The sequence below is a fragment of the Capsicum annuum genome, chromosome 9 (genome assembly GCF_002878395.1).
Source record: "Capsicum annuum cultivar UCD-10X-F1 chromosome 9, UCD10Xv1.1, whole genome shotgun sequence".
In the NCBI taxonomy this organism is placed as follows: Eukaryota; Viridiplantae; Streptophyta; class Magnoliopsida; order Solanales; family Solanaceae; genus Capsicum; species Capsicum annuum.
Window position 1 is genome coordinate 4,331,836 of NC_061119.1, and position 129,044 is coordinate 4,460,879.

At 32.9% G+C, this 129,044-nt stretch overlaps 8 protein-coding genes across 15 annotated transcripts; 4 read left to right on the forward strand and 4 right to left on the reverse strand.

Moving 5' to 3' along the window:
• The first annotated feature begins 10,489 nt into the window (after positions 1–10,489).
• On the forward strand, positions 10,490–21,615 carry LOC107843133 (FAD synthase). Its single transcript, XM_016687317.2, has 17 exons — positions 10,490–10,749; positions 10,932–11,032; positions 12,971–13,016; positions 13,108–13,277; positions 13,412–13,529; positions 13,628–13,710; positions 14,100–14,159; positions 14,385–14,642; positions 15,710–15,806; positions 16,158–16,208; positions 16,337–16,417; positions 18,109–18,180; positions 19,558–19,620; positions 20,353–20,505; positions 20,887–20,944; positions 21,031–21,083; positions 21,175–21,615. Exons 2-17 carry the CDS (start codon positions 10,932–10,934, stop codon positions 21,250–21,252), a joined length of 1,542 nt encoding a protein of 513 aa, XP_016542803.2. The 5' UTR covers positions 10,490–10,749; the 3' UTR covers positions 21,253–21,615.
• Positions 21,616–22,199: 584 nt separating this feature from the next.
• LOC107843132 (pentatricopeptide repeat-containing protein At2g22410, mitochondrial) lies at positions 22,200–23,684 on the reverse strand. Its single transcript, XM_016687316.2, has one exon. The coding sequence runs from the start codon at positions 23,682–23,684 to the stop codon at positions 22,200–22,202; it is 1,485 nt and encodes a 494-aa protein (XP_016542802.2).
• A 1,253-nt stretch (positions 23,685–24,937) lies between these two features.
• On the forward strand, positions 24,938–28,438 carry LOC107843131 (thioredoxin-like 3-3). Of its 5 annotated transcripts, XM_047396020.1 has the most exons (6): positions 25,142–25,226; positions 25,368–25,373; positions 25,704–25,749; positions 27,203–27,350; positions 27,478–27,503; positions 28,088–28,438. In XM_047396020.1, the coding sequence occupies exons 4-6, from the start codon at positions 27,222–27,224 to the stop codon at positions 28,305–28,307; spliced, it is 375 nt and encodes a 124-aa protein (XP_047251976.1). In that variant the 5' UTR covers positions 25,142–25,226; positions 25,368–25,373; positions 25,704–25,749; positions 27,203–27,221; the 3' UTR covers positions 28,308–28,438. The 5 variants fall into 5 exon arrangements, with proteins under 5 accessions (XP_016542798.1, XP_016542799.1, XP_047251976.1 ...); XM_016687312.2 differs by lacking the exons at positions 25,142–25,226; positions 25,368–25,373 and adding an exon at positions 24,938–25,037; XM_016687313.2 differs by lacking the exon at positions 25,368–25,373 and having other exon boundaries at positions 25,050–25,226.
• Positions 28,439–28,493: 55 nt separating this feature from the next.
• Positions 28,494–32,398, reverse strand: LOC107843129 (S-adenosylmethionine synthase 3). 2 transcript variants are annotated; one of them, XM_016687310.2, is made up of 2 exons: positions 32,226–32,398; positions 28,494–29,978 (listed from the first exon to the last, which is right to left on the reverse strand). In XM_016687310.2, exon 2 carries the CDS (start codon positions 29,969–29,971, stop codon positions 28,799–28,801), a length of 1,173 nt encoding a protein of 390 aa, XP_016542796.1. In that variant the 5' UTR covers positions 29,972–29,978; positions 32,226–32,398; the 3' UTR covers positions 28,494–28,798.
• A 10,364-nt stretch (positions 32,399–42,762) lies between these two features.
• LOC107842247 lies at positions 42,763–46,555 on the reverse strand. Of its 2 annotated transcripts, XM_047396023.1 has the most exons (6): positions 46,106–46,555; positions 44,838–44,935; positions 44,625–44,696; positions 44,329–44,453; positions 43,272–43,344; positions 42,763–43,181 (listed from the first exon to the last, which is right to left on the reverse strand). In XM_047396023.1, exons 1-6 carry the CDS (start codon positions 46,389–46,391, stop codon positions 43,077–43,079), a joined length of 759 nt encoding a protein of 252 aa, XP_047251979.1. In that variant the 5' UTR covers positions 46,392–46,555; the 3' UTR covers positions 42,763–43,076. The 2 variants fall into 2 exon arrangements, with proteins under 2 accessions (XP_047251979.1, XP_047251980.1); XM_047396024.1 differs by lacking the exon at positions 43,272–43,344 and having other exon boundaries at positions 42,763–42,875; positions 46,106–46,554.
• A 743-nt stretch (positions 46,556–47,298) lies between these two features.
• On the reverse strand, positions 47,299–61,042 carry LOC107843128 (protein PTST homolog 3, chloroplastic). Of its 2 annotated transcripts, XM_047396021.1 has the most exons (13): positions 60,770–61,042; positions 57,028–57,147; positions 56,265–56,398; positions 55,965–56,168; positions 55,464–55,629; positions 53,882–53,945; positions 53,742–53,792; positions 53,561–53,614; positions 52,804–52,923; positions 50,789–50,988; positions 49,304–49,355; positions 48,561–48,696; positions 47,299–47,678 (listed from the first exon to the last, which is right to left on the reverse strand). In XM_047396021.1, exons 1-12 carry the CDS (start codon positions 60,910–60,912, stop codon positions 48,595–48,597), a joined length of 1,410 nt encoding a protein of 469 aa, XP_047251977.1. In that variant the 5' UTR covers positions 60,913–61,042; the 3' UTR covers positions 47,299–47,678; positions 48,561–48,594. The 2 variants fall into 2 exon arrangements, with proteins under 2 accessions (XP_047251977.1, XP_047251978.1); XM_047396022.1 differs by lacking the exons at positions 47,299–47,678; positions 49,304–49,355 and having other exon boundaries at positions 60,770–61,037.
• Positions 61,043–77,604: 16,562 nt separating this feature from the next.
• LOC107843127 (transcription factor RAX2) lies at positions 77,605–80,708 on the forward strand. The gene is made up of 3 exons (XM_016687308.2): positions 77,605–77,821; positions 79,172–79,301; positions 79,949–80,708. The coding sequence occupies exons 1-3, from the start codon at positions 77,686–77,688 to the stop codon at positions 80,616–80,618; spliced, it is 936 nt and encodes a 311-aa protein (XP_016542794.1). The 5' UTR covers positions 77,605–77,685; the 3' UTR covers positions 80,619–80,708.
• Positions 80,709–116,503: 35,795 nt separating this feature from the next.
• On the forward strand, positions 116,504–123,768 carry LOC107843126 (ABC transporter B family member 1). Its single transcript, XM_016687307.2, has 10 exons — positions 116,504–117,022; positions 117,105–117,159; positions 117,685–117,860; positions 118,133–118,333; positions 118,412–118,671; positions 118,748–119,064; positions 119,325–119,548; positions 120,859–121,232; positions 121,384–122,098; positions 122,325–123,768. Exons 1-10 carry the CDS (start codon positions 116,606–116,608, stop codon positions 123,600–123,602), a joined length of 4,017 nt encoding a protein of 1,338 aa, XP_016542793.2. The 5' UTR covers positions 116,504–116,605; the 3' UTR covers positions 123,603–123,768.
• Positions 123,769–129,044: the final 5,276 nt, after the last annotated feature.

Here is a 129,044-nt window from a genome sequence, read left to right on the forward strand (position 1 = left end):
TTTATTTTTTATGTATCTTAATAAGTAGCAAAACCAAATATTGGCTATTAGTGCACAAAACTTAAAACATTGGATACCACTTAAATGGTTGCAGCCCACTTAAAGGCTACACCATAAAGTTATGTAAGCAATAAAACGATGTAGATACTAAATAGGCCCATTTAGGCCATACTAAAACAGTGTGGCTACTTTTTCAATTTTTTTTGCATCCATAGCCAGTTTAGGATTCTTTCACGTTTTTAAATTTTAACTAGTTTAGATATACGCGTCTCGCGCGTGTACCTCAATTTAGCGAGTTTAATTTTATAAAATTATTTAAAATATAAAAAGCATGACGGTCTTTCAAAATATTTATTGCATTTTTTATTTGTTAGCATCTTGACATTAAGACGACTTTTAGATATTATCCAAAGTAAAAATTAGTCAGCCGAAAAGCACATATATTAATTTAAACACAAGAAAGTTTATAAAGAAGATTATATTAATCTTCTCAATCTCTTCTTTCAACTTCTCCAATTTTATATCAACATAATTATCCTTTTGTTTGGATTATTTAGGCTTGTTAGCTTCTTTAGAAGCTTCCTCAACTAATCCGTTCAACCCTAACATTTATATTCAGAATTTTATAATAATAGGTAGATAAAATAACCGAGACCCAACTAAAGTTGACCCGTTCCAATTCCTTTTAAGAAAAGAAAAGAAAAAAAAATGATAGAGTCAGCAAAAGTAGAAAAGACATGTATAGGGGCTAGCCATTTTGCATCCTGGACAACTGCTCCCACCTGGAAAGTGAATAGAGGTTGCTGCAACATTAAACTTGTTGCTCATATAACATCGAACATCCTTTATAAAAGAGATTCAGAACGTGTTTAAGAAGAAAACTTGACGAATAAGAACAAACAACTCGGAAATCATCAACCAAAAAAGGGTAGAAAATAACAGAAAGTTAGTTGAGCTTCAAATGTCGATACTAATAACACATAAGATCTCATGTCATTACAAGTATAGTGTAACAATTCAGCTTTCTTTAACTCTGTGTTATAGTATTGTCTCTGTTTACTCCTACTGACTAATCCATGAATTCCGTTGGTCTGTCAGGTCGATTTTTATGCTGAATGAATGATACGGGCACGATCATGAAGATGGACGTTTTTGAGTGTGTTGAATGCAACCTACGGAGTGTGCGAGTTGAAGTGTGAAAAGGGCTCCAAAGCCGCTCCTATATTGCACTCCATGGGCGCCATTTTGTCCATTTAACACTAAGGGGCACTTTTGTCATTTTATCTGTTATTTGTATTAGCCTATATAAAGAAAATGTTAGGGTTTTAGCTCATTAGTTATTGAATGTTGATGTAAAAACACAAAGAACATCTCTCTAGAGAGTTAAAAGGAGGAAGAAAACTGGAACAATATAGATGAAAGAATTATTCAATCTTATTATATACATAACAATGAACCTAAACTGTATTTATACAGATAAAGGAGTCCTAATTGTCTCCTAATTACTAGCCTAATAACAGGGGAGATCCCTAATTTAAGGATTGCAGATTTAAGGGGATTAGATCCATAAAGAGATTTCTTAAGACGACACACCTGATTTGGACTAGAATGTTTGTAACCTGGTGGTGGATTCATGTAGATCACTTCTTGTAAATCTCTATGTAGGAACGCATTCTTGACATCTAGTTGGTGTAACTTCCAACTTTTTATTGATGCTAAAGCAAGCAATATACGTACTGTCGTCATCTTGGCTACTGGAGCAAAGGTTTCTTCGTAGTCGATTCCATACTCCTGCTTGTACCCTTGAGCTACCAACCTTGCCTTATATCAATCTAGGGATCCATTAGCTTTCATCTTGACTGAGTACACCCATCTACTTCCAATAATTGTTGCGTTTGTTGGTCTATCCACCATATCCCATGTATCATTCTCCTCAAGGGATGCTAGTTCTTCATTCATTGCATCTTCCCAACACTTCTGACCACTAGCCTGCATATAAGTATTTGGCACAACTATAGAATTCAAGGTTGTTAGTAAGGCATATGATCGACCATATTCGCCTGTAGAATATCCATATCGGCTTGGAGGAGGAGCATGACGGGATGACCGTCTAACAGGGTCAATGATATTTTGAGGAGCTGGAGGTTGATTATTACTATTTAAAGAAACATTATGACAGTCATCTTGGTGAGGTAAATAATTAGTGTTCATCAAAGTAATATCATTATCAAAAAAAGGATCTAAGTCATAAGTAGTACCTATTGTGGCAGAAGACAAGTTTGGTGATGGACCAACGGCTAGGTTGTTATGGCAAGCAGAATCATGAGTCGTGAATTCTTTCAAAAAGGATATAGTAGACAATTGTGAGTCTTTACTAGTATAAGTAAAACAATTTTCAAAGAAGATAACATGTCGAGATATTCTTAATAAGCGACGTGATGAATCATAACACAAGTACCCTTTTTGGATATCATTGTACCCCCAAAAAGTATATTGAACAACTTTTGAGGATAATTTATGGCGTTCATGGTATGAAAGAAGAACGAAACATACACAACCAAATACTTTAAGGTGCGAATAGTCGGGCAATTTTTTAAAAAGAAAAAAATAAGGGAAATTTTGTTTGATAACAAACGATGATTGTCTATTTATAAGATAAATGGACGTTTGGATTGCTTCAACCCAAAATGTTTTTGGAACATTTGATGTATCAAGAAGAGCTAAGACAATTTCAACAACATGTCTATTCTTACGTTCCACCACACCATTTTGTTCCGGTGTATAGGGGCAAGAACATTGTTCTTGAAAAAAACTTGTGACGTTTGAGTTTACATACTCTCCTCCCGAATCTGAACGAAAAATCTTGATTTTTTTCTCAAATTGAGTTTCGATGAGGTTATAAAACTTTTTGACAATGTTTGGTTCCTCAGATTTGTGTTTCAAAAAGAAAACCCATGTATAACGTGATGCTTGATCGATGAACAAGATAAAATACTTGTAACCCATACGAGATATAATTGGAGAAGGTCCCCAAACATCACTATGAATTAAATCAAATGAAATACAATAAGTAGTATTGCTTAATTGAAAGAGAGTTTATGACTCTTTGATTTTGCACAGCTCTCACAAGGTAATTTAGCGGGAAAAATTAGCGAGTCTTTACCCAACAAATTACAGAATTTCAACATGAAATTTAAACGCGAAGGATGTGGATGGCCTAAACGAAGATGCCATAAAGTCCACATTTTATTTGAAAACTCAATATCTTTATTTGAAGCTGAAAAAAAGCAATGATGAAATTTTGTGTCTGGAGATTGAAGAAGAAACAGCCTGCCAACCTTACGCCCCTTGGCCATCATTTTCCCTGCCAACATGTTCTGAATAATACAACCATTAAGGGAAAAAATAACCAAATAATTTTGTTCTACAAGTTGTCCAACGGATAAAAGATTTGCAATAAGTTTCGGTACAGAAAGAACTTCTGAAAATGGTTTAATAGAACCCATACCTGATGCAGATAAAACATGGCCATTTGCAGTAACAATTTCATGTGTGGAAGGTGTTTTAGATAGATTAGAAAAAAGTTTTTGGTTTCCTGTCATGTGGTTAGATGCGGCAGAATCAATATGCCATACCATTGAATTCGAAATCTTATTCTTACTAGGATATGTAGCGGTCAGAGCTGTAGAGATTGCATTAGGGAGAGCAGCCGCCAATGAATCTTGTATCATCTTATAAATGTCGTTACGATCAAATAATTGTGGTGCATTTTGTGTTTCTGGAGTGTGTTGTGTACCCAGATCCCTTGTCATCGCGTGAAAGGCTTTATAAGGAGTTGAGAGTTTTACTGAACCAGATTTCTTACGGCATTCCAGAATAATGTGACCATCCTTCTTACAATAGTTACAATAATTTTGCTTCTTGCAATGGGAAATGACATGCCCTGTTTCTATGCAATGATAGCATTGAACTGGTTTGTTAGAGTTTCCCGAGGAACAACTTCTGTATGCAGTCATGGCAGTGTCCACAAAAAGGGAATTTCCCATAGAGGCCTGAGAACCTAACCGCGTTTCTTCTCGAAGTACTTCAGAAACCACCACATCTAAAGCTGGTAGTTTTTCTCTGTTGAGAATGCTGGCACGTAAAGGCTCGAACTCAGACCTGAGTTTCATAAGGAATTGGACAGTCCTTGTCCTCTTCATAGTAGTCATGAAGTCCTTTAGTCCAGCAGCACTAATTGAGGAAGCAAAATATTGATCTTGCTCTGCCCATAATCCGAGTAGTCCCGAATAGAAGCACCGAACACTTTTCTCACCTTGTGTCGATTTCTGCAAGTAGCCTTTCTAATTCAAATTCTCTAGCCAAATTTTGTTGGTTACCGAGAGTATGTAGATGACTCTACATTTCAGATGCTTTCTCAAAAGATGTCAGTTTCATAGCTATATCAGTAAAAACGGAATTGACAAGCCATGTTATGATTTTGCCGTTATTAGCTTCCCAAACTTCTTTTTCTTTGTCTTCTGTAGGTATAGCCTTTGAGCCATCTAAAATACCAAGGAGGCCTTTAACTCTAATGAAATGGAATTTTCATATTGGAAAGTTATGTCCATCGAATTTGGTTGACAAGATATCTCGTGAATCCATTCTAATTGAAGAAAAAAATGGAAGTTGGAGGGAATTAACAAACAAATCCAAAGATTACAACCAGAGTAACAGATATGGATAAAGAATCTGAGCCCAAGATGAATCAAACTGATATTTTGGAAAAAAAACCTGAATATTCAGATCTCAGAGAGAGGAAAAAAATAAGGCTCTTGATACCAAGTTAAAAGGAGGAAGAAAATTGAAACAATATAGATGAAAGAATTATTCAATCTTATTATGTACATAACAATGAACCTACACTGTATTTATACAGATAAAGGAGTCCTAATTGTCTCCTAATTACTAGCCTAATAACAGGGGAGATCCCTAATTTAAGGATTGCAGATTTAAGGGGATCAGATTTATGATTTTGTGATAATCATTATCTGATTTTGTGACACTAAATAAGGTAACATCCAAACAAGGTAACGTTTAAATAAGGTAACGTCAATAGAGAGAGAGAGCCTCCCTAGGCCGAAACTAGGACATGAACAAGTGTGGAATCACTTGTGAATGTGTATTGCTTGGAAACGTTGGTGCTTGAGAGGTGGATTCCGGTCTTGTGTCTTCGTAAGGGTGTGGTGTTGCTATTGTAAGTCCTAGGGGTCCTTAGATTTAATATATCTTTGGGTTCCTAATCTTGTAATAGTGTATGTCTCACTTTATATCTTTACATTTCATGTCTTAGTTTGTGTTGTCTAGTTAACCCGTTGGTTCTTGTTGTGTCTTGTAATCTTATAACGTTGTATTGTTGTTATCCTAGTGTTGTTCTTCTTATTATAATGTTGTTTATCCCTTGTTGTTGTTACTCATTTACACCTTGTTTCTTGTTGTTGTTGGAGCCGAGAATTGTGTTTGTGTTTCTCTCGGGTTTTCCTTTGTTTGTGGACTATTTTTGGCTTGTTTTTGATACGATCCAAGTTTATATTGTATGAATGAAGCTGAACTTTTCGTAAGAAGAACAAGGTTGATGTAACAATCCATTTTTGTGCTGATGTGCAAAAAATATGTTACCATTTCAGAACAAAGAACATTTCTAGTTTCTCTTTGTAATCATCTGTATCTATTCCATTTTGTCTAAGCTTTCCTTCATTTATCTCATTTTCCGGAGACAAACTCCAGCCCAGTAGTCACACAGTCAAAATACTTGGTTCAGCAATGCTTTTCGACTGCTTTTCGACAGAACTAGTCTGGGCTATCTATCCTAAACCCATATTGGATCCTCCAAAAATGCACTACTCATGGAGGATCCCATCAGCATCTTTGAAGAGTTGACGCATCATAGGTCTAGGCTAATTCGGTAAAAATGCAAATAGGGGGCTTTTTGGTATTGAGTGAACAATCTTTGTTGCGTTTTCAATAAGAAGAGACTTAGAAACTAAATGGGGTGCTGGAACTGGATTGGATCTCTATAACAATTGATAACATTTCATTATAACGACAAAGTTTTCATCTTATGTTATATTATATGCTCTCTACAACAAAATTTCACTACAGCAAGCAAAAAGTTATCCAAACAGACAACATCATTCGTTATAGAGAGGTTTGACTGTAACACATATAGAAAGTTACTGCGTGATTCCAAGCAATTTAACAAGCTACCCCAGCTTTTTTCGTCCCTTATTTTGTCGGGGGTTGACAGTATTGGACAATAATTATCTATCCTTGATAAAATGAAAATAATGTAACCTAAGTTGCTCAGACTCTTCAAAAATGTTGCCGCACCAGTGCCGGAGGATGACATTCTTTAAGAGTCCGAGCAACATAGTTCTCAACCACATTCTCTACTATATGAAAGTTCAGATAGGCATAATTGCATAGTCTTTAGTAAAATGAATAGCAAAACCAACTATCACCTTATTTAGATGGTATATTCAAGCGAATGCACGTTCAAACACAACTTTTAACTTCTTACCGATTTTCAACTTCAAACATAATAATATATCCAAACACAGTACTATATACCAGCGTAGAAAAGAAAGGCGAATTGAGGATATGTATCGGTATAGAAAATCCAATGGACCGATCGTTTTGTAACAACATGCTCATAATACCAAATGAAATCAACCTTCTGCCAAACATTGCAGAGAAATCCATCAAATAATTATTGTCCAATTTGGTGGAAGAACTCCAACATCAATCTGTGCTATAGAGTGCCATTGTTCCATTCCAGATCATATAGAAGCGCACCTACGTGTATGATAACTAGAATTTTGAGTTTTTAAGTTTCGATATTCAAGAACATCCAATAGGAATGTGTCATGTCGTAAATAAGGTGGGGCCAATAGATTGTTGTTAAATGGAAGGGCAAAATTGACCCAATACGTAGATGGGAAGGGCACTTTAGGCCCAATACGTAGATGAAAGGTATTTTTCCACCATTTTAGATAGTTGAAGGATATTTTAGACCCTTTTTCGTTCAATATTTTATCAAAAAATTTCTACTAAAAAAGAAACACAAGATATTATTAAACAAAAAGGAAAAAAAGGAGAATTCATTGTTTTGTTAATTATTTACTCATAATTTATATATAATCGTTATTAACTAAAATAAAGAAAGAAAGATGGAGAAGATATAATAATGAATTCGGAAATAAAGAAAGATGGAGAAGATGATAATAATGAATACACACAAAAAATGACAATTTAAATTAATAATAAAATAAGAAGAAAAAGTAAAAGTAGAGGTATGTATCTAGTAAATTTTGATTAAAAATAGTAGTTAAATAGAATTGTAGAAATTCCTTTTTTTTTTTATGTAAAGTAAAATTTTAATTGATTTAGAAGTGTTAAATATTATTAATTCTTACTTAAATTAAATAATCAAATCAAAAGAAGTTATAACTAAAATTAATTGTTAACATAACTTTGATGGAAGACGGAAAGAATTTTTGAATTTTTATTAATATATTATTTTTTGAGTTTCACGTTGGAAAGTGTTTTTTTTTAATTACAATTTTTTTTATCATTATATTTCTTTTTTTGGTTTCACACTTTGGGGAATGGTTTTTTTTCTTACTACAATTTTTCTCATTTCATGTTTGGGATTTCAAGGGAGGGAGCATTGTTTATTACTATTTTTTTTATGGAGGGAAAATCTTTTTGTTTTTTTATTTTTGGGTTTTTGGGTATGATTAGGTTTTTAGATAGTGGAGAAGGAATTATATTGTTGTGAGGAGAGATTTTTTTTTTTTTTTTTTGGAATATAATCAATATTTAATATTACTTATTTAAAAAAAGGGTGAAAAGACGATTTTATCTAAAATGGAGTATTTTAATGAAGAGCAAAAAGTTCAAATCACTTTTCTAAGATGTTTCACACTTTTAATATATTATAGAATAGATTATCGATATAGATATATAAGGTAGGGGTCAATGACGAACCCCCGCCACTGCAGGTGGACATAAATCAAATCTTGACGTGAATTTATCTTTTATTTTGAAAAATTGTTATAGCTAGAGTCAGATTTCTGATACGAACTTTATGACTTTAGACTTTAGGACAACGACCTCAAACACTAGTAGTTGAGTTTTAAATTTAATTTTTATTCAAATACTCTTCCTAATCCGTATTACGCAAGCCTATATCCATCGTTACGGCTTTATAGACATTCGACATTTCTCATAAATTAAACAAATAATATGACGATATGTATCTATCAAAATTAATCGAGGTACACGTAAATTAATCCGATCGAACATTGTGGTGGATTTGATAGATTAATCTAACCATTCACGTAGAACTATCTCTATGGACTAATGATTATTATAAGAATAAAAGTTTATAGTGCCATCTTAGTGCCAAATATTCAATCCAAAAGTTTAGTAAAAGAATAAAATAAAGCAATAAAAGAAGACTATTCAATGTGATCATGTTATAAAATAATCAAAAAGTGTTAGTGTAGTCCTTTTGAATTGTGATCTTGACCATTACCATGTGGAAACATGGCTAAATAATTCATTTTTTCATAGTCCAAGAAGACAATTTCATGTGTTATTACGAGGTTTCAGGTTTAAATATCATTGAACGATAAAAATATTAACTAATTTTTATATCTGCCGAGTAATATAATTAAGTGGTGTCACAATCTAAGTTAATGATACATATTATCCGCTTTAAACATATGCGTGCCAGGATTTGTCTGTCGCACGAACCAGAAATATTGAGTTCCAAAAACACGCGTATCATGTGATCTTGTGTCATGTCTTATATATATATAAAAAAAAAAACTTCTTGTTTCTCTTTTATTTCAATGCACGATTCACGTAATGTGTCATGTGTACCTAACTATTTTATCCTCAACAGTCTTATAATCAGGGGCGGAGCTACGTGGACTCCAGGGGACCCCCTTCATCAAAAAATTATACTGTATATACATATGAAGTTTTTTTTCTTTCTATGTGTATATATATTAAATTGAACCCCTTTGACACAAGCAAAAAACTTGATTTAGTGTCGAAAGGGGTGCAAACTTTCATGTCCGAGGACCTCACGGTCTCGAGCTTGAGACCCATTCACAACAGATTTTTAATTTTTTTTTTTGCTTCCTGCATTTGAACCTTCTTGATAGAAATCCTGTCTCCGCTGTTGATTATAATACCTATATATTCAAGCCAAAATTACCCATTAATTATTATTTTTAATTAATTTGAAGACTAAGATGGACTATTCAATGTGGAGTACTTTGAATTGTGACTATGACCATTACAATATGGAAAATATTGGTTAGATAATTCAATATTTTAAGTCATAACACTTAAAAAGAAACGTTACTCATTAAGCCAAATCCATTTTTGTCTTCTCTTCTTTGTCTTTTATTATTATTATTATTATTATTATTATTATTATTATTATTATTATTATTATTATTATTTTGGCATCTATCCAATCGAGAGTTTAAGTCGATGACACGTATTATCCACTTTAGATCTAGACATAAATAGGTCGTCTGTCGCGCTATATCATATCGAGCATCTAAATATTATGACTCTATGTCAATATATAATACGTATTGTTTGTTTTAGATCTAGACAGGCACAAAATTATCTGTCGCGCTATACCATATCGAGCAACCAAAACATTGTGACTCCGCGTCAATATATAATACGTACTGTTTGTTTTAGGTCTAGACATGCACAAAAATGTCTGTTGCGCTATATCCTATCGAGCACCTAAAGCTTTGTGACTCCACGTCAACGTATAATATGTATTGTCCGTTTTTGGCCTAGACATGCATTGTCTGTCGCGCTACATTATATCGAGCAACCAAAATATTATTACTTCAAGTCAATATATATCACATATTGTCCGTTTTAGGCCCAGGCATGCACAAAATTGTCTGTCGCGCTATATCATATCGAGCACCCAAAGTGTTGTGACTCTACATTAATATATAACACGTATTGTCCGTTTTAGGTCTGGACATGCACAAATTTGTTCGTCGCGTTGCATCATATCGAACAATCAAAACACTGTTACTCCAAGTCAATATATAACACATACTGTTTGTTTTAGACCTAGACATAGACAAAATCATCCGTCACGCTATATCATATCGAACACTCAAAACGTAACGCATAACGTGAACTTTATTACACCTTATAAGACTCTAATAGCTTGCCTCTTCCATACCGATGCAAGATTCACTTAATGTATCACATGTGCCTTATCTTCAGAAGCTTTACTTCACCTTCACGTCACACATAATTTTCTCATACTTATCCATATATTCAAATCAAAATTACCTTCTTAACTTGTACTTATCCACAATTAATTAAATCCGATAAGTTATTTCGAACACCACAATTATAATAAAAAGGACTATTCATTGAATAAACATAAGTTAGGTGATTCATTTTTTTCAACCAAACACCCTTAACAAACATTACTCAATCAACCAAATTCCATTTTTATCTTCTCTTCTTTTGTCTTTTTATAACCAAAAAAATAATAAAAAAAAAAACTACTTCTTGTTTTAGTTTACTTTTTTTTTTCTCTATAAAAAAAATAAAACTAGATATAAAATCTGTGGAGCTCATTTTTTTTAATTCTGAAAAATTTTCAATTTCCCAAATTTCATTTCTGTTTGTGCCCTTCAAATCCAGGTAAAATTTCTACCAAAACCTTCAAATTCTTGGTTTATTTGTTAATAAAAATTTAATCTTTACCAAACCCATATATTTTCTTGATCTATTTTTTTTTGTTGTTGTGAATCTGGGTTTTTCATGTTTAATTAATTGAATTTGGTGATTTTGATATCTGGGTATTTTTTATTTTTTTTTTATAGATGGAGATTGATAAAGCAATAAGAGAATGTGATGATAGAAGATTGAAGACAAAGTATAATAATGCTATTTATGTTATTAAAAGAGCACTGGCTCTTTATAGGTAAGTAATTCAAATTAATATATATATATATATATTTTATTTTTTTTATGTTGTGTGCACCTCGACTAATTCCACGAGATATCTGTTACTCCCATTAGCAATTTTTGTTAGTGGCATTTAGTTATTGCGGTGAATGTAGATTTCATTTTGTCAATGTTGAATTATTTTGCTCTTGATGGGAGTATAGGAATGTTATATTATGCTAGCAACAACAACAACGTACTCGGTGTAATTTGGTAAAGTGAGGTGTGGGGAGGGTAAAATGTATGTCGATAGACCCTTAGCTTAAGGGAGAAATAGTCGTAAGCAATGTAGAGAAAGAAATAACGGAAATGAAGAAGTTATGGAAAAATATACTATCGACAACCTAATAAATCATCCTGAATAGTAGTCATGACGATAATCTAAGTACAAAAAACAACAAATGATAACTAAACTTAAAGGACAAGAAACTACAATAGTAATACTACGACTAATATTGAAGAATAAGCGAGACAACACTTAACTATCTAACTGATCTCTACCTTAATATGTGTCTTCCATAACCTCGTATATAGAGTCATGTCATCCGTAAGCTGAAGTTGCATCATGTCCTGTCTAATCAACTCTCCCCAATTCTCATCGGCCTGCATTTACCTCTTTTGAAACCATGAGGCATTCGTGCATCTCCTTTTCACATGTCGGAATCATCTTTGCCTGGTTTTCTGCATCTTGTTTTCTATCAAGGCCACTCCTACCTTGTCCCAAATATCTTCATTCATAATGTTATCTCTCCTAGTATGCCCACACGTCCATTTAAGCATCCTCATCTCCGCAACATTCATCTTCCGAACATGAGATTTTTTGACCAGCCAACGCTCCACTCGACGTAGCCGGTCTAACCACTGCTCTCTAGAACTTGCCTTTAAGTGTTAATGACATCTTCTTATTACACTTGAGGATGCGAGCCTCCTTTTCATCCGTCCTGCACCAATACAATATGTGATATCATGGTCAGTCTGCCCCTTTCTTTGGATGATACTTTAAACTTCCACTCTTCTGAATGACCTGTGTATCAAGACTCACTTCCATGCAAGCATCAGAAAACTTGCACTCGAGTTCTGTCTTGGTTCTGCTCAACAAGAACCCTTTGGACTCTAAGGTATGTCTCTAAACCCCCATCTTAGCATTAACTCCACCTCGGGTCTTGTCAATAAGAACTATGTCATTTGCAAATAACATACACCAGGACACCTCTCCTAGATATGACGCGTCAATTCATCCATCACCAAGGCAAATTAACACGAATTAAGAGCTGATCCCTGAAACGAACCTTATATTGTGCTGGCTGAGCAAAAAATACACAAAGTTTCACTTTTTATTCGAAGTTATTGAATTATTAATAAGTTATACTTCCTTTTATAAAATAATTGTGGTGCCGAGGCTAGATTGCGCGGACGTGCTTGCATCGTCCTACCAAGATAGTAACTTTGGTCTCACATGATCAGATGGTATTTTGTTGAACTTCATTAACATCAAGTCTTCACCCTTCGATTCATAAGCTTTCCTCTATCCTCATTGTGTTGCCTGCTGAAATTTCTCAGATATAGAAGAAAATTTGGATGTGTTATTATATTTAGATTCGGGAGAAACATGTGAAACTAAGTCCATGATTTGAAAAGATATAGAAGTGTCACATAAAAATAACGAATAGTACTATTTAAGCTAATTGACTTTTGGAAAATGGTATATTTTGTCTCTTAGAGGGAGTGGTCCTTTTTTTTCCCCTTTGAAAGATAGGCTAGGCATTGGGTTAAACAAAACAGGAAGGAGGGACTCGCGTCTTAAAGACAGGAGTTAATTTGAGAGTTATCACTATTGCTCCGTCTCTACGGTGAAGATGGTTAAGATTTTTTCAGTTTCCTCTTTTTGATATTGCTTATGTCCCTCACTTAACAGTGTCGAAGAGGTTGCGTTGAGCTTCAACGGAGGGAAAGATTCTACTGTAAGTTCGTTGTGCATTTCTTGGCCGTTGAAGGTCTAAATATTTTGTTTTTCGTGACATTTGACCAAATATATGATTTTTTTTAATTCAGGTTTTGCTTCACCTGCTGAGGGCAGGTTGTTTTCTGCATCAAGCTGAAGGAAATAATTCAGGCGGAAAGGCAGCAGATGGTGGAAAGGCATTCCCTATACGAACAATATATTTTGAGAGCCAATCTGCTTTCCCAGAAATCAACTCATTTACCTACGAAGCTGCATCCATGTATGCGAGAAATGCTAGTTTACCTTGACCCCTTTCCCAACGAAATTTCATATAGAGCAGCTGGTATAATGATGTCCCGTAGATGATATCATTTCCTTTATTAACCATTTGACCTGATCACCCTTCTCTTGCAGTTACGATATACAAATGGATATTATTAGACTTGATTTTAAATCAGGTCTAGAGGCTCTGCTAAAGGCTAATCCAATCCGAGCTATTTTTCTTGGTGTCCGAATCGGAGATCCTACTGCAGTAAATATTTAGTTAATTATTCCAACTAGTAAATGATTTTCTAACTCTAGGCCAGTATGATTTGTGGCTAACCACTGCTTATGGAACAAACCTTTCAGGTAGGTCAAGAGCAATTCTCGCCTAGCTCACCTGGTTGGCCACCTTTCATGCGGGTGAACCCAATTTTGGACTGGTCATACAGGTTTGACGAAGCCTCATATATGCTACATATACATGCAAGAAAAGTTAGTAAAGTTGATGTACATCAAGGTGTATTATAAATTGAGTGAGTAATACAGCTAGAAATTTATTCTTAGTTATTAGCATAGTGAACGTTATAATGAAGAATGGACAAACAGATTCTTCACCAGATGAAAGTAAGTAATCTTTAACTTCACATATGCAAATAAAAGAGGAAACAAAAGAAAAATCTCGCTGTATGCCTTTTCAATGGAAAACCATCATTTAACATTTTTTTTATTTGATCTGCCATGCTTCTTTGTATTTTTAATGATGTCGACCATCCGTTTACTGTGTATTTCTCCTTTTGGATGAATTAAAATAACTAATCTGCAAAGTTTGTTATGACAGAGATGTATGGGCGTTCCTATTGGTATGCAAGGTTCAGTACTGCAGTCTTTATGATCAGGGGTAATTTTCTGGTTATATCAAAATTTATCACTTGGATTCATCATCCTGCAATTACACGAAAAAGCTGACGTAATCTTCCCCATTAATTTTTGGGATATATACTAGTATCCTTATATTGTTGATGTGGTTCATGCTACTCAATACTCATAAATTGTACTTTTGACCTCCAACTTGCGGTGGCACCCTCATTGATTTGAGCATCTATTTGCTTTACTGCTCTTGTAGGTATACCTCAATTGGTAGCATTCATGATACCGTTCCTAATGCACTTTTGTGCATGAAGAACTCTGACAGTAGTGAAGAAAAATTTAAACCTGCCTATTTACTCGCTGATGGAAGATTGGAAAGAGCTGGAAGAGTAAAGAAGAACTCTTCTGCGGTGTGTGGGAAAGTTTCTTCTATTAGCAATGGACTAAAAGTGGAGAATTTGAATTTCGGTAGCATGCTCACTGCCTCGATTATTGCTGTTGGGGATGAGATTTTGTAAGTTATTGTTGCTTGACATTTGTATTTGATGATCCTTGTATCATGCTGACATGCTCTTCTTAGTAGCTTTTTCTAGTTATATGCTCTTTTGATGGATTTATGTAACTTCTAGTGTGTGTTCTTTTAAATTTTCAATTGATCTGTCATGATTACATATTATTTGCTGGTTATTTGTGACCGAATATTGTTGAACTTTATAGAATTTACTGTAAGAAGTAAATTCTTGAACCTGAACGTACTTTAGCTAGTCTTCAAACACACTGAATCTCTAGGGGAACTGGATTTCCTAAAGCAAATCAAATTTCTGCAAGCACATAGCTTTCGCTAGCACAATCTGAGCTGATCTTTGAACACGTTATCCTCTATAACAGAGGAAGTTTTTCCCTCTAAATTAAACTCCTCAGTCGTCACTCTATAATCCAGAAGGAACGGAACGATCTTATTGTGAAGTGTAAAGGACATTGTCATCTCATATTACGAAATTTCATTTTGAATTTTCTAGTCATTTTCTGGCTAAATGGATATGGTTTTCCTATAGGCATTAGTCAAGACAGTGACTTGAGGGGCAGAGCTTGGTCTTGGGTTCTAGTTAATGTGTGTCATTTACAGTTTTTGACGTAGTGCCTTTTTGGCAACCGATGGACATAAGGAGACTGTCTTACATTTGTCAAAGCAGACATTTTCTTTGATTAGTAAACTATGTCCATAGAAAAAGTTTACAATGCTTTTAACTGTAATGCAAAATATAGTCTTTATTTTCAGTTTGCTAAACTGGGGGTCTATCGGAAACAACCTCTCTTCTCTACTTCACCTGAGGTAGTGGTATGGTCTGCGTACACTCTACTCTCCCCATACTCAACTAGGTGGGAATACACTGGGTATGGGTATGTTGTTGTTGTTGTTGATTTTCAGTTTGCTCTATGTTAACCTCTGCCATTTGAAGAGAGAGCTAATAAGCTTGGAGTCAAGTGAATGTATATACGCCCTGAACCTAAAATGTAATTTTTGTTGCTCTCTGCGTCTGCTTGCTTATCATATATCTTTCTCTTGGTTCCATAGCTCAGGTTTGGCACTGTAGAGGACAAGTTGAGTTCTGTGCTGTGCAAAAGGCTCCATTCTATTGGTTGGGCTGTATCGCGAGTTACTGTTACTCGAAATGATGTAAGTAATATGTATTTGGAAGCTTTTGCAATGTCTGCTTGAATTGTGCAAACAGATAAAAAGAAAAGTCCAAAGCTAGAAATAAAAATCTCAAATTCTCTCTAATAAGCTGCTAGGGAAAAATCAAAAGCCTAATAAAATATCTCCTTAACAATTGGAAAAGATTCATTGGACCATCCTAAAGCCAATTGTTAGCTAGAACAGTTTATTGTAATTGTTTTCTTGAAGCGGCATCTTTTTCCTTTATTTCCCACCTCGATAGTTCAATGCTTGAGAAACTTTAAACATTTATAATTTGAATGTTACTCTAGTCCCCATTTGTAATCTCAATTCTCATCCTCTCAATTTCAGATAGATTCTGTAGCCGAGGAAGTAGAGAGACGGAAGTCCACAGATGATATGGTACGCATTTGTCAATATGGATTATATTGTGGACCAGTCTGCAAATAGTTTTGTATGTCTGAACTCGAGTGAGGAAATATTGCCAGCTTCTTTAAGCATAAGGTTTTCAAATTGTTGTCCTCTTCCAGGTATTTATATATGGTGGGATCGGTCCGTTGCATTCAGATGTTACTGTAGCAGGAGTGGCAAAAGCTTTTGGTGTTCGCATGGTACATGATATAGATTTACTCGGTCTTTTGTGCTTTTGATTCCATGACTTAGCCTGAGCAATAGCTTCTGAATGATTCAGCTATATATGTAGCGTGGAAATCAATTTGCATGTCTGTACATGGCATATATCACAAACTTGATGGGCTGTGTGTGTGATTTCAAAAGTACTTCGGTCATTAGCATCTGTTGTGTGTCTGAGAGAGGACATGTTTGAAGGTGAAGGTAAAATGGAGGAAGTAGGAACGGGTCGTATAAGTTTGGAAGAAAATAGTAAGGGAAGATGATTAAACTTCTAATCTTAGATTACCATGGTAAAGTCACCTAGAGGGTGTTTGAATTGGCTTTTTAAAAATAGCTTATAAGATAAAAGTCATAAGGTGGGAATATCCAATTTTTGGCTTTTAACTTATTTTCGTACTTTTTTGGCCTAAAAGTAAGTGTTTAAAAGCACCTTTTATCTTTTCCAAACACCACAAAAAGTAGAGGAAAAACCTTAAAAGCCAAAAACACTTTAAATAAGCCAATCCAAACACCCTCCTAGTTATATTATTGGTAAATGTATTTGATGCGTAGATGTCAACGATTATGTGTTTTTATAGCTGCATGTATAGTTTGTTTATTATAGTTTTAATTATGTAAATGTCAAGCCCAAAACATGGTGAGGCGGATCAACACTCGGTGCCTTAACTTCAATACCATAACTTGCCTACGCGAACCAACTTAACCTACACATACATACAACGCATATATGCAATCGACATGAAACAGGGCCTCATAGGGTAATACTGGAGACTTAACTCAAAATACATGAACTTGATTTGTACATACTATGTAAGACCCCGTAGATTCGAAGTTTGAAAATTACACCAAAACAAGAGCATGGGACCACATGAGAATTTTAAAGTAAAGAGGTAAATAAATGAACTAGGCCGAGTGTGAGAGTACTTTGGCACAAGGATGAAGACGGCCCAAAATGATTCAAGACATCAATGACAAGAAATAATGTTTCTGTGCGCCAAGAGAGGCTATGGACTAGTACCATATCATATGGTCATGATAATAAGTATAATAAGCGTGTTGGAAGCAATTTAAGGTCTAAAGAGAGCTCTAGCACAAAGTCGAGTTGGGACAATTATTCCAAATGAGCTCGCACAAGGTCTGACTTCAAATAATCATTTCTCTTAGATTATTTAGTATTATGAGGTGAATTTCCTGTCAAGTAAAAGGTATTCGAGTCTAGTTACCAGCGTATTAAACCGCTCATCAATCCAAAATTTGTACACGAAGTTTTGAATATTTTACTGAAAGGTGTTTGATAAAGTACAAATTGTGCAGCGCGAAGCGCAACTAGTAAAACAACCGAGTGTGTATGTGTCACATGGCGTAGATCCCATGTGATGTAAAAATGGGCAGTAAATGCATAAAGGATAACCTGGTTTAAAATCCTCAGGGGGTCCCCACACTTCCAATCTTGGTTTGAATTTTCGGATTTTACGGTAAACACACTATAATCTGTTATATACTTTGAATATTCACAACTTTTTAAAGTTTTTTAATCCTTGTGTCAATCTGCATGTTTAACAGATACAACAGTTTCGTCAGATTCTGATATTTATGAAAATATTTTTCAAATATGTTATTTGATATTCCACTTTCGCTGATGTTTTGGTGTCAAATCCTTCTTTTCCAGGCTCCTGATGAAGAATTTGAAGAACATCTGAGGCACCTCATAGGAGAAAAATGCTCTGGTGACAAGAACGAGGTTAGAGCTTTTCTTTGAAGTAATACTGTAGACGAATGACATAGCCCTGTACTAATAGAGTGAGTTTGTTGCTTCAGTCTTACGCTAGACTTGACAATTTTGAGACCTTTGGCTTTGACCCCCTGGATGATCTCACCTGATGAAGGCGAGAGACACACCTGCTACGTGTTTTTTTTGTCCATATGGCTCTTTTAAATGTAAAACAATTTTTTAACCTTTTTAAATCCATCAATTTTCGGATCATCTTCTATTGGTGAAAAACTTGTCTAAAACTCCATTATTTTGGCTGAAACAAAAATGATGAAATTCCAGCCAAGCCTTTTCACTGATTTAGCCCCCAAAAAAAACACAATCGGAACAAATAGTTGTTGCTTTTAAGGAAAGAACTAAAAAAGAAATACACAGTTGGAATTCCCTTATTTTGACTAAAGCTTTTGTTGTTCGACTATAAATAATGGAATTTCAGCCAATTTTTTTGCAGATGTTGCAATAATATAGTTGAAACCAATAGCCGTTGCACTAAAGAAAAAACGAAAAAATAAATACACAGTTGGGATATTATCTACAGTGCATATTAAACAAGAGAATATACAATTGGAACTAATAAGCTAGTGTATGAGATCATATGGCAATTAATGTATACCCTACCTAGAAACTTATTTTTCGCTTTTTCACCACTCCCACATTCCTAAAAGAGGTTATAATCACGCTTATTTCCATGTCAACTGCTGGGTTTGGGTTTACCAGGTCCAGGGTCAATTAAGACTGTCGATAGTTTAGGTGTGCAACGAATAAATGGAGGCAAGTTTAGGGATCCCGAGGTTAATGAAAGTGCTCTGTGATAGGCTGGTGAGTCCAGTTTACATTGGAAATGCATTTCTGTATCTTGATTGGTATATCAGCTGAATAATGTTGAGGCTTTTCCCTATAGTTCTCATACAAGATAAATTAGACATCTGAGACACCTAATAACCCGAACTTAGGATTTAATATCTGATACAAATTGGAGAAGAAAAGTTTGGAGATATCACTTTTCTATGTATTGCAGAATGAATCAGTGATGCGTTTAATGAGATGATAACATGCACCTGCAAAATCCCGACTCCAAAAGTTTCAAGTTCTGATACTTTTCTCCAAGGCTCTTCTGGAAGTCTCGTCATTCCCGCTATTGTTTCAATAACTGTAGTTTGAAATTACGATCCATCTTGTGGCCCATGAACTGACTATTTTAAGATACAAATGAAATAAGTGCAAGGAAGATAAATGTTTATTTATAAAGTTCTTGTTATTGAATGTATGATTATATCTGTGAACAATTTTAGCTACACTACCAAAGTACCAGTCACAGCTAAACTGTTGTTTGTTTTCCTATTCCAGATGGCGCTGTTGCCTGAGGGTATTACAGAATTGTTGCATCATGAACAGCTGCGTGTGCCTTTGGTATGTTGGCCATTATCTGAAATATAATGGTTATTTTTAAATTTCTTTCTCACTTGATTAAAAAAAAAGTTCTTTCTCTATGATGCTTTCTTTTTCTCGGAGAGTTTATAATGCTACCATATAAGATCACCTGAGATAGTTATGTCATATGCAGTTCTTAAATGTACCCCTCAGTTTGTGTGACAATATGATGATTGCATTTATTAACAGGAATGAGATGGACCTAATATCACATTAAGAGAAATTTTTACATTTTTAGAATTCACGTGAATGTAGCGAAGGGAAAACAAAGTATTGGGTTCATATTATGAACCCATTACTTGGCCGGTGTTGGTTTATTTACCTTAAGTCTGGCGTTTGTAGGTGATTTTTTTGAGATTTGTATGTTAGTGCAAGGATAAATGTGAAACTAAGAACACCTTTAGTTTTAGAGAATACCTAATTCATGTTAAAAGTCAAATTATTTAGTTTTTGGATCAGTGATTATGACAGGCAAATGAATGTTCTTGCGTAGCACTAATAGTTTTGTTGGCTTATTCAAAGATGTCAATGTGGTTAACAAATACGAAAAAGTGATTGCTGATGGTGAAACCTACCTTGTCTTTGCCTCGATATCCTCCTCCTTTGTTCTTTTCCCACTCTTAGTCTTTAAATTTCATGGGGCTGTTTTACGTCTCGTCATAAGATACTTATTAAGTGGAAAGTTTTTGACCATGTGCATTACCTTTGTAGATCAAGTGCCATAATGTGATTATTCTCACCGCAACAAATGCTGTAGAGCTGGACCTTCAATGGGATTGTCTGATTGAATTGGCAAAATCTAATGGCATCCTGGAACTGATGGATCCATTTGTATCAAAATGCTTCGCAACAACTCTTTCTGATGTGAGTCATCAGGAACCTTTTCTTAGATTCTCTCTTTTTGTTCTTTTTTAACTTCCCTTGTTGACATGTGATATTGTGAACTACAAGAGTCATTTCCTTTGATATAACATTAGTATTCTTGAATCCTTTATCAGCGCGTGCTAATAATGGACAACCTTCGCTCATCGATATAATTTCTAGTATTTTACTTCCTGGATAACCTTCTCGAATAGTTGGGCACTGTTACTTTATTCCGTTGTTGTTTTTCTTCATTTTGAGTGAGACATTATGATTGATCACTTTATTATGTTTTTATTTTCTCTTTGACACTCACAATGTCATTACAAATGGTTATTTACTCTTTCGGATTTTGTCCTAATGCATAATCACTCTGCATTGCAGGTCGAAATTGCTCAACCTCTATCTAAGCTTTGTGCTCAGTTTCCTGATCTTTACATTGGTAAATCGATTGTTTTTCCTGCTGCCCGTCCCACTTTTTCTCTCCTTCCTGTTATAATAACTTTACCTGTTTTCTTGGATATGAAGGAGGCTATCGCAGGTCGAGAGAAGGCCCTCTTATAATTACATCTGAAGGGAAAGTAATAACTATAACCTCTCTACTGAAAATTTCACACTGTTTGAAGCATTTTTTTTCCGATCGAGTTGAATGAATTTGTTGTGTTGCTGTAGGATCTATCAAGAATAAAAGCTGCTTCTCAGTCATTGTGCGAAAAATTTCACCATGGTGCATTCTCCGAAATTGAGTGACCAATCTTAGTTGCCCTGGTTGTTGCTCTTGGCTTGCATATCCATGTTAGTTATATTGGCCTAAAATGGCCTCTAAATTTTGGACTTACAAATGCCAAAAAGGAGAGTAGAGATTCAAAGACTCTGTCGCGACAATGAAGGAGAAAGATGCGTCACCAGAAAAGAAAAAGATCGATCAAAGAAATTATCGGCATAAAGAACAAGGAGAATGGAGTAGTTTCAATTTCAGCTCAACTGAACTCTTGATACAATAATTTACTGTTTCATACAATATGAGACACAATTTACTTGAAGCTTATCGAAACTCCGGGATCAAATAGCCTTTCTGTACTAGTAATTTATCATATGCAATTTACTTGGTTACATTGTGTTACTATCTGTCACTTTCTTAGCTCCTACTGAAACACTCCATTGGTGTCATGATGTCAGTTTATAATGTCTGCCTCCCTCCACGAGGCAGGGGTAAGGTCTGCATTACTGCATACGCTCTACCCTTCTCAAACTCCACTTTGTGGGATTTCACTTGGTATGTTGTTCTTCGTAAACTGGTAAAGTTGCTGCCATGTGGCCAGGAAGTCACGGGTTCAAGCCTTGGAAACAGCCTCTGGCAGAAATGCAAGGTAAGACTGCGTACAATACAATCTTGTGGTGGGGCCCTTTCCCGGACCCCATGCATAGCGGGAGCTTTAGTGGACCGGCTCTGCCCTTTTATGTTGCTCTTAATCACTGGTAAAGTTGTTGTCATGTGGCTAGGAGGTCATGGGTTCAAGCCTCGGAAACAACCTCTAGCAGAAATGCAAGGTAAGGCTGCGTATAATACACTCTTGTAGTGTGGCCCTTCCTCGGACCCTGCGCATAGCGGGAGCTTTAGTGCATCGAGCTACCCTATTATGTTGTTCTTAGTACATGCATCATAATTGGCAAATTTCCTCATCAAGAATGATTGCCTAGTCTACTATGAATTGGTGCATTTCACCTTTCATCTCAACCAAACTAAACCCTGGTGTTTTGTGTATACCTGAAGTTTTCATCTTCTTCCTTACATTTTCAGCATCAAGCCATCTGTTTGTTGCAGCATAAATGTTTGAGAGAAGAATGTAACGCCCCGAGTGATTCGGATCCATTTGAGTCACAATCTTGGCTATCTTTTCACCCATTTGAACCTCACCATGCATTCTACAAGCTCCCAATAAGGCACCCCAGATAGCAGCATCAGCCTTTTCTGGCACATCTTGTATAAACCTCTCTGCTTCTTCAAGCAAACCCGCCCGGCCGAGAAGATCAACCATACAACCATAATGCTCAGATCTTGGTGTAACACCATGTACTTCACTCATTGCATTGAACAACCATTTGCCTTCTTTTACCAGACCTGCATAGCTACAAGCACATAGAACACCTAGATATGTAATCTCATTCGGCTTTATTCCGGCATCGCACATTCGATGGAACAACACAAGTGCTTCATCTGCAACACCATTCATTGCCAGTCCTACAATCATGCTAGTCCAAGCCAGCACTGATTTCCTCCGTATCGCGTGAAATACTCCCAGAGCTTTCTCAGGATCACCACACTTGCTGTACATATCCAGCAATGCTACCTCGACTTCCTCCTCCTTTACGTTCTGTTTCTCCATGAACGAGTGAATGGCTTCACCGATATGCAGCACACCTGCATATCCACACACTGAGAACAGCCCGACTAATGTTATCCGATCAGGTTTCAATCCAAACCCGAGCATATCTCTTAGCATCTCTAACGACTTCATGTACTTCTTACTCTGGGCATAGCCAACGATCATAGTGTTCCACGACACCAAATCTCTATCTGGCATTGCTCGAAAGATCATCTCAGCTGAACTCATATCGCCTCCCTCGGAGTAACCACTAAGCATGACATTCCAAGCAGTAGTATCCTTAGGCATCCGATGAAAAACAACACATGCTCTTTCTAGTTCGCCCTTTCGTATATAACCATCAAGAAGTGAAGTCCATGAGATAACCGTCTTCATCTCCATCGCGTCAAACAACTTCTCAGCTGACTCCATATCTCCAAACTTTGCATACATATCAATCAACCCATTTCCAAGATTTTCACTCATATGTATCCCCTTCTTTATCACATACAAATGAACCAACTTACCCAAACCAAAATCCCCGATTTTCAAGCAACACGCGACAACTCCAAGAAGTGTAACCGCGTTAGGTTCAACCCCGCTCCAAAACATCTCGTTAACCGCATCAAGAACCTCATCAACACAGCCATTCTTACCAAGATCATCAATAATCACATTCCAAGAAACCACATCTCTCTCAGGCATTTCATCGAACAACTTCAATACCGCGTCAAACAACAACAACCCAATACCCACGCCGCTCTGACTCTTCAAAAATGTCATCGGGCGCACGTCAGATCCTTCGACCTGACACATGCGCGACAACATTTTTGGAGAGTACGAGCGACTTAGCCCAAAACTTGCATACATATGTAAAAGTGAATTTGCTATATGCAAATCCAAAACATGTCCATATTTAATCACACAACAATGTAATGCTAGACCATGAAAATAATCATTAGTCCTACACAATGCTTTAATAACAAAAGGGTAAGTATAATTATTAGGTAAAATACAGCATTGCAACATTTTAACATAATATATTATTGCATTATTTGGATTAATACTAGAAGCATAACCTCTAATCATAGTATTAAACATAAAAACATTAGGTGAATTAATTTGGTTAAATACTAAGTTTGCATATGCTAAATTTCCATTAGGAGAAAGTGTTGTAAAGGAAAGTATGGCACTTAGGAAAAGGGTATTATTGGAAAATCCATTCGTAATGAAATGTGCAAGAAATTTTTTTAGGGTTTTCAGGTTTGTACATTTTTGGATAAGGTAAAGGTGTGGATTGGGAGATAGTTTTAGAAGTTTTATAATGGAGGTTGAACACATAGTGGGGGTGGGGGTGGGGGTGGGGTGGGTGGGGGGGAGCTAATGGTGGAGAGAGTTTATCTGAAGTTTCTTCGACGAGAAATTATAATTATGTAAATATATGTGAATTATTTATTATGTATATATAATTATAAGTAGTTTTAGAAGTTTTATAATGGTGGTTGAACACATGGGGTGGGGGTGGGGTGGGGCTACGGGCGCAAAGAGTTTCCATTGTTAAGTTTGAAATCTTGAATAGATTGATAAGTCGGAGGAAGGTGAGGATGATGTCAAGTCATCATGCTCGTTATACCCTGGGCGACACACGTGCTACAATGATTGGGATCAAGGGTCGCGATCCCGCGAGAGTGAGCTAACCCCCAAAACCCATCCTCAGTTTGGATTGCAGGCTGAAACTCGTCTGCATGAAGCCGGAATCGTTAGTAATTGTCGGTCAGCCATACATAATTACCCAACATTACACCTTTTTGACGAGAAATTATAATTACGTAAGTATAACGTGAACTATTTATTATCAGTGGCTATATGGTTATACACATGTTGTTGCACACTCTTGACAAGCTAGAGAAGTATAGTTCAGTGATCAAGAGTGTGCATTTTTCATCAACAACCCGGGTTTGAACCTTGACAGGTACAGCAGTGTTTTATTTTCTTTGTTTTTTAAACAGTTCTTTGCCCAAAAAAAAAAATATAAACAAACTTAACCAAAAATCTAACTCACGACTGTTTATTATTATGTATATATAATTATAATATAATATATTTATAATGGTAGATTTGTCAAGAGAGTGAGGTAAAATAAAAGATTGGACTAAATGGGTAATAGGGGTATGTATTACTCTCAATCTCATTTTAGTTAGATGTATTTTGATTGGATACGAAATTTTAATATAAAATAAATTTATAGTTTATATCTTCACATACATAAATTTACAAGTTTGACATGGATTACATATAATTCGAAGCGCTTGGTTGTTCGAATATTGATTCGAAATATTTTCTTTCGAAAATAACCTGGTCTAACACCTTACTTTATAATTATTTGTATAATTATAAATTATATTATTAAGACCACTCTCTTCATTTTTTTTTTTTTAATTTCCCATATATCTAAAATTCTCTTCTTCTTCTTTTTTTTTCGCTTTATTTTCTTTTCAGTACAAGGTATATAATTTTTGATATTTATTTATGCATATCTTTTTTTTCCCCTATTTCCTCATGTTTTCTTACAAGTATGTGTTTATTTGTTGTAAAACTTTTTTATTTAAGCAAATGAATCTATGTTGTTCGTAATCTTTAAACATGTTATTAAGTGTGTATTGAATCTTTTAAAAGTAATGTAGTTTTTAAGTATACAATGAGGTGGTGGGGCAATATTTTTTTGGAGAGCACGAGCAATTTAGAAAATAAAAGTAAAAGAACATCATTAATGCAGCAAAAGTGTTTGATAATATGTCTCAAACAACTGAATAATTTTTTTTTTTTTTTCTACAGGTGTTGTGTAACATAAACATCTAGCATTCAACAACAACTACTAAAGGTACATTACTTCAACTAGACATAATTATTTAACATTATTTTTCGTATCAGTATTGTTATTATTATTATTATTACTATTCTTGAGCTGAGAGTCTATTAGAAACGCGTTCTCTACCTTTGCGGTAGGGGTAAGGTATACGTATAATCTATACTTCAGATCCCACTTTGTGGGACTACACTGGGTATGTTGTTGTTGTAGTATGGTTATTATTACGCTTGAGTTAAGGGTCTATCGGAACAGTCTCTCTACCTCCGCGGTAGGGGTAAGGTTTGCGTATAATCCATCATTTGCAGACCCCACTTTGTGGGACTACACTGGGTATGTTGTTGTCGTTGTAGTATCATTATTATTACTCTTGAGTTGAGGGTCTATCGGAACAGTCTCTCTACCTCCGCGGTAGGGGTAAGGTCTGTGTATAATTCATCATTTCCAGACCCCACAAAGTGGGATACAGGTATTTTGTTGTAGTATTGTTATTATTACTCTTGAGTTGAGGGTCTATGGGAGCTCTCTCTCTACCTCTACAGTAGGGGTAAGATATGCGTATACTCCATTCTTTCCAGACTCCACAAAAGTGGGGTACACTAGGTGTGTTGTTGTTGTAGTATTGTTATTATTACTCTTGAGTGGAGGGTCTATGGGAGCAGTCTCTCTACCTCTACGGTAGGGGTAAGGTATGCGTATACTCCATCTTTTCCAGATCCCACAAAGTGGGATACAATGGGATATTGTTGTTGTAGTATTGTTATTATTAATCTCCTGGGATCTTTTTCTTCTTAGTATTACGTGTTGTTTCCTTTGCTTCAGTGATCATTTGTTATGCTATTGTTCTCTTCTTCATTATTTTCGGGCATAATACATAAATAGACACTGAAACTTTGTCTCAGCTAGCAAGTAAGCACTTCGACGTTGAGTATGTACATCTGGACACTTCAACTTATCTCCATTGTGTGCAAACTTACAAAATGATCATCTAGACACCTCTAAAATATATATGCCACGTTAGCATCAAGTGTCCACGACATACAGTTGGGACGAGTTGGAGTATTTAGTTGTCCGTTGAAACCAAGTAGATGCATCTAAATCTGTGCTCGTGCGCTCTCAAAAGGAGAACATTTACTTGCCAGCGGAGGCCAAGTTTGAGTGCTTGTTTATGTATTGTGCCTTGTTTTCAACATGGCTTCTTCGCTACTTCATTTCCTTTGCTTGCTTGTTTCTTATCACGCTTTACTTGAATCGAGGGTCTATCGGCAACAACCTTTTTACTTTCACAAGGTAAAGATAAGACTGCGTACACAACCTACCTAAACCCCACTTGTGGGATTGCACTAGATATGTATATATCCTTTTGTCAAGTATATGTTCAATTTGCTTCCAAGTATATGGCTTTTTGCAGCATGGCTACTGTTTCTTTCTATAATAAGACAGAGTAATGGATTATGTGATAACTCAGGGTGAAAAAAGAAGTGAAAATGAGTGAAGAAGGTGAGAAAGCAGAGAGCTCAAAACTTCTGGTGAATGAGAAGGGGAAGTTGATGACAGCCACCAGTGACGAAAATCTCAAGGACATTTTTCACACGATCAGAATGAGTAAAACTCCGGTTAGTTAAGTTTTCTATATAAAGATTTCCTTCTTTTTGTTGAAAGATACAAGCTTTTCTGCTCATACATAGCGCGATGAATTAAAGCATTTGCTAACTTCTACTTTGCGAAAACTGTGTTTTGCAGGCTGTAATAAACTATGGGGCTTCTTGGTACGTCAATGGCCAACTATAACTCTTTTAATCGGTCATTTTCTTATCTGGATTCTTGGATTTTTCGCTTGTTTCTAGCCTAATCTCGTAAGTTTTTCTTTGGTTGGAAGTGCTTACGCTTTTGCTTCTGTGTGCTTTCCCTGATTTTCCTTCGTACTTACACTAACATAAAGATTGAACTAAAAAGCTGCATGATTTCACTTGGTGTATAAGCTGTCATTTTTTTTTTTTTAAGAACAAATATCTTTGGTCAGATTCATCAAACTAATGCTAGTTGATGCAAGTTACTTAGGGAATGGCTAAAGGAACAGATTACTCGGCCTATTTATGTATCGCTCATGATATATATCTAAACTTGAACATCCGTTTCAAGTGAATATCTTCAATGTTGTTTGGTGCTTAAAGTTAATGTTTTTTTTTTTTCAAGTCCTGTGAGTACACCTGTTTGTCTTTGTCCACAGCCAACCTGTGTTTCGAAAATCTGCTTAAAATTAGTTCGTCGTCTTCTGTCAATTATGTAACTTGCTAGTAAACGAGGCCGTGGCTCTTGTAGATCTTCTTGATATTGTGTTTTGCATTTGCAGGTGTCGTGTCTGCAACCAGATCCTTCCTACATTTCAAGACCTGAGCAAAAAGTTCCCAACACTCTCTTTCGTTTATGCTGATATTGATGAATGTCCAGAAACAACTCAGAACATTCGCTACACGCCAACATTTCATTTCTACCGCGATGGTGAGAGAGTTGATGAGATGTTTGGTGGAGGAGAAGAGCGCTTGCATGACCGTCTCTGGTTGCATTCGTAGAAGAAGCTTTTCAATAATAAATTAATGTGTGACAGATGACCAAACATTTGTATCAAGTAGCAAACCTATTACCTAATTGTATTTGCAAACAGTGTGTTTCGAGACAAAGAAAGCAAACCAATTTGATATAACTGATTGCATTTAAAATGATCACAGTAACATTTTTCGTCAGACGAAGCTTTCGACTCGGGAGAAACTTTGATAGAATCATCATATATAAATTGGATAACACAAGGGATATAAATCACTGCTTCTCAATAACAGTTACAAAATAAAAATACGGTACTGCAGAAAAGGGTGAAGAAAGAAGAAGGAAAATAACAAATGTTCTCATAGAAAAATACGAACGTAAACGCATGTTCTCTTCTTCCAGCACCAAAGCAGCCTTGAAAACAAATATCGATGTCAAACGTATGACATGATGAAGCTTGTTTATTGGTCCGCAACAAGAATAATGGTCTGGCCAAAAAATTGTAATGCAAAGACCTCACTCAAGCTTTTGGCTTGAGAACCTTGACAGTCTCCCAGGTGAAGTCTGGGTCATCACGGCCAAAGTGACCGTAAGCTGCAGTCTTCTGGTACCTGTAGTTGCCTCCTCTCAACAAATCAAGATTGATTGACATCATTCCAGGCCTGAAGTCGAAGTTCTCCTTGATCAAAGCCAAAATATCCTTGTCGGGGATTGTTCCTGTCTTGTAAGTGTCAACAAACACGGAAAGTGGTTCAGCCACACCGATAGCATAAGAAACCTGCACAATACAACGGCGAGCAAGTCCTGAGGCGACCACACTCTTTGCTGCCTGCCTAACAATGTAAGCACCACTCCTGTCCACCTTAGTGGGGTCCTTTCCTGAGAAGGCACCACCACCGTGAGCACCCCAGCCTCCGTAGGTATCAATGATAATCTTCCTGCCAGTGAGACCAGCATCTCCATGTGGGCCACCAATGACGAAGCGACCTGATGGGTTGAGGTGGAAGATGGTGTTCTCATCAAGGTACTGGGCTGGGATAACAGGCTTGATCACATGCTCTTTCAAGTCCTGGGCGATCTGGTCGTTTGTGACAGTTTCATCATGCTGGGTTGAGATGAGAACAGTGTGAACTCTAATAGGGACCATGGCACCATTGTCATTCTTGTACTCAACAGTGACTTGGGTCTTGCCATCTGGCCTGAGCCATGGGCAGGTTTTGTTCTTCCTCACTTCAGTAAGCTTGGCACCAAGCTTGGTGGCCAAAACGTGGGTGAGGGGCATGAGCTCTGGAGTCTCATCTGTGGCATAGCCAAACATGTGACCTTGGTCACCCGCTCCAATTTCTTCTGGTTTCTTGGTAAGATGACCGTGAACACCTTGAGCAATGTCAGGGCTCTGCTGCTCAATGTTGACAAGGACCTTGCAGTTGTCAGCGTCAAGCCCAACATCTGCTGAGGTGAACCCAATACCTCTGCATGTGTCACGTACGATCTTCTCATAGTCTACGGTGGCCTTGGTTGTGATCTCTCCAAAGACCATAACCATGTTTGTCTTTGTGCAGGTTTCACATGCAACCTTGCTTTCTGGATCCTGCTCTAGGCAAGCATCAAGAATGGCATCTGAGACCTGGTCACAGAGCTTGTCGGGGTGGCCTTCGTTGACCGACTCTGAGGTGAACAAGAAAGTTTCCATGTCTGCCCTGAGTAAATTTAAGAGATCGTGTTAAAACCAATCTTAAAATAGTCAATTTACCAAAAAATCAGAGAAAAACTGCTCATATTACACAAGACAATGAACAGTATTCAAAACTCAAGAACAAGAGAACAGAATTCCATCATCTTGGGGAGTCATTTAAAGTGCTTAAGGACAAAAGAATTCTCAACCTATGGCATTAGAGAGAAGTATTAAAGCTGAAGGAATAACCAGAGTTGACCTCCGTTCTTCATGTTTAATGCTTGTTATTTTATCAAACAAAGAAGCGTTCCACAACAATTTACCAATAAAAAAAAAAGCATTCTTATTGACCTATCTCAAAGAGCTCAATAAACACATTCCTTTACTTAATAGTAAGCACTACAAGTTTAAATCATCAATCTAACAACGTTTTACATTTAATCATACGATAATATAATGCATTTCTCAAAGTTATATTTGCTGATAGTACTTGCAATAATATTATCAAATATAATAAATCAAGTGCAAGTTGCAACTCTTAACTGTAAAAACCAATTTTCACCAATGAGTTCTACATACTTCACACAACCTTAAAAGACAATGTAACAATGAGAGCCCCCTTTTTCTTTCTTATTTTCATTTTTACTTTTCCTTTGTAAACTCATCACAGAAGTTATTTTTAGCACTTAAACCACATAAATTCATCAAAAAGATGACATGTTTATAAATGAGATCTGAGTAGTACTTGAGATGAGACAATGAAACAGTAAGAGACTACTCTTTTCCTTTTTAATAGTTAACATAGACCAACCGGCTTATGCCATGACACTGAAAACTAACACTTAAACTACCCAAATGATGGACACATAAACTTTTTGACTAAATGTAGTTCCTCGTGCAGAAAAAACTAGTTTATCGGTGGGATCTCACTACTAGATTTACCAAAATTAACTTGTAGCATACTAAACAACAAGATCTAACGTAAACTAAGGAATGCATGCATATTTTGAAAATATGTTGCTGGAAAACCACTAATTTACAACGTTCGACCCTATCAAAACGAATCTAATGCAATTCTTCTCTATTAGATTTTGTTGTTATTCTGCTCCATTAGACCTGTTACGAATCATCTTTAAGCTTTTTTTGTGAGTGTGGATCTAGATCTCAGAATTTCTACTGTGAATATTCTCGGTATGTCATTTCATACATGTTAATTCGTTTAGAAATGAATCAAGATGTATGAAATCACATAACGACAATATGTACAGTAGAAATGTGAGATCTAGATCGTAAATTCACACACAAAACATGCTCAAAGATGAATGTAACAGATCTAGCGGAACAAACAACAAAAACCAAAAAGCATCAATTCGGAAAAATATTGCTAGAGAACCACTCATTTACAGACATTTAAAGTTTCTCATAATGAATCAAGTTATCAACATGTATGAAATGACAATAACTAGTATATTCAGATTAGAAATGCTGAGATCTAGATCCAAAATCCACACACACAAAAAAAAAAAAAAAAAAAACTCGAATATGATTCATAACAGATCTAATACAAATCATATATAGCAAATAACAACAAAATCAAATCTACTACATAAAAAATGAAGAAAAAATTCTAATTAAACCCCAAAAAAAACTCAAAATGAGAAAAACTTTTCAAGAAAACCACTATTTACAGAAAATCAAACGTTTTTCCAAACAAATCAACATGTATGAGACATAAACAGCAGAAAGTTGAGATCTAGAACGTAATGCCACGTAACAACTCTAATACAAATCAAATAAGCAAATAACAACAACAAAATCAAAATCAAATACAGCAAAAACGAAGCCAAAAAAAAAAACTCAAAATGCGAAAAATGTTGCTAGAAAACCACTAATTTACGGAAAACCAAACGCTTTTCGAAACAAATCTAACATGTATGAGAATATTAACAGTAGAAATGTCGAGATCTAGAACGTAAATACCCATAACAAACCTAATAAGAATCAATTTAAAACAAATAACAACAAAATCAAAATCTAATACATAAAAAAACGAAGCAAAAACATGTAATTAAACCCAAAAAAACTCAAAATGAGAAAAAATGTAGCTAGAAAACCATTAATTTACAGAAAATCAAACACTTTTCGAAGAACTGTTGAGATCTAGAACGTAAAACCTCATAACAGATCTAATATGAATAGCAAACAACAACAACAAAATCAAAATCTAATACAGAAAAAAATAAGCAAAAATCTTAGAAAAAAATTAACATACCTCTGAAAAATGAACGAATTATTCGGAATCGAACAGCTTTGAGAGTAGAGAGGGAAGAAACACAGAAGAGATTTTTGGATCTGTGTATTGGTCACGAGTAATGAGAAGTTATGGGTCCAGTATTTATAAGCAAGTGAAATTGAAGGGGAAAGGTGGAATGGCGCGTGGAGTTCACTCGCTTTTTCTCATTTTCATTTTCACCACCAACAATCTATGGCCCACAATGAGTTCCTTTGTGGGACCTACATTTTAACACCTTGCATTTTGTGGGACCCACCTTTGATATTTGGACGGTTGTGATGGTTTCATGAGTTTTAGTGTGGCTTATCATTGGACGTCCATTTTGCATGAAGAAAACAATGTTAAGGGATTGTTTGGTTGATGGATAATGTTTTTTTCCGAAATTAGGGAGTTGTGAGCAACGCGAATTAAGTCAGAAGGTTAGGTGGGAATTTCTTGTAGTTAGGGATTGTTTGGTTGATGGACAATGCTTTTTCCGAAGTTAAGGAGGTGCGGTCAACATTAATTAAGGCATGCAAAAAGTTAGGAGATCGGCGTGTGTTCAATCTAGTAGGTAAGAGTGTTGTCCTTATTAGTAGTTATAGCGGTGTTACGCTTGTAGTTTCCTGTTCTTGAATTCTTGTTGATATATATTGTTTCACGTAGATCGTTTTGTAGTATTGTTTTGTGTTAGGCTTGTTCTGTTACTATTTGTTTTTGGGGTACTCCTTATTATCTTTTGTACATCTTTTATATCTCTTTCTTGAACGATATTTTGTCTTGAGCCAAGAGTCTATCAAAAACAATATCTTTAACTTGTCTATGAAATAGCGGTATGAATTGTGTACACTCTACCCTCTCCACGCCCCACTGCATAAAAACAAATTGGGTATATCATTGTTGCTGCTGTTTTATAATATTGAGATTAATACAATAACAATAACAACATTCTCAGTGAAATCGCACAAGGTAGTTTGGGAAGGGCACAGTGCCTAAACTGTACCACTATCTTGTGGAGGTAGGGAGGTCATTTTTGAGGGACTCTTAGCTCAGGTACAACAAATTCAAATATAAAAAAGAAGTAAACAGTGGATCAAACATAATAACTAATAACAGAAGTAGTGCGAAGTCTACAAGAAAAGAACAAGAACAACATAATAATCAAAATACAATAAACAACAGCACCCAATGGTATGACATAATGATAAATAAAGTGGATTGAAAGCTTGAGATCTTAGGTTCGAATTCCAAAAATAAAAAACACTAGGTGATCTTTCCATCTGTCCTGGCCTTGTTAAATAAAGTTACTTGGGAATTGACAGATATCTTGTGGATTTATTCAAAGTGCGCGAAAATTGATGATAGATATCAAACGCAAAACCCAATATAATACGAATAATATAGTGACAAATCATAATCAAACTAGGCTTAATGTTTTTTTTTTGTGTGTTTGTGTTTTAATTGTATATTTCTCATATTATTTTCTTTTACTAATTTCATGTAAAAATGTCGGTATAACTAAAATAACATTACCACCAAAGGATGTGGTGCAGCGGATGGGGTTGTTCCTTCCTTAATCAGAGGTCTCGGGTTCGAGTTTTGGGTATGGAAAATCCTTGGTAGGACGCGCTTTCCCCTCGAATGGGGCCCTACATGGCACGAATTCGAAGTAGTCGAATTCCAATACGAATATTAGACACCGAATGAGAAAAAAAAAAATTAAAATAGCATTTGGACTAAATTATAAAATCGCAATTGTTGTTGGTGTACGTGGGGCAACATGTTCCACTAAGCTTATTTTCTAATTTTTATATTTGTTGAGTTTGGTGAGAATTTTTTATTTTTTAAAAATAAAACCAAATTGGTTGGTGAGTTTGCATTGTGGAGTTGTACATTGTGCATTGAGAATTAGATTTGTTTGTTTAATACTTTCGAATTTATTATTTGATAAACTAGTTGTCTTTTTTTTTTTAACTCACCTACAACTATGTTTGGTAGATTGTCACTTTTAAATTTGACCATATACCATAGTAGAAAAGCTACCTACTCTTTGTCTTTGACTTATATTATGATTTTATCATATTAATATTAGATTAATTTTCTAAAGTTGGTAGGTAGATAATAGGTTTCCTAAGAATCAACAAGGATCGTGGTGAATTAATAAAATTTAATTATCCTAAGTATCTCGAGTTTGAATAGTTGGTATAGAAATTTTCTCATTAGACGATGCTATCTTTGTTTTTTAATATGAATCTAGCAGGGGGTGAATTCAGATTAATTGAGATTCTTTACAAGTAATGGACATCGAGTAACAAACAAAACGAACATCAAGGGCTAGTCTATTGCGATTTACATTCGTTGCGTGGTTTGTAGGCTATTATAGAGTGAAAATCTATTCAGTGCGCATAACGTGCTCACCCGGAGAGCATAGGCTGTGGCAAAGATTATAAATTGAAATACTTTAGCCAAATAATTAATTGACATTATTATCATATTGTTCATATATGTGATGTTCATGTCTAAATAAATAATTAATTGACATTGTCATATTGTTCATATGTGATATTCATGTCTAAAGTAGTGAAGGGAACATGATTCATGCTTATATAAAATAATTAGACATATATATCATATGAGATGTTTGATTCCAATAAACTATAGAGGCTCCTATTTTAGAGTTCATATTTAATTTCCTTGATCCTAGGGGAAAAAAAATCAAATTTTTTAATAACACAAGAAACATCATTCAAAAGACGGGGCTTTTTGAGATTATAATTATTAATATATATTGGATGATTACATGAGAAATCAATTCAACAATGACGATTATAGCTCAAAAGAGGGGTGCACTCCACAACATTTTTGATCGATGAAATGGGCAATTTTAGTAGTTCAGCTGATTGACTATCTAAACTTTTATTTCGTCGGCGAGGGTTCGATTTATCAACTCGTAATCTCCTCATTATTTTCTTTTATTTAAAAGATGATAAAAAAAAAAAGAAAATCTATAGTCAAATGTTAAATTAATGACAAAAAATTAACAATAATAAGGAGATTATAATACTTGTGATCGTGCTCCTAAATGGAAAATCATGATGTTAGGTTGTAGCATAAGAAGGGAAAAAAATAAAGGGTTAAAAGACATTTTTGTCCTTCTCATCAAGTGTTTATCACTGTTTTTTTTTTTTGAATAATTAATAATTATCGATAATTGAAATCTACTAACCAGATTAGTTCAGATTCTCACTATGCGTATATGATTCATTAAAGAGGAAGCTAAATACCCTATGTATATCAAAGGCTTCTTCGTTCTAGCGCTCGAACTCGAGATCTTTGATTAAAGCTTTAAGGTAAAGAAAGGAATTACATTCATCCCACCACATTCTTTATCTAAGTTGTTCTTAATGTAAGTATATTCCGCGTTAATTTTTTTATTACTCTGATCAGTAATAGAGATAAAATTTTATTAAGGAGGTTCAAAATATTCAACAAGTAATATATATACATAAAAAAAAAAGAAAAGAATAATTTCACCATGTATAAATAGTAGTATAATTTTTCACCGAACGGACTTTGATAAACCATCTCGATTCTATCTGGCTCTGCCCCTAACTCTAAAGTCTAACCTTAGGACAGATCTAGCATATAAGTTACATGTTTACGTGAACTCACAAATTTTCACCGAGCATTCTTTGATAAACCATCTCGATCCTACCTGACTCCGCCCCTAACTCTAATCTTAGGACAGATCTATCACATAAGCTACATGTTTATGTGAACTCATAATTTTTCACCGAACAAGCTTCGATAAATCATCTCGATCCTACTTGACTCCGCCCCTAGCTCTAACCTTAGGACAGATCTATCATGTAAGCTACATTTTTACGTGAACTCAATAATACATTACTAAACTCAATAAATATTTAACTATAAATCCGAAAATATCATATTTCATAAACTTCAAATTTCGAACCTTTTCGCATCTAGCATGTGTCTCATACATAAAAAAAAATAATATCACCATATATAAACAATAGTGTAATTTTTTACCGAACAGGCTTCGATAAACCATCTCGATCTTTCTGACTCCGCCCCTAACTCTAACCTCAGGACAAGTCTATCATGTAAGCTACATGTTTACGTAAACACAATAATACATTACCAAACTCAATAAACATTTAACTATATATCCAATAATATCAAATCAATTCATAAATTTCAAATTCTGAATCGATTCGGATCTAGCATGTGTCTCATTATCACACCAAAAAGGCATTATTATGCTTAGCACGTCTAGAGTAACATGGCATGTAGGGAAAATGGAATTATGGAGTATTGCAATTTGCAAACATATGTCAAACCTTATATTATATGGTCTTTATTGGGTGACAAAAAATATCTTGTAAAGTCTATAGTTATGTTATTTTATGTAGCTGTATGTTTGACAAATACACAAGGATTTGATATGTCTTTTTGTTCCTTTTCACAAAGTAGTTTGACCCTTATAACTACTCCCTCCGTTTCAAAACGAAATGACCTACTTTTTTTTTAATTCATTTAAAAAAAAAATATTTTTTTTTGCAATGCTTTAATTTTAACTTTCCACATGACATGTTTAGGATCATAAGATTAAAGGGCATTTTGGTACATTTGACACAACTTTAATTTAAGGCCACAAGATTCAAAAATCTTCTTTATTTTCTTAAAATTTGTGTCAAGTTAAAGTAGGTCGTTCTTTTTTTAAACGGAGACATTACTAGATTTGGATCTTGACATTTCTTTTGCCAAAAAAATTCTATTTCCTCCATTTTATATTATTTGATTTATGTCAATCTGATGTATCTTTTAAGAAAGACTTAATTATAAATAGTGGTCGATTCAGAGATTTTTATTAAGAAGATTTGAAAAATAAAAAATATATTGACTATCATTTGTCCTCTTGGAATCAACCTTTAATCTTGTGTTAAGCAGATTCAATATTTATAAATATTGTACATAAAAAAAAATGCTATATACACGATTAAAAAATGTGTCTAGGGGGTTCAGGTGCTCGCTCTCTTAGAACTGCTCTTAGAGATGTATTTCATGAAATTGAATTTATTAATGATGTTTTGAAAACTTTAAATTTGAATGCTATTATTTTATATAATTGTAACTATTAAGGATATATATAGTATGATAAAAAGTAATAAAATTTTCTAAATTTGTTAAAATAAGTAAAATGAAATATCTATAGAGTACATGTAAAATAAAACTAAGGGATCATTAAGTGTGAGGCATAAGAGATAAATAATTTCGGAATAAAATGAAAGATTATTTATTTCATGTTTGGTTGGAGGTATTAGTTAGTACCGAAATTATTTATACCATAGTGATGGTATAAGTTATCTCATATACATGATGAGATAACCAATTCAGAATTAATAATCTTGGAATAACTTTTTTCCAATGAATTATTCTTAATTAATTTCGAGATTAACTATTTCGATATTAGCTGTCTCATCATGTATATGAGATAACTTATTCCATCACTATGATGTAAATAGTGACATAAATAATTCTAATCCTAACTAATACCTCACACCAAATATGAGATAAAATAAATCTTCATTTTATCTCGAGATTATTTATTTCTTATACCTCACACTAAACGAAAAAGAAAAATTGTAGAGAAGAATAGTGTGGATCCCTAGGGCAGATCCAGCCTACCTATAAAACAGAAAAGTAGTTAGATCTATTACATATAGAATCATTGACAGTGAAAGTTGAATATATTATTACAGAGAAAGAACAAAAATATCCACTCGCTAAAACTAATTCCAACTAAATAATCATTATAATTTAATTTTCTTTAATCAACCACTAAACTAATTTCATTTTATAGCCATTGATTATTTTGCATGTCAGTTATTTCACATTTTTTCCCATTTAAAAAAAAACGTTAGTTCATTTTTTTTTTTTTTATCTTGCTATCATTTTTATGTTCTATTTTTTTAATTTGGTGTCTCATTCTATTATAAAAAATTCGCTACTCTTTTATATTTTTTCACTATTTTTATACTTTTTTTTTGCAACTTTTTTTTTTCAAAATCTATTCCTTTTTTGAAATTGACATAACTACAATTGTTGTACGTTGGAACATGTATTATGTATATTTATGGAATGATGATATTGACTATCTAAAAAGTTATGTGAAATTACTATAAGGAACTTTATTTGATCAAAACAGATACATAGGATTTTGAGGAGTAGATAATGCAACTCAAACACAAAATGAAAAACCTAAATCCAACTTTTTTCAATAGTTCAATTGCAATTTTCCAAATCGAAAAATCAACCCCCGACATTATTGCAAGTCCAAAAGATGAACTATAAATAAAACACGTCAAACATCAAAAAGAAAATAGATATACACATTCTATATAATTTTTAACTACAATTAATATTTAGATACATATTTTCTAAGACTCTATACAGTTTCTGCATGCATTCTAAAAATGTATCAATCAAGTATAAGAGAGTATCAATTGAGTATATAGATACTGCAAGTGTATCAATGTAGTATAAAAGTGTATTAATGTGGTATAAAAGAGTATCAATTGGGTATAAAGACTGCATGTACTTGCATAGAATTTTTTTATTTTTTTTTATAAAAAGTGTATCAATATAGTATAAAAGTATATCAATAGAGTATAGAGACTACATGTGCCCAATTGGGACAAATGACTAAAAAAGGAAATTAAATTTCTAAAAATTACACAAATACACAACTTATGTTTTCAATATTATAAAAAATCCCAACTCCCTAAATATATTACAAAAATTCCAACATATACACAGAATGTTATGTATATGTCGACTATGTTATGTATATTAATAAGGAGAGAGAGTAAAATAATTAAAAAAGTGGAAGAGAGTGTAATTACTCCTAAAAGGATTGGTATTTATGTTATTTATACATTAAATTTAGCCGACAAGATACATTTGTCCACTTTTTTCAAATTGTGTCCATTTTTAAAAAAATGACCACCGCATGTCCTTTTCCCTATTATTATTAGGGAATTATTGGTGGGATATCAAAAACAACATTTTTATTATAAAAATAGAAATAAACTTGACGTATATTTTGCTTTTTTAAAAAAAAAATCTCACTAGTAGGACTAGGTTAAGGCTAATATATATTATGTTCTTAAATTTCACTTCTAGAATTACACAAAATATATTAATAACTTGTTATTGTTATTGATCTATGAATTTCGTGGTCAAGCATGCATTTACATATGGAAAAATAATATAAATTTTCACACTTTTGAGTTTAACTATAGAAAATTCTGATATTTGCATAATTACTGAAAATTTTGATTTTGGATATGTTAGCTTCTAATACATTCAATGAAGATACGTTTTTTCTTTATAAAGATACATATTTTGCTCTCAATATTTTTTTTTTTCGATTTTGGGTATATCGTGATACATAATACATATAGTTAAGATATATTTTTTTCTTTGTAAAGATACATAATTATCTCTTGATACATTTATTTTGATTTTGAATCTGTCGAGATACATAATTATCCTCTGATACATTCAATGAAGATACATAATTAATTAAATTTTTTGTAATTACTTTATAAGATAAAAATTTGTGTGAATATGATAAGTTAAAATATTATGTTTAAAGTGAAAGATCCTATCAAAGAAATCGGTCATATTCTTTTTCCCTTTATGAATATGTGTGGCCAAATATAAAAGATCATTTATTGCATTTACAAAATTAACCCATTAAGATAAGTAGATTTAATTTTATTTTGTATTTATATTAAATGAAATCAGTTTTAACAGTAAATATGAGATTTGAGATTTAATCTCTTTATATTGTTATGAATTAACTTTTGGAGTTAAGTTAGCTAGATCCCAAAGTTCGTTTTGTTATTATGTTATTAAAATCAGACTTATCTCAATTTTTGATTTATCCGATATTATATTATCCCCTCGATCTTTAATTTACAAGATTGGATTGCGAGAGGTGCAGTGGACGGGACGGTTTTTTCCTCAACCAGTGATTTCGAATTCGAGTCTTAGATATGAAAAAATCTTTAATAAGAAGTGTCATTCTCAATGGGTCTTACCCGAAATGAATTTAAATTAATCAGACTTCAATGTAAATATCGGATACCAAATAAAATTAAAGTTTATATGTGGTTCATTTTCTTGTAAAATATGAACACACAAACATGTGTTTATTTTTTTTATTTTTATTTTTTTAAAAAAGAAGAAGAGTGTCGGTCATAATTTATTTATTTTTTGGTCATATGATGGGACATTGGAATTAATTGAAGTATACATTAAGATCTGTTTGTTACATAATCTTATTATAATCACAATTTATTATAGCGATATGATTTTTATTGTTTTTTTATAGTAATATTCTACCTATAATAATATCTATTATAGTGGTACACTCTTTATAAATGATTTCTCTATAGCAGCAAACTCAAGTATTGTTACATAAATGATTTCTCTATAGCAGCAAACTCAAGTATTGTTACATAATATTTTGTAAGAAATATATTATGTACAAAATAAAATATAAAATATTTATGATAATCATCATTAATTAATGTCATGCACGGTATCGAAAACAAAATAAGATTGAGGTGGCTCTTGGGCCACTTGACTGGTTCGAGAGGAAAAATATGGATTAATTGAAAGAGCTACTTCTTCGAGCTGAGCGGAGTCACGCCCCTTCTTTCTTCTAATAAGAGAAAGCGAAAGACGCTAGGCACACTCTTATTTAAATTTTTCCAATCAGTAGCTGGGCTAGGCCCGGAGCATTGATTTCCCATAACGAATAGGCTAGCTCTATCTCTCAATTACCTATCCTGTGCTCGAGAAGGTCCCTCAGTTCCTCGGCCTCGAGGTGCATTTAGTTGTCTTACATGAGACGAGGGCTATTCCCCACTCCATGGCATGACACCTTTCGCTCATCCATTCCGCCCGTCCAGACGCGGCGCCCTTTCTCATTATCATCTACCGCCCTTTCTTTCCTCCCGGCTCTAGGGTTTATTCTGATTCACTTGTTATGGCATTCGTAGCATCAATACCTTGCATTCAGAGGCGGAGCTACAATACTTTAAGGGGGTTCAGGCGAACCCAATAGCTTTTACGTAGATCCTATATTTATACTATTAAATTTTGAATATATGTATATATTTATATAGTGCGAACCCATTAACAAACAATGCTGCTTGGCCTAGTGGTAGATGGACCATTGGTAAGGCCTCTCTTCTGTTGCAGATGTGGGTTCGAACCTTGATAGCAGCATAAGACTTCGAATCCCCGCTTCACCTCTGCTTGTATCCCTCCTATCAATAAGGTGATAAGTCTCTCTCTTGTGGGTTCGAACCCTGCTAGCAACATAGACTTCAAATTTCGGCTCCGCCTCTGCATGCATCTCTCTTATTAATGGATCGGGATTGTAAAAGGATAATAATGTTTTTCTTTTTCATTCATTCACTTTTTAATTTTACATACTTTTATTTATAACAGCTAAATGAAATTTGAACGTCAGATGTCATTATACATATACAACAATAACTCTCCGTAGAAGCCATAAAATCTTCAAACAAATACTGCCATTATAGAGAGGTTCAACTGTATGTATGGTAATTTTTGTGCTTTTACCTCTTCACAGAAGCCATAAATTTTTCGAACAAACGCTGCAACTATAGAGAAATTTAACGATATATGGTAATTTTTGTCCTTTATTCTGCTCTGCCATCTAAAGGTGAACTAAACAAAAACAATATACTATCGTACTAAAATTTTATATATACATACGAAACATACGAAATACAGTATACTCTATATCCTTCTGAAACTTATGAAATTATATCGAATATATTGTTGTAATTTGACATGACAAATAAAAGAAAAAAGGAAAAGGACATTCTATAGCACTTCTTAAAACAAATAGCCCAAGTTTAAAAACTTTTCAAAAAGTGGTCAGTCAGATATACTATTTTCGCTTTATAGTCATTTCCTAATTTGAGTCATTTTGGCCTACGTAGTCCATATACAATAGTAATACAGTCGAAATACAATACTGATACAGTATTCAACTTGGACAATTCGACCCTTTTAAAAATATTTCAATTTTTTTTTTACTATAAATTTTTTAACTAATCAAATATTCTGTTTTTTTTATTGTTTAAAAATAATAATTAAATTATATAAAAACGATATAATTGTTAAATAGAATATGTCTCTATATAAAATATATGTATAGAAATTGTATAGTTCTATCAAATATGTATAAGTATAAAATATATATAAAAAATATATAGAAAGTGTAGGAAAATTATATAATTGTTGTACAAAACGTGTAAAAAAAATGTACAGTTATTATATAAATTGTGTATCAAAACTGTATAATTTTCATATAGAATATTTATATGTATAAGATTTGTATAGAAATTGTATAGAAAACGTATAGAAACGATAAAGAACAAGCCAGTAAATTGAAATGGCTAGAAAGTGAAATTTAAATTCTATGACCATTTTCATGGAAATAGTTTAAATTGAAGTGTCGTTTTTGTCCTTTCTCCAAAGAAAAAATCTTATCGGAAGCTCCTCATCCAGAAATGAACCCTGCAATGTCCGATTCTGGATTTAATTGGATCTCGATACAAATACCCTTCATGTCAAATTTGAACTACACTTCTATAGTTACCAAACAATAGTAAATTTTTCTCTCCTCTAAATAAAACGTTTCTCGATACAAAAAAAAAAAAGAGTATATAGAGCGTATCCCAATCGACTAGTTCTTCGTTCATCATGAATTGACAAGTTTTAGTAACTTAGACCGAGCTGAAGTCCAAGCGCGGCGTGTACGAGAAACAATGTCATTATACCACTACCCAATATGCCATGTACATTCCTCAATCCAGGATTTCCCTGAACAAATAATCCGAGTTCAAGATAACGTACTATCTGTATCGAGTAATCAACTACGTCGCAATCCCAAACAAGTTAGAGAGGATTTACCTCAAATAGTGTAGGTAAAATGGTTTGTATAGTCAAAAGTGTAAGGCCAATAAAACCTGTAACAGCATGAGGACTACAACAAAAATAGAAAAATGTATATCAGTGTGCCAATTTTGTTAGAATGTATACAAGTTTCAATTTTTTTGTGGGAAAAGATTAAGGGTGTGTTTGGTATGGAAGTAGATAAGTGATTTTCTTACGTACGTTTTGATTGATGTTCCGAGAGCACCACTAATGTATAATTTAGACAAACGCTAAGGTGGTGAGTGATAGGATGGGCAAGGTGTTGGGGGAGGGGGTGAGAATGATTGTGATGCAAGGGCAAGCCAGGCAGGGCTGAGGAGGTTCATCCAAACCTCTTAACAGTGGGCAAACACCCACAAAAACTCGTCAAAAATGGCCCGTTCGCCCTGTTTCCACCGTTTGACCACCAAAATGGCCCCAGCGGCCCCACCGAACCACCTAGAGCCGCTCCACAGCTTGCCTAGGGGCCGCCGGTTGATTTTTGCCCAGATTCGGCCCCGGGCCCACCCACCGAACCATGGGCTAACACCTACCGAAACTCAGCAAAAACAGTCCGTTCGAGCCGTTTGACCACCAAAATGGCCCAAGCGACTCTGCCGGACCACCCAGAGCCGCTCCGCACCGCAGCCCGCCTGGGGGCTGCCGGTCGATTTTCTCCCAGATCCGAAAAGTTACACTGCTTATACATAGTTAAAATTATTCTTTTTATGCATATATAATTGGTGTTGGACTCCCCCTGGCTTCTTAATGTGCTCACTTCTTCATATTTTGAACCCATTTAGTGAAAATCCTCGGCCCACCACTATTGGATGGGGTAAACTTGGCTCCGGGGTTGAGTGGGGGGTGCAAGGAGACGATCAACGTGGAATGTCGTTTACTTAACTCGATTGTTTTCCCTACTCCGACCAGGAAAGTCGTTATCATTAAGGAACTTGTTTTCCCAATAAAAACCGTTATTCGAAACTTTTGACCAATCAAACATGAAATCGAAAACATTTTCCAATCGGTACCAAACACGCCGTAAATAACGTACCTTTCAAGAATAGGCTTATCTGAAGTAAGTAGAGATGTTATTCCACCAGTAGCTCCAAGAGCAAAGAAGAAGAACATTCCTCCTAGAAGTTTCGGATGCAAGTCTTTGGCTTTCGCCTTTTCCTCCTACAAATCCCAACGGCAACAGGAGTAACAATACAGTTTATAACGCTACAACAGCAAGTATAGTAAGCAAAATTATATGGAAAAACCGAGACGTGTTAACACCGTATGATTCATTAGAAAGGAGCATAACGAGAAGAGGCTATGATAACAACATTTCTTATAAATTCTTACCACATCATCAGAAAATCGTATCCGAAAACCAAGGTAAGTTCCATAACCACCCATAGCAAAGAGCACAACAGCCTGAAAGAGTCGGTAGGTTCATAATAAGAGCAATCTTCATTTCAACCGGAAAGCAATGTATTCAGTTGAACCTACAGAATCCATCCTCGATCCGTGTTGGTGTTTGTTAGTAACGGAACATGGATCGAAAAGAATACATACCATGTTACCAGGATGTCCCCAATGTACAAGCCAATCAGGTAGATTCCATGATTTTACAAGCTCAACGAAAGGCCCAAACAGAGATCTTATCGTTCCAGCTGAATCATGTCCATAGGATCACAGATAAATGAATCAAGATTGTGCTTGGTAAAACCAAAAACTAAAAAGGACAATAACACAAGAAATCCAAACTACATTCTACTTAGCATCCTGAATATGAAGGGGTCGTTCGGTTGCTGGTTAGAGTTATGCAGGTAGTAGTAATGCAGAGTTTACTAAGCATTCTAACCATCAAGGGGTCGCTTGGTTGCCGGTTAGAGTCGTGCAGTCATGCAGGTAGTAGTAATGCAAAGTTTACTTAGCATCCCAACCATTAAGAGATCGGAAAAGGGACAAATATACCCCCAACTATGATAAATGGCATGTATATACCCATATACCCTCCGTCATACGTTGGGTACGCATATGCCCCTACCGTTGGACATATAAGTACCATTTCATTAACGGTAGGGGCATATGTGTACCCAAAGTATGACGGAAGGTATATACTACCGTTTTTCATAGATCAGGGGAATATTTGTCCCTTTTCCATTAAGAGATTAACTTGTAACACACAAATATTTGTAACTTGGAACTCCTTTCATCACAATCGATATGACCTTTTCTCTATTATTAGGCATCCTAAAATGTTTCATATCGTCCTACAAACTATGTTGCTCGGACTCTTTAAAATATATGACACGTGTCAACCGGAACATCCTCCAAAACTAGTGCAGTTTTGGAATATTTGACACGAGTACAACAACATTTTTGGATAACCCGAACAAACATAGCCTACAAATAATATTGTTACAAATCATTCCAAAGTTTCTATAACTGAAATCTTGGTCAAATTTATTTTGATTGATATTGCTATCTCTTCTTAAACTAACATACTACTTTATTATAAACAGACACTCAAACTTGGTCCCAACTTGTAAAATAAACACTTTCAACTTCGAGTATGCACGCGCGCACGCACACCTAGACACTTCAACTCGTCTCCATTGTGTTCAATTGAACACTTCAACTTCAAGATGATCATCCAAACACCTCCAAATTTTATGTGTCACGTCTGCATCAGATGTCCTTCAGACATAGTATATGTAGGGGACAAGTTGAAGTGTTTAGTTGTCAGTCGAGACTAAAAGTTGACGTGTCTAGATATGCATTCTCTAATAAGTTAAAGTGTTTACTTGTCAGCGGAGACCAAATATTAATTAATTTACCTCCAGGAAGAGCAGCAATAAACATCAATGGCAATGGACTGAATGAATACAAAAGAGTTTCACTCTCATTACTAGAAAATTTTTCTTCAACTTCATTTTCTTCTTTCACTATTTCAACAATATTTTTAGAATTCAACTTCTTGTAAGCTAAAGTAGTAGCCAAACAACCCCTTATTTTTGCATTGCCAAACACTACATTCTTCGAAGATTGTTGATAATAATTAAATAAAGAAAAAGAAGGGTATTTTGTGAATGCAATTTGTGAAGCATTCAACATATTAGCCATAGGTGAAACAAAGCAAAAAAAAAAAAAAAAAAAAAGGATTGGTTATATTTTCAAGAATTTTTAGTATATAGTTGTAGGCAAAATTTTTAGTAGTTGTTGGTGTTGGAGATAAGAGAAAAATTGGTAAGGCAAAGAAAGTGACACGACTATATACTATAGTTTTATTATATATATAAAAATGAAATGAATAGATAGTATGATATTTATTACACGTGGTGACCACAAGTGAGTACTTTTTACAAAAGTGTTGTTTGGTTCTTCTTTTGAGTAAAATGGGATGGCATGATTGTAGTGGATTAGGACAATAGATAAGACATTGCCCAAGGTCTCGAGGTCCATCGGAAACAGTCTCTCTATTTTATTTCTGAAGCAATGATACAAACCGCATATATCATCCTTTTCAGATCTCATTTTATGGAAATAAACTGAATATATTATTGTTCTATCTAATACGGGAAACCGGATTAGTGAGGGTAGGTAACGAAAAAGGATCACATATTCTAAAACGAACAATACATACCATGAACTTGAATCACGACAATTTAAGGAGATTTGCCGGTAAGTAAAGACCCTGAGCCATTATATATATATATATATTTATAACCGTGGTGTCTGGAGCAACTTTCACCTTTACTAATTTCACGAGGTACCTGCCACCTCTCACCAGCAACTTGACGGTCCCAATATTCACACACATATATCTAAAATTTGAACTACCAAGCTTCACATCAAACTTAAAGACATTGATAATAGGTCAAACTCTGTGAATTTTCAAGTGTGAAAACATACCCAGTATAGTCCCACAACGTCGGTTTTACAAACTGGACCTCTATACCTCAGAGGTAGAGCAGTTGTTTCCTATAGACCCCGGGGCTCAAGATGAAAAAAAGTCTAGACAAAGAAGTAATGGAAATAAAAGAAACAACATATAGATTGACAACAAGTCGTTACACTCCTACCTACACAAAACAATAGATGACAACAGAAATCGACGTATAAGAAAAACAATGGTTTTACTATGACTACCAGAATGGACAAGAAGTCGTTACACTCCTACCTACTACCCTTCTATCCTAATTTGTGTCCTCCACAGCCTCCTATCTAAGGTCATGTTCTCGGCGAGCTGCAACTTTGCCATATCCGGTCTGATCGCCTCTCCCCTATACAAGAGTTGCATGTCTCCTCAGCTCATTGATTTGCAACAATATAAACGCAACATGGTCCATGAACTGCATAGTCTTTCATGAATGAACTTCAAATCAGAACCTTCCTGCTGCTGGCAATTGTCTGCAGGGAAGAACAGAGGCACGTTTTTCGGCGGGAGGGATGAAGAATTAGCAAATATTAGGAAGAAGAATAAGAACATCAAAATTTATATGGAATAAAAGAGCAAATACATGTCAACGGCCAACAGTGGCGGAGGGGGTTCAAAAGCAAACATATAAACTAGCCGAAGGGGTTCAACGTCAACTACATATACATGAAAGATAATTTTAACCATGTATAAATAGTATAATTTTTCGTTGAAGGGGGTTCGGTTGAACCCTCTGAGCTAAAGGTGGCTCAGCCCTTGACGGCCACCAGCGTTTTTCAATTCTATTCACTAAAATGAACATGTTACAGCAAATTGTAGTCAAGAAAGTGGTTATAATGTGAGCTGCAAGAATACGTTGTCAAGATATAACATTAAATCTGACATGACAATATAACGTCAACCAAACACCTTCGGATGTTAATAAAGGTAATTTCGCTCAAAAGGACACCAATCATGGCAATGGTGAGCAGTATTTGGTTACTGAAATAGGCGTTGGGATGTATAAATCATTTGAAGAAAGCAAAACGATTCTCTAAGTTGGCAACGCAATCAGGAATGTGTTAATTGCATCATTAAACAACATCCGGAATCAGAAAATAGAGAGAAATTATGCCGAATATCAACCTCAGCCAATACAATTACGGGGTAAATCATAATCTAGTAAAGAGAACGATAGCTTGACAAGGTCACATGAAAAACTCAAGTAACTGACACAAGCCTTCTTTATCAATTTGAGCGAGGGCCGAGGCTACAATCCCTATCTTCAAAGAGTTAGCAAGCAATTGAGGGAGGGAGGGTTGTAAACAAAGAAAAACAATGTAATGGAATGTTGTTGGACGAGGCTACAAAGTTACCTCTGTATGCGCTTGTGGGAATGCAATACCCAAGTCATCTATCAACTCGTAGTACATTATTGTGTATTGAACCTCTTGTAAGAGTCTCCCTTTGAGGATCAGTTGTCCAGTGATGGCCATCAACAACGAATTTTATCTGTAGGAAATGAAGTTCTTGAACACTGTAAGATGCATTCAAACATCTTTAACGCAGGAGAACAGAAAAGCTATTAGACAGAGGTAAGATTGAATAATATAAATAGAGACTCGTCAAAGGACTCTCCTGGTAGCACATTCTAATTTAAGAAATCCTTGCGTAAGTGAGATTGTCAGACTACTGAAAACATTAAGGTTGGAGAAATCAAATTTGATTATTTGGAGTAAAGTGGCAAGATTCATTCTTTCTTCCGGCAACTGATTAAGCATATCGAAGACAAAAATTCATACCACAGTAACAAGTGCTAAATCTTATTTATCACTGCAAGGAGATATACAATCTTCCAATTATCAACACATTTGTATGATAGAACTCTATCGTGGTTATTAGCTTTACTCGACATTAATTTTCTAAGTCACTTGCATGTTCCCCTCATGACTGCAACATTATGGATATGACTCAATGAAGAATAATGTCATCGATGAGCTTAGACAGTAATAGCATTTTGTATGGACAACACAAATACATATCAAGCAAAAGCCAAGTTACTTATTCCAAATACAACGCTTTTATTGCTCAATCATACAGTAGTTTGTATATAACGTACCTCATATATCCCTGGATACAACCATAACACGGTTTTCCAAAGCCGAGGTTTCCTGGAAAGTCGTTTATCCATGTTATTCAAAATATTACAATGACTTCCAAAAAGGAGGTCGAGGTCAATCGATTAAAAAAAAAAACTCAGTCAGAGGGTAGTCCATAGATCGTGGCTTCTGCACTTACATATAAATAAGAATTGCAAACAAATGAAAATATACGATGATTCAAAAGATATGAACAGTTCAAATATATCAGGCCAAGAAGCCAACTATAGATTAACACCCAGAAGATTGTGGATTTGGGCCGAAAGGAATTATAAGATGTTTGACACTTGGCACCTACCCGAACAAAGGAGAAAGGAAAAAAGACCTGATGTTCGACATGAGACAAATTAGTAGTTGCATAACTTCAAAAAGGAAATGGTTTGTTGAATACCCACGATTCACTACGCAGAAGCTGACAACACATAAGGGACAAAAGTTCAACAATCCATCTTATAGTACCAACGGTGCAAACAAATCATAAATCGAATTTGTTTTATTTAAAACAAATAAATAGAGAGAGTAACTCCCTTCTTCCCCTATATAGCGCTGTAATTTGACGGGGAATTGACTAAAAAATCAATAAGCATAAGTTTTATTGTATTTAATGGAGGTTGGGTCCACTCAATGACCAAGTACAACAACAACGACATACCTAGTAAAATCCCACAAGTGAGGTCAATAGACCAAGTAATCTTACTTATTCCCTCCATCCATTTGTTTGAGCTTCCTATTTTATTCCATCTCAAATCTAAATCCTTCGAAGTTATAAACTAATACTATAACATAGTACTTCAAATTTGAGGGCACGTCCCATTTTTTTAATAATTGTTAGATAAAGTGCGTAAATAGAATAGACTTGTATGTAATACATGTACAAGTGTGTACAACAGAGCTACTAAAGGCTTCTTAGAGACACTTTAGCCCTGTGCTCAGCTAAAACCAGGTTGTGTGCTTTGTCGCTTAAGTAGCACTTCGCTGTTGGCATTATGGTACTAAGGCGAGTGTCTCATCTCCCATAAGTTATGTCCTTTACACTGCTTTGCAAATGTAGCACAATTTCCACTTAGCACACATAAACACGACCTAAATGTCTCAAAGTTAGTTTTAGCAGTTGAGAACAACAAACTTCAAAACACCGGACTAGAATAAACTACACATATAGAGCCACACCAAATATCTTAGCCATCAGGCTCAGAGAAAGACACTACTAATACTAAAACTGGGCTGGTCCTCCAAATTATTGATTGGACAGAATTCCGGTTCTGGAAAAGGATACACAACAAACAATGTGCTATTGAAGATTTGAAGCAGTACAAAACGATAGGACGAGATGAATTGGAATAACCTAAATACAATACTACAGCTAAGGAAGTCTGAAATTACACAACTGACAAACTGATACGTTAAGATAACCCCAAAGATAAAGAAAAAGACAGAATAATAACCTTATGCCAATGGGATCTATGCTATCTGATGATGCTTGTATATCTTCACCAATGGGATCTATGCTATCTGATGATGCTTGTTTATCTTCACCAATGGGATCTGATGATTCTTCTAGATCCATTTTTATTTTTTGATGCCACCCGTTGAAACTGCCAGCCACCTCAACACTTTCCGCATCTGCCTGGTATTCAATTTCAACCTAACAGAAACAAATGTGTTATATCAAAAAGCTATAACCACCAGTAGAACCAGATACAGTAGTGTGGGGCTTTACTTTTTTAGTTATGTAGGATCTCTTTCTATTCTATTTAATATTTATTATCGATTGTTTTGTATTAATGAGGATAACGAATTCTAGTTAGCTCAGATTAGGATTTTCAACCACTTAAACCCCTGTTTCCTTTGTTCCACTCAAACTTCCAGACCACTATAAATTTTCCCTTGATTTTTTTTTTCTGAGAAGTCATAAGTTCTTACTGTTTCTGCTATGTCAAATATACTACCCTGGTCGGCGTAAATCACGCTTCAGTAACAGAATATTGTGCTTTTCATTACTTAGATGATATTACCTTTAATGAAGCCAACATCTTTATGAAAATTCTGGTAGATATTGTGAAAAATATAAGAGAACAACATTATTACATTGAGGCCCTATTTGTAGACAATATATTCCAATCTTTTTCCTAATAGGACACTACGTTACAATCCTTTTCCTAGTAGGATTTTATATGTTATTCCTATTCCTACTCATATTCTAACACTCCCCCTCAAGCTGGTGCTTAGAAGACATGTACCAAGCTTTTTATGGATGTAACTAATATGAGAATCGGTGAGGGATATCTGCAAGAAAACTGATAAGGACTGCTTTGGACATCTGGGAGACCTCAATTGAAATGGAACAAACTGAAAAAATGATCCGAAAAGTAGTAAATATTGCCGTAAAGTTGATGTGTCGCTAGAAAATTGCCGAAAACTGGTATAAAATATACGGGTCATCTCGAAATCAAGAGACGAGTAGATCTTGAACATGAAAGTCACTGGAAACTTAGCCGAAACATGCTCACACGCCGGATTATTAGATTTGATGGCTGAAAAGTGACTACAATCTGAGGAAAAAAAAGTATATAGGTAGGGTCGGAATGATGACACGACCCTACTGAAAAAGAGAAATATGTGTAGGGTCGGAATGATGGCACGACCCTATTGAGAAATAGAAATTATATGAGTAGGGTCGAAATGACGGCACGATCCTACTGGAAAACAGAAATTATATGGGCAGGGTCGGAATGATGGCATGACCTTACTGAAAAAGATATGAGAAGTCACCGGAAAGACGTACGGAACTATGTAAATTAAATCTGAGGAGTCACCAGAAAGATGTATGGTGCTATGCAACTCAGATATGAGACAGTAGTCCGGAAAGATGCACGGTGCTACCAAATCAGATATGAGAAAATAGTCACCAAAAAGAAGTATGGTGCTAAGAAAAATAGATATGAAAAAGTAGTCACCGGACAGATGTATGGTGCTACGCAAAGATATGAGAAAATAGTCACTAGAAAGATACACAGTGAGTCAGTGACCCAACTTTTGCTAACATAATCATTGGCCAGACGGGCGGCATATATGGATTATAGCCGCCCGCCGGCAGAGGAAACTCTTTGATTCTTCACCAAGATCGTGGAAGCTTTGATACCATGTGAGAAATATAGGAGAAAAAATATTATTGAATTGTTGTAACTACATTATTACATTGAGGCCCTATTTATAGACAATATATTTCAATTTTTTTCCTAATAGGACACTACATTACAATCCTTTTCCTAGTAGGATTTTATATGCTATTCCTATTCCTACTCATATTCTAACAATATACCTCGTAAAGTTCATAAAACGTCATCTCCAGCAAAAGTTGGAGCAATTTCCGAATTATTCTTCCATATTATACTTTGGTTGCAGTAGCCAAGAATCTTGAAAAATCAGGAAATGTTAATACAAAGGGTTGCTTGAATACCTCCTTCAGTCCTGAAAGGCTATCTTCAGCAGCATTTAGCTCAGCATCTTTTTCTGAAAGAATTCTATGTGCTTCTCTGATTTTTGTTTCAGCTTCGATTTCCATCATAGACAGCAAGCGCTGAAAGTAGAAATATAAGAAAATTACACTTCTCGACTTCATGAAGAACCAATTGTTCGTTTGAGTAACATGTTACAAGTATCAAATTTATGGAAAAATTCTCACTACGTAATACACGACCAGAGTAGCTGAGATGGATAGCCAAAATATAACATTAATAATCATATTAGTAGCATCAATAGACTAGTTCAATTCAAATGCCATAGCAAGTTCGCAAGAAAGAACACTCCAGATTCCCTTATCCGCTGATCCTTCTCGTAGTTTGTTGAGTTGTGTTATTATGTACAGGATTGTGCATTTGTGTCATCAAAAAGACAAGTAACACATAGTACATTACAAGATATATTGAAGAAAATGCATATGAGAGATCATAAACCAATAGTTAAGACGACATAGAAGGATGTCAAATAAGTGGCAACATGTCTGTAACGCAGAGAAATGTGTCTTTTCCGCCATTAAAAAAAGGAAAGTATCCACTACTATCACAAAACAAAAAGGAAGTTAGGTCTTCGTACTTTATCTTCTTTTCTTTTCCTGAAGAATGGAGAACAGTACAACAACAACAACAACATACCCACTGTATTCCCACATAGTGGGGGAAAGTGACAATGGGGAACAGTAAGAGGGAAAATTATACCATTTCCTTTTCAATCTGCTGCTTCAATTGAGTTAACTCCAGCTCCTTCTGATGCTAAAAAAAACAGCAACAAACCATATCGGTTCTAGGAAAAATATATGTAAAAAATCTCTGAACAAAGAAACAATGTTTCCGAGTAGGGTAAGAAAAATTCAACAGTAAATTGTCCAAAGAGAGATACCAGGATGAGCTTGAGATGATTAATTTCAGCTTCAATCTCCATATTATGAGGCTAACAGATAACATATGAAGCAAAGGAAATTCCAAGTCAAAAATGGAATCAAATAAAAAACAAACAAGCAGAACAAAGAATTTTGTCACCTCAGTATCAAGACGAATTCTCCCTTCATTCACGGTTAAGTTTTCAGTTGACAGTTTATCTTTCCTACAAAAATCAAGGGTGCATTCAGATAATAGAAAGATGGAAATAACCTGAACTAAAATCATATTTAGACTAATATCTGATTTGCAATCTTATAGCTAGTAAGAAATACAGTTCATAGACAGGTACAGGACACGAATCTAAACTCAACGAAGAAGAAAAAGTCATCGGCTTGTTGAGAGTGTGTGGAAAAACATCGATCTGGATTTGTTGGAGTTATTAGCCAAAAACATCTAACCATACCTCAAAACTGAACGACATCTTATATGTCCATCTAAACAAAGAAAAATCCTTGAAGAATCTAAAAATTAACAACTTTCATCCTGATGTTTGTTTGTCTAAAAAATTTAACGGCAGTGACTCCTCCCATAGAGTTACCCCAAACTTAGTGGAGTCGTAGAGTAATGGGAAGCAAGTAAAGCAGCTTTTGAGCTTTCAATTCGTTCTCTCTTTTCGATGCTCTTTCTTCCAAATTGATAAAGCTGAGAACAAGCCTCTTCCACTCGGGGGCATAGAAGAACTTCACTTGGTTTTTGCCTCTCTACTTCTTCAGAGGTAGTGGTATGGACTGCGTACATTTTACCCTCCCCAGACCCCACTATGTGGGAATACACTGGGTTTGTTGTTGTTGTTGTGGTATTTGTTTGATTCCTTGTTATTTCACAGTTTATTATTTCCCCTCCACCTTATGCCAATTATCCTCTTTTACATTTTGAAAATTATTTGGTGCCCTAAATTAGTTCTTGGTGTAAATCGGGGAAATTAGTTATTTCTGTGTGAAGCAAAATCTGTGCATCACCCCCCTGCTCAAGTGAACCCGCGTTTAGTTCATCAATTTTTTCTTGAAAAAAGAAAAAAAGGAGATAATCACCAGCTTATCATGTTCAGTTCATGTTTCACTCACAAAGATCCTAACTGTATTCTTAAAATCATAGTCTTCTTTTCCTTTCCATCTTACTTATACTTCCTAGTTTAACATTTCGTATATATATCACCGCCATCACCACCATAGATTCTCAAGAATTTCCAATGTCTTTCACCTCCATTCCAACCAAACCATCTTTGTTGCTGCCAGAAAAAAATGCTCCACAGTTAGGATAGTTTTGAGGAAGTCGTGCTCTGGACCTTTTTCTGTTAGAGCCGTTAACTTTTTGAAAGAAACTATTTGCAGGATGAAAGCTGCTTAGTTCTGGATAGTCCAAGGATCTTTTCTTGTTCACAAGAATAGCTCAAGGATATAAGTTTAGCTTCAGGACATAGATAAAAGATATTTTTGGCCAAAGATTGATTTATTGAATCAAGAAGAATGAAACGCAAAAAGAACTTCAATGGTTTTATGTAAACTGATTATTTCACATTCATCTTGCATCAAGTTTAATAAAGCGTGATCTTTATATTGGTCAACACAATTGCAAAAAATGGAGCAGGGTTGATGAAGAACCAAAGACAGTTTACTGAAGGCCCAGTTGAAAATAAAGAAACTACTCAGATGGAAGCTTAAATATTGCAAGAAATGTATACCTCGTCGGAGAACTCGGCCTACTAGGATGTTCAACATGCTGAGTTGATTGTGCTATGGAATTTCCACTAAATAACTCAGCAGTAGTAGAGTCAGTTGCTACAACATTTTTTCCTTCAACAGATCGCTCCACTTGCTCACTTCTTTGAAAAATATCCAAGTCATCATCTGCGAAGATCAAGAAAAAACAGAACGGTGAGATTTATTCAAACACTTTGGAACTCATTTTGGAATCCAATAGTTTTACCCAAGCTCATATCACCAGAACTTGGAAGTTTTCCCAAGGCCTTAGCCAGTGGGGCAAATATTAGTCACCTGGAAACTAGCTTTTGAGAAGAGAACGAACAGCAGATACAATATGCATCACAACTAATGTTAGTCGAGATATAATTATTATATTTTGAGAAAGATAACATTAGCAGATACAAAACTTATTAGGTTAACGTCTTTACATTTGGCAAGGCGGAAGGTGAAAGTAAGCACCCTCGAGTAGCATCACTTACCCTCTACACTCTCCAGTTCTCCATTCTCAATAAAATTGGCGACCTTTTCCTCCAAGGAAGAATAGTCCAAGGGTTCTTGATCACCAGAATTTTGCTCATCAGAATTCAGAATTATACCATTGTCTGCATAATTAGTGTCGTCATCTACTGCAGAAGCTTCACTTGGTAAGGAAACATCATGAGTCGTGTCTGTTTTCTTCCCATCTGACCTTTTAAATTAGCAGGTTGTCAATCAGAAAAATCCAAAATTGGCCATGTTGTTACGACAACCTATAATACACAGGGACAAGAGCTGCTGACCTAACAATTCATCTTCACTTTTTTCAACAACGACATCCTCTCCACGGCACTCATAGGTTGGTTGTTTGGAAGTTAAGAGAAGCTCCTTGACAAGTTTGTATCCTCTTCTTCTAACAATGTTTGCAAGGTCTTGCCTGTAGAATGTATGAGATAAATCACATAGCTTGCAAAAATGTCTCTAAAGATCTGGTTCTGAAAGATTGAAAATCCAAATTTGTTTGAAGTGTTTACGCTTTAGCAAAAGTTTTCGGAGTAACATTAATGTAAGAAAGATGGGTGTCTCAGGTGACCGTATAACAGTTCATACAGTTCAAAGAAATAGAATCAAGCACTAAAGAGACATGAACAATAGAGCATAAGTTCAAGAAACCACCCCAACTAACACAGTTCGGAGCACAAGTAACTTTCCATGCCATTGTCCTAGCAACTTTTACATGCCCAGCACATGGCAAAAGCATAATCAGTCATCTTCATGTTACAAGTCTCATTAATATTAACCATCAACTAATCTCAAGCAAAAAAGAATGAGTTCCTTCAATCCATTGATCTCCAAAAGAGGATAACCACCACCTCCCAACAGTATAAGAGAAGACCTATCATAAAGGAAAAACCAGTTGATAGCTTCTTACTCCTGTGTTCCAACCAAATGTTGGGAATGTCACACGAAAACTAAAAAAGGATCAACCTAGAACTAGCAAGTAGCTCCATGCTGTACTTAGCTGCAAAATAATACAAGAACATAAATGGCATTCAAATTTTACACCTTCCATGCTGTGAAAGCTCTTTCATGGTGGGTACATGATCATCAGGGAGTCCAACAGAAGATAAAAATTCTCTGATGTCATTGCAGAGATCATCATTGCTTTTCACCTTCCGGCTTGCCCTATACCCACCCAAAAACAAGAAAAAGAACGTTAAACATCCATCTCAGTAGGATCAGGAATCAAAATTTCAAGAAAACTACTCAACATTAGTGCAACCAAGATTCTCATAGCTACTAAATCGGTATCGAGAACCTAACTGTAAACACTGTAAACACAGTACAATTGAGACAGGTAGATAAAACTAAATACGGTCAAATGGGTTATATAAGAGAATCTGAATTTATTATTGAAACACAAGATAAAGAAAACCACTCATACCAGGCATTCAATGATTTTCATATCTAAAAAAGCACTCTCAAGAACCAAACCACAAACACCGCACAAACAACAAAACGTAGATAAAACTAAAATACACTTAAATGGGTGATTAAACTAACCTGAATTTTGCAACTTTTCATACTTTAACGAACCAAACTATGGAGTCAATCACAACTATAATGTTCCTATTTAATGTCAATCACATTAGTGCATTCAAAGACTCTTACAGTTAAAAAGGCAGCATCAACAACCAAACTACAAACCCAGTATCAGTATCAAGAACCACAAACATTGTATTGTAGCTCAAGGGTAATAGCAACACTTTATAGTTTAAGTGCAAAGTTGCAGAACGTAAAGAGTTCATAAGGACTATTATGTGTTCTCTCTTTCTTTATTGAAGCAAAACTAACCAAAAATTGAAGAAACAACACGCACATTAGTGCATTTCAAGAAAATCTTATAGCAAAAAAGTCAATATCAAGAACCATAAATATTTTAGTGTAGCTCAAGGGTAATCACAACACTCCATAGTTTAAGTACAAAGCTGCAAAACATGGATAGTTCAAGGGGGCTTTTTTTATGCACTCTCTCTTTTTCTATTAGTAAGGATATGGCACTTGTCTAACTCAACCCCAAAAGCTAGCTTACAAGGGGGATTGTCCAAGTCCATATATGTGGACCACCAGTCCATCTTATCATTATCAAGAACCACAAACATTGTTCTGGAGCTCAAGGCTATTAGCATTATAGCAATACTCCATAGTTCAAGTACAACAACAAACCCAGTATATTCCCACATAGTGGGGTTTGAAGAGGGTAAAATGTACGCAGTCCATACCACTACCCCTGAAGAAGTAGAGAGGTTGTTTCTGTACAAAGTTGAAAAACTTGCAACAAGAAGAACCAAACTTTGAATAAAAATCAATCACATTAATGCAGTTCAAAGACTTGCTAAAAGACCAGTATCAAGAACCAAAACTAGCATCAGTAATTAAGCATCAAGAACCACAAACATTGCATTGTAGCTAAAGGTACCAGCAATACTCCATAGTTAAGGTACAAAGTTGCAAACTTGGAGCATAAAAAAACAAACTTTGAAGAAAAATCACAGACGTTACTGCATTCAAAGAATCTAATAGCTAAAAAGATCAGGATCAAGAACCACAGACATTGTATTGTAGCTCAAGGGTAATAGCAATACTCCATAGTTTAGGTACAAATTTGCAAAACTTGAAGCATAAAAAGACAAACTTTGAAGAAACATCACACAGATTACTGCATCCAAAGGCTCTAACAGCTAAAAAGATCAGGATCGAGAACCACAAACATTGCATTGTAGCTAAAGGTAGTAGCAATACTCCATAGTTTAGGTGCAAAGTTGCAAATCTTGAAGCATAAAAAACAAACTTTGAAGAAACATCACACACATTACTGCATCCAAAGACTCGAATAGCTAAAAAGATCAGGATCAAGAACCACAAACATTGTATTGTAACTCAAGGATAATAACGATACTCCATAGTTTAGGTACAAAGTTGCAAAACTTGAAGTATCAAAAGACAAACTTCGAAGAAAAATCACACACGTTACCGCATTCAAAGGCTCTAATAGCTAAAAAGATCAAGATCAAGAACCACAAACATAGCATTGTAGCTCAAAGGTAATAGTTAGGTACGAAGTTGCAAAACTTGAAGCATAAAAAGACAAACTTCGAAGAAACATCACACACATTACTGCATCCAAAGACTGATAAAAAGATCAGGATCAAGAACCACAACATTGTATTGTAGCTCAAGGGTAACAGAAATACTCCATAATTTAAGCAAAAATAACCACGACAACAACAACATACCCAGTGTATTCCCACAAAGTGGGGTCTGGGGAGGGTAAAGTGTACGTAGACCATACCACTACCTCAGGTGAAGTAGAGAGGCTGTTTCTGATAGACCCTCGGCTCAGGAGAGATAACATTATAACAAACACAAAAACATAAGAGTATATAAGCTAATACAATACGCAAAATAAACTAACACTACTAGCTACTTCAGGAAACAATACAACCACAAGATAATACTATAACCTATTTATCCGAAAATCATAAACATCACTCGAACACCCCGAACAAGAAACTCCAGACGCAAACAAAGTACTCTTCCTTACTGTTACGGACTCACTCCTACCCCCTAACCCTCTACCCTAATCTGAATCCTCCACACCTTCCTATCAAGGGTCATGTCCTTGTAAGCTGTAACTGCTCCATATCATGCCTAATCACCTCCCTCCAATATTTCCGCAGCCTACCTCTAAGCAAAAATAACCAAATTTTGAAAGTAAAATCACTCGCATTAATGCATTCAAACACTCACATAGCTTAAAAAACAGTTTCAAGAACCAGAATTACAAGCATACTATCAGTAATTCAGTATCAAGAACCACAAACATTGTACAGAAACATAGATAAAATCACAATATAACCAAACTTTGAAGAAAAAAACACTGACATTAGAGCATTACAAAAAACCTCATAGCTAAAAAAGCCGGCATCAAGAACCAAAACTACAAGCATAACATCACTAATTCAGTATCAAGAAATCGGCAGAGCCACCTTAGGCGAAGGATGGTCCCGTGCACACCCTTCACTCGAAAACTAATGTTAGCTATTATGACTGTGTACAAATGTTAAGTGTTAGCAGCTATTATGAGTACAGAAACAGGAACAAATATACCTCGAACTATGATAAACGGTACGTATATACCCTCCGTCATACTTTGGATACACATGTCCCTACAGTTAGTGTGATTGGCATATACGTACCATTTCATTAATTTTTACACACCCTTTGCCAAAAAATAATGTAGTGTAAAGATGTTAAATGTTCGAAGCTACTATGAGTACAAAAGCAGGAACAAATATACCCCAAACTATAATAAATGATACGTAAATACCATCTGTCATATTTTAGGTACACATATGCCCCTACCATGAGTGTGATGGGCATATACATATCATTTCATTAATTTTTACACACCCTTTGCCAAAAAATTATGTGGTGTAATGATGTTAAATGTTAGTAGTTATTATGAGTACAGAAAAAGAAACAAATATACTCCAAACTAAACTGCGATAAATGGTACATGGTACGTATATACCCTCCATCATACTTTGGATACACATATTCCCTACCATCAGTGTGATGGGCATACACGTATAAGTTCATTAATTTTGCACACCCTTTGCCAAAAAAATTATGTTAGCTATTACTAGTGTATATTTAATTTATTTAACACACCCAAGAACCACAAACATTGTAGATAAAACAAGAAATATATATATATATATACAAAAGGGTAAGCAGAACTAACCTTGTTTTTTTAATAGAAGCAGAAATTGCTGATTTAGAACTGCAAATGATAAAGAAATGGTGATTGTGGTGTGTAGAGAGAGATGGGGGGAGAGATAAAGAGAAGAGTTTATGGGAAGTGGGAAAATGGAAAACAGAAGCCATGTGAGAATAGAGATGGGATTAGCAGCATTTGAGAATTTTAGGGGAATTTTTTTATGAAGCAAAAACTGAATAAGCTATTTGTGAGGAGTAATAGTATAACAAATTTGGGAGGAAGGAGAAAAGTTCTTTTCCTCTTTGGAATGTGGTTGCCAAGTAGCTGTCAATACGGATCGGTTCAGCCCATCCGGCTAGCTCATACGGGTTTTGATTTTGATTGGTTATGGACAAAAAAAAATATCAAGTCCACATCATTATTCTATGGGTTGCGACCCTTATGGGCCAGTCCATTTTTCTAAAAAATAATATTTTATAATTTAATTTTAGTATGTTAATAAATATAAATATTATCAGATAATATTACATAGTGTTAATACTTATTAATCAAGTTTTCAATAGCCCAAAAAATACTCCTAATAGCGAAATTAAATAGCTTTTGATATGATATCCTTCGAACCAAATAAAAATACTAATAAACAATCTAAATAGTTGCATGTATTTAACTTACAGGTCGACCCACAGGCTAGCCCAACCCATATTGCTCAAACCCCACTGATACAAGATCGACAAAGGAGACACAAAACAAACACCAAAACAGTCCACAAGTTGAAAGAACCGAGGACCCCTTTGGTGACTACTCTCGGATTCATTACAACAACAATGAAAACACAATAACAACAAGATATTAAGGTGTTCAACACCTCTAAAATCAACGAGCCAACAAACTAAATTAACAACACAAGCACAAGAACAAGAAGAACACAAAGTCTCGATTTTGAGACACCAAACCTGAGAGTGAACAACAACAACAATGAAATAGATGGATGGATGAATGGATGGATGGATAGATGGATAGGTAGGTAGGTAACTTGACATACAAATGTACAAACACTATGAACCTAAGTGTATACTAAACACAAAGATCGAAGAATTCATACAAGTAACACCAAGTTCTACGGTGATCTCAAGGGAACGGGATTCCCAAGCAACCAACGTTTCAAAACCAGCACCAACACAAGTGATATCCACACTTGTTTACAAGGAATCCACCTTATAAGACTCTTTCTGTAGAGCTCTCAAAATATCATCAAAGTTATGGACAAAATGACCTATCATGTTCTATTTATAAGATAGGTTACAACTTATTATAAAATGACTAAAATGTCCTTAATGAGCCATGGCAAAGCAGCTGCTTTGCATGTAGAATTAGGCAACCTTGGAGTGTTTTGAAAGGCCTTCTTGACACTTCAAGGCTTGTCCTTCTTGGTTGGGCAACCCCCAAGCTCGGCTCTCAACGTATTGGCCTCCAATCATGTCCTCGAAAGTTAAGAGGCTTCTTTGTCCCGTATCACCCACGAGCCACGGACTTATACGGGTTGGGCTAAAAAGCCCTATTCTTAAATGAGCTGCAAAAATGGAAGTCCAACTCCATCAAATTACAGGTCGGATCAGGACCTGACTCATATTGACGGCTCTATTGCCAATTGGGCAAAAATGGTTTGTTTGTTTTTTTGTTATCCCTTCTTGGAAGGGCCACAATGTAATTGATAAAGTTGTTATCACGTGACTTAAGTCATGTCATACCATATTGTACCTTAGGTTTGTGTAAATTAATAATTGTTTTCACACCTTGAATTGTGGGGAAAATGGTTTGGTTGTCATCCCTTCTTGGAAGGGACGTTACGGCTAATTGTTTTAGTTGTTGTCATGTGACTTATGTTATGGATTTGAGCTGTGAAAACAATTATCTGCATAAATTTAGGGTATGGTGCGGTATGATTTGGACTCCACGCAATGTGATTACCAATTGTAGGAAAATGCCTTGTTTGTTACCCTTCGTGGAAGGAATGTTATGGCATAATAATTGGTAAAGTTATTATCATGAGACTTAAAATTACGGATTCAACGTATGAAAACAATTATTTGTATAAATCTGTGGTACGGTACACTATGGTTTGGACTCCGAGTAATGTGGTTGCCAACTTGGGGAAATGGTTTGTTATCCCTTCTTTGAAGGAACATCACGGCGTAATTGGTAAAGTTGTTGTCACTTGACTTATGTCTTGGATTTAAGTTGTGAAAACAGTCATTAACACAAATTTTAGATACGATATGAAATGATCCAGACTACGCGCAATGTGGTTGCCAACTGTGGGGAAATGGTTTGTTATCCCTTTTTAGAAGGGACATTACGGAGTAATTGGTAAAATTGTTGTCACCTGAGTTGTGTCATGGATTCAAACTGTGAAAACAATTAGTACGGTATGATCCGGACTCCGAGTAATGTGGTTACCAATTTGGGAAAATGGTTTGTTATCCCTTGTTAAAAGAAACGTCATGACGTAATTGGTAAAGTTGTTGTCATGCGACTTATATTATGGATTCAAGCTTTGAAAAGTTCTCCTATTTTGACTATTAGTTCAATAATTTGTAACAATTGGCTATACGTTAAATAGAGTGGTGAAAGTAGCTACCAACTCAATTATTCCCACTTGTAGAGACAAGGCCCAGATATAGGTCAGATATAATTGGGCCATATGCAATTGGCCCAATGGGTACGTGAAACTTATTAGCAAGACCAAAACTAAATGACAAGTTGACAACAATGATGAAAACATCTAACAACATAAATTCCGACAGTTTGGAGTTTAATTATAAAATATATATATATATATATATTTTTCATAATTATTGAAAATCCTAATTTTGAGTTTGTCGAGATACACAATTAGCTCTTAATACATCCAATGAAGATATATTTTTTTCTTTGTAAAGAGACTTAATTAGCTTCCAATATATTTTTTTCGATTTTGAATCCGTGGTGATACATAACACATTCAACAAAGATACATTTTTTTCTTTATAAAGATATATAATTAGCTTCTGATAGATTTTTTCGATTTTGAGTCTATCAAGATACATAATTAGCTCTTGATACATTCAACGAAGATACATAAATAATTGAAATTTTTGTAATTACTTTTGTAAGGACAGAAATTTGCTTAAATACATTAAGTTAAAGGTGTATGTTTATGTTATTTTCCTTAACAACAATGATGAAAAAATTTATAAATTTCCTCAATCTCAAAATAAGTATCATTTTCATTTTGTGATAATCAATTTTACTTTTTTTTTTTTAAGTTAAATTGGATTAAATCGAATTAATATTTTACAATTAAAATTTAGATATTAAAAAATTATACGCAAAGTATCAGGGACGGAGCTACGATATAGGTCTTAGGTTCAATCAAACTCAGTAGCTTTAGTCCAAACTCTTCATTTGTCTTTAAAATGCATTGAATATGTACAAATTATCAATTTAGAATCTAGTTACTTGAAAAGAATATAATTAAAAAAAATCTATAATCTTTAAATCCTCGTTTTGCAAAGTACAATAAATTGCATTTCTTCTCATGCTAATATGATACAGAAATACATTTTAAAATATCATTCATCAACATTCACATATTTTGAACTGAGAAAAAATAAAAACGTGACAAGTATTTTGGAACGGAAACTAAAGTTGTCTCCAACTAATTTTTTAAATTAATGTGGAGATAAAATATTGGTTTGAACAATTATGTTTACTCTCTAGCTCCTATTTGTACCTAAAAGTTGTTAATCTGATAAACATTAATTAAACAAAAAAAATTGGAAAATGTTGTAGAAATTAAATATAAAGTCAATACTAGTTGAATTTTTGAATGAAACCAATAGTAATAAATAATATTAAAAGATTAACGTAATTATCTAGAGGGAAGACTTTTGTTTGGTTATATAACTTTTTAGGTGTATTAGCCATGTGATATTTTATACATCACCAATGATTTACTATTATTAATTCAGTATTCGGATCTCTATTAGAGTTCGACTAATTGAAATTCGCGTCATGTATGGTTCATTATTAGGAAATGCTTACTATCAAATTTCTTTTTTCATACTAGAACGAACTCCAGATTCTTAGTGGTACGTATTTTTCATATATACTAAACCTTGAATAGTCTGAAACAACCTTAAGAAGATTCTCGAACTGTCTCATAACATTTTAAACCCAATTCGCGTACCACTTGAATCGGCGAACAACTGAATCCTCGGGACCTTCTTCAACCCCAGGATATGATGAGTCGACATCAAGGTGCCAAACGACTCGGTCGATAAGAACTCTTGGGAGTCATCAACCTGTTATCCCCGACGTACCTTTGATTCATTGAGCGAGAGTCCTTCCACACGGCACTCCCGAATCACTATGACGGATTTTCGTCTCTATTCGACCAGTCAATGTTTTTCTACTTCTAAGGACAACATTTTCAAGCATAAGTAGCTAGGTTTCACACATTTATTTAATTCACATATAGTTTTCTCCTACATCTAAATGTCAACTAACTTCTACCAAAATTTGTCCTATAATTTCTGATTCAAAATATTATATATTTAGTTAATACCTATGAACACAACCATAATAGTATGAGCTGCAAAGTGCATAAATTTGATAATATATTTAAAAAATAAATTCATAAAATGAACAATAATAAAGTAAAAGAAACAAAGTCAAATTTGATATACTTTCAAACATTAGTATATTTTAATTAATCATATAACGTACCTCCACACGCAACATGTAATTTGTTTTTTTTGTTTCATTCATCATTTTTCAATTCAAGATTCCATAGGCAAACAAGAAAGACAACACCCCCTATCCCCTACCCCCTACCCCACGCCCACCCCACACCCCCACCAAAAAAAAATGATAAGAAAAGAAAGAGTCACATTCATGAAGCCAAACTTGTTCAACTTTCACTAACAAATTTTTACATTATTTCAATTTTCTATGACGGAATATAATGGGCCTTACAACACGTGATTTGGACTAGTTGGGGTTCTAATGCAGAACTAAACATCGGCTGAAAAAAGGGCAGTTCAGTGCACTGAAGCTACCGCTATGCGTAATGTTCGGGAAAGGGCTTTACCACAAGGGTGTATTGTACTCAACCTTACCTTGCATTTCTGTCAGAGACTGTTTCCAAGGCTTGAACCCATGACCTCCTGGTCACATGGCAGCAACTTTACCAGTTACTCCAAGGTTCCCCTTCACCAAACATCGAGTGAAAAAACAAACAAACAAAAAAAAGATCATACTTGTTCGATTTCACTAAGAATTTTTACAATATAGTTTCTTTGGCATGATCATACTTGCTTATAATTGTTTAAATTTGCCATTGTGATGCATATTATATTATTGATCTTGTGTGAATGAGTGTATTTAGTTATTCTTATGGTTGAACTTGAGTTGCGAGCACAGGCGAATCTAAGATTTAAGTATTATGAACAGCGGTGGATTCGGAATTTAGGGATCGTGGGTGTTTGGGAGGTAGACGTGGAGTCAGGATCTCCATCGAAGGGTTCAAAGTTTGAAGAAAAACTAGTCGAAAAAGGTCCACATCTATAATATATACATAAAAATTTATTTTAATCATGTATTAATAATATAATTTCTGTTTAAGGAGGTCCAAACGAACTCCCTAGTAAAAGGCTGGTTCCACCTTAGTCGGGAGGTGCAAACACATATATTGATGCTCAACGCTTTAAGGTTTCGTCCAAAAACTATGGCATCCAACTATCTTCTTGATTTACTGGATTGTTTTCTAAATCTTATACAAATTTTTATACTTTTTTATATAATTATACGTACCTTGTCTGCATCAAATTTAATGGATGTCAAAACACAAAAATATGGACTATCGGTCCGCCCCTGATTATGGGTTCGATTTTTAAGGTTCTTTTATCGTTGGATTGATTGTTCTTTTTACACAAATATATGTTACGTTGCATGAGTGCTGAAATTAAAGTTTGAATTTCAAATGAATCCATAACTAATAAAGTATAATTATTATTATTATTTTATCAAATGATATAGACATATAGTATATAATATTATAATTGTTCTACGTGTATTATGCATTGTGGGTGCATATAAATTATGATAACACCATATATTTTGCATTCATCACCAAGATTTTATGAGTTAATTAGCTTCATATTAATTGTGTGTTTATAATTTTGACCACTGTCTCAAATTAAAATATATTCAAACTTAATTTTCAATGGAGTATTCTTTTAACAAATTAATTTTATTTTTTTAAAAAAACCAAGATATTTATGTAAATGTCCCCTTTTCAGTTTACAATTTAGATTTTGTCCCTGTTTTTAAACGTCGTGCAAATATAGCCCTTGAAAAATTACTCTTATAACGTTAGATTCAACTGTAATGTTTATTCATATAGTTTTCAACCTTACAGATAACATATTAGACGCATGTCGTCTAACATTTGTAATAACATAAATCGCAAGAAAAAAAGAATCATTTACTAAATTAAACATCTGTACTGAAAAGATATAAAGAAAAATTTCATGAAAATTGAATTAAATTATTATATTATTAAAGATATAATTGAAAAAAAAAAAAAGACATAATAAGAACCGTTATGAATGGAAAAAGAAGTAAGTGAACTAAAAGTTGGTATAAGTTGGTTTAGGAGTGAAAAACAATCATAAGATGAGAGAAAAAAAAAAGATTAATAAAAAGATATTATTAATATTTTGTTAGGTAAAGTAACTTTAACTAACATGTATAAAGTCCAATAATAAATAAAGAGTACATTTATAAATATTTTTGTATGGTTTTCCCCTTTTTATTCTGTTAATCTTTAATTAGTAGCAATATTTGTAGGTGGTTTTGGATATATAGCTTTCAACCACCCCATATGAAGTTATTAATTATTAGATAAAAGAAATAAAGTGACTACTGAATTTGTATGATATTTTTAAAAAGATATTTTAATTTTGCGGACTATCTATTATCACACAAAAGTTATAAAAATCATCATAAATGGATCATTTTGACTGAATTTTCAGTACATATACTTTATCATGCAAGAAACGCGTGCGAGGAAAAAAAATATTCAAGCAGCAAATTAAAAACTGTCACGTGTAATAAAAAAATTTCACTTTTTCGTTTTTATATTTTATTATTTTTTTCTTCCTTTTCCGTTTTTTCCTTTTGCTTCTTCCTTCTTTTCCATTAATGGTGTTTTGATTTTTCCCTTCCTCTTCTTCGTCATTAATGGAATGATGATGGATTTTATCATAAAATGATAAAGAGATTAAAATAAGGTTAGTAAAAAAGAGATGATATGTTAGCCACTATTTTTTCGGACGAAAAGGTATTTTTCAATGCTCCCAAAAGTTGAAATTTCGTCGGATTGTTAAATTATAATGGTGGAAGAAATCAATGTTAAAGTGACCTAGAAATTTAACAAAGTTATAATAAAAGAGATCATAAACAATCATAAAAATAATTGACTTTTGTATGAAATTAGAGGATAATAAATTTATAACCAAATAAATTCAAAAAATTATGTCCAAATTTTAATTTTCTAAAGTCACTATAATTATAATAACACAAAAAGGATGAAATGATTATTATTTTCAAGCTTTAAAGTTGTTTATGGAAGCTTGGACAGTGGATGGAACGAAGGAGAAGAAGATTAGTTGAAGAAAAGAAGAAAAGAAGGGCGGATCTATTGACTGACGTGGAGGGACGGGATTGGGTGAGAGAGAAAGAAAGTCAAAAGAGTAAGAGAGAAAAAAATAAAAAATATATATTTATATATAAATTAACATGTGTCACCTAGTAATTGGTGCGTGTTTAGTGCATATTTTTCAAAAATTGGCATTGATTCAAAAAAGATGTATTAATATATTCTGTATCCGCAACAATAATATATTCACTAGGGGTAGAATGTACGCTTACCTTATCACTACCTTTCTAGAGCAAAAATTAAAGGTTGTTTTTGATAGGACCTTGGCTTAGAAGAAAATAAGAATCCGAAGCATAGTCACAAGAAAATTAGACGGCAAAAAAGAAAGGATATAAAGCATACGAAGCAACAAAAAGTAATAAACACTAAAGAACAAAAACACTACGTAAACGAAGAGCTTTTCTCGTCGATATTTAATCAGAGATATTGAGTTCGAATCGCGCATACAAGTCATCTTTGTAGGAGCATTTTACTCTCAAAATAAATTTTCCAACGCAAATCTAAATTGATCGAGTCTAAAGTAAGGGGAAAAAACTTTTCTTTGGAAAAGAATAAACATTTTTATTAAATTGCATATAATTTAGTGCAAATATTCAATGTGGATAAATATTTATTAGTCAAAGAATGCCTGGTGGGAAATGTTCTGGACTTTAATTAAGGGGTTGAAATTATTGCATGAAAGTACATAATAATGCAATCATAATTGTTTCTACAATTAAAATACTGTTTTAGTCAAAGTTTAATGTTCATTTAAAATTTGTTGTGTATTTCCAACATAATCCATTTTCATTTTAATTTGATCACTACTAGTTAAATTTTCACCCGCTAAGTAAATCATTGCCCCTATAATTTTTTATCACAGAAGATATAACAGGAATAATTAGTTCATATGAACGTTAAAAAAGAGATAGTTGTGACGTAAAGTACTCTTATACGTCTATGTCATTCATTTCGCGGATAGAATGTGAGGCTCATACTCTTCCGGGCCTTCTTCAGGCTTCTAGTATCAGTATGAGCAGTACGTGTATTCGAATATGTTCTCATAAGATTGGAAGCACTGATCACCGAGTTAGATAGAACAAAAAAGGATCAAGTCAAGTTAATCCACTTTCTTAGACGTGGTGAATTCCTGTCGCGATGAATTAAACTTCATTCCATATCCCGTTGCTTGTCAGTTACATCGAAAAATCGTTGGTCAATAAATACCTCTTCGACAAAGAATTATACCACAAAGCCTCAACTAAAAGTACGTAGGAGTCTTTTTCAAAGTTTCGATGTTGTGGTGTACGCCTATCTTTATATATCAGCTAGTAACTGTTGTTTTTCGAGTTTAATAAAATCTGCATTTTACAACAAGAACTTTAAACACATGTTCAAACTAAAGTATGAACAATCAAATGAAGATGTGATTCTGTATTCACAACTTTGAACTTTAACAAGTTCAACCCAACTTATGAACAATCAGAAATGAAGTTCAAATTATTTTCTGGAAAATAACAAAGTCAAACGTTTAGAACGAGATGAAGATTGAAAGATTCAAGTGCACCGAATTCACGGTGAGTCCTTAAGAAAACTATTCCCCTCAAGTATTCGATGTTATAAAATATACCCTCTCAGGGTAAAATGAATCACTTTGACGGAATAGCGGTACCTCAAACTCTGTCGAATTATAAACACACTCAACAATAGCAAATCATACTTGAGTTTTTCAAAGAAGAAGAGTGTTTTTATTTCAAAATTTCGTATATATACCTGAGGAAAAAGATTATGTATTTATAGCCAAAAGGCGGTGCTTTAAAAAAGAAGCAATGGTTCTTAAAAAGACGCACTGTTTTGGACCTTCGGGCTACCAGCAGTTCCATCTTCGCCCGCAGATGGCGACCTGCGTCCGCATGTCACACTTTCTCCAAAAGCAGAAAGTTTAGTCTGACATGCGTTGGCATCTGCATTTACAGATGCCCAGATATGTCCGCAGGTACCCTTTCCATTATCAAACACTGCCTCGAAAGGTTGCGTCTCTTTGGGTTGCATTATTCTTTCTTAATTAGACCCAAATGTATTTATTCAAATTTCACACGAAATGTTAACAAAGTTATTTGAAAATAAAAAGACAAAACAAATCAAGAGATTTTGACCTCCTCCACCGATTAATTATTCACTAATTTATATTAGTCTATCTTTATCACACGAAAAGTTTGATTAATTAAAAAATAACTAAATCAATCTATGTTTATGAAGCTTTTTCATTATGGTCCAATAATAGTAACAACAGCTAAGAAGAAAATATTAGCAGTACAAAAATTAAGCTATATTTTTATTACTTATATTATATAGATGCATTTTCACGTTTTCTTTCTTTTTTATATTTGGATGTGCAATTGAGCCGAGAGTTTCGAAAATAATCTCTCTACCTCCATTACTTCCAGTGGTAAGATATGTGTACAGTGACGGACTCAAATTTTTCATTAACGTGGATTTAAAAGTGTACACAAGATAACTAGTTGATATCTTAGCGATGTATACGTTGAATGGTTCAAAACTTAATAATTCGCTAAATATGTGAAGATTCATATACAATACGAGGGATTAAAAGTGTACGTATCTATTAATTGAAGATAAAATATGCTTAATCAGAAATCACAAGGATCAAAATTAGATTTATCGATATTTGAGGGACTAAAAGTGATAATATCTTTTTTTAAATATATATATATTGGCCACCATGCATATTCTATTGTTTTGTGTATTCGAAAAATAATCATTGACATTATTTTATTTTAATATAATCTTCAAGTGTTGTATAATTCAAATCCAATGGTCCCATAATGACAATCATCTCCTTATTAGTCTCCTCTAAGTCAATATCATTGGCTCTTAATTAATTTTTATTTTTCATGCAAAGTCTTGGCAATTTTATTTATTTTTTGCTTAAAATTTTAGCACATGATAACATTACTTAGTTATCTTAAAATTAAGAAAACTATAAATATTAAAAAGAAAAAGTCAAAAATTCATATCGAGAATTCATGATAAGGATTAAAGATTAGAGTAAAACAGAAGTTAAATTATAACTAAAAATTACAATAAGTTCAATGTGTAAAACTTCGTATATGTTTCACGTAGTGATAAGTATTTAAAAAATATGTGAAAAATTACTAAAATTTCACGGAACGTTAAATTCAAACCTGTAATTTCTCGAGTGCATTGCCAAAAACATTCAACGTCAAACAACCCACAAATTAAAATTCTGAATGCGCAATTTTGACATCCGGTGAAATTAAATATGTTTTCTTACTTGCAAATTTTACGACAACTTTTTCGTTGACGTTTGACTAATTTTGTTTATTTGGTTAGCAATGGATTCTTGAAATACAACTTATTTAATTAGGCACTAAACACACCTTTAATGTCCTTATTATAGAACATTTCCTCCTAATTTCATCTCTTTATATTTTCTTGAATAGAGCATGACATTTTAATTAAACTTATTCTAATAACTCTTAAGAAGTTAAATTAAAAAAAAAAAAAACATCATTGTAATACTATAGTAAACGTATTGTATTTATATAGAACCTTGGGATTTATAATATTATCATATATAAATTGATTGATAGCTACATGATAACACATTTCAATAAAGTAATTAAATTAGACTTATCAAATTAAATGATTTTAAACTTTCACTTGTATTTGTTTTACTTTTTATTTGATGTCTTTGACTATCAAATTAATTAAAGTCATCAACTTTTCTACACTTACACACCATAGTGGAGAGGGTGGAAAATGAAACATTGATTCAAATTTCATATAGTTAATTATTTCATATTTAGTGTTGATATGACTTTTTCTAAATGATGAACTGTTCAGAAACTTGAAATAATAATTTTAACTTAGTTATGTCAAATTGAACAATATATATAATATATACATTAAGAAAATACTTTTTATATCGTTATTCTGTTGACGTTTGATCAGTTCCTTTTCTACTATATGTTAATTATAGGTAAACACTTTTGATCAAAAGTATCATCTTAGTTAATTGAGAGTTAAATATGCTTAACTAAGTGTTATATAGAAGGACTAGAATTATAATTTATCAATAATTAATGAAATAAAAGTGTTATTAATCCTTAATTCAAATAGCCTATAGTTTCATATTTAGTGTCGACATGACTTTGTATCATTGTTCTGTTGACGTTTGATCAGTTTCTTTTCTACTGTATGTTAATTATAGGTAGCACTTTTGAAAAAAAGTACCATGTTAGTTAATCGATAGTTGAATATGCTTAGTTAAGTGTTATATAGAAGGATTAAAATTAAAATTTATCAATAATTGATGGACAAAATTAAAAGTGCTATTAACCCTAAATTCAAATCGCTTATAGTTTTATATTTGGGGTCGACATGACTTTGTCTAAACAACAAACTTTTCAAGCTCACGAAAATCCGTGATACAATATCTTCTCCGAAGAAATTTTATGCATTATTTTTTATGTTTGATCAGTCCCTTTCCTATAGTACATTAATTATAGAAGATTAATTAATAAATGTTGTTAATTTTTGTTAATTTCATATTATAGAATCAAGGTTTTTGTACTATGCTGCTACTATATATTCACATGATTTGTTGTACAAAATAAATCTTCTAATGTGGATGATTGTGACTTTTCTTGGTTCAATTTTGACTGATTCTTGGCTCATTTATTTACAATAATTGCACCAATTTCTTTTTGGGTTTAAAAAAAAAAAGATGAAACGGGAAATCAATATCTTTTTCTTTATAACTGTAGTGTTAGGTTTAGCTTTCGCGCACCTCAATTAAATTAATAGGATACCGTCCACCTTCTACCAACGACAGATGACAAGATGAAAATTTAATATCCTCTTTTATCTAGTGTCGACGTGATTTTATCTAAATGATGAGATTTTCAGATTCGAGAAATTACATTTTATATTTAGTGCTAATTATACTATATATATATATATATATATATTTTCCAAACAATTAACTATGCCATTTTTTCTTTTTTGGGTAATTGGTGTAAATATATATTTTTTCATTTTTTGGGGGGTGGCGGGGGGGGGGGGGGGGGGTGGGGATGGGGGTGTGAGAGGTTTTGCGTATAGGGATATGCATTGGTAGGTTCGGTTTGATTTTGTGTATTATCGATTTGATTTATTGGTTTTTGATTTTTAATATGCTAAATCAATAAGATATTTTTTATTAGTTTTCGATTTATCAGTTTTTAGTCAATAACGATTTGATTTTCAATTTAACCGATAAGAAAATACTCATAAAATAGAAATAACAGCAACTAATATGAAAAAAAATTGAATCTTAGTTGCAGCCAAAATCCTATACGAATGTGTTTGAAATTACAAAAATCTTCAAATTAAAATATAAGTAGGGATATAGTGTAACGTAGTACATTCTTATTAAATTATCGACTTACTCAGTAACCTAATAAGAAAAAATTAAGCCGAATTAATAATTCAATAAAAAATAATAGAACTATTAAAATAACTCAATAACTATAAATTAATAGCATTTTATTAATTTAATTTATCGATCGATTTGATCTTTCCGCATCTATATTTATATATGTTGTTGGAGATAAATTCAACATCACATTAATTGTATGTAAATGACTTTTGAGATAAGAGAAACAATTAAATAGCACATGGCTACTTATCTATGTACATCACTATCTGTACAAGAAAATTTAGCCAAATAATATTTGTAGCACTTGACTTATTTTAATTGATTTTCTACTCTATTAGCATACTTTAACTGATTTATTTTTACAAATTTTATCCATTCCAATGGTATAAAATCATAAAATTAGTCAAAAATAACTCAATTTTTTTTTTCCTATTATGATGGTTCAGATTTATATACTGTTAATTAAAGGTTTTAGATTTAGTTTTTAAGAATAGAAAATCCCTACTGAGAATGTTACTTAAAAAAAATAATTTTATAATGCACGAATTTAAATTTAATTTGACTCAATATGAATATTGAAATAAGTGAGAAAAGAAAATCCAATTTGATAGGATCAAAGTACTTAGAATACCAACTACCTAGTTGTAATGATTATGTTGTCAATAGACACAACTAGTTAGGGTCCTTTTTCATTATTTGAGGATTTATATTATAATTATAATTACTAAGAGACATTAGTTGTTATTTATATACAATAATATATTGAATATAATTTTACTTAAAAGAAGATAGAATATTTATTTTTGATACACTTTTGTCTCAAGAAAAAAATAATTCAAAATAATCGAGAAAAGGACGTCTTTCTTTTAAGGGAAAATGCTTAAATATGCCACTAAACTATCAGAAATGGCTCATCTATGTCATCCATTAAAAGTTGGGTTCATTCATGTCATCACCATTATAAAATTGGTCCATCTATGCCATTACTTTTTAACGGTGGTTTTAAAAAAACTGCTTTACCATGTGGCCTCTTATTAGAGGTCCATATCATTTTTTATTTTTTTTTGAAGTTTTGATCCATTAAGAAGAATTCACCCACACCCAACCTATCACCTTAACCCACTTTAATATTATTCTTAATTTTAACCCTAGATCTAAACATATATATAATCATTTAGTCTTCGAACATGAAATTTACACACTTAAATACTACGTTTAAAATAATATAGGTTAGAATAATTAATAATTTAAAATGACAGAGTCCACGTTATACATTATAATAAGTTATGCTCTACGTTTCGTCCATGTTAAAGAGTATAAAGGCTACCAAATAGTCAAGTCCACAAAATAATTAAGACTACCAATAATTCAATTATACAACTTATAATCTAAATTTAGAAGGAATTTTTAGGTATTCTTCCTAATTAAAAGTTGTGGTCCTTCATATATGTGGTATTCTCTTCGTCCTAAATTATGCGATGATGTTCGAATTTCGAGAGTCAAAACAAATTATTTTTTAATCACAATTTATTCATTTGTCATTTTAAATCATTAATTATTCTGACCTATATTAATTTAAACGTAGTATTCAAGTGTGTAAATTTTATGTTCGAAGACTAAATGATTATATAAATGTTTAAATCTAGGGTCAAAATTAAGAGTAATATTAAAGTGAGTTAAGGTGATAGGTTGAGTGTGGGTGAATTCTTCTTAATTGATAAAAACTAAAAAAAAAAAAAAAAAAAGACGTGGACCTCTAATAAGAGGCCACGTGGCAAAACAATTTTTTCAGAAAACCACCGTTAAAAAGTAATGGCATAGATGGACTAGTTTTATAATGGCGATGGCATGAATGAGCTCAATTTTTAACGGATGACATAAATGAGTCATTTCTGATAGTTCAGTAGCATATTTGAGCCTTTTCCCTTCTTTCAATGATGTACATGATTTCAGTAGCGGAGCCAGAATTTTTATTGAGGGGATTCAGAAGTATATATACGAACTAGTCAAAAGGGGTTCAACATCTACTATATATGCATAAAAAATATTTTAAATCATGTAAAAATAATATAATTTTCCATCGAAGGAGGTATCCAAATATTTGTATTAACTTCCATATCGAGTTAAGCAATATTGTATTAGGTGGATATCGTAACATAAGATGTTGTACTTTTTAATAGAAGTATAAGAAACACCGTATAGTAACAAAATAATAGATAGCGATAGAATAATAATTACAACAAAATCATATGATAATCAAAACACAAATGAGTTGTTATTTAGATAAGATGCCAATTTAATATAATTTCTTACTGTATTTTCTTAATTCAATTGTCTAATCTATGACAAGTTCTGACTTAATTCTGCTACAAATCTTTGTTTAGTAAGTTCACCCACATGTATTACAACTAATTAATATGGTCAATTTATGTTCTATGAGTTGATAATGTACATTTTTTATTCTTGTATTATTTTTTTTAAAAATAATATTTTGAAAAATGATTATCTTGAGTTGAACGTTCATCGAAAATAATCTCTCTATTCCACAGAGATTAGGGTAAGATCAGTGTATACTTGACAGATCTCACTTCTACCACCAGATAAGTTAACCTACGATTAAAGGCGAAGTCAGGATATCAATGAGAGGGGCTTAAAATTTGAAGAAAAACTAATCGAGAGGGGCGGAGGGTTGATATCTATTATATATATAGAGAGAGAATATAATTTTAGTGATGTATGAATAATATAATTTTTTACTGAAAAGAGTTCGGTAAACTCTCGTTCTAAAGGTTGGCTCCGCCCTTGCCTACATAACTCCATCGAGAGTTACAATATGATATACGTGATTATGAAACACTCTATTTTGAAATTTTTGTGTACTTGATTGGTGGTTCAAAAATTGATAATTAGCCTATGACTTGGCCTATAAATGGCTATGACCAATCATATTCAATTGCTTAATTGTACACCATTATTTAGGCAGACTTTGGATCCTCACTCTAACTTAAAAAAACAAAAAAACAAAAACAAAGACCAAGTAAATATATAATCTTTACGTTTCAAATTATCTATCGTGATTTTATGATCAAATTAATTATTTTTTATTTTATCCTTAATACTACTTGTTATTAAAGACTATAAACACCTAAATAATGCGGCCCAGTACACTAAGGGATCGTTTGGTTGGAAAATAAGTTATCCTGGAAGTAGCTATTCCGGGTTAGTTATCCAACCCTCAAGGAGGAATAAGAAAACACTACAATCCTGTGATAACTAATCCCGAGATGAGTTATTTCATATTTGATAATCTCATGCATTTTGTTGCGTTCTAACGAAATATGAGATAAGCTCCACTTTTAAAATAATTTCAAAATTAGTTATTCTTATCTCTCCTATCAAATGATCCCTAAAATTTTTATTATGAGTGGAATTTGAAAAAAAAAATAAGACAGGTAATTTGAGAAAGAGGAAGTATAGTATAGTAAAATATTTTATGGTGGAAACTTGTGCCTCCATATATTAAGTCTAATCACTCAACTAGTAGTGTAGGACAACTTTATAAAAATTGAAAACTAATGTGTCTTCTTTGACTTGTGTAAGATATATCTCTCTCTCAATATATATATATATATATATATATATATATATATATATATATATATATTGATGTCCAAATTCACTCTTTTAAGCCAACCCCCTTAGTCCATTTTTCAAAATCCTTTATAGAAAATAATTATGGGAAGAGCTCCATGTTGTGATAAAGCAAATGTGAAGAAAGGGCCATGGTCACCTGAAGAAGATGCTAAATTAAAAGAATATATTGACAAATTTGGCACTGGTGGAAATTGGATTGCACTTCCACAAAAAGCTGGTAATGTTTTAATTTAATTGAGTATCTTGATACGTAGAGTCAGGATTTTGAGTTTATAGAGTTCTGTCGAACATGTAAGCAGAACTATAGTTTCATCTCTGCTTGATTTGTTGGTCTTTTACTAGTCTAGTTTGTAGTTCCGAGTTAACTAACAAAATGCCGGTATATTTAATTTAGTTGAATATCTTGATACGTAGAGTAAGCAGAACTATAATTTCATTTGTGCTTGATTTGTTGGTCTTTTACTAGTCTAGTTTGTAGTTTAGAGTTAACTAACAAAAAGCTGGTATGTTTAATTTAGTTGAGTATCTTGATATGTAGAGTCAGGATTTTGAGTTTATAGAGTTCTGTCGAACATTTAAGCAGAACTATAGTTTCATCTCTGCTTGATTTGTTGGTCTTTTACTAGTCTAGTTTGTAGTTCCGAGTTAACTAACAAAATGCCGGTATATTTAATTTAGTTGAATATCTTGATACGTAGAGTAAGCAGAACTATAGTTTCATTTGTGCTTGATTTGTTGGTCTTTTACTAGTCTAGTTTGTAGTTTAGAGTTAACTAACAAAAAGCTGGTATGTTTAATTTAGTTGAGTATCTTGATATGTAGAGTCAGGATTTTGAGTTTATAGAGTTCTGTCGAACATTTAAGCAGAACTATAGTTTTATCTGTGCTTGATTTGTTAGTTTTTCACTAGTCTAGTTTAGTGTTAACTAACAAAAAGCCGGTATGTTTAATTTAGTTGAGTATCTTGATACGTAGAATCGAGATTTTGAGTTTATAGAGGCAGTACTATAGTTTCATATTTGCTTGATTTGTTGGTCTTTTACTGGTTTTATTTCATTTTTTTTCTTTTGTTAGTTAACTCTAGTTTGTAGTTTAGAGTTAACTAACAAAAAAAGGGTATGTAGGTAGAGTCGGAATTTTGAGTTAACGGGTTTTGAATTTAATACAAAGAGAATGTTTGAAACAAAGTTATTGAATTCTGTTGAATCTATAAGCAGAATTATAGCTCCGTCTCTACTTAATTTGTTGGTCTTTTTCTAGTTTTGTTTCATTTTTTTTTCTTTTTAGCTAACTCTAGTTTGTTGTATTGGAGTTGACTAACAAAATTTGGTTTGAACTTTATTTCTTCATTAAAAAAAATGAGGATCTTGATAGGTAAATTCAAGATTTTGAGTTTACGAGCTCGAGATTTTAGAGAAAAGTACTGAGTTCTGTTGAATTCGTAACCAGAACTGTAGCTCCATACATACTTGATTTGCTAGTCTTTTCTTATTTTTTTTTTAATTATTATTACTATTTATTTTTGTTAGTTAATTATGATTTGTTGAATTTTTTTTTTTGTAATTAGGGCTAAAAAGATGTGGGAAAAGCTGCAGATTAAGATGGCTTAATTATCTTAGGCCTAATATTAAACATGGAGAATTTTCAGATGAAGAAGATAGAGTCATTTGCAGCCTTTATGCTAACATTGGAAGCAGGTACAGTAAAAATTTAAATAATTGTTAAATTATTATCACATAATTTCAACGTACAATGAGTTCACTGCTAAAAATCTTAAAAATTCCAACATATCGATTTTAAATTATGAATTAGTTTCTGAGTAGGGGCGAACGCTAAGAACAAGCTGAAATACACTAAATGAGGTTGCGATAAAATTTTCACCAAGAGATTTATCATCTGTTTATTAATTATATAGTATAATTTTCTAGCTCAGTTTTTAAATGAGATATGGTAAAATTTTAAAGTCGAAGTTATAAAGTTTAAATCTTGAATCAACCTTTACTTGTGAACAGTGGCGAAGCCACCTTTGCTCCAGGGGTTTCATCCGAACCTCCTTCGACGAAAAATTATACAATTTTTATACTATTTTTACATGGTTAAAAATATTTTTTATGCACATATAGTAGATATTGAATCTCCTTTGACTAGTTCGTATATTTACTTTTGAACCCTCTCAATAAAAATCCTAATTCCGCCACCGCTTGTGAACATCATGATCCTAGAAATATAGTACTTTGCATGCATGAATATTACTTTCAAGAATTAAAATCTAGTTAATTAGTAGTGGTAAATTTTATGTTTATGATCATAAAAATTAAACTAATGTAAAATAAAATAAGTGCAGGTGGTCGATAATAGCAGCCCAGTTACCAGGAAGAACAGATAACGATATCAAGAATTATTGGAACACAAAGCTTAAGAAGAAATTAATGGGATTTGTCTCTTCATCTCACAAGATTAAGCCTCTTAATCATCATCATTATCAACACCAAATTCCCACTAATTATAATTACAACAATTATTCCCCACAAATTTCACTTTTTCAAACTTCATCTCTATTAATTTCATCAAATTATAACACCAACACCAACAACACAACTTTCCCATGCTATGACATAAATGCCCCTATAAGTAATTTCTTGAGCAATGGTGCATCAACTAGCTGTACCTCAGGCATTACTACTAGTACTTTCCAAGAAAATAATTTCGTGGGGCCCACTGCTACGTCTTCCGACGAGAGTTATGGCGTATCGAATTTAGATTTTCATACCTATATGTATAATAACGGTGTTATTGGTGAAGAAGGAGAGGATCAGGGTAACTCGAAATTCTTGATCAGTGGAAATAATGGTGGTGGTGGTTGTTATGTTGATGAGCAACAAAATCCATTAGATTATAGTAGCTTGGAGGAGATTAAGGAGTTAATTAGCACTAATCATGTTACATGTAATAATAATAATTTACTTCTTGATCATGAGATTAAGATTGAAGAAAAAGTCATGATGTACTATTGATGTACAAATCATATGATTTTTCAATTTGGGTAAAGTAGTTGTCTTTTTTTATAGTACAATTGGTAAAGTAAAACATTTCTTTTTTGTGCATTTCTTTTTGGGAAACTAATGTGTTAGTATTGTACTTTTTTTCATTTTTCATATATGAGAATTTGTTTTACAATGGAGCCTCGAGTAACTAGTAAAGTTGTTGTCACGTAATCTGAAGGTCAGCGACTTAAATCGTGGAAACAATGGATAAGGCGGCCATCGATTTAAATCGTGGAAACAATCTCTTGTAGATACGCCGGATAAGGTCGCGTACAATAAATCTTTATAGTTTGGTTCTTTTCCAGACATCGCACATAAAATGAGTCATAGTGCATCGGAGTGTCTTTTATTTTTGCCCTTTGATTTGTTTCGCACCTCAACTATTTCACTGAGATAATGTTTTTCTATACAAGATAGATACTTCATAATTTCATCGATCAAGACTTTGTCAGATGAGTCACTCAGTATTTTATTTTTATTGTGTACATAAAATAACATACTTAAGGTAGTCCCACAGTGAAGTGCGAGGAGGATACACAAACTTTATTATTATATTAGAGATAGAAAAACGATTTTCGATATACCCTCAACTCAAAAAGAAAGAAGTAACAAAAGTGAAATCATAACAAGACATTGTTTGAACGATAACAATTTAATCAGTTAAAATTTATTAAATTATATTAATATACCGTCGTTCTATTATTATCAGTGTATATAATTTAAATCTTTTATATATAAATGTCTTATATATTAGTCTCTTGGAAACTAGAGGAGCCATTATATATTAATTTATTTCATCCTATTTGTTTTTATCATTAACTAATTAAAAAAATTTAACTTGTTGTGTTGTCATGATTTGCACCCTTCTCTTTTTTTTATAGGAAAAACCTGTAAATTGTAATTAGTCAAAGTATAAAAATCTTGGATTTTTATGCAAAGTTTTTTTGAAAAAAATAAATAAATTGTCTTTATCAGTGAATTGAAAGGCACCTATATTGAATTTTTTAAAATCTAAGCAATAAATGCAAATATATATATTTTTTGTTTGAAGATTTTAATACAAAAGTTATATAATGAAAGGGAAGTTGTGATTCACACCATGAGTTTTTTCTAATAAATTTAAATTAGTCAGACCCTACTAATTAAGACGTTTGATTCAAAAATACTAAGATACTACAATAACGGTATATCCAATGAAATTTCCCGAGTGAGATCTGAATAGGGTGTTGTCTGTGTAACTTTATTCTCATTTTATGAAGATAGAGAGGTTATTTTCAATAAACGTTTGACAGGTAAAACACGTCAAACAATATTAAAAGAAAATACGTACGTAGTGAAAAGACCAAGTAACTCTTAACAACAACAAACACTATGAATATAGAAGGAAATAACTTACGTAGTATTACATCGACAGAGAATAGGCTAGTAGGAGAGCAATAATAATATCGTTGAAAACAATTTTAAAATATATTTTTTTAATCGTAAATTTTAAATTTTGAATCCATCTTTTTCAATGTCATGTTTCCATCACCTATTACTCTTTGACTTAGGACAAGTATTTTGGCTTGATTAATTAGTACCAAATGTTGAATAATTTATTTGTCATTAAAAAAATTGCCACTTGTGGGGAACAAAAGACAATATGATAATAATTATAAAAATTACGAAATCAAGTCATGTTTTGCAGGCAAAAATGTAAAGGGAATCCTCATAGGGAAACAATCCAAAAAAAGCCCAAAACATTTGTGATCTTAATATTGTGATGTCTTTGTTGTATATGTTAGGATAAGTAGATAAGAGGTAGTTGCTCGGATAATAAATATTTTTTACTTTTAACGTTAAAATTATCAATTTGAGTTATTAAAAAAGCAAAAAGGTAGGAGCTCTCAAGAAGAGCTAAAATAATGTTAGGACAAGTTGGAGGAAGGTTAATTAATTAACGATTTTTAAAAAAATTTATACATCGACTATATATAAATAAACCGTTAGAGTTTATGACCTAAATTCTGTTGATCCGATCTTGAAAAGTTCACGATGTGACTCATATTTGTGATTTTTCATGGGGCCTGTGGTGGAAACGTAGGGATCGGGCCAATGGATGTGGAGGCGAAGCCCTCACGGTGTGGACTTGTTTGTTTTGGGCCTGGGGTTTATTTGTACGCACGCACGTATTATATAAGTGCATTTAGTGGATCGATTTTGGACGTTCAGAAAAACACGTCATTCTCCACATTGTACTCCTCTCTATTATAATGAATTCCTCTGCCTCTGCCCGTGAATTTTCCCACAAGAATTTCCACATAAATTTATGGTTTTTTTTTTGCTTGTGGTTTGCTTAATACTGTCTGATTCATAACACAAACAACTTTCTTTATCGAAATATCCTCTTTATCTCTACGAGATAGATATAAGGTCGGCATATATTCTATTCTTCCTCAACTCGACCTATTGGATTACACTAGATATGTTGTCTGTGTATAATCAAATCACCTAATTAGATAATCACAAGTATATTAATTCATTAATAAATATTAATTCATTAATAAATATTAATTAAAAATTCAATAAAAATTGTAACAGACCGATTTCTGATCAAGGGTTAAAATATACTCATTAGTAATTATAAAAAAAAATTATATATCAAATATATAATTTAAATCATAATTAAAATAAGGATATATAAAAAAAAAGGGGGGAGATTTTGATTCTTGAGAGGTGAATGCATTGACTTCTTCAACCAGTTTTGTTTTATTGTGATGCATCATAATATAAAAAGAGAATAATTTATTGGAATTTGCCAGCTATGAGAAAAAGTTAAAATTATTTTATTAAAGAAATATTATGTGATTTAATTAATTTTATGAGGAAAAAAAAAAAAGGTTTTTTCTAGGAATGTCTTCTCTAGGAGAGTTAAAAAAGGTCAAAAGTTGCAAACTATGCTATGCTAAATGCAACAACAATAACAAACTCAACATATTCTCACATAGTGTGGTCTGGGAAGGGTAGAGTATACGCAGTCCATACCACTACCTCTAAAGAAGTAGAGAGGTTGTTTCCGATAGACCCCCGGCTCAAGATAAAAGGCCGTATACAAAAGCATCAAAAGCATAGAATACGATAAAATAACATAGGTACGACATCCACAAAAAAATTGTACATTGCCAAATAAAGGACACCAAAGTCCACCTAAATACTGCCTACGACTCATCCACACCCTTATTCCTCTATCCTAATACTTTTCCTCCATATCTTCCTTTCCAGGGTCATGTCCTCAGTTAGCTGTAACTGTTCCATGTCACGTTTAATCACTTCTCTCTAGTATTTCTTCGGCCTACCCCTACCTCGTTTGAAACCTCCTAAGGCCAACCTCTCACACCTACGAATTGGGACATCCGTGTCTCTCCACATCACATGACCAAACCATCTCAACCTCACTTCCCGCATTTTATCCTCCACTGACACCACTCCCACCTTCTCCCAAATAATTTCATTCCTAACCCTGTCAGCCCTTATAAATCCACACATCCAACGCAACATCCTCATTTTCGCCACCTTCAACTTTTGGATATGAAAATTCTTAACCGGCCAACACTCCGCTCCATACAACATAGCAGGTTGGACTGCAACTCTATAGAATTCACCTTTCATCTTGGAGGCACCTTTCTATCTCATAAAATTCCCGAAGCGAGCCTCCATTTCATCCAATCTGCCCCAATACGGTAAGAGACATCCTCATTTATCTCTCCATTTCCCTGAATCGTAGACCCAAGATACTTAAAACTATCCTTCTTGCAAAGCGCCTGAGAATCCAACTTCACTACCACCTCCTCATCTTGCCTCGAGTCACTAAACTTGCACTCTAAGTACTCCGTCTTGGGCCTACTCAATCTGAAACCTTTAGACTCCAGGGTTTGTCTCCAAACCTCCAGCTTATCATTAACCCCTTGTCGCGACTCATTAATCAGAACTATATCATCCGCGAAAAGCATACACCAAGACACCCTGCCTTGTATATTTTGCATCAACACATCCATCACCAAAGCGAATAAAAACGGAGTAAGAGTTAATCTCTGGTGCAACCCTGTCAAGACCGGGAAATGCTCAGAATCTCTTCCCACTATCCTTACCCGAGTCTTTGCTTCCTCATACATGTCCTTAATTGCTCTGATGTACGCCACCGGAATCCCCCCTCGCCTCCAAGCATCTCCAAAGAACCTTCCTAGGGACCTTATCATACGTCTTTTTCAAGTCAATAAACACCATGTGAAGATCCCTCTTCCTCTCTCTATACTGTTCTACCATTCTCCGCACAAGGTGAATTGCCTCAGTCGTGGAGTGACCAGGCATAAAACAAAATTGATTCTCCGAAATAAACACAATCTTCTTCAACCTCCGCTCCACCACCCTCTCCCAAATCTTCATTGTATAACTCAACAACTTGATATCCCGGTAGTTGTTGCAACTCTGAATGTCGCCCTTGTTCTTATATAAAGGAACCATCGTGCTCCATCTCCACGCCTCAGGCATCTTTGCTGACTTGAAAATATTGTTAAACAAGTTGGTTAGCCACCTCAATCCTGACCCGCCAGACAACTTTCAAAAATCCACCAAAATCTCGTCGGGCTCTGTCACCCTGCCTCTTCGCATCTTGCGAATAGCCTCACTAACCTCATCTACCTTAAAACGCCGACAAAAGCCAAAGTCACGATACTCCCCGGAATGCTCCAACTCCCCTAACACAACACCTCTACCCCCCTCATCATTCAAGAACCTATGGAAATAGGACTGTCATATTTTCTTAATGTGGTCGTCTTCCACCAAAACTCTGTCATCCTCCCCCTTAATGAACTTCACCTTGTCCAGATCACAACCCTTCCGCTCCCTAACCTTGGCAAGCCTAAACATCCTCTTCTCCCCGCCTTTCTTTTCTAACCCCTTATACAAACTCTCAAAAGTTGATGTCTTAGCAGCCGTGACTGCTAACTTAGCCTCTTTTTTTGCTAACTTATACTCCTCTCTGCTCACCCGCTTCTCTTCTTCATCCTTCTCTCAACCAACTTAGCGTAAGCCGTCTTTTTCATCTCGACCTTCTTCTTAATATCTTCATTCCACCACTAATCCCCCTGATACCAACCAGACCTTTCCCTTGAAACACCCAACACCTCTCTAGTAGACTCCCTAATGCAATCAGCAGCCCTATCCCACATACTATCCATGTCCCCCCTATACTCCTACACCCTCATCCCCTCCAACTTCACCCTATCTCCAAAGCACTAACCGGGGTCAGGCTACCCCACCTAATCCTAGGCCGACCCTTCCCACCCCGCCTCATCTTGACCCTTTTGATAACCAAGTCAATCACCAGAAGTGTATACTGGGTCGTAAGATTCTCACTCGGGATTACCTTACAATCCTTACACAAAGCTCTATCCCCCATCCTAAGCAGCAAAAAGTCAATCTGAGTCTTGGCTATCCTACTACGGAAAGTAACCAAGTGCTCTTCCTTCTTCGAAAATCTGGAATTCACTACCACTAACCCAAAGGCCCTCGCAAAATCCAAAAGAGCAGCTCCCTCATCATTCCTAACCCCGAACCCAAAGCCCTCATGCACATCATTGTACCCTAACGGGAAAGACCCGATGTGCCCGTTGAAATACCTACCTATGAAAATCTTCTCCGAACTAGGCACGGCTCTAACCACCTCATCCAAAACCTCCCAAAAACTCTTCTTCTCTTCCTCGTCCAAGTCCACCTGAGGCGCATACACACTACAAATGTTCAAAGTAAACCCCCCCAAGACCAACTTGATAGTCATAACCCTATCACTAATCCTTTTAACCTCCACTACCTGCTCCCTAAGCTCTTCGTCTACTAAGATACCTACGTCATTCCTACGCCTATCACTACCTGAATACCACAATATGCTATGCTAAATGATCAAATAAAAAAAAAATTGTATTTATAGGATTTTATAATAGATTGCTACTCCAATTTATACATGTGATACCTTTCAAATTTTGAGATTTAAACAAGTTTATTTCTAACTGCAGTGTCTTATATATTTTTTAAATATTTTGCATTGCCAATTATTGTTATTTTAGTACTTTTACGTAATTTTTTAAATATATAAATTTTATTTCAAAAACTTAAATATTTCGTAGACAAATTTACGATCAAACTTAAATTATTTGACTTTCGAAAAGCGAAAAGTGACACATAAATTGAGATAAAGGGAATATTATGAGAGACATAAGTTTTCATGTTGGAAAGATGCGTACCCATATACGAAGGCAAGATAGAGGATGAAATAGCTTCAAATGCAAAAGAAAGACGTAGGAAAAGGGCCTAAGCCCTAGAAACCTCTAGCAGATAGATTAAAGATGTGAACACCGCAGCTTCTTCTGCTACTGCTATATAAAGGAACTCCTCTTTTAAGGGAGGCCCCGTGCCCCAAGTTATCTATTCAGTTCTCATATCTACATTTTTTGTTTTACTTGAAATCCAGCTATATTCGATAAAGTATCATTTAAGTTAAATACAATCACACATATTTATTTAACCACACGAGTATAGTAAAATGAATAAAGTCTATTTTATTCTTAACGAGATGTTATGTTTGAAAAAAAAAACACCAAAAAAATCTAAAGGTTCTCTCTCAATAAATATCAAGAAGAAATAAGACGTGATTGCTCTGTAATCCTCCAATCGTTACATATTGTCACATAGTGCCCTAGTAAAGCTAACATTTGAGTTTTGTAGAACTTTTTTTAATTATAAAATCGCTCTTAAAAGTTGAAGCATTAAATTCCACAATTAATTATTTTCTTTTCTTTTTCCAAAATCATGAGTTTAGGCCTTTCGATATTCAATACACGCGTTGAAGTCTCAACTGATCAGAATATATTTTATGCAAGGCTTAAAGAAAAATCATTTCTTGATTATTATTTTTTTCATTTTCAAAAGTCGAACTTGTAAGATCTTTGACTAATTTTGAAGAAAGTGTTTTCTATCGAAATTTGGTTTCTTCCTAAGACTCGAACTGAAACCTATGTGAATATATATCCATCTCATCACAATACTCGATTCTCATATACCCTTTTCCTATGGCTACAATTTACAAAAACAAAGGGTGGAATGCACTTTTTGAGCTAGTTGTTTGTTTAAGACTTTTTCCTATAGTTAGGGTCATGCAACAAATTTCCTACTTATTCATGTTAGAAAATTATTTTTGATGATAATATTATTCATAGTTAAAGACCATTACAGCTTGGTTGGTACGAGGGATAAGGAATAACTAATCTCGAGATTCATTTTAGAATGAGTTTATCCCTTGTTTGATTGAGATAAAATCGCAAGACAGCTTATTCTCGGGATTATAGTGTTATTTTAATTTATCTCACATTGAGGGTGGAATTACAGTCCAGATAACTATTTCCGGGATTGTAGTATTATTTTAATTTATCTCACATTGAGGGTGAAATAACAGTCCCATGATAATTATTTTCGGAATAACTTGTTCCTCAACTAAAAGAGCTTAGTTACAAATAGAAGCGGATTCAGAAGGCGGAATGTCCAATGAGTAAAGCATTTAGTACCCCTGAATTATGATCAAATTTGTTACGACACACTCTAACTTTACGATGTCCTGTTATCCCCGAACTAAATTTTAACATATTTTTGTCATCCTTTTTAGCTGATGCGGAACCTTTTGTCAATCGTTTTAGCTGACACGACACCTTTGATATAGGTCTCATTTTATGTAATAAAGGTGTCATATTAGCATAAACGGGTGACAAAAATTACACTAAAATTGAGTTCGGGGGGGGGGGGGATAGGATAATAGGACCCCTATGAAGTTGGATTATGTCGTAGCAACTTTGGTCATAGTTCGAGGGATACTGAATGCTTATCTCACATAACTGATAAAGTTGCTTCCATGTGACCAGGAGGTCATGGGTTAAAAGCCTTGGAAACAGCCTCTGGCAGAAATGGAAGGTAAGGCTGCGTACGATACACCCTTGTGGTGGGGCCCTTCCCGGAACACCGCACATAGCGGTAACTTTAGTGCACCGGACTGCCCTTTATATCTGAAATTGTTTCGGAATGAGTAAACTTATATAATTTTCAACTAAAAAAGTTCCAAAAATCACTTGCCTCCTTCTCTATAGTTGTATTAGAGAAACTAATCACTTCTCACCATCTATAATTAAGAAGTTTTAACAAGTTAAATTAATAAATATGGTCAAATAATTCTTGGATAAGTAGGAATCTTTCATAATTTTTAATTAATAAAGACCACGTAATACTTTATGCAACAAAATTTAACAATATCGTTTAACTTTGATTTTTCAGAATAAGTAATACTGAAAATTCTATTTAAACTATTAAAATATATGCCAACTTGTTAAGGGGTAACTTATGCACTTAAAGTTCGTTTTGCTAGCTGGTTAGAATTATACAGATATTAGTGCTATAAGTATTAGTTATATACGGGTATTAATTAGTTATTTCATATTCTACTTCGCATAAGATAATACATCACAAGAGTATTTATTCATATTACGGTTAGCATTGTTGAAACTATAGTAATTATTCATGTCGCGTATGGCGATTCCTCCCATCTATTCGAGTCGTGATAGACAGAGTTACTTGTTGTTTGTGTTGGTGAGAGGTAGCGCATACCTGCACGAAAATTGACGTGAATATTATGATTACAAAAAAATATATAAATACAATATGAACCAAATTTTGGTTTAAAAAAATTCAAAGATTTATACATGTATGATATATAGCCCAAAAAAAAGTCTTGTTATCTTGAAAATATTGGCATACTATTAATTATGAGTTGTCTAATTATAGAATACAGATACTATGTATTTTAGTTTTTCCACTAAAGTTAGGTCTCAGTTTGAACCTATAATATGACTTCTAGGAGTCGTTTGGAACAAAAAAAATCCTCCGATAATTAATTTCGAGATTAGCTATTCAGGAATTGGTTATTTTACTATATATATGCGATAACTTATTCTATTATGATGGTATAAATAGTGTGATAAATAACTACCTCCAATCAGACGATAACATAATCCTACATTCTATTTGAAAACTATTATATCTTATACCTCACGCCAAACAATCTTACAGTATACTCTTATATACCTTTGCAATAGGTATATGTATGGTGTCATTTTCTCAAAGGCACAGAGTCCAATGCAAAATTCAACTATAATTAACTGAGATAGCAACATATGTAACAGTACAGATCATAGTAGAAAATTAGCTATATTTGTATTGTCGTAGTTTCTTATTCTTTGTTTTTTCGTTATGGTTATTTCTTGTACGTCAATTATCACACTATTTCGCTACTAATATTGTTCATTTTTGTTGAATGTTGTGTAATGTTTTCTCTATTAGTTTCTATGTCTTCTTTACTTTTCTATGTTCTTTTTCTTACTATTTTTATATACGATATTTGAGCCAAGGATCTTTTCGGAAATGGTATTTCTACATCCATGAGGTAGAGGTAAGGTCTGCGTACACTTAACCGTCCCAAACCCCACCTATGAAATTTCACTGGTTTTTTTGTTGTTGCCGAATTAGCTATATTTGCAACAAATACATAGAGCTTCTCCCCTAACCAGAGGTCTCGATTTTGAGCTCTGAATATAGAATTTATTTGAAAAGATGCGCTATCCATGAATCGGCTCTAGCCAGCTCGAGTTCGAATTAGTCGAGCTCTAACACCGATACTGAACACCGATAATAATTTCGGCAAATGTGAATTGTGAAGTGCTTTTTGGATCAAATGTTGTTCTTTTGGGCTTAAATATTGGGCCAATTAATCAATGAGTCTTTCTTTGTTGCATGCCAAATCCAAACATTCAGTGTCTATGAATTATGTTTAGTTTCTATACACTAAACATAAAATGATCTTAAGTGGGTTGTTTCTATAATAATTTTTAGTAGTTTTAATCTTAGGATAATTTGGTTTTGAACCAAAACTATATGATTTGGTATGTGTTATTAGATAATAATTTCGGCATAAAATACAATATAATTTTATCTAGTGTTTTGGTTGAATCTGATTCCAAAGTTAGCTATCTCGAGATTATTTATAATATTATATACTATACAATATATATGTAACCATCTATTGTAAACATGAGCTATAAACAAATTAAACTAAGTTGAAACAGTAAAATTTTTTATACTATACATATACAACACATACTCTTTAGTCTTTTGTCATATGATGTTTTCATTTTCGTTATTTTTCTTGATCTATTTTGATATGCTTTTACTTGAGCCGAGGATCTATCAGAAACAATCTTTTTAGTACTCTACGCCCTCTAGACCTCAGATATGGGATTATATTGATTTTGTTACTGTTGTAACGCTATCAGTATATATAACTTAAATTCGAATTGAGTTTAAAGTTTACACATCTAGCATTATTGTTGAAAGTGACAAAAATATGGAGTTGTTATATAGTCAGAGGTCAGGGAGAATGTTTGGGGAACAAAAACTGAAAAAAATACTGAGAAAAGGAGAAAAAAAAAAGTTGGTTAGTTTTATGCAGAGTGCTGTTTACTTTATTCAACAATGAAGGACATTTTCCCATTAGTCATGTCAAAGTGGGGTAAATTTATGTGCGATAAACTCTTGTGGTTTGGTATTTCTTCAGATTTCGCGCATAACGGAAGTTTTAGTGCGCCAGACTACTACTTCTTTACTTGAATAAGTATCAACTCTTTTGTTTTTCTATTTGGTTAGTGTGATGCACATGTTGGAAAGACGTGAGTTGATAAGGGCGGGTTCACGAAGAAAGGACTTACGGTCTTTTGGAGAAGGGGTGCACGCTGAGATGAGAGAGAGAAGTACAGAGTTTTATAAAGCGAAGTGTTAATTCTCATGGTACATACGCTTTTTAGTTCGATGATGACGTAACTCAAAGGATAAATCTGTGAGCCCTGTTAGACCAATATGGATAACATAAGGCATAGTAGTCATGATCTAGTTAGGCTTGTCCAATTGAAAAAAAGTTACTACTATTTATGATTTCAACAATTGTTTATTGATGAGATTTGAGTGATTCTTTAGACCCCGCTTATAGCGAAAACTTAGGACATAAAGATGGTTACACCTTAAATAGTGCATTGCAAATAGGCTATAGGATGAAACTTAACTCCATTTTAAGTCATTATTGGGCCAACATAAGAGTGGACAGAAGTTACATGGCCCATGAAAATCATAGGCTTTACTAAGTAGCCTTTATAGGTTAAAACGGTAATCCAGTGCACCAAAGCTCCCGCTATGTACAAGGTTTAAGGAAGGATCGGACCACAAGAATCTAGTATACGCAGCATCGCCTTACATATCTGCAAGGAATTGTTTTCACAACTCGAACTCATGACCTATCGATAATAGCTTTTATAGGTTAAAAGGACAATTCGGTGCACTAAAGCTTCCGCTGTATGTGAGTTTTGGGGAAAGACCGAACTACAAGAGTCTAGAGTATGCAACATCGCCTTACATTTCAGCAAAGAATTGTTTTCACGACTTGAATCCATTACCTATTGATAAGCTTTTATAGGCTATTCGATTAAAAAAAAATACAGCTTGGTGTGCTAAGTTTTCACTATAAGCGCGGTTCGAAGAAGAGTCCAACCATAATGATCTATTATTCATTCAAATAAAACAGTGATGTAATTATAATTATTCTTTAGAGGAATAATAACCAAAAGTATTTTACTTTATTCCTTTTTTCGGAAAAGAAAAAGAGAAAAAAGTATATTTTATTTCCAAATGAAAGTTTGGTGAGTGTCACAATCTGCCAAACCCCAAAGCAAAAGAAGAAAAAGACTAAGCTAGACTATTAACATGCCTTGTTCTCTTTTAAAATGCTTTTTTATTTATATTTAGAATTTTAAAATGACAAATTTTATTGTCAATAACTAGTTTTAAATTTAATTATGTATACTTTTAATGAATTTTCTTTTTGTTAAACCGGAAACTTATATTATTTACATAAGTTTCAGTTAACTTGATCTGCTATTGCAGGTTATCCAATTATTTACATAAATTTTTTTAAAAAATTAGATAACTTGCAATAGCAAGTCAAGTTTACCTGATGATGTAGAATATTTTATACGCTGACAGTGCACAAAACTTAAATTCATACAATTAACTCATTGGATTCTAGAGTTAGATCCTATAAAAATAGGAAAAATAACATAATCATACACCTTAACTTATCATATTCATACAAATCTATCCTTATAAAGTAATTACAAAAATTTCAACTAATTATGTATCTTCATTAGATGTATCGGGAATTAATTATGTATCTCGACAGAGCAAAAAAATAAAAATTGAGAGCTAATTTGTATTTTCTTTGGATGTATTATATAGCTCGACGGACCCAAAATTGGAAAAATGTATCAGGAGAAAATTATGTATCTTTACAAAGGAAAAAATATATCTTCATTGGATATATCGAAAGATAAATACTTACCTCGACAGATCCTAAATCGAAATTTTCAGTAATTATACAAAATGTCGAGATTTTCTATAATTAAGCTCCAAACTATCGAGATTTATGTTGCAAAAATGTACCATACAAACTTGTGTTATACCTTTATAAAAGTTTTCATCTTCCTCTCTTATTCTGATATATAGAATCCGTTTAAGGTATTATGTGCACCTCTTCTTTAAACACTTGTTTGTACTACTAAAATAGACAACCCAATTAATAAGCATTTAATTTATCATGCTAATAAATTGAGCTCATGTTTTTTAACTATCATCAAACTTAGAATATTTGAAATATAAATAAAAACATTTTTAATAATATGCCCAATTTTCTAATAGTAGTATTAGTCCACATCAATATATACAACTTATTTTTTGTTTTCTTATTTTTCAAAAAAAAATAAAAATTTTAGCTACCCCCAATAGCAAATAAGAAGCATTTGAGCCGAGAGTTTTCTGAAAATAATTTCCTTTGGCTTATTCGAAAAAGACTTTGTTCTTTGAAAGATCTAACTCGTGTCTGACACTGCATGGTTCCACTCTATAAAAAGTCCGAATCATTATCTTGAAGCTCATCCTCTTCGTCATAAAGTAAATACCGGTTAAGTCAGTATGCAGTGGTGTATGTTTGAGTTTGTCTTAGTTCTGCCGGTAGTGAGTTCAAAAAGTCGGAAGTACGTAGATTGTAATATGGACTTTCAAAGGCATAAAGTACTTTAAGTATGAGGACTTTCAAATGCGGAAACTCCAATGAGCGAGAGCAGCTCGAATCATTTTACGTGTACGTTCTATTCTTTTCAGACTCCATTTGTTGAATTTCACTTATTATTGTTCTCAATAGCAAATAAGATTTGAGAATATTAATAATGAATATGTCTAATTATAGTAGACATAAATCTATCTTTTCAACTTTCACAACTTAGGACCCATTATGTTGTTTTTTTTTTCTTTTTCTGCCTTCTGATTTTACATCTTAACCAACTTTTTTTTTCTTGTTTTTTTTTTCTGTTTATATCAGTGCAATAATTCAAGTACATTTTGTGATGTAATAAATAAAAGAAAAAATAACTTAATTTCCTGTTGTTATTCTATAAGGATTGTAGTTTATAGCAACTATGTTATTTTAATATTTTCAAAAAATATATATGACTCACTCCATTTTGTTATCTATATGTTATTTGGCTAAACAAAAAGTACTTATATTTAGCAAATGTTTTTGTTTTTAGATTGTCATTTAAATGTTCTTTCTACTTTAGAATTTGTGCAAATATTGGCTTTGAGAAATTATTTTTTTCGGGGCAGTGTTAGATTCAGGTCTAATGTTTGCTTATATATTATTGCTCAACCTTACTGATAAAATATTAGATTGTTGTATAATCCTGACAATAATCCATATAATTATATACCTGCTTAATGTTATCTCATAAGATTTATTTTTTTCGAAATAATTTAATGGTTCATAAATTACAAAGAATTTTTTTAAAAAAATAATAACCATCGGCAAAATTTCCTAACCAAAAAGTTATACATTAATGTAAAAGCTAATGACAAACACATAAAGATAAAATTCTTCTTTTAATTTGTCCTTTTCAAGCTGGAGAAAACATTGTTGTGAAATGCAAAATATATTTTCTAAATAGAATTATACTATGCTCCAAGCAACTTTTAAGTGTTAGCTGGTGTGGAAGTCGAGAATTAGGGTATATAAAATGTTAATAGATAGTTGAATATTGTCTCACTTTATGTGAAAGAGGCACGGGGCTAGCCTCCCGTTCTCTTATTAATATTAGTAGTATTAGTTAGTAATTGCAATAACATATTCAGTGTATTCCTATAAAGTGGAGTCTGGAGAGGTTGCTTTCGATAGATCTCCGATTCTGGACAAATAACAATATAACAAGCAAAAATAATACAACAAATAAAAAAATGGGTAATACACCACTAGATAATAAAAGAAACAAAACCCCGCAGAGTGATACTATGAACTATTTATCTGAAACTCACAAACATCACCAAAACACTACGAACAAAAAACTAAGATACATGCATAACAATATGACTACGGGTACATCTACAAACAAAGCACTCCTTGCTACTATTAAGAACGCATTCCTACCCACTAACCTTAGCTTCCATCATAATCCATGTCCTCCACACCTTCCTATCAAGAGTCATGTCCTCCGTAAGTTGTAACTACTTCATGTCATGCCTAATCACTTCCCTCCAATATATCTTCGGCCTACCTCTACCTCTTCTGAAATCATCCATAGCCAACCTCTCACACCTCCGCACTAGGGCATCCGCGCACCTCCTCATCACGTGTCCGAACTATCTTAACCTCACTTCTCGCAACGTTTCTTTCACCGAAGCCACTCCCACCTGCGCAACCTAAGCCCTTTAGCCTCTAGGATCTGTCTCCAAACTGCCAATTTATCACTAACTCCTTCACAGGTCTTATCAATAAGCACTGCATCATTAGCAAATAACATACACCAAGACACCTCCCTTTGAACATGTTGTGTCAATACATCCATCATCAAGGTGAATAAAACGGTCTAAGAGTTGATCCCTAGTGCAACCCTATCAAAACGAAAAAATGCTCTGAATTATATATATATATTACTCTCTGTTGTTTCATTTGTTTTGTATCTTGTTACCTTGTTATCAGTTGTCTTTTTTTTTTTTTTTTGCAATCTCGCTCAAAAAATCTTATTTTGAGTCGAGGGTATATCAGAGAAACAATCTTTCTACCCCACAAATGTTGGAACAAGGTCTAATATCCTCTTCATACTTACTCGTAAAATTACACTGAATATGTTATTATCAATATACACTTCATTGTCAAATACTATATAGGATATAGTAAAAGGTTTGGTTTCACTCACCATCACATTATCCATATTAATTAATGAGGATTACATTATAAGAATTAAAAACCATCTTATTCTATTATCAATCGTGTTCAATGAAACGTGTGGTCATATTCTTAATAATCAATCATTTTTCCCTTTTAATGTACCTTATAAGGCATCAAATTTGAGTTAGTCGTGGTCTCAAAATGAATATCGAACATTGTATCAAAAAATAAAAAGAAAAGGTTACACAAATAGTCAGACGTCTAAAAATATTTACATCTGTCTTGCCGGATCTCTTTTGTACCGGCACAAGTGTATATTTAGGATGTTTTTGGTATGAAGAAAAATGTTTTCCCAAAAGACGTTTCTTGGAAAATAAGTAGGTTAGACAATTTTTTGGTATCTGAAAAAAATATAATTAAAAAATATTTATATATAATCTTGAAAAATATTATTTGTCGTTAATAGTGGGAATGAGGGTCATGGGCGGTAGGGAAAAGGAGCGTTGGGAGGTGGGAAAAGATCGACAATAAACTTCCACTGCCACTTGTGGAACTTGTTTTTCGTACTTTCAATACGGAAGTCGTTTTCTTAATATCTAAAAAAACCTTATTTTCCTAGAGAATAAGTTCGAAAAATATTTTGACCATTAAACATGGAAAAGTATTTCAAAAAATGTTTTTTTCCATACCAAACGCACCCTTATATAGGAATAACAAGTGTATACCAAGTGTATAATGTAAGTGTATCTCATGGAACTTTTTGATCAAGAAACTACACTTTCATTTACCAATTATATTTAAAGTTTTAATAAAATATAAGAATTATAAATTTTAAAGAGAGAAAAAAATTGAATAGAAACAAAGTTGGTTAAAGTTAATTATTTTCTTCTTTTATTTGTGTAGTTATCAAGACATCATTTTCTTGAGAAAAAATGTATTTTCACATTTTTGAACCTTTTTTATTTTTATTTTTTTTAATAAATAAAAGTTCAACTTATTCTAGTTGGTGAAAAGTCTAGTTAGAAGTCACTTAGAACATGTATATCAATTATCACATGCTAAAGGGCCATCCTTGTACCTAATAGTAGCAATTTCTTCACCTTATTGGATTTACTCTTCTTTCTTTTTTAAAAAAAAAAGTCATAGTTTTTGATGTAACAAATACCTAAATATTGAATTACTTAGGAGACTATAGGGTGGAGGATATTTTTTCAAAATTTTTTTTAGAAACTATCCAATAACAAAATTCATTGCTAATTCTATTTAGCAATGAATTAAGGGTAGATTATCAAAAAGTTATTTTAGCTAAGAGCGATTTAGCGACAAATTATCAAAAAGCTTTATTTTTAGAGAAAACTTCAGTCCGTTTCGTAATATCTTTTTCTTCAAAATTCGTAAATTTGAGGCACCCTAACAAAATTTTAAAAATTTTTTTTTAAAAAAAAAAACAGAAATTATTTTTTATAATATATTTTTGTCCATATCTATTTGTTTTTTAGAACATAAAAAGTTTTGACTCAAAATTTAGTTGATAGTGATACTTTGATAAATAAAATAAAAAAGCAAAAGTGACTAGGGCTAGGCGTAAAATATCGAAAATCAAATTACCGAACCGAACCGAATCAAAAAAGTTGGTAATTGGTATTTGGTAATTTGGTATTTGGAGTAAAATTTTAACATTTCGGTATTCGGGATTAGGTTTGGTTCAAGATATTAATATCGTTTGGTATTCGGTATTTAACGAATATATATGTGTGTGTGTGTATGTGTGTCTAACCAACCCAATGGACAATAGTATTAGTCATTCTAAAAAATCTCTTGAAACTTGGTAATATTTTCGTAAAAAGAATACTAAATAAGGTTTCCATTAAATATACTCTTTGAAGTTTAAACGTACATTTGCACTTCTCCAACTTTAATATGGTAAAATCAAATACCATACCGAACCAAAGTTTAACTTACCGAATTACCGAACCGATGTTTATAAATATGGTATGTGGTATCTATGTTCAAATACCGATTACCGAATTACCGTACCCAAACTTTGAAAATACCGAACCGAATATCGAACGCGCACCCAAAAGTGACACAATATATTAACAATTTTAAATAAAAAAGGTGTAATTTAAAACAACTAAAAATAAAAGGCCTTTCCAAAATAATAATATAATAATAATAAAAATAAAAGGGGTTAGTAATATATTTGGCCTCAATTTTGATAATTTTTTTATTTTGATCCTTAAGATATCTGACTAAGTATATTTGACCTTTAATTAATTAAAATGTACATTTTTGATCCCTTTGTTAGTGGTTATTCACAAATTTATCATTATCAGAGATCGTTTCACTGTTTAACTACTCATGTGTTATGATAAGCTTCTGAAGTTACTTCATATTTTGGGTTTATATAATTCTAAAAATAGTTTAAATATAACATGATTCATATAAAAAAAGATTAAAAACACTATTATAGTTAATTAAAGGATAAATATGTATAATCAAATATTATAAGGATTAAAATCAAAATTTATCAAAAATTGAGGGACTAAAAGTGCTATTATATATCCCAAATAAACAAGGAAATATTAAAGGATTGTGATAAATATTTTTAAAAAATTGTAAAAGGAAAAGGGACAAAAAGGGCATGGGCCAAATTCTTCATCTTCATGGATCATGCAAAAAGGAAATAAAGTGGTCACAAATTAAATACATATGCTAAAAATATAAATAAATAGAAAAAACTTCAACTAAGCACTTATTTTACTAAACTAACTTTATTAACAGTATTTTAAAACTCTAAATTTAACTATTATTATTTTATATTATAATTTAATAGTAAAAATAGAAAAAAGATATAACAAAATTGTTTAATTTTATAAATTGAATAAATAATTTAAAATAAAGTTATTTTTAGTATATGAGCCAAGTAAAACGGAATGAAAAAAAAAACAAAATATGATTACTAACATGCACACATGGATACCAACTCTTCCACTAAGGCCAAAAAAAAAAAAAAAAAAGATAGATTGTAATAATTCATCACTCATCATTCATTATTACAACTCTATACACATGACAAAAAACTTTTTGGCATTTGCCTTAAAAGGTCAACAATATTCATCAAACTTATAATATGGTCCATTCATATAATTTACTCTAATAAATATTATTTCTTGGCTTGGGAATATAGGGTTCCCACCCATAAACCCTTTTGGTTTTAAGGTTGCCCTATTCTTGGTTTCACATTATCTTGTCCCTATTTTTAAACTTTTTTTTGTGGGGGGGTTCATCCGTCGTCTGATTGGACTAATTCAGATTCACATCGTGTAGGGAGAAATGTGTGAGACCGATTAAAGGAAGAAACATTTTATGTTAGGATTTTCGCATATCCAAGAGCCGAACTTGAGACCAATATATATTTAAGTATAAATAACATAAATACCAACTTTTTGGAAGTAATTATTCTCTCTCACTTTTTTAATTACTTTATTCTTTCTCCCTATTAATATACATAACATAGCCGACATATACATAACATTCTGTGTATATGTTGGGATTTTTTATAATATTGGAAACATAAATTGTGTATTTGTATAATTTTTAGTATATTTAAGGGTACATATTTCCTCTCCTTCCACTATAATTCTAGGTGGTCAGTTTTTAACTCGCAATGTGTCAAATAGGTTGAAATTTCACTTTTACGTTCCTCGGAATAGTTAAATAGTGTTCCTTTGGGTCTGGAGTTTCTGGTTCGTAGTGTTGGGGTTAGTGTTGTTGGTTTTTTTGCATCTCGTACTAGTTTATTATGCACTTATCTTTTGTGTTTGTTATACTGTTAGTTTGTTTTGTGTACCATACTAATTTGTATCCGCTTACTTTTTGTATTTGTTATACTGTTATTGGTCCTAACTGGGGGTCTATCGGAAACAACTTCTCTACTTCTCTTGAGATAGTGGTATGGTCTGTGTACACTCTACCCTCCCCAGACCTCACTAGGTGGGAACACGCTAGATATGTTGTTGTTGTAATTTTCATCCTAACAATTATTGGTTGCCTTTTTTTTTTTTCTTAGAAAAGAAAAAAGAAAAAAATTCCCTTGACCATATTATCTAACTAGCTTTACATAATTATAACTCCCCAAATATTTTTAAAAAAGTCAATTGGTTACATGTTATTTTGATTTTATATATCTATTAGATTATATTGAAAAAAGAAAAGGAAAAACAAAAAAATAAATTAAGTGGTTAAAATGACTAATAGAATTAGTAAAGAAGATTCCTAAGCATGTGCTTTAGTCATTAATTAACATTAGTTAACTTTAATTAAGAAAAGCATGCGCAAGATTTTCTGGAAACCACCAATTAAAGAGTACAAATATCATTTATTTAAAAGTTTAGTTTCATAATGCAGTTTTGCTACCATTAAGGATGCTTAATATTTTTTTTAATTAAAAAAATGCATAACTAAGATTTTTTCTGTTTTAATTTATGTGACACTATTTGATTTAAAACAAAACTACATATGTTATATACGAGTTAGACAAACTTAGTTTTTTTTTTAGAAATTCATTAAATTTGTAAATTGTGTTTGATTGAGCATAAAATTTTAAAATAAAGAGAGAACTTTTGGAGCCAGTAATTTAGAATTAAGTCGTAGATACTTATGTCATTATAAACTATTTGATTAAGGATAAAATAAAAAAAATTAAAGTTAAATTATTTTTTAAACATAAAATTATGACATTTTCTTAAGACAGACTAAAAATAAAATTGTGCCACATAAATTGCGACGGACTAAATATATATATATATAAACTTTGCAAGACCTTTTTTGGTGATTCTTCTTTATGGATTCTCACTTTAACAACTCAAGAATCAACCTTAGAATCCACTAAGCTAATTATCAGTACTAATTTTATAATTTATATTGTAATAATTGGTACTATTTTATTTTATTATTAACAGTGATTCTGTAAGTGTTGATCTGGACTATATATGTTAATTTCCACTTTTTAATTTTGAGTTAAAGATAGTGCTACTATAAAAGATGCATGTTTGATATTCTTATAAATGGAATATATTGTGAATAAAAGAAAAAAAAATTCTAAGATCAAATGCTTTTATGTAAAATGAGTTATTTGAAAAATAATTGTATTAAACAATTAGTGGTGCATCCAATATATAGATGCACATTTTCCATTATTGACAAGTGGTGGGCCTTGTGGTATCAAAGTTTTATATATTGTTATAAATTTAGGAATAAATAAATAAATAGAGGATATATAGTTAAAAAAAAAAATTATAGACTATTTGATTCTATATTTCTACTCAATGATAAAATTAAGAAATTGAAAAGATTAATATCTACCAACCTTGAAATTGTATGAAGTCGCGTTTAGTAGGAGTACTTTATTTTTAAAGTGAAATTTTTCAGCGTGAATTTAAATTAATTTGATTTTAAAATAAATATCAAATATTGAGTGAAAAATAAAAAAAATATTTGAGAAGTCACATTGTAGGAGTATCTAAAAAGTGATAGCAGTAGTTATATTGAAGGGCGGAGCTACCCTTTGGCGAGGAGGTCATCCGAACTCCCATCAGCGGAAAATTATACTTTTTATATATGGTTAAAATTATTTCTTATGTGTATATAGTAGATGTTGAATTCCTTTCGATTTATTCGTATTTTTATTTCTGAACTTTCCTTGTGAAAATCCTAGCTCCACCACTGGTTATATTTAGAGAAAAGAGTCAGAAATATAGCTAAATTTTGACGAAATTTGTTGTAACACGTCTCAACTTTGCAGGAGGGGGGTCCTATGCCCTCCTCAATTATTTATGGGAAAAGGACATGGGCTGACTATTTTGAAAAGAAATGACCAGCCCATGTAAAAGTTGAACAATTGGAGCCAGTCGGCCGAATTTAATTTCGATTTTTAGCCATTTGGCTCGTTGGTTGCATGCAGTCTCTATACCCAATCAATACACTTTTATACTGCATTGATACACTTTTATACCTCATTGATACACTTTTATACAATTATTTTATAAAATATAAATTTGTATTTGGTATCAAAGATTCATGTATTTGATATCAAATATTGTATTTGATTGATAAAAAAGAAGAGCAACAATTACAATGTTATAAAATCGTATTTGATTGTTAGAAAAACTATACCAATTAAAAGTATGGGGTTAACACAAAATTCATTACTTTTCTGAGTTTATTGTGTTAGAAAAATGCAAATATTCTGTATAAATTTATTGTCTAGCATTAATTTTCTTTATTCCAAAAATATATTATTGTATTGATGCGTTTATGTTTTACTTGAATTTCACTATTTTTATTCTCCTTCCATAAAGTCAAAAATTGTGTGATGGCTACGAGGTTCGTTGGACGAAATCAATGCATCGCCTGAATCAGAAATGGGCTTATACTATTTACTTAGCATTTAAAGGGAAAAAGAATGAAGATAGTAGCAAAAAAGGGCCTAAATAGCTATATTTTGGAATTTAAAAATCAATGGCCACTCGACCGGAATTATTTTAGCCGAGTGACTATTCGTCCTTTCCCCATTATTTATTACCATATCTTTGTTGCATATATTTATCCAGTTGAACCACTTCAGACCCTTACGTGTCCAGTGTGTGTATTCACGTAGTGGTCCAACTGTGCAAAATATGTCATAAAAATATGATAATAAATAATCGAGGGGATCATAGATTCTGGCAAAGTTGAGGCGTGTTACAGTAAATTTGTCCAATCTTTCCTTGGGAAAAAATTGTGTTGGTATACACCAGAAAGGTTCAAATTAGAGGATAAACTGCTGCCTAACAAAGACGATTTCATATTCATAGTTCGAGCTCCAGATCTTTATGCGATAATTAAAAATCTTTGTTATAGGCACATTAAAAACTTTTTAGGTTTTCTTTTTCCCTTTTACTTTTTATATTTATCTTAATATAGGGGGACCATTTGTATATTTGATGTTGCCTAACCATCAATAGGGAATCAAATTAACCTACTCGTGTTATTTTCCTTTTTTATTCAAATCTTAAATAGTAAAAGATTTTCCACTTTCAAATGTTCTTAGCATCAATTTACATCATGCTTACCTAAGCCATTTCTTGTTGTCAAATATACTTAATAAATAAACAAATTATTAAATAAATTAGAGATAAAGCATTCAGTACTTCTCGAACTATGAATGTGAAATCGTCCTTGTGCTGATATGACATCTTTATTATATAGAAGGGGTCCACGTCAAAGGTGTCACATCAGCTAAAAAGGATGACAAAAATACACTAAAATTGTGTTCAGGGGTGATATAATTCCTGTAAAATTGGAGTGTATTGTAGCAAATTTGATCATCATTGAAGGGGTACTAGATGCTTTACTCAATAAAATATAAAAAAATATAACTTATTTTATATCAAAAAAAAAAATCTTGGTAAAAGACACCCCTATAAAATATTTACTACCACCTATAGATAATGCAAATCATATAATTTAGGATTATTGTATAGCCCCTATATAAAGCTATTAGCTACTATATTAGGAAATGTTTAGGTTATTTTTGCAAAAAATTTGTAGGATTAGTGCTAATGGGGACAAAGTAAATTATAAGATAAAGCTATTTAATCAGTAAAAAAAATATATTATTATAGAATAAAATAACATAAATTAAGGGTTGCTCCCAAAATGGCAACAATAGTTATAGATTTGACTAATTGGTCATAGAGACAAAAAAGTTCATTAACCATAAATTTATAATTAGTAGTAGTTGCCCTATTTGCAAGTATGTACCTTAATTACACAACAAAATATTGTAAATCCATTTTGAAGGATGTGAAAACCTATAATATTATAAAATTAGCCTCTATTTTTTTCTATTAATATGGTATAATTACATGATTATATTTTTTTAGCCAAGTAATTACTTGATCGATATGAAATTGGATTTAATTGAGTGAGAACAATTATGTACTCCAAATCTCAGAGAAAGGACTTGATGGTAAATTATGCGGTATGATAACAAAAATGATAACATGTCGATATCTCAGAAAAAAGAATCGATGGTAAATTATGCAGTATTATAACAAAAATAATAACTTATCGATAATGGAAGTATAAAAAATGATACTGTCTCAACTAGTAATTACACCAAATTCGATCGCTTTCGGTAGATATTAAACCGCACCAGGTGCTTATTTACGTCAAAACAATTCGACTTATTACAAATTAGTAAATATATGAACTAACTGACCACAGTTAGCGTTAGCTAGAAATCTATATACAGACATATATATTATATCTTCTGATTTAGTATAAGTATTCAATACATATATATTATATCTTCTGATTTAGTATAAGTATTCAATACAAATAAGCTTTTACAATCGACAAATGTCTTCTAAATATATGCTCTTAATTAAGAGTTCTTGGTTTTTAAATTGTTGATGGTTTACGTCTCTTTTTGAATTATATCGTTTTGATAAAATTAGTGGTCTAAAACTAAATTTTAATATGAGACCTTAAATATACATACATAACAAAAATATTTTCAATAAGTTAGAATTATTTTTATATTCTTACGTACTACTTTTTTTAGTGTAGTATTCTTGAAAGAAATTAAACATTTATTAGTATTGACTAATTTTAATTAATAAGATGTCAGTCATTTGTTTGCAATGCATTACCTTGAATATTATTGTGAAAACTTTATGTATTAATGTGAAGATTTGATAAAAGTTTTAAAATATTTTTAATAAAATGTAGATACTTCTTCTTTCTTTTTTATTTAATTTAAATTGTTTATCTTTTATATTTTACAATCTTTAATATTATTTAAGTGAAATTAAAATCATAAAATTCAAATTAAATTTTTTGGAACCTCAAAATTTTAGAAGTCTAATGCAAACGTTTTACTAGCCTTACCCAGAAGCCACCTCTAATTTTAGTTTGATGGTGTATGCATAATAAATGCAAAATGTTAAAAGAAACAATATAATTATGAACTTTTGCAACAATAGGTCATTATTATTAGTTTGGTAATATCAATGTTTAGTTTACTAATCTCATGACAAAACTTGTGAATTGAGTTACTCGACTTACAATGTTGCATAAAATATACAAATCTTGATCTTTTTAACAAAAAAAATAAAAAAAAAAAAAATGAAGTGAGTAAAGTTACTAGCTAACTATTTATTAGTGAAAAATATTAAGTTATTTCATTTCATTTTAACTTTTGCTTTAATTCAAGAAATTATCCCAAAATAATTGTTATATAGAGTTTAACTGTACTTGTTGGCGCATACATATACATGTATATGTATATACATATACATGATCTCTTTTTTTATTTTTCACTCGGTATTCTAGTATTTGTATTACTGCTTGGTTAAATCTGAATTTGCACATTATAATTTGTAGATTTCACTTTTGGAAATGGCACTCACGATTAAAATATTGTATTCTAAAAAATTTGAATCTCAAATATCTGATTAAAGTAAATAAATTTTAACTATCCCATCATAACATGTGCTTAGTAACAAATACATGACTTTAATAGTTTGACTATCCCTTTTATTAAACAACAATTATTGGTTCTAATCCTATCCATTTTCTTTTATTTTTATTCTTTTTATTATTTTCTAAATAGATTAAATTAAATAAATTGCTAACTACTTCTCTATTCAAACACTAAAGATACCCTGATAATAGTTTATTCAAATAATTGATCGATTATCAAATTTCTTAATTAATACTAGAATTAATTTTTTTTATATTAAAAACATAAAAAGACACAATAGTTAGAAGAAGATTGTTTATTATAGTTTTTTTTTTTTTCAAATTAAGTGGACCCTAAAATATGATATGAAATTATTAAAATGATCAATCCCCAGATAAAAACAATGCCTAGAATCATTACAACTTCTTTTATTTTTTAAAATTTTAATTAAAGATTTGAAGTTTATTTAATTACATATTTTTCTTGATTAAGTCAGAATTAAGCACACTTACCCACAAGCAAGACAATATAATAGGGTAGTGGAATAATAAGCATCACATGCATCACTTTTTCAACAAGTATTTGAGTGGCTATTTAAGTGCTTTTGGTTCATATCTTAATCTTTAACTAACTTATATTTTAAAAATTAATTAAGATTTTATATATAGAGAGAGAGAAATTGAAGATTACGGGTTCAAGCTGTGGAAACAAAGTCTGACGAAAAAGGAAAGGTAAGTTTGCGTATAATTTACCCTTGTGGTTTGGTTCTTATTCAAATCCCGCACATAGTGAAAGCTTTAGTACACTGGACTGCCCTTTTTTTTAATAAAAAATATATTGATAACTCAGAGATCGTTATAACAGCAGTTCAATTTAATCGGCTATATCGTGCTATTATCTTGTTTTCATGTTATTATATTAGACTTTTTCTTTTTTGGTTTTCGACCTGATGATTGGATACTCTATTAGGGTTCGACTAAATTTGAGTTTACATATAAAAATTTTATATTAGGGTGAAGTTGTAAAGCATTCCCAAACAAAAGCAACTCCCTACTAGCACTCAATGGGACAATCGGACTTGTTATGAAGAGCAAAAGAATTATACACAGTCAATATATATTTCATTCGTTTTATTTTACTTGACTTTTATACTAAAATAAATGTTTTAATTTACTTATTCATTTTCAAAAATCAAGACAGTTTAATTACTTCCTTCTCATACCATTCTTAATATTAAATAACTGCATAAAATAATAGTAATGATCAAATTTAAAGTTTCAAAGTATAATTAATAAGTTTAATTTTTAATAAAATATGTTTTCATTAATTTTTTTCTTGAGAAGCATATCAAATCAATAAAGATCAAGTAAAATGAAACGAAGGAAATAGAACTTAAACTTAATTAATTTTAGTTTTAAATTAAATTTCATTTTTACCTTGGAGCTAGTGAGGATATACTATTATTCAAATAGTGGACATCCCTTTTAACAAGGCTAACTAATTATGAGGAAAGAGTGAATTAGGGTTGTCCCTTTTTGACTTAATTAACTCTTTCTTCCCCAAATTAAGCTAATCAAAATATAATTAGTAGTAAGTTTTTAAATTGAGCTTCTAATTTATTTATCACTTTATAATTTTCTTTTTCTTTTTGAGTACAAATTTCAACTTCTTTATTGAAATTAGACCACCAACTACTTATGGGATTTACACCAAAACTCAACCAACTTATTGGACTTTTCCTTTTGATTTCTCAATCTAAAAATAAAATAAGTAGTATATATTATATTTCCTCCGTCTCAAATTATTTATCATGATTTTTTTTTAAAAAATATCAATAATAATATATTCAGTGAGATCGAATTCAATTCGAGTCAACCGCTTAGTCATAACGCTCCTCGCATGAAGCTTACCTAGCGCAGTTTACATCTCTTGTATTATTTGCAACCTATTACACAGTAAACAAGTTACAATAAAGTGTTTATCCGCACAGAGACTGTGAGTTATCGGGGTTTCCCAAGATACAAAAAATATTTGGTATAGTTCTACAAATAAAATATTTAAATGAGTAGAATATACACAAATTTTAATTTTATTTTTGTTGAGATAGAAAAGTTACTTGCGATGGATCGACAAGTAATTGTTTTTCGAACACTAAAACACATCTACTTCCTAATGAATATTTTAATAAAAAATATTATATATTAAAATATAAATGAAGAAAAATTAGTAAAACTCCTTCAAATTAATATTTTTTTTAGAAGCGTGTAAAAAAGAAACATGATAAATAAATTGGAGTATTGGAGGAAGTATTATATAGAGTATATAATGGCCATATCTCTATGATTGGAGCCCCTTTTTCCTTAGTAGATTATTATTTTATCTTTTTTAAAAAAAAAATTATTTTGTTGTCATATCTTGGTCTTTTTTTTTTTTCTAAATTCGTTATCATTGTTTTTCACTTTTGGTATTATTTTATTTTATAAACATAGATTGCTTTAGTCCAAAGTTTAGTTTGAATCTAAAGTATATTCCTAATTATATTTTGTTTTTTTGGTTTCCCATATGGTCCGGTATTTGTATTGGAGTCCGATTAATCCAGATTTGCATCGCGTAGGGCCCTATTTAGGGGGAAGCGCTCTCTATCAAGAATTTTTTTCATACTGAAGGCTCGAACCCGAGACCTCTGATTAAGGGAGCAGCAGTCTATCCGCTGCACCACATCCTTTGGTGGTATATCTTGTTTCTTGTGGTCGTCTGGGTCGATGTGATAGTGTATTTTTTTTTTTATTTGATATTTGATATTATATTAAAGTTCGATAAATTTAGTTTTGCAACGAAAAATTTCATGTTAGTCTATGCATTATAAGAATTTGAAATACTTAATTTAAAGTTTGAAAACAAGTTTTAGGAATTTTTTTGGTCCCAATTTTCATTCACGAAATTTTGATTCTGTTTTGATGTCCAAATGAAATTTAACTTTCAAATACCATTTTTCAACTAATATTATGGCTCAATTAGAGGTGCTGAAGTTTGAGTTCGAGCCTTGAGAATGAAAATTCGTCTAATAGTTTTACTCTTTAGTGAATTTATGAAGCAATGACAACGACATTCTTAGTGTAATTTTATAAATTATATGGAACTTGGGAAAGTGTAGGCAGGCCTTACACTATCTTAGTCAGACAATAATCTAAATCATCTAGCATAAATTTAAAAGTGAAACTGACTACCATCGCGTTCGATTGGTTAAAAAAATTTAAAAAGTATTTTCTTTCAAAAAATAAAAGTGAAAAAATTGTTGAGGATTTTCATTGTTTCATATTATTTGACTCACGCTGACCTGATATAATTCAAATATCTATATTAAGGTCAACAACAACAACAAACTCAATGTATTCCCACATAGTGGAGTCTGTGGAGGATAAGATATACGCAGTCTATATCACTACCTCCGGAGAAGTAGAAAGGTTGTTTCCGAAAGTAGAAAGGCTGTTTCCGAAAGTAGAAAGGCTGTTTCCGATAGACCCCCGATTCAAGAAAATATTTATATTAAGGTCAAGTAAAATAAAACAGAGAAACTACTTAAAATAGACAACAACATACCCAATGAAATTTCACAAATAATATTTTTTTTTTTTGAAGATAGAGTATACACAGACCTTATCACTACCTTATAGAGATAGATAGACTGTTTTCGGAAGAGTACTTAATATAGATCCACATCATTAATTGAGGGAAAAAAATAATTAAATGTGGATGTACCATTGTAAGTTCCAAAAAAGAATGGAGTCTTTAAATAGTACTTTTTTTGCCAATTAAATCCCCTCTAGTTAATGCGCTCCAACTTATGTTTAAAAAGTTTCGTGTACTAAAACTTTTGTTATGTGCGAAAAGGATCTGTTATATACGTAATTTTACTTTATATTTTTGCAAAGAGTGTTTTCTATGCTTGAATATGTGACCTCGTGGTAACGTGCATCAACTTTACAGTTACTCCAACTTATATCTGTGGACATATAATACAAAATAGATAGTGCTTAAATCATAAGAATAGAGAACTTAATAATATATTTGGTGTAATTTTATGAGTGAAAATAAATATGATATTTATGAAATTTTACTTTTACATCAAAGCGTTTACCTAAATCATAAACCCTAGATTTGTGCGATAGAGAGAGAATATGGAACGAAAGTTCGATTCTCATCGAGAAAATAAAAAAATGGTATTGTTATATTTGTGGGTAAATTTAAAATAGTCTTTTGAGTAGTTTTGACCTTTCAAATATATTGTGAACATTTTAAATTTTCATGAAACATCTAACTTTAAATAATGAAAATAGAACGATCAGAATAAAGTAAATCTTGAAGTTAAATTTTGCGCTCAATTCATTTCTTGCCGCTCTAGTCAGTTGAGCGTTGATTGATTTTTCGACCAAATTCCCCTAAAAATCTCTCCTTGCATGCAGCTCATGCTATTTCGAGGGGTCAAACCCAACATCAAGTCAGAAATTTTGTAGTGAAATTGAAACTGCTCAAACTCGAAAGCTGATTCACGTGTAGGCAACGTTATTTGTCATATCATTAACTCTATCTCTTCATGAAATATCCTTTCGTAACGATTTTTTTTTCCAGAAACACTCACCTCGTCGATTCTTAATCAATTTTACTTCTTCTATAATAGACCATTTTTAGCAAATCATATCAACTAGATAGTTAAAAATAGATTAATAAGAAATAATATATATATATATATATATTATTTTTATAAAATTGAACGAGTTGGATGATGACTACAACAACAACATACCCAGTGTACTTCCACCAAGAGAAGTTGGATGATGACTATTATTACAAATTAATTGAACTCATTTTAATTCGAGTAAAATAGGAGGAATAATACTTATAATTGTTATTAATTCAACCCATTTTAACACGCAATATCAATACCAACATAATTCTAATTGAAAGTTATTTGGTAGCTAGTAAAGAGACAGTTTATTTAAGTATTAATTTATGTATAAGATGTACTACGTTTGGTAGCTAGTTAGGAAATAAGTTATGCAATGTATAAAATTAATACGATGTTGGTTTGCAATTTAGAAATCGACATAACTCATATATGCATATTTTACTCATTTTAATTCGAGTAAAATAACTTATACGACGTAGAAGATATAACTGATACATGTACAGCTAATACATACATTATCAATACCGACATAATTCTAATCAACTATCAAACGATCACTTACCTTGTAGAAGTAGAAAATCTATTTCCGAAAAACACTCGACTCAAATTTCGATAAAAAGAAACAAGAGGGGTTTTTTGGTAAAAATACATAATGGTCAAAAGAAGCCTTTGTTATGAAGCGACTTGCAGAAAGTAAACAAATTAAAGCCTGCAAAAAAATACTCATTTTATTAAAATTTATATTCCTTTTTTTTTTTTTCACCTTTTTTATTCCTTTTTTTATATTATTAAAAAAACAATAAACTGACAGAAGCAAAGCTACAAACCTGAAAGAATTTACAGGACAAGTCAGATAAACAGTTACTTTACTCATGTTTTTAGCTAAAAAATAAATAAAATAAAGCTGAATCACTGACTTTTTTTACTCTAAATAAGGAAAAAAAATATTCCAAGAAGACCTTATTATTGTACTTTAAAAAATTAAATAAGCATTTAGACATAAAAATCTGATATTTAAAATTAAAAATATAATACTCGAAAGTTGAAGTTACGTTTGGACATAAGTCTAATCTAACAATATAATCAAACGTTAATTTGAAATTTTTTAATTTATGATCATAAATGTATCGTAACACTTTTATAATTCGTAACGTTAAGCATGTCATAATATACGTATGGTTATAAACAATATTTCACTATAACAAACATAATTCTCTTAAAATAAATTTCATTTTATATTATATGTTTTTTATGGTTATATTTTGCTACAACAACTAAAATGTATTCGAACAAACAATATTATTCTAAAATAGTTTAGATGTATTACATCTAAAATCGATTAAAAAAACAAAATGAATAGCATAAATTAAAACATAAAACCTAAAACCCCATATCTCTATGAAAAATCCCATTTAGTGACCTTTTTTTTTTTTTTTTTTTGAAAAAATAACATAAATATATGTACATCTTAACTTATCATATTTACACAAATCTCTACCCTTACAAAGTAGCTATAAAAATCTCAACTAATTATGTGTCTTCGTTGGATGTATCGGGGAGCTGATTATGTATCTCGACAGATTCATACTCAAAAAATTGTATCGAGAGCTAATTATGTATCTTTACAAGAAAAAATATATCTTTGTTGAATGTATTATGATCTCGATAAACTTAAAATTCGAAAAAATATATCGGGAGCTAATTATGTATCTTTACAAAGGAAAAATGTATCTTCGTCGAATGTATCAGGAGCTAATTATGTATCTCGATAGACCCAAAATCAAAATTTTCAATAATTATGCAAAATATCGAAATTCTTTGTAATTAAATTTTAAACTGTTGGGATTTATGTTTTTTTTTTAATAATTAAGTAATATTTTCAGTACAGTACTACTATTGATCATTAGAATTCTTGAATCCAACAAATTTTCTGTCATTATTTTATTTATTTATTTATTTATTTATTTACTTATTTTTGCTTTCCTTAAAGTATGTAAAAAAATGAGAGGAATCTGCAGATTTTTTGGTGATTTTCTGACAAGTATTAACAAAATATACCTAAATGCTTATAATGTGGTATCTGAAACTTGAACCAATTAAAAGTCTTTATTTAACTTTATTATATTTTTGAAGGTACTAAAAATGATTTTAGTGGAAGTATGTGATGTTAATCTGACCAAAAAATAAAACTTAAAGATTAAGGAAATTTTGGACAAAAATATAGTGGAGATTTGATTAGATCCAACCTGTTGTTTTTTTTTTATTTTTTTTTATTTTTTTTTTAATTCCATGTAACACAATCATTAGTTGAATATATTTAACTTAGGGGGAATTTTATTCACCAACTAAGGTGGAAAAAGTTATAATTTAGTTGTGTTTTTTAGGTTTCTTAAAAATGAGGAAAATGATTTTATCGATAAAAATAAGAAAATATTAAATTTTATAAGTAATATTACATGTTGATTATCTCTTTTCCACTCCTCCACTTGCATCATCGGCCCATATCGTATTCTAATACTCGATAGTGTTGTCTCGATTATACATAAATATTTTTGAGATAGCAGATGTTGCGTAGATGTGTGACATATCAAGAAAGATGGAATAAAAAAATAAGGATATTCGGAACAATGTGACAGTAATTTTGGTGGAGGACAAGATGTGGGAAGTAAGACTGAGATTGTTCAGACATGTGAAGACCGAAGAGGAAGTATATCCAGATGTTTAGGTGCGAAGGCGTGAGAGACTGAATATGAATGGTTTCAAGAGAGGTAGAGGTAGATCGAAGAAGAATATGATATAACACAGCTCTAGCTTATTGAGGACATGGCCGTAGATACTAAATAGGAGGTACGACACGGATCGGGATAGAAAATTGGTAATATTTTCTTAAGATGTTTGTGAAAAAAAAATACTATAAATAATTTGAGACGAGGAGAGTAAATATTTGAGATAAGTGGAATTATAAACAAATAGATGCTCAAAAGTTATACAATCTTATGTAATTCAACTTTGACCCTTAGGTGGAATTTAATAATAACATACACAGAGCAACACATTTCTATCATCAAAAATTTCAATTTTTTTCTTTTTGGGTAAAAGCAATCAAATCAATTGACTCAAAAAAAAAAAACAAAAAAAACAGTCAAACAATCAAATTGATAGAGGGACTCTACCCATGTGTAGAAATAATAAATTAAAATGATGCTTTGACAATTAATAAGAGGTAAAAAAAAAAAAAAAATCCCTAAATGTGAAAAAAATGGAAGTTTGATGAATTTTAATAAATTTATTGTATTCTTAATTACAGGTTAAATAATAATAGACCATTGTATTTTCATAAAGTGAAGTCAGTGAAGAATAAAATATACCCAATCTGTATTACTATTTAAAATGCGAGACAGAGAGATTGTTTTCGACAGACCCTCGACTTCATAGGTTCATATAAAATGTTATAAAATTTTAATGATTTTCACACACATATGAGTAACGCACCATTATTGAGTGCGATTTGAACCATTAATTTACCTAAACAAAAATAACTAAGTAAATTATGTAATCTACTCTCTCCATCTCATATTAGCGGGTCATCTTACGAAAAAATAATTGTTTTATATTATTCGGTTACCTTATTAAATCAAGAAAATATTAATTAAAATTTTCTCATATTACTCTGTAATTTTTTTTTTTAAAAGTGTTCCTAAGTTTTTTAAGAGGTGAATTAGTAAAATTATCTTTTTATTTATAATTTTTGTATAATATAAAATATGTCAACTAATATAAAACGAAGAAAATATTTTATTACGAATGCAATTTCTCAAATTTAATTAATAAGTACACAACATTAATCAAAATCAGTACAAAGTCAAAAATCAAATAGTTGCCTCAAAGTAAACAAAAACAGTACCAGTATTAACTATATTTGTACTTTCTCCATTTATATATTTTTTTTGTCACATTTGGCTTCTTTAAAATCAAATCACATAAATTTTAATTAATATTTTAAAATATCTTTTCTTTATGATATTAATATTAGAATATTGCAACTTTAATTTCACTTTAAAGTTTAGTTGAATTAATTTTTATAAAACAAAATATGATAAATAAAAATGAACGAAAAGGGAGTAATGTACTACATGCACCTTTGATGTGTGAAAATGATAGATAATTAATGCTAGGGAAAATTGCAACAAAATTAAAATAAAATAATATATTTTATAAAAATATTTTAATTATAATATTTTTTTTTTTACCACCGCCAAATATTTTATTCTGGTCAAAAAAATCAATCTCCAGTTTACACACACAGTATTCCTTGTCTGGTGCTAAAGTTCACACACACACTATCTTTTTCTCTAGGTGGGGTCAGTTTGGTAGGAGTAATAAGTAGGGATGAGTCCGTCACGGTATCAAAAATTTCGATTCGATAATTTTGATTTTGATTTTTTAAAAATATATATTATTAATTTATTAATAATAGTTTATTCGACTTCGACTTATTCATACTTATAACTTTGATATAATAGAGAGTTATGACTTATCAATATAGGTTGGGATGTAGTAGATGTGACTGCTCCATCCTTAATCAGAGGTCGAGGGTTCGACCCTGGTATGGAGAAAATTCTGTTGGGAGCGCTGCCACCTTAATGGGCCCTGCAACGCGCGATTCGGATTAATTGGGGTTCCAATACGGATACCAAACACTGAACACAGGATGAAAAAACAAAAAAAAGAAAAAAGAATTATGACTTAAGTATTTAAAGAAATACCTCAATTATATCGTACTAAATATGTAGAAATATTCAAAATAAAATATACATATGAAAACGTCTCGTTATGAAAATCTTAATCAAGATAGAATAGTTAAAGTTCCAACGTTAATAATAGTTTTGTACTAATCTATTATATACATTGTTTTTCTTTGAGCTGACGTTTTTATCGAAAACACCTCACTTTGTAGGATTACACTATGTTGTTGTTGTATTGTTTTATACATCTGCTATAACATTATGTAATATATGATATAGATGAATTATATATGTAAGTATGTACTTCGATATTATTTTTCATAAATATCGAATATCAAATTTTTAAAAAAATGCATAAGAAATATCATAATATAAACATTGTTCTATCAAAATTTTCGACTTCATTATGATATTCGATATCTATCATATTATGCTCGTCCCTAGTTTTAACCCTTCCGTCCTTTTCTTTTGTTTTAAAAAAGTAACATAAAAAGGATAGCTCGATATAATTAAAGTTTTCGTTATATGTGGTATTCGAAAATTTTTAAAAAGTAACTAAAGGAGTAAAAAACTAAGAAATTCTACTGTTTAAAAAGTACACAGTAAAAAAAAAATGTACATCTTTTTTCTAAATCAAAGTCAATGGTGAAGTTGAAAAAAAAAAGTGAACTAGGAATAGTATGAAGATGGAGTAAGAAACAAGAAAAATTAATTAAAAAGTTATGTGTTGGAGTGGTAATACTAATGCTTTTGCTATACGCGGAACTAGAGAAGGACCGAAGAATCATAAACATAATTTGATTTACTAACTCTTTTGCTATGCGCGGACTTAGAGAAGGGTCGAAGAATCATAAGAGTTTATGATAAACAACATTTTCGCATGTTTTTATAAGATGCTGCTTTCAACGACTTTAACTCGTGATCTCCTCATAATATGACTAACGAATTTATCAGTTACTTCGACGCTCCATTTTACGATTAAAAATTACATGCAGTCAAGGGTGGAAGTAGAAAAATTGTGACTAGGAATAGTAAAAAAAAAATGGAGTAAGAAACAATAATAACATACTCAGTGTATTCTCATAAAGTGAGGTTTGGGGAGGATAGAGTGTACGCAGATTATAACATTACTTCAGGTGAAGTAGAGAGGCTGTTTTCGATAGAAAATGGAGTAAGAAACAACAACAACAACAACATACCCAGTGTATTCTCACAAAGTGGGATCTGAGGAGGGTAGAGCGTACGCAGACCATACTACGGTGAAGTAGACAGATTGTTTTCGATAGAAAATGGAGTAAGAAACAAGAAAAATTATTAAAGAAGTTGTGTGTTGTGTACGACTGATAAAGTTGCTGCCATGTGACCACAGGTTCAAGTCTTGAAAATAGTCTCTGACATAAATACAAGATAAGACTGCGGACTATACACCATACCTTTGTGGTGGGCCTCGAACACCGTGTATAATAGTTTTAGTACATCGTACTGGCCTTTTTGTGTGTTTTGTATGGGGGGTGGGGGTTATGGGGGGTAAGAGAAAAAAGTGTGTAGTAGTAGGAGAGATAAGAAGCAAAGTGTGTGTGTGTGTAAGTGTGTTTAGTAAGTTTTTATTATTGCAAAAACAAAGCAATGTCACAAGATTCTGAGGAGATAAAGACCATTGAACAGTGGAAATGGTCTGAAATGCAAGGCCTTGAACTTGTTGTCTCTGAAGACAACAATCACACAAACAGCACCAACAGCACTAACACTCCCTCTATTAAAGCCAACAACACTAATAGTAGTGATCAATTTCAAGAAACAAAAAAAATGGAGGTGAAAAATGAAGAGGCAAAGCAAAGTAGTACAGCAATAGTAGCAGTTAGTTTTAGTGAACTATTCAGGTTTGCTGATGGTTTGGATTATGTACTAATGACAATTGGTTCACTTGGTGCTTTTGTACATGGTTGTTCACTGCCTTTGTTCCTTAGATTCTTTGCTGATCTTGTTAATTCTTTTGGCTCTTATGCTAATGATGTTGATAAGATGACTCAACAAGTCTTAAAGGTAAAAATCCCAAAATGGGGACAAATTTCACTAATTATGTGGAATTAAATTCATATTCTTGATAATGTTTTGTGTTTTGCAGTATGCATTTTACTTTCTTGTTGTTGGTGCTGCAATATGGGCATCTTCATGGGCAGGTAAAAGAAAGAGAGAAATTCATAAAAATTCAATCTTTTTATTTGCTTTCAAGAATTGGAAACTTCATAAAAATTCAATCTTTTTATTTGCTTTCAAGAATTGGGATTTCATAAAAGTTGAATCTTTTTATTGCTTTCAAGAATTGGAACTTCATAAAAATTGAATCTTTTTATTTGCTTTCAAGAATTGAAACTTCATAAAAATTGATTCTTCTTATTGCTTTCAAGAATTGAAACTTCATAAAAATTGAATCTTTTTATTTGCTTTCAAGAATTGGGATTTCATAAAAATTGAATCTTTTTATTGCTTTCAAGAATTGGAACTTCATAAAAATTGAATCTTTTTATTGCTTTCAAGAATTGAAACTTCATAAAAATTGAATCTTTATTTGCTTTCAAGAACTGGAAACTTCATAAAAATTGAATCTTTATTGTTTTCAAGAATTGGGATTTTAATGTTTTCAAGAATTGTTTTTGATGATTCTTACTTGATGGGGAATTGGATTTTTGCTAATGGTTTTGTAGAGATATCATGCTGGATGTGGACTGGTGAAAGACAAACAACAAAAATGAGGATCAAATACTTAGAGGCTGCTTTAAACCAAGATATTCAATATTTTGATACAGAAGTTAGAACTTCTGATGTTGTTTCTGCAATTAACACTGATGCTGTAGTGGTCCAAGATGCCATTAGTGAAAAGGTAAACATACTAGATGAACTTTTTTTTCCTACTTGAACCGCGGGGTCTTTCTGCCGAGGGTCTATTGGAAACAGCCTCTCTACTTCAGACCCCACTATGTGGGAATACACTGGGTATGTTGTAGAACCGCGGGGTCTTTCCAAATCAGCCTCTCTACCTCCACGAGGTAGGGGTAAGGTCTGCGTACACTTTACCTTCCCCAGACCCCACTTTGGAAAAAGGGTGTGTAGTTTAAGGATCTGATGATTTTGTTGTTTTTGATTTTGCTGCAGTTGGGTAATTTCATTCATTATATGGCTACATTTTTGTCTGGATTTGTGGTGGGATTTACAGCAGTATGGCAACTAGCACTAGTTACTCTTGCTGTAGTTCCACTTATTGCTGTAATTGGTGCAATCTACACTATGACATCAGCCAAATTGTCGAGTAAAAGTCAAGAAGCACTGTCAAAGGCAGGGAACATTGTTGAACAGGTACAGAAAATGGTACTAATTGTGTGAAATTAAGATGTTTTTTGCTATTGGATTTGCTTAAGTGAAGCTAATTTGCAGACAGTAGTTCAAATTCGGACGGTATTGGCGTTTGTTGGTGAGTCGAAAGCATTGCAAGCATATTCTGCAGCACTTAAAGTTTCTCAGAAGATCGGATATAAGAGTGGATTTTCGAAAGGATTTGGACTTGGAGCGACGTATTTTACTGTATTCTGTTGTTATGCTCTTCTTTTATGGTATGGTGGCTATTTAGTTAGGAATCATTTCACTAATGGAGGACTTGCCATAGCGACGATGTTTGCAGTCATGATAGGTGGACTGTAAGTACTAAGCTTTGTATGAAAATATGTCGATTTTTTTTGTCTTGAAAAAGCTTAAAAGTTTCTCCTTTAATAGGGCTTTGGGACAATCTGCTCCTAGCATGACTGCATTTGCAAAGGCCAGAGTTGCAGCTGCCAAGATTTTCCGTATCATCGATCATAAACCAAGCGTCGACAAAAATGCTGAGACGGGTTTGGAGTTAGACACTGTTAGTGGCCAACTAGAGCTTAAAAATGTCGATTTCTCCTATCCTTCAAGGCCAGAAATCAAGATTCTCAACGATTTCAACCTCATTGTTCCTGCTGGAAAGACCATCGCTTTAGTCGGAAGCAGTGGTTCCGGCAAAAGTACCGTGGTCTCTCTCATCGAAAGATTTTATGATCCCACCTCAGGTAGCACAGCACAATTTTGCAACAATTACTACTTCATTATTGAATTCAATATTAGCAATGTGATGGGCAACTTTAATGAAATGTCTGGCATTTCATGAGGTCTATGTGTTAATGTGGAGACATGTTTAGGTATACGAATAATCTACATTGCTAGGTACTCTTCAAAAATGCTGACAGGGTGCGACAACAATTTTGGGGAGTCCGAGCAACATAGTTAAGTTATGATGAACATCTCAAGCTAATAATTATTCGATATGCAGGACAACTTCTGCTTGACGGGAACGACATAAAGACATTGAAATTGAAATGGTTGAGGCAGCAAATTGGTCTTGTGAGCCAAGAACCAGCACTTTTCGCCACGAGCATCAAAGAAAACATACTATTAGGAAGGCCTGATGCAACACAAATTGAGATTGAAGAAGCTGCTAGAGTTGCCAATGCTCATTCATTCATAATCAAACTTCCTGATGGCTTTGATACTCAGGTTAGATAACAAATTCCTTTTTTTAAAACTTAATAGTCAACTAATTATGCTGCATTAAAGATCTAGCAGATGTATCATTAAATGTTAAAATTTTCTTCTACATTCCATATGCTATTTATCATTAAATGGTCCCACTAGTTTATGGAAGATGGATTGGATATAAGGTTATAAACTAATAGCTAGTTTGGCATTTATCTTGGTCCAAGTAGGACCACTTGGGATATTATAAAGATTGGTGGGATGTGTGTGAGGGAAATGATTCAAATTCAAAAGATACTTTTTTGTATGTACTGATCCTATGTTGCTCGAACTCTTCAAAAATGTTGTCTGGTGCATGTCGGATCCTCCAAAAGTAGCGCGTTCTTGAAGGATCAGTCAAGTGTGTGTCGGATCCTCCAAAAGTAGCGCGTTCTTGAAGGATCCATCAAGTGTGTGTTGGACCCTCCAAAAGTATCGCGTTCTTGAAGGATCGGTCAAGTGTGTGTCGGACCCTCCAAAAGCAGTGCATCTGAAGGATCCGACACGTACCTTGCAGCGTTTTTGAAGAGTTCGAGCATAGTGCATTTTGGAAGGATCCAACACGTTGTACGTTCCCTTAGTCAAACGGCAAAGAAATCTTCCTTCTTTTTTCAATTTAAAAGAATGACTTTAGCCATACTCAAGCCAAATTCAGTGATTGTGTTGAATGGTCAAACTTTATGACTTTGAAGGTACATTTAACTATAAATCATTTTACAAAGATGCTTTTCATTAGTTGCCTAATTGTTTTGTTTGGTCAACAAACAAACCTAACATTATTTTAATGGATGGAAGTCAATTTGTGTAGGGGACTGGTCATTTCATTTAAGAAATAGGTAACATGGGGTTTCAGTCAACAGTGCATGTGCAGGAACAAGTTTTATTTTATCTATTCATGTGAGAACAAAAGACTTGTTTGTTATCTTTAGTAGTTGGGAAGGTTGACACCAGAAGATAGATGCATCAGATTTTTTTTAAAAAATTTTGAGGAAAAACATGTAGGGTTATCGGTATGATTATAATAAGTCTGATATACATACAAAGTCAAATAAATAATAAGTGGCATTTATTGGATTGATTGGAAAGAGTTAACAAAGAGACAAGTTGATGAAAGATGCAGAATAGTTACTGTACTGTTACAATTAGTTTCACTTTGACCTTGATTTGTCGATAAGATGTTACTTAATAATCAAATATCGAACTTTTATTTGTTAATCTGAGAGAAAAATGATACCTGAGCTGCATGACTCGAGTCGTATGATGGACAGAAAGTATGTATTTGGACATTGCAGGTAGGGGAGAGAGGATTACAATTATCGGGTGGACAGAAGCAGCGGATTGCAATAGCGAGAGCCATGCTTAAGAATCCAGCGATCCTTCTCTTAGACGAGGCAACTAGTGCTTTAGATTCTGAATCGGAAAAGCTAGTGCAAGAGGCTCTAGACAGGTTCATGATTGGACGAACGACTCTTGTGATTGCTCATCGTCTGTCCACTATCCGGAAGGCTGACCTGGTGGCGGTGCTACAGCAAGGGAGTGTCTCGGAAATCGGAAGCCATGATGAGCTTATGATTAAAGGAGAGAATGGTATGTATGCCAAGCTCATCAAAATGCAAGAAGCAGCTCATGAAACGGCTCTTAGTAATGCCAGAAAGAGCAGTGCGAGGTATCTTTCGCAGCAAATCTTCATTGAAGTCACTTCCACATAATAATATTTTACACCTTAAAACTAAAGATGAGAATCATAAAACTCGCAGCTGTTGCTTATACATGTGCTTATTGTATCTTAATGCTCTTCAACGTCTATCTTTTCACAGGCCCTCGAGTGCAAGGAACTCTGTGAGCTCGCCAATCATCACTAGAAACTCTTCCTACGGTCGATCACCATACTCTCGCCGGTTGTCTGACTTTTCTACCTCGGACTTCAGCCTCTCCCTTGATGCTGCATACTCTAATTACCGACATGAAAAGCTTGCATTCAAGGACCAAGCTAGTTCGTTTGCCCGGCTTGCAAAAATGAACTCTCCTGAATGGTCTTACGCTTTAATTGGTTCTATTGGTTCTGTCATCTGCGGTTCTCTTAGTGCTTTCTTTGCATATGTCCTGAGTGCTGTTCTTAGCGTGTACTACAATCCGGACCATGCTTACATGAGCAAACAGATTGCGAAATACTGTTATCTTTTGATTGGAGTTTCATCAGCTGCACTCATTTTCAATACTCTACAGCATTACTACTGGGATGTAGTTGGGGAGAATTTGACAAAACGGGTGAGAGAGAAAATGCTGGCAGCCGTGCTTAAAATGGAAATGGCGTGGTTCGATCAGGAAGAGAACGATAGTTCAAGGATTGCAGCAAGGCTCTCTCTGGATGCCAACAATGTTCGGTCAGCCATTGGGGATAGAATCTCTGTCATTATGCAGAACTCAGCTCTCATGCTAGTCGCGTGCACTGCAGGATTCGTATTACAGTGGCGTCTGGCCCTCGTCCTCATTGGTGTCTTCCCCGTGGTTGTGGCAGCAACAGTTTTACAGGTGAGTGAGTTCATTCAAGCCACATATATATCTATGGTTTATTTTAGACAACAAGTTTCAAAAGTCTTCCTTTCTTTCTTATACTCCGTGCCCAGTCAAACACTTTCGCATAGATTGGGACGGACCATTCATTTAGACACTTCCATTTCATATAAAGTTCATACGGCTTAGATTAAATTTATCATTATATGTTCTATGTGTGCTGAATTGTTTGCGTGTCCGACAGAAAATGTTCATGAAGGGATTCTCAGGAGACTTAGAAGCTGCTCATGCCAAAGCAACACAACTTGCTGGAGAAGCTGTAGCTAATGTAAGAACAGTTGCTGCATTTAATTCGGAGACGAAAATAGTAAACCTATTCGACTCCAGCCTCCAGACTCCACTTAGGCGTTGCTTCTGGAAGGGACAGATTGCGGGAAGTGGTTATGGGATTGCTCAATTCTTGCTTTATGCTTCCTATGCGCTTGGCCTTTGGTATGCCTCGTGGCTTGTCAAGCACGGAATCTCTGACTTCTCGAAGACAATCCGTGTTTTCATGGTCCTCATGGTTTCGGCTAATGGTGCAGCTGAAACATTGACCTTAGCCCCTGACTTCATCAAGGGTGGCCGAGCAATGCGTTCAGTTTTTGAACTCCTTGACCGTAAAACAGAAGTTGAGCCGGATGATCCAGATGCCACGGCTGCCCCTGATCGTCTTCGTGGTGAAGTGGAGTTTAAACATGTAGACTTCTCATATCCCACTAGGCCCGATGTGTCAATATTCCGTGATCTAAATCTTCGTGCTCGAGCTGGAAAGACTCTTGCTCTAGTTGGACCGAGTGGATGTGGAAAGAGCTCAGTCATTGCACTTATAGAGCGGTTTTACGAGCCATCATCCGGACGTGTCATCATCGACGGCAAGGATATTCGGAAGTACAACCTTAAATCTTTGAGAAGACACATCGCCGTGGTGCCACAAGAGCCTTGCCTCTTCGCTACAACCATCTATGAAAACATCGCGTATGGACATGAGTCAGCAACCGAAGCTGAGATAACCGAAGCAGCAACCTTGGCGAACGCCCACAAGTTCATATCTGCATTGCCTGACGGATACAAAACATTCGTTGGAGAAAGGGGAGTCCAATTGTCCGGTGGACAAAAGCAAAGAATCGCCATTGCTCGTGCTTTCCTCAGGAAAGCAGAGCTAATGCTGCTGGACGAAGCAACAAGTGCACTCGATGCAGAGTCTGAAAGATGTGTACAAGAAGCATTGGATCGCGCTTGTGCTGGTAAGACCACCATTGTCGTCGCACATAGGCTATCTACAATCAGAAATGCACATGTGATCGCGGTCATTGACGATGGGAAAGTAGCAGAACAAGGTTCTCATTCTCATCTCTTGAAAAACCACTCAGACGGGATATATGCGCGTATGATACAACTACAAAGATTTACACATGGAGAAGCTGTGAATATGGCGACAGGATCAACGTCTTCTGCGCGTACCAAGGAAGATCAAGATTGACGAAAAGAACTCGAATCGAAGCTCAAAATGAAATAGAAAAAAAAAAGGAGTATACCTTGTGTAACACCCTTATTATTTTTTGGAACTGCTAATTTCTTCTTCACTGTTTCTAGTATAGTAAAGTATAATATGTGCATTAATCCAAAAATTTATATTTATCCTTCAATCTTTCACTCTTACTCATCCCTTTAGTGATAGTAAACTTACCAACATGGGTTGTGGTGTAGCGGATGGGGCTGCTCCACCCTTAACCAGAGGTCGACAGTTCGACCCTGGGTATGGAGAAAACTCTGTTGGGAGCGCTACCCCCCGAATGGGGCTCTACCCGGCGCGAATCTGGATTAGTCGGGCTCCAATGTGGGTTCCGGACACTTTTTCTTCTTATAATGCACCTAATTCATATATAGGGAAAAAACATGTCTTTTTAAGTCACAGCTTCGAGCCGTGTAAACGAACTAAATCCGGTATTTAAGTGGAGAAAGATAGAGGGACGGACTCATAATCCTTGAGTTTTAAAGGCTTTTGGTGAAGGGATAGACCGGTTCGACCGAAGAGTTATAGTTAGATGAACAAATAATATTGATCTCAAAACTAAATATGGTAAGTATAGCTAGGTCGTGATCGATCAACCATCGTACAATCGTACTGTAAAAATTGGATATGTTTATCTATAGTCGTTATGCCTTCTCATCAAGCTTGTCGCAAAGGATCTAACAACAACAACATACCTAGTGTATTCCCACAAAGTGGGGTCTAGGGAGGATAAAATGTACGTAGTTCATACCACTATCTCAGATGAAGTAGAGAGGTTGTTTTCGAAAGACTCCCCGGCTCAGGACAGATAACAGTCTAACTACAACAAAACATAAAGATAAATAACAAAATGGGATAACACACCGCTATATAATAAAAGAAATAAGACATCGACAGAGTAGTAATACTATAAACTATCTATTCGAGATCACAAACATCCTCAGAACACTGCACACATGCAACTACACGAAACTACATACACAGATACCAACAATGTACGTACTCCTCCCTATTACTACGAACACACTCCTACCCACTAGCCCTCTATCCTAGTTCACGTCCTCCACACCTTCCTATCAAGGGTCATGTCTTCCATAAATTGTAACCGCTTCATGTCATGCCTAATCACCTCCCTCCAATATTTCTTTGACCTCTATAACCATCGATAGCCAGCCTCTCACACATTCGTACTGGAGCATCCGTACCCAAAGGCTCTCAGCATAAGGGCTTTCAAATACATCATAAGCTAAATTGGCTCCAGATAGATTTCTCGATCATAAATAAATATAAAGGTCAAAAGATTGATAGACAAACTATACATGATTGATTTTTAGTCCTTGCTTGGCCATAAAGTCCTAGTACATCCCCTATATTACTAGACAAAATTTCATCATAATGTTTTGAAATAAGATGTTACATTGTTTACTTATTTAACTTTGAAGAAACAAATTGTGTCCCACACACCTATCAATTCACTACCAAATCAACCTAAATTGACCCTACTAATTAATTACTAGTACTAATTGTTACAAACGTTAATTATGACTAACCTTAATAATCAAGATTGTTAAATTTGTCTTGTGATCACTTTTCATAAAGATTATTAATAAATATGGGACCAAAATATATGTTGGATTTCGGACAAGATTATAAGTCATAATCCTATGCCAAGATATCAAATTTTTGAAATTTTGGAACGTTTGATGTTGATTGTGTCCCTAGAAGGATGTTTATAATTTTTTTTTATAAAAACAGATTATTTAAAAAATAACTTTATTTTATATCAATGAACCATAACTTATAATAAACGATACTAACAACTTGTCATAACATGTTAAATTACACTAATCGATACTGGAAGTTCGCCATTGATGTTGATTGTGGCCTTAGAAGGAAGATCTGTCGTCAATGTGTTTAAGTTCTATGCACTGTTATGCGCATGCAAGATATTTATAGAATCAGATCATTTAAAAAGTAATTACAGATAACTTTATTTTATAGCAACGACCGATAACTTATAATAAATAATACTAACAACTTGTCATAACATGTTAAATTACACTGATTGATACTAAAAGTTCGCCATTTTCCGAATAGCTCGGCTCGTTTGAATGTCGAGAATTTCGACAAATTTCGGATAGGATTAGCTTCGTTAATTATTGATAAATTCTGATTTTGATCCTGGTAATAAACGATTTAACACATTTAATCTTGAATTAATTAAAAATGTATGCTTATGTTATATCTAGACTGCTTTTAGAACCTCAAATATGGAGCATATTAAAAGTTTAACATAAAAAATGGATAATTAAACCTTGGAATAATTAATAATTGTGAAAAATTTCTTAACATGTATAAGTAAAGGAGTATAAAGTGTAGACTTTAAATAACTAAATACGTTTAATCAATCATCACAAGGACTAAAATTAAAATTTATCAATAAATGAGCTTTAAAAACATCATAATATTGATTCCTATCATAACAAGTTAAATTACGCTGATAATATAAAGTTATTTATTAAACTGTCGATGTATATAACTGATAGATTAATCTATCAATCACTAAAGATGATAGTGATATGTGAAGTGGAAGAAGAATAGGAAACAACATAATTGAGTTAGGGTTTTCACGTGATGAGTGGTTCCACATGCACAAAGAGTCATAAAAATGAGAAAGCTACTTATACGAAATGGTCGAAATTTTTCCGTCTTTAATAAGATATTTTGAAAATAAAGGAAATGATATTCCGAATAGCAACGACATATTAAGTATAATCCCACATAGTGAGGTCTGGGAAGGATAGAGTGTACGTAGATTATATAATATCATTACCTCAGAGGTGAGATAGAGATGCTGTTTCTAACAGACCCCTGAGTACTAAAGAAAGAAACAATCTAGAAAATGACGTATTAATGAAAGTACATGAGATCGATAATAGATAGTAACAAAACAACAGCTAGTATCAGAACAGTCCTACAACGAAATACAAACAATAGATAGTAGAAGAAATCGAATAACAAGAAGCTACAAGAATAGTACTAGTCCAGTGGCGGAGCCACCTTTGCTCCAGGGGGTTCATCCGAACCTGCTTCGATGAAAAATTATACTACTTTTATACTATTTTACATTGTTAAAAATTATTTTATGCATATCTAGTAGATGTTGAACCCCCTTCGACTAGTTTGTATATATACTTCTGAATCCCTTTAATATAATGAAAATCCTGGCTCCGCCATTGAATACTACTACAACTAGTAATGGCCACAAAGACAATACACTCCTGCCTATGTACTAACCTTCTACCCTAATATTCGAATCTAGAATTATTCAAATTTCAATACGAATATTGAACGGCAAGAGAAAAACTATGTATGTAGAAAAGGAATCTAATAGCAAAATAAACAAAAATCAAACAAGGTGAGCTATTTTATATTTATTTATTTATTTATATATAGGTCAAAAAACTTGTTTGGAGGTATTATTTCATAATAATTATAATGGGTTATTTTTGGTGGTGAGAAGTGCACGAGTGAAAAGTAGCATAAAAATGTGTCATTTAAAGTTGAAAATGATAGTAGTATATAATGCCTTTTTTCATCATAATGAAAGGCAACGGCATTATTTTCCAACATTGGAAAAAAAAAAAAAAAAAAAAAACGTGAAGCAAATGGCATTTGTAAAATATTCAAATTTATTTGCGCTAATAATTGAAGTTAAATATACGCTCACCGTTATATACTTTTATTCACTAACGTCGGAGGCTTTTCAAATCATGAATCACTTACGAGGAAAAATGATCAAATTAGGCCATGAATTATGCGAAACGGTCCAATATGTATTTGCTCCATTGACAAATAGCTACAAATTCTTGCTTATAGATAAAAAGTTACGTTTGTTATTTAGTTGTTCATATAGGTATTTATGAATAACAAAATAAAATACCAAAATATGTTTTAAGGCATATGTTTCTTATTATCTTCTGTCTTGAAAATATTCTGTATAATGTATGTATAAAATTGTTACTGAAAATACACTTTCACGCTAAGATAGTATATTTGGTGTAATATAAAGTAGAACATTACATCACAATGATAGACATAAGGTCTGTTTATATACTACCTTTCTTGAATTTCACTTATGAAATTTTATCGGATGTTATTTCTGCAGAGTAAAATCAGTTTTTCATTATAAAATGATTAAATAAAAAAAAAATAACTTTATCACATTATCAATTTATCATATATCTTATCTTGATCACCAAAGAGTTGTTTGATTGGATTTATTAGAGAAAATAATGCATATACTAGCCTCGATATTATTTAATACTATCTTGTTCGATAGTGTTTTCAACACACGTGTAACTCCTATTTAATATTATATGATGTATAACTAATACATAGTAATGCATGGTATCATCAATATCAGGATTATTAATACATGAATAAGTATGATTAGAGACGAACTGTCTTTGAATACACAAAACCAATTACTAATCTCGGACAGTCAGATTATACTCCTGTGGTGGGACATTTTCCCAAATCTTGCGCATAACAGAAAATTTAGTGCATCAGGTACCACCTTTTTATTTTTTTAATTCAGTACTATTTTTATATAAACGATCCGAAAGCATATTGCACCATGACATTAATTAATTGGAACCTATGTATTTGTAGTTGGCTAAATGTACAAAATGCTAAAGTCAAAACATGACAGATATAATTAGCAAATTAGCTTTGCTATGAAATATATATACAAGAAAAAAAGTGCATAGAGTTAAAGACAAATTTATATAATTATATTGATTGTACTATCAGTAAAAAATAATTTATTGTAGTCAACTTGTACTAGTTTTCAGAAGTTTTATTATAAGAAGTACAAAAAAGCTCAGTAGTAACAATAGGTATATTTAGACAATATAAAATAGGAAAAATTTCAGAAATAGCAACTATATATTCTTAAATGTAACTTTTCTAGCAATAGTTTCAAAATTACAAAAATAGCAATATGTATTTTATATTTGAATAAATTGTTGCTAGTAAATACATATACAATAGAATCTTATGTTCCTAATATAACACAAATCAGTTTCAGTTTAAATTGAAAAAAAATGATTCCCTACTTTATGATACAATTAATTGACAGATTCCCTTACCTTTTAAAACTCTTTTTTTACATCAATGTTAAATTACAACAATTAATTCAAATTCAAAAAACATTTTCCATAATCAGAAACTAAAATCAAATCCCAAAATACAAATTCAAATGCAAAAACGTTTTCTTAAACGTTAGTTTTTTCTGATCGACTAGCATTGTGAAGCACATTTAAAAATACAACTTTGCAATTGCAGGTATTGATCAACAAACTTTATACTATTTGTGGTTTCAGTATAACTATAGTGAGAAATTTG

Excerpts from the sequence above, each read along its gene's own strand:
- LOC107843126 (XM_016687307.2), top strand. The coding sequence starts at position 116,606 with ATGTCACAAGATTCTGAGGAGATAAAGACCATTGAACAGTGGAAATGG. Across the intron at positions 117,023-117,104 it reads TGACTCAACAAGTCTTAAAG|TATGCATTTTACTTTCTTGT; the intron begins GTAAAAATCCCA and ends TGTGTTTTGCAG. Across the intron at positions 118,334-118,411 it reads CAGGGAACATTGTTGAACAG|ACAGTAGTTCAAATTCGGAC; the intron begins GTACAGAAAATG and ends GCTAATTTGCAG.
- LOC107843129 (XM_016687310.2), bottom strand. The coding sequence starts at position 29,971 with ATGGAAACTTTCTTGTTCACCTCAGAGTCGGTCAACGAAGGCCACCCC.
- LOC107843127 (XM_016687308.2), top strand. The coding sequence starts at position 77,686 with ATGGGAAGAGCTCCATGTTGTGATAAAGCAAATGTGAAGAAAGGGCCA. Across the intron at positions 77,822-79,171 it reads TGCACTTCCACAAAAAGCTG|GGCTAAAAAGATGTGGGAAA; the intron begins GTAATGTTTTAA and ends TTTTGTAATTAG. Across the intron at positions 79,302-79,948 it reads TATGCTAACATTGGAAGCAG|GTGGTCGATAATAGCAGCCC; the intron begins GTACAGTAAAAA and ends AAATAAGTGCAG.
- LOC107843128 (XM_047396021.1), bottom strand. The coding sequence starts at position 60,912 with ATGGCTTCTGTTTTCCATTTTCCCACTTCCCATAAACTCTTCTCTTTA. Across the intron at positions 53,946-55,463 it reads AGGCCGAGTTCTCCGACGAG|GAAAGATAAACTGTCAACTG; the intron begins GTATACATTTCT and ends TGATTTTTGTAG. Across the intron at positions 53,615-53,741 it reads ATCATCTCAAGCTCATCCTG|CATCAGAAGGAGCTGGAGTT; the intron begins GTATCTCTCTTT and ends TGTTTTTTTTAG.
- LOC107843132 (XM_016687316.2), bottom strand. The coding sequence starts at position 23,684 with ATGTGTCAGGTCGAAGGATCTGACGTGCGCCCGATGACATTTTTGAAG.
- LOC107842247 (XM_047396023.1), bottom strand. The coding sequence starts at position 46,391 with ATGGCTAATATGTTGAATGCTTCACAAATTGCATTCACAAAATACCCT. Across the intron at positions 44,697-44,837 it reads GGGGACATCCTGGTAACATG|GCTGTTGTGCTCTTTGCTAT; the intron begins GTATGTATTCTT and ends CGACTCTTTCAG. Across the intron at positions 43,345-44,328 it reads GATAAGCCTATTCTTGAAAG|TCCTCATGCTGTTACAGGTT; the intron begins GTACGTTATTTA and ends TTTTTGTTGTAG.
- LOC107843133 (XM_016687317.2), top strand. The coding sequence starts at position 10,932 with ATGGAGATTGATAAAGCAATAAGAGAATGTGATGATAGAAGATTGAAG. Across the intron at positions 11,033-12,970 it reads AGAGCACTGGCTCTTTATAG|TGTCGAAGAGGTTGCGTTGA; the intron begins GTAAGTAATTCA and ends CTCACTTAACAG. Across the intron at positions 13,530-13,627 it reads GAATCGGAGATCCTACTGCA|GTAGGTCAAGAGCAATTCTC; the intron begins GTAAATATTTAG and ends CAAACCTTTCAG.
- LOC107843131 (XM_016687312.2), top strand. The coding sequence starts at position 27,222 with ATGAGTGAAGAAGGTGAGAAAGCAGAGAGCTCAAAACTTCTGGTGAAT. Across the intron at positions 27,351-27,477 it reads TCAGAATGAGTAAAACTCCG|GCTGTAATAAACTATGGGGC; the intron begins GTTAGTTAAGTT and ends TGTGTTTTGCAG. Across the intron at positions 27,504-28,087 it reads ATAAACTATGGGGCTTCTTG|GTGTCGTGTCTGCAACCAGA; the intron begins GTACGTCAATGG and ends TTGCATTTGCAG.